This window comes from Strongylocentrotus purpuratus, unplaced genomic scaffold (assembly GCF_000002235.5).
Source record: "Strongylocentrotus purpuratus isolate Spur 01 unplaced genomic scaffold, Spur_5.0 spur5_scaffold_12, whole genome shotgun sequence".
NCBI classification, from domain to species: domain Eukaryota; kingdom Metazoa; phylum Echinodermata; class Echinoidea; order Camarodonta; family Strongylocentrotidae; genus Strongylocentrotus; species Strongylocentrotus purpuratus.
In genome coordinates this window covers 19686074-19806333 of record NW_022145597.1, presented here as the reverse complement: position 1 = coordinate 19806333, position 120260 = coordinate 19686074, and the positions used below count along the sequence as shown (strand labels likewise).

General features: G+C 36.8%; 2 protein-coding genes across 4 annotated transcripts; both read right to left on the bottom strand.

Moving 5' to 3' along the window:
* Positions 1-7056: 7056 nt before the first annotated feature.
* LOC757115 (phosphatidylinositol 3,4,5-trisphosphate 5-phosphatase 2B) lies at positions 7057-74428 on the bottom strand. Of its 3 annotated transcripts, none has more exons than XM_030982037.1 (26): positions 73994-74428; positions 62264-62330; positions 36810-36951; positions 33850-34093; positions 29626-29719; positions 29173-29253; positions 28530-28745; positions 27936-28074; positions 27362-27456; positions 26468-26570; positions 25289-25497; positions 24262-24379; positions 23180-23276; positions 22268-22406; positions 21649-21748; positions 19984-20072; positions 18827-18908; positions 17909-17998; positions 17251-17370; positions 16481-16575; positions 15320-15407; positions 14021-14117; positions 12817-12884; positions 12042-12131; positions 10038-11086; positions 7057-7515 (listed from the first exon to the last, which is right to left on the bottom strand). In XM_030982037.1, the coding sequence occupies exons 1-26, from the start codon at positions 74131-74133 to the stop codon at positions 7297-7299; spliced, it is 4071 nt and encodes a 1356-aa protein (XP_030837897.1). In that variant the 5' UTR covers positions 74134-74428; the 3' UTR covers positions 7057-7296. The 3 variants fall into 3 exon arrangements, with proteins under 3 accessions (XP_030837897.1, XP_030837898.1, XP_030837899.1); XM_030982039.1 differs by lacking the exon at positions 7057-7515 and adding an exon at positions 7621-7707; XM_030982038.1 differs by lacking the exons at positions 62264-62330; positions 73994-74428 and adding an exon at positions 42638-43375.
* Positions 74429-80773: 6345 nt separating this feature from the next.
* LOC584095 (DNA polymerase alpha catalytic subunit) lies at positions 80774-117995 on the bottom strand. The gene is made up of 38 exons (XM_030982036.1): positions 117711-117995; positions 116311-116432; positions 115740-115836; positions 114305-114388; positions 113252-113292; positions 112312-112452; positions 109946-110001; positions 108759-109003; positions 108178-108325; positions 106873-107057; positions 106103-106215; positions 105813-105926; positions 105206-105280; positions 104565-104703; positions 102827-102981; positions 102474-102558; positions 101489-101550; positions 100623-100712; positions 99345-99461; positions 98334-98521; positions 97037-97166; positions 96501-96620; positions 95184-95271; positions 92818-92927; positions 91704-91856; positions 90564-90686; positions 89840-89872; positions 89304-89396; positions 88666-88754; positions 88360-88476; positions 87545-87677; positions 86661-86795; positions 85970-86144; positions 84255-84433; positions 83587-83715; positions 83066-83182; positions 81627-81714; positions 80774-81182 (listed from the first exon to the last, which is right to left on the bottom strand). The coding sequence occupies exons 1-38, from the start codon at positions 117739-117741 to the stop codon at positions 81040-81042; spliced, it is 4443 nt and encodes a 1480-aa protein (XP_030837896.1). The 5' UTR covers positions 117742-117995; the 3' UTR covers positions 80774-81039.
* Positions 117996-120260: the final 2265 nt, after the last annotated feature.

The following is a 120260-nucleotide window of genomic DNA, read 5'->3' as shown; positions in this document are numbered from 1 at the left end:
AGTTAATTCTGATTTGTTTGAGCTTGAGCTTCCCCTTTCACTGTATTCCTCTATGGAACAATATGATTTTAGCAATGTCCCACGAAAAATATTTCTCTTTGTCCTCTATTTCCAAATCTAATTTAATAACTTAATAGTTCAATACTTAGAACCCAATTCGATGTCACTTGTGTGTATTCCCATACATGTACAGGTATGATGTAATATTTCATGTATCTTTGTGTACTGCTGCTTGTTATTCCAGATTTTCAGAAAGATTCATTCAATTTGTTTTGATAATTCCAAAACCTCACAATTTCTTGTTTTTTTCATGTGCTACATAGCCAACCTATCTGTAATCGTTTCTTTCTCTTTGCATAATTTCTCAATTACATGACCAAAACTTAAGCTTTATTTTTAATATGTGGACATTGGTCATAGTAGATTCATAATTTCATCTTCTTATGGTTCATGAATGATTATCGTTCATTCAAGATCATCAATAGTGAGCTGTCAGTTTATGACAGGTTCAGTGACCCATTCAAAATTCTATATCAAGTGTCTCTCCAAGTTTCTCTCCAAGTTCCTCGGTCTTGAGCCAACTGTTTCATCGTTTCATACCCTGTTGCCCCAGATATCTGCTCTTTATGTTGAAATTGAACATGAATAAAACCATATCTGTGGAGAGCAAAGCTCACATAATATTCTGTGTACTTTTTGTTTACATTATGTGAATATTAAAACAGTGACAACATGTTTATTGGATGTGGTGGTGGCATATCACTATGAAGGGAAATTTCAGGGAATTAGTGGATCAATTAAAATTGGTAATTATGTCATAGTACAACAATTATATGAATATGTTTTTAAAATTTGATTCAGAAGATTTGTTTCAAACAATCATCAACAATGTATTGTCAGTTTATAGAGAATGTTTTTGTGAAGCCTAAATATTACTGAGTGGGGAAGGGGAAATTATTTTTTTACAATTTCAATATTTGTTCTATGTGACAGCTTATATGATAGATTTCATAGATAAAAGTAATCATACAAGAAAAATGTATATTGTGAATTCACAAATTCTGGTTAAAGTTTATAGTCTAGGTCTAGGGTGATGGCCCCAAATCCCCTTTACGGTGGATACACTCAAATAGTCCACCCTGATAATAAGTTTGTTTTAATACAATAAGAAAAATGAGAACAGATCAGTGACGGTTTGAGAAAAATTGGAAAATAAATAAGAAAGTTACGTTTTTAAATCCATAACTTTTGATTTGATTTGATTTGATAAAATATTTTAGGTGTATATAATTTTATACAGATAATACACAAAATTAAACAAATATATTGAATGCATTATTAAAGGGATCGTTTAACAATGTTAAATCTGAGATACACGGCCCTACGTGTTATCAGTGTCTGTGATATGGTGTAATATTGAAGCCCTAAAAAAATTGCGCTTCAAAATGATCAAGAAGTGCCTCAAAAAAGTAAAAATCTTTGAGTGACCGGTTTTACCATACTCGTTATCCCCAATAGACTGTAGTGTTATGAAAACCGTCAGGCGAACGGTTTTCAAAATTTGTAATTCCAATCATAAATATCTTGATAATCAGACAGGCGATCGGCTTGTAAAAGTCATGGGGTTCCTGAGTGACCTAAAGGTTTATAATTATCATTGCATCATGAGCTAAATCCAGAATTTTATTTCAAAATCTGAGACAAAGTTACCGGATCCCTTTAACATACATTAGATGCAGTAGGGCTACAGAAATAAGCAAAGTAGCTTGACGTGCCCGCAGCCCTCAACTTAGATACAACAATAAAAATAAAAATAAAGAAGAGTGACTTGCAGAGAAGAAAAGGGAAGGGGAGAGAAGGAGCGTTGGTAATAAAACAATAAATCTCGTACATCTGCTGATTGAATGCAGGTTCAATGAAATACTTCAAATCTGTGAGTCAAATTGGCAACGTGGTCTCTAGATATGTCACCCCCTCACATTTTATCCTTTGTTGAATGCAAGAAGGGTCATTAAATTTCATTTTGATCACAATATGTTTTTTATTCATTCCTATCTCTATCATATATTCTTTCATGCACCCCCATATAAGACAGGTCTACTATTCCATTAACATTCAGAGAAATGGAGATTTTAGGTCATTCAAATCGGTGGTGAATTGTGAGGGAATGACATCACAATTTGCATTGCATTGCCAATTTGTCTCGAACAGTCCATGACTTTCATGATTTTAAAAGATTCATAACTTTCTTATTTGTTTGCCCGATTTTTCTCAAACTTTCACGGCATTGTTTCTCTAATTGTTGTGCTTCTACTTAAACCAATTTAATATCGGGGGTAGGGGAGGGGCTTTCTCTCTCTTTAAGAGATTGGATACAACAGCTAATTTTTAAAATATGTTGAGCACTGTCTTTCATAAAGATTTAGCTAGTATAATAATCTTATTTTCACACTTACACAAAACACAAAATAAACACAAATACATTAAATATTTCTTCTTTACATAGAAATTTATTATTTGCACCCCAGAGCTTCACCAAAGTAGCAAAAATAACAAGATTTTTCTTTTATAATTATAAATTCTTGACTCATTTTATACAAGCTTTTACAGTTTCACATTTCAACAAATAACATACAACAATCGGTGAAGATTTGAAGTTGAAAATGGAATATATCTGATTAATATTGCCCTTTATCCTTGTTAAGATAAACAGATTGCCTGAAGTGCAGCTGAAAGAAAATCAAAATTGAAAATGCAGTGATATAATGGGGCTAATAACTTGATGTAGAAATAGAAAAATAAAACAAATTCATTCCAAAGATTTAAAACTAGCCTTAAAAATGTGATTCTGCATATATAGCATTAAAGAGAGCACCTTCAATATTTATTTCAACATTAAATTGAGGGGAAAAGATTATCCATTTTTTTGTGGGTAAACAAAGATACTACACAATTCCCATATGTCATGTAATATAATCAAGTGAATTCACCAATTCATTTTTCTCCCTTGCTTTATTTTTTATTTTTTAAATCTTGCATATCATCCTTTCTTCACTATATCAACTGTGATTGTCATACATTGTCACAGAGCAGGAGTGCATCCAGTATTTGGTTTTAGTGTGGATGATGCGGGTGGGGGGCAACTAGAAGCATGTACGTACAGTATATCAGATAAGATTTTTTTTTTTTTTTTGGGGGGGGGGGGGGGAGAGGAAAGACGAGACATGAAGACAGTTTGGGGCATATTTATTTTTCTTTCATGCACTTTAATAACCCATTGCCCATGAAAGCCGGAGGGTGTTTGTATTAAGTCAATGGGAATTAGAATTGGACAATTCAGTAGTCATCGGGTTCAAGTATACGTCGGATTTGATTTTGTGGGGGGGGGGGGGGTAGGGGACATGCCCACCTTATCAGACCCCCCCCCCCCCCTGGGGATACACCACTGATGCTGAAATAAAACTATGATGAAGATCCCCCTGATCACTATCATTGACACTGACAAGTGTCTGTATACAGGCTTGAGGGGAAAAATAGACTAGCAACAACAAAATGTTACATAAATATCTTTTTCATGAGTTAGCTCTCAGATATACATTTATGAGAAATAGGAAGGTATTTCCAATTTGTTTTCTCCATTAAAAAGATAACTATATACAACAGAAAAACTGAGGTCCACAATTATACAGTAGCAAAATGATGAAACAGAATTCTTGAAAGATATATAATGTACCAATAGGAAGCGCAGCAAGTAGGTAAGCATAACAAGTAAAATGGAAGCTAACAAAAATACTCCTCAGTTGTAAATATTACAACAAATTTACCACCCAAGGCAAGTCCAGACTCTCTAGAACATTGAACTTTGAGTATTTTTAATTAACTGCAATAATGAAGGTTACTTTTTGTTGTATCATAATTCACTTGAAGAGATACAAGGTCATTTGGTCAAATGAGAAAAAACGTTTTCATTTATACTTGTTCTTTCTTGCAACATTTTTCGGTTGGTTAATCGTCCCAACAAATTAAATCAGAATGACACTGCATTCCTTGAAATTTGCTTCTTTTTTCTCCAAAATCTGTGATTTAGTTCAAGAGAGAGAGAGACAAGAGTTTATTATGCACTTTATAAAGTCATATTATATTTATAGCAAAAAAAAGTAATATATCATTGATGAAATATACACGGAACAGTTGTTTTCTATTTGTTAGCACTACACACTAAATTTTCAAAATACTTGTATTCTTATATACAAATTACAGATTTTCATCCATTATAAAATTCAGCCAAAATATGCAACATTTGATATTTACATCAATTTTCTTACGCTAATCGACAAATTTATACAAACTATTAGTCTAGAAGTACTTCATATTGTGACACGGCATTAATTCATTCTCGTTCAGAACAAATGTACCAAACAACAAAAGAAGAATCAGTTCAGAATAACGCTACAGGTATATATATCAATATATAAGTACAACCTAAAATACAATAATGTATATCAACTTTCTGTTTATACACTGTATATATCAGGTATTTCAAACATTTACACATAACTAGTAACTTTGGCATTAATTATCTATACTCGCCCGAATCAGGTCATGTACAATATACATTATATTTTCTACTGCCATTATCACAATTCTATATACATGTACAAACTTCTTTGAATAAATGTTATGCCCCCAAAAGCTACTGGGTAATTGAAAATATTTTTATTGGAGGAGGTAAAAATAAGAAACGCCAAATCAAAGTTAAAAACTCAAGAACAAAGAATTTGAAAAAACTAGATCCCAGACTTCCTACAAGTATTTCTAATTTGCCATAGAATGCCATTTCATTCACGCATAAGCTTTGAAGAAGGCCATCCTGCACATCTACCTCACAGACATTTGTATGAATTTGTTTTATATGTGGCCATTACAAAAGGGAAAAGACTGGATTACTAACGTATTCAAATCTATGGATGTTTCTTTCCTGGGCACCCAGTGATAAGTCATTCCATTAACCTGTTATTCATGAACTACAATACTTGGAATCCAGTCTGCATACATTACTTGTTGCTATGTCATGCAAGCCTCTAGCAAGCTTTCAGGTTGTGAAGAACAACCTTTGTTGAAAAACTATGCATAACATTTGAATATATCAGTAAACCAGTCTATTCATGTGCATAGGGCATTACATGTAGGTTTAGGTTTACTATATGGTTTATAGTATTGGGTCCAGCGTGGGATGATACTGGCTTCAAAGTAATTATCCAAGGAACATGTCTCTTGAACCTCATCACAGAAAATGATGAAACAGATGATTGCGCAATCACTATGTGTGTGTGTGTGTATGTGTCATATAACAGACACTTATTATAACAAGCTACATGTGCAATAATAGATATAATAGAGCTGGCACCTACCTGGCCCTCTTGCTTAAAATGAAAAGTTGCGTTTAAACGCAACTCAGCAAATTAAACGCAACTTGATTTTCAACCAATCAGGATCACGTATTTGCGATTAAACACAACTTTTTATGCAAGAGGGTCCTAAAAGAATAATATATTTGTTACTGTTAACAACAAGTGCATGTTTACATGTTATTACATCAATTAACTCTAGGTTAGCTCTATCTCCAAGTGATAATTACACAATATTGTACTAAACTTACTTATATACATCAATATAATCAGGTAGAAAAATAGATTTTGTTTTAGAGTAGGTCTTTCATGACTTTCTGTGACTTTCATAAAAAGAATGTACACACAACAGCTACACATACACAGTAACAATCAGATCATATGATTTAGAAAAAATCTATTTAAAAAAAACAGCACAAATTTATCAATTATCCCCCATATGCAATGAATAATTGTGGTCAACTGTTTCATAGTGATATTTTTCATTTTCAGGCTGGGACTTGAACATACATTTGTAGAGACTTAGTATACATACAAACATTCGAAATCGGACCTGAAATTCAAATGACAAACTGATTGCTGAGATATATAAAGACAAATTTAGGATTAAATCTATTAATTAATTCTACTCAAGTACTCTAAGCAAACTTACAAGGTACATGTACAATGTACATACAGGCCCCAATGTATATGTGTCTGCAGTTCGAACAATCACAAGAGCAATTGTAAAAAGGGAGAGTGTTTGTTTTGAATATCAAGTACCATGCACTTCTTGTATCGGTGTTGACTTAAGAGTAACAAGATTTATCAGAAGTGTGACTTAAACTAGGATATGCTGAATTACAATGTAAGTAAATATACATGTACATATTTCTTTTCAGAGACACTTTGCAAAATCAAATATCATATACATTTAAAATACAGTTTTAGAATTAAATCATAATGTTTTGTTGCTTCACCGTCCTGTGCATATGGACAAGTACAGGTATATAGGCCTATACACGCATGCATCAGTAAATTGAAATATTCAAGAGCTGTATGTATGTTCTTCTGAGAAAAATTATTCAAAGAAAATTTAGCTTCTCCATGGATGGCTGTACTGTACATTCCACATCACATATTGCAAAATAGAGGAAAGAAAACATGTATGATTGTGGTATGTATTGTACTTGAAAGACATATAAAAGTTGCACGGTTTAACAACTCCTGATCGACTGAAAATATATGAAGCAGTTTTCATGCTTTCATTCATTTAAACAGGTCCAGTCACTGAGACAAAGTGTTACGATAATGTGGCACAAGTTCATAATGTTGTTGTCTAGGTCTTTATTCTAGTGGTCTAGGTCCTGATTCATGTGATCTAAGTCCTTATTCTAGGTCCTTATTGAATCAGATAAATGGCGCCATACAAGTGTTGTGGATCATCATCATCATCATCAGTCTAGGTTCTTCTTCATGTTTTCCAGGGACCCGTTTCACAAAGCCTTTTTTCAATGACAGATGACAAATCTGCTGATAACCAATCAGAAGCAAGGATTTCACTAGCTTATAACAAAAAGTATCATTTGTCACTGATGTCAAGTTTTGTGAAACGCCAAATGACAAAAATCAGTGACAAATCTGCTGATAACCAATCAGAACCAAGGATTTCACTAGCTTATAACAAAAACTATCATTTGTCACTGATGTCAAGTTTTGTGAAACGCCCCCCAGGTCTCCAGCCTCGACTTACAATAATGTGGCAAAAGTTCATAATTTTGTTTTCTAGGTCTTTATTCTTGTGGTCTAGGTCCTTATTCAGGTAATCTAGGTCCTTATTGTAGCAGTCTAGGTTCTTCTTCATGTGGTCTAGGTCCCCAGCCTCGATGTCCCGTCATCATCATCCTCATCATCGTTGCATAGCCATGATACAGGTTATACTCTCCAGCATGTGTCGTCGATGCTTGATGCTCTCCACCCTGGCAGAAATGAGATCCTGATCCGTGATCGTATCCAGGAAAGCCACGTTGTCCCAACCGTTATCGTAGAGCTGCTGCTTGTACTGCATGAGCCCTAGATTGCTAAGCCACTCCGTGATGGTGATGGGCCGACGCAGGCAGTCATAGTCCTGTTTAAACCCCAGAGGGAGGGAGGGAGTGAGGGAGGAGGGGGCAAGAGGTGCAAATAAGGATTGTTTTCGTTTCTTTCTTTCTTTCTTTTCATTTTTTTTTAGAACGATATTGAACACGAGATGATCTGGTTTATTTCATCTGGAAATCAAACGAAAACCAAACGAAAACATCCAAATAAAACACTAAATCTAATCACAACACCCAGAAAGAAAATAAAAAGGAAGGAAAGGGAAGACAAACAAGAGAGGTAAGTCATGCAATGCATAATGAAAGGCTTTTCGGCAAAAATAAAATAAATGCTTTTGATTTACAAACAAAACCACCAAACAAATCATAAAATCATATACAGACACTGCAATAATTTTTTGGTAAGATGGGAAATGGCATAACAATAAACGCAAGGTTATTAATGGAAAGGGAATGAGGATGTATTTAGTTTGTGAATAGGAAAATGATGGCTTCTCATGAATCTAATCTGGAAATGAAAACGAAACAAGATCAGATGATGGTAGACAAGAGACATGAAGAAATGGACGAAATGAAATTGATATGATCACAACAAGCCAATGCCACAACCCACTCACATGGCGTGAACATGTAATAAAACATTGAGCTCTTAATGCTGTAGTATTTATCTGTCCAATCAATGAAACCGAGTTGTACTCTTTTGCTTTAAGAACAAAAAAGTGTTGTAAAGGGCAGTAGCACATGTGGGTGGGGTTGAGGTGGACACAACCAACCCATGCCCCCCTCCCCCAAAACTCTTAGAAAACCCACACCTAGCATACCTTACTGTTCATGTTCCTCCTTCATTTCAAATTTAAAGGCAGTTGATTTTTGTTTAATTGTGCCTCCATTACAAAATCCTGGTTCTACCCCGGTACATAGTAAAGAGTATTTAGACTTTTGTCTTTCCTAGGGTTACTTTACAAACTCCAGACTCATTTTAAAGGGATTGGGTAACTTTGTCTCAGATTCTGAAAGAAAATCCTGGATTTAGCTCATGCTGCAATGATAATTATAAACCTTTAGGTCAGTCAGGAACCCCATGACTTTTACAATCCGATTGCTTGTCTGATTATCAAGATATTTATGATTGGAAATCGAAACCAAATTTTGCATTTCCCCAACGTTTTTCATAACACTACAGTCTATTGGGGAAAACGAGTATGGTAAAACCGGTCACTCAAAGATTTTGAAGAGCAACTTTTGTTTAGGGCTTCAATATTACACCATATCACAGACACTGGTAGCACGCAGGGCCATGCATCTCAGATTTAACATTGTTAAATGAAGCCTTTAAAGCAGTTTTATTGGCAGCATTGAAAAGCAAACTCCGCAAAAGGAGACAGACTTCAGTTTCAGAGCTTGTGCATTATTTCATTTCAAATACCCTGAAAGTGAGCAGGTGGCCGACATACATGAGGTCCTTTAGTACGATACATCAAATAATAAATACATGAAAATCAAGATGAGCAGAAAATAAGGAGAAAATACATTTATTTGACATTAAAGTTTTACTTCTATTGATTTGAAAGAAATGGAAAATGTAAACAAAAAAGTGAAAGATTTCAATTCATTTTCAACAAGTGGTGTTTTTGTTTTTTTCAATCTTGACTTTGGACTCATGCAATTATATGTTTAAAGAGTTCTACACATGAAAACTATAAGCAAAGACAGCACAGATGATGAAGTTTGTGACAGAAATGACACAGCAAACAATAAACGTTTGAAAAACAGAAAGAGTCAATGCTTTGTAAATCATATTTTAGGAGAGAAGAAATCAGCAGTTTGGAAGTATAGAGCTCTCTCAACAGTATTTGCCACACCAACACAAAGATGCCTATTCTATTGTACCTCAATCAGGCAAAAAACAAAAACCCGACAACAAAACGAGCCGTGCGAGTCTAAAGGCGTAGTCCCACGTACCCAATAAAATACCCAACCCTATAATTCATATTCAAAGGATTTGGAATATGAAGGTAGCCAGTAAAAAAACAAACATCATCAAGATTGACATATTATATTTGTTGTTATTTTTCATATTTGTTCTGAAATATGTTGAAGAAATGCACCGAGAACAAAAAGAGATACAAAGAAAGTGGCAAACTTTCTCTCTCAACGACCATTCTCTTTTTGGCTGAACCTTGACAATATGTTTTTAAAGTAGACTGAGATGGATTCACTGAGCATGATTGAACCAATCTTAATTTTAGTCAGAAAAACTGAAGACTGTGAAACCTGCAGGCCATTATAAAGACAATTTAGGGGAGACCAGAAAAGCTGTCTTTATAGGCAGGAAGTCTTTATGTACTTCTAATTTGAAAATCTACTTCAGGTAAAAAAATGAATTAAGACAAATAGACAGGTGGTCTGTCGACACAGTAGGTCGGAAAAGCAGGTTTGAACAGCTTAGACGCTACCTTTATTCAGAGATAGTTAATAGGTTTTTTTTTCATCAGGTGAGTGGGACTAGACCTTAGGAGCAAGGCTGTGCTTTCAAAGACGGAATACTTACTTCCAGCTCAGTGTCTGTTGTTCTTCTAGGTGGTGTATTCTGTCTGGACTTGCTAGGGAGAGGCGGCGGAAGTCCTTCTAGAAGCAGCTGACCGTCGTCCGTAGAAGACGAAGAAGGACGTCCATCAGGCGCCATTCTTTCCGTGATCCTGAGCGGTAGGGCTGGTTTTGCGTCTCCTGTATCCACGCTTGACCGGTTACTATCTGGGGACGAATCGCGGCTGGACCGTCTCTCCCAGTGATCTCGTAGCCGACTCACTTGCTGCCCTGGAAGCGCCGGTGGTGTTCTCCTGGGTGGTGAGTGCTCTAGCACCTGCCCCTCATCGGATGTCTCTGAATCAGACCGCTCCGGGTGGAAGGGAGGTAGCGTGAGGGAAGGCCTTGCAGGGAGAGGAGGGGGAAGTGCAACGTCCCGGGAGAGTGAGCGTTGAGGGGGTGCAGGTAAGCGGGAAGGGAGCGGAGGTGGAATGTCCGACTCGGCAGGAACTGATCGACATCCTCTGAGACGCGGCTTGGTGACTTGGTTCATCCCTCTTCCTACGTCCGGTCCTCCCGATTGTTCTGCCGCTGAGGATCTGCTCAGAGGCATCGCGTCTAAACTCAGTCCCATATACTCTCCTCCATCCATCGGGTCAGCACTCATAGGCGTGGCACTCATAGGCGTGGCACTCATAGGCGTGGCACTCATGGGCATGGTGTTCATGAGTGCCGCATTCAAGGGGTTGGTACTCATAGGGCTTGAGCTCATTGGACTAGCTCCAAGGCGTGGAGGGGGCAACGGTGGGGGTTGTTCGCTCTCCTCACCAACTCCGTTCTGACTCATCGCTTTCCCAGTCGACACCTTGAGGCCATTTTTCCTCCGCGTTGGAGGCACAGGGGCGGGGTCACTCTGGGGAGGGGTGAGTGACCCACTGGAGACATTGAGATCCCTAGGGCGGGGTGCGGTAGGTATAGGTGGAGCAGCTTCTTGTGACTTCCTTGAAGAATGATCTTCACTGGGTGCCTTGTTGACCCACTGTCTCACCTTGTTCTTGGTGTTCTCAATGCAAACTGAACACAAAGAACAGTGAAAGAAACAACACAAACGTTAATCTACACCTATCGAGAATTAACTTAAAAGCCTAAGAAATAAAAAGATGGTCTTGTTGGCATTGCCGTTGTATGGAGAACCATTACAAGTCCTATCTTTACTATCTGTAGACCCACAACCAAAGTTACGTGCATGTTCCCAACCAGCACCAATGTTAAAGAATGATAAATGCATGGCCAGATAAGCACAATGATTGTGTTCCATAATCTGATTTTCCTGTATCTACTGTTGTTATACAACAATTCGTCTGTTTAAAGCTAGAAATGCATCAACTCATATTCTTTAACACTGAGTGAATGCCCTTGTGGCTGGACAGACGAAATGAAGCAGCCATGTTTGACACCTTCAGTAGATTTCTTAAATAAGTTATCAAGCACACCATTTTTCTTCTTCAAAATTTGTACCTTCTGAGATATTTTTAGAGGACACTCTTCTACCAAAACAATGCTACCAACTACATGTTCTCACATTTTGATCTTTTCTCAGTTTTATAATTCATGGTTTCAATTTACCTACTTGACATTTTATGCAAGAGTTTTTTAGCCAGAATTAACTCCTCATGTTTATGTTCAGTATCGTGTCATGACCTAGTGTCATCATATATATTAATATGATTTCCTCCTTGGGCTTTGTTTTTGTCAGCTGGTTTGTTTATGAAACGTTATACATTTTTATTACCTTCATGCTATATTTTGCAGGTCTTCTGGGTGCACCAGCTGGTCCGAAAGAGGGACCATTACGGTTACAGTGATTCAGTTTGCTTTCCTCTTCCCCGGCAGCCAACTGATGCACTCAGAGGACCTCCAGGAAGATTGTGCATTTATAATTGACATTATCTTAATGTTTGTTTACCCATATTTATATTGTTATATTTTGGGGAATTGCTGAATAAATAATAAATAAATAAATGCTCACCTTTAGCCTTGCTGATCTTGGCCGAGGCGGTCTCATCGCTTACATCCCCTGATGACATGCTGTCTGTCTTGTCTTCAAACTTCACCAGTTCTGAATATAAAAACAGTAAACACAACATAGTTATAAATGGTCTGAGCTGTGGTTCTCAATTTAGACCACTCACAGAAGATCAGAGTTGTCATTGTGTATGTTTAGTGGTGGTTCTTACCTGACTACTAAGAAAGCATAAATGCTTGTTAGTAAACAACCAGAGAACCAACGGTTTTAGGTCCTCTCCGAGGGACCTGGTAATAAGGATTAATGCCTTACCAAAGGGCACTAGCGCATCAACTTGGTTTTGAACCTGGGTCACTGGATTACAAGACCACTGCTCTACCAACTGAGCTATCACGCCTCATTGGATAACATTAACTCCAAAAATTTCACCAGTTCTGATTATCACAAAATGGTAACTAGATAAAGGTACAATGGTCTGAACTGTCTTTCTATATTTGGACCAATCACATAGTCATTTGGCTATGTATGGACAAAATCAACTCCAATACCTCTTTGATGCATTCTATGAGTTACAAGTTAAAGGAAGTGAATAGTATAAAAAATAACAGGAAAAAAACCCAGCGCATGGAACCTAATGCTGACTTTATTTCTGTGTGCGCTCTCTTTAAAAGCACTCTCAGAAAATAGCTCTTTGATCGCTTTCCTACAGCAAAGTCAAGAATTTTTCACAATTTAGCTTTTATTTTTTGTAGGATAAATTCTTTTCCGCTCAACTTACCATATGTCTTTGCCTTCCTGAAGCCACCATACAGACTCTCGTCCCTGGACTTCACGTGAACCATTCCTCTGTAAACAATGAACATAAGATCATCAGATAACCTTTCCATAATCAAGCATTTGACAGAAAAAATGATCAGAGTACAAATTCTTTTAATTCTTTTAATGTTTGAGGCATCCATCTGTGGGTTTCATTCTCTCCAGTCTGCAGCTTCACAGACATGCCATGCTGTACCAAGTTCTGGTAGATAGAAACATCAGCTAAGGAACAGGAATTTGAACAAAAATTGTTTATTCCTATTTTAAGATTTTACAGCTGGTGGACAGAGCCAGGACAGGGTTAGGGTTTCTTGCTAATACATTAATACACTTGGGGGGTGTTTCACAAAGATCTTAACTCGAACTTAACTCTAAGTTGGACTTAAAAATTATGGAGAACCATTTGTAGCCTTAGAATTAATATATTCAAAAGCGAAAATTGTACTATTTTAAACTTTTTATAAATTTTACATCAAGAACATGAAATCCCCTTAACGATAGAAAATATTTTCAATGATGCTAACGGCTTTCCATAATTGTTAAGTCCAACTTAGGATCTTTGTGAAACACCCCCTTGGACCTAATTCTACCAAACACATGGGAATTTCATTTATTGAAGCGTTTGTATATGGTTACAAAAGAATAGAATAAAATAAGGTATTGAGGGCAAATATCCTTGTTTCAAAGAGAGTTTGTGACAATGTTCTTTACACAGTAACAATGTTGCACTATATGTATCCAAAAGGCAACTCTTGAAATCAAAATTGCCAATTTGAAGAGGGAAGTTAGCAGGATGTACAATGATTTTTTTGTTGTCTTGTCCTGTCATGTCTTATCTTATTATGTCAGTTTCCTGTCCTTTGTGTCCCGTTTTTGTCATTCTTTTCTTTTTGTATATTTTGATTATTTAGATACTTTAAAAATGGTTTATGAAAATATGTTATTATATTATATCTATTTTACTGTGATTATTAAGACACTTTAAAATGATATTTATTCTTGGGAACCTACAAAAACGAGCTACGCTTTCCAGTAGGTTCCTGTTTCATTTCATAATTTTGATCTTACTTTGTCAACTATGTTCTTTATTGTGCAAACAATTGTTTTATGAAATGAAATAAAATCAATCAATCAATCAATCAATCAATCAAATTTCAAAGACTTACTCCACTTCTCCTGTCCTGTGTCCTTGGTGTGTGAGGATGCTCTTGAACAGGACAGGTGACGACTCAAAGCGGTTGCGTAATGACACCACAAACTCTCCTGTAATAATAATAATAATAATATTTAGTTTTTATATAGCGCTTATCACAAATGTCTCTAAGCGCTTTACAAATATACTATTACCTCAGTCATTGGATTCAGTGCTTGCCCACACACATTGTGTGCACAATCTCCACTCCCTGGGGAGCATTCCAGCCAGGCGTTACTTGACGCTCAAAAAGTGTTTGGCCAACAATGACGGTCGCATCCTACCGGGTACCCATTTAACACCTGGGTGGAGAGTAGCAAGTGCAGGTTAATATCTTGCCAAAGGATATTAGTGCCGTGTCGGGATTAGAACCCTCGACCTTCGCATCTCCAGTCAACACTTAAAACCACTCGACCACGACACTTAATGAGGATAAGATAAGCAGGAGTCAAAATAGAGCCACAGATGTCTTTGATTAAAGCTTGACTGCACTACTTGTAGCTTCTTGCCCCCTCTATATAGCCAACAATGCCTAAGCGGTACGTGTTGATCCCACATGGTCCCCTTTTTCTTATGTTAATTGAGAGCTGATTTGATGAGATAACCACTACTTGTAGCTTCTTGCCCCCTCTATATAGCCAACAATGCCTAAGCGGTACGCGTTGATCCCACATGGTCCCCTTTTCTTATATTATTTGAGAGCTGATTTGTGACCTCGCATGGAGGTCTATTGACTCCCTCCTGGCCCAACTAGTGCAAATAAGCTTTAAAACACAGATTTTGCTGTTTCTCTTTATAATAACAATACTAATAATAACTGTTTCTCATAAAGCGCTTTACTAGGTACAGCGTAACCGACTAAAGCACCCGCAGTATTATTACCAACGGTCACTGGATTCTGTTACAATCCTGCACTGAGCACACTCTCCACTCCCATGGGAACATTCCAACCAGTAACCCTTTTGACGGGCATGTACATGCTAATCTCATCGCATTGAAGTGTGAATCCTATCGGGTACCAAATTAATACCTGGGTGGAGAGGAGCAATGTAGATAAAATGCGACGAACCCTTGACCTTTACAATCCCAGTCAACTACGAAGCCTCTTCAATACTTCCAAAATTTATAGCTGTATGGACCCCTCGAGGGAGACACAAAAAACAATCCTTATTGGCAGGTTGTCTTTGTGTGCCGTAACTCAAATGTGTAACATATGTACATGTTTTATTGTTCTACTTTTGTTTGAAGGGCAAAGAGAGGTAGAATTTCTTACCGTACGACTCGTCACTGTCTTCCGATTTGATAGCTACCAAGATGAACTGCTCTTCCAAGTACTCCACGTCGGATACTATAGGATTCAACTGCAACAAAACAAAAGTTGGTTATTGTTGGTTATTTTACCTGACTGCTAAGAAAGCATAAATGCTTGTTAGTAAGCAACCAGACGGCCGACGGCTTTAGGTTCTTTCCGAGAGACCTGGTAATGTGGATTAATGCCTTACCAACGGACACTAGCGCATCGACTTGGTTTCGAACCCGGGTCACCGGATTACGAGACCACTGCTCTACCGACTGAGCTATCGTGCCTCTCGAAAAGTAGCATCTAACATCTCTTGAAAGCTTTATCAATTAGGCCTTTTGTCCTATTTTGACAAGGTAAGTTGCCTAAAAATATGATGATGAATTAAAAGGGCATGCACAGTGAGATCACAGTTATCTTCAAAGACAAGTATCATCTATTTTGAGAAGAGGGACACTTTCATTTTACATTTCTGCAAGCAAAATTGCAGTAAAGTGCACTTCACAATTTTGTATCTTACAACAGACAGAAAAGTGCATTGCTTTACATGTCTTAAAGGCTGAATGGTTGCATTTTGTTTAAATGTTTTTTTTCTGTTCGAGGGACAAATTAAGGATTAAGAGAAGACGCAACAGACCGTATGATAATTTCGCCATGACGACCTGGGCCCCGTTTCACAAAACTTGTCATCAGTGATAAACCACAGTTTTTGTTATAAGCTAGTAAAAATCCTTGCTTCTGATTGGTTATCAGCAGAATTGTCACTGATTTTTGTCATTTGTCATTGAAACAGGCTTTATGAAACGGGTCCCTGGTATTCAGTCCATAATGGTTTATGTTAGAAGGGAGAAAGACGAACAGACTAGGTGTTGTGGCATGCGCCTGTAATCCAGCTAACAGTGGAAGTTACAAACTGATTCAGGCGAGGACGCAGGTTCGAAACTGAGTCACGTCTTTCGGATGGTGACGTTTAAAGGTCGGTCCCCAGACGTAAATAATCATATCTGATTGATACATGTCTGTAAAAACCCAATACACACAGTGACATAGAGATAGAGAGAAGGAGAGAGATACAAAGATAGATAAACAGACAGACAAAGAGAAATATTTAGAGTGAAAAAAGTACTATCCTACCTTGACAAGTTGGTCTTTAGTCCACGATGGCTTGGTGAGTTTCAGAGTATTGTTCTGCTGACACATTGAGTTGTAACCACTCTTCTCTGACTTGGCTGAAGGTTAAATCAAAAGAAACATGTTTGAACAATCAAAAAGTGACATCTAGACCATCTCGAAAGAAAAATGTTGCATACTTCAGAAGAGGAACACTACATATTTCAAAAAAAAAATTGCAAAAATTTGCAAATATCTTCATGATTTGAAATACACACATACATTACAAACCAATCAATTAATCAATCAATCAACCGTTTATCTGCGTTATTTTCATTAAGTAACAATAAAAGCACATGAACATGTATTTATACTACAAAACAATGAATAAACAGAGTAATCAATATCATCGGCAATGTAAGAAAAATGTTTCATTTTACAATTTATATAACGTGAAAAAGGAGAAGAAAAAAAAACTATAATGGCTTTGTAAGACAAAGTTTTCACTTTGTCTTCCCACTTTTAAAGATTGCTGTATATGTACATTTATTTATTTTTATTTATTTATTTATATTTATTTATTTATTTTATTTCCGGGCAAGATGATAACATACAAAACATCACAAGGTTGACAAAATGATATAACATAAATATAATGATATCTGTAATTGCCATGTAATTGTAATGTCATTTTGATCACACAATTCAATATCTCATGTTTGAGCCTTTAATCTGTCCCTGGTCTATTATCTGTTGTCTATTATCCATTATCTATTGAAATGGATCTGTCCTACCTTCTAGACACGTGGAGAAGAACTCCAGATAGAAGCGACTGCTACACATACTGGTGACGATGGTGGCGTCTACCTGGGTGAAAATGATCTTCACATCTTGTGTACCGCCCTCGCTCTGTTCTGCTCAAAACAAATTAACAAGAGATAAGAGAACTGAAGCTAAACGACTTACAAAATTGAGCACTTTGTTTAACATAGATGTATTTTGTAATGCCATATACTTTGATGCATATATGACATGATGTTCACAAATGCATGGAAATGTTAGGTACTTCTTCATTGTATTCTACTCATAACAAATATACGAACAGAAATTTGAATATCATTCAAGGGGTTAGAAGGAATGGCAACTCTGAACTAACAACCTTTGGCAAGGCATTGATTCACATTTGCCACTCTCTACCCAGGTGTAAATAGGTAGCCGTTATGCCAGGGGCGCATTACCTTGACTGGATTAATGGAGCACCTGTGGTATCGCGATGTGATGGACAAGTGCACTATATATACAGTTTCCATTATTATCATAAGAATTAAAACAATTCATGAACCACAGTATTTTATGCTACAGTTCACAGGCCCTGGCAATATCTTTTCAGAGGTTAGTTCAGTAATGACTGTTTAAAATTAAGATCATCACAGAAAAAATAAAGCAAAATACCTTTCGGAATGACAGTGGAGGCCGAGAGACCGACATCAAATGTTGAAAAGACAGGGGAGTGATCGCTGCTAACAATGTCCGTTGTACAACCTGAGCACAGAATGATACAACTAGGATTATAAATAACATAACTACAGTGAAACCTGTTTATAAAGACCACCCAAGGGAGACAAGAAAAGTGGTCTTTAAAGGCAGGTGGTCTTTAAAGGCAGCTTAAAGGCAGCTTCCGTTAGTACATGAGTACAATTGCGGTGAGGGGTTTTCATGGACCAGTAGATCTGAGATTATATTATCCAAAAAAAAAAAGAGAAGAGTATGAATTTACAAATAGTACCCAAAAAAAAAGAAAAAAAGTGAAAGGCGTAAATATTCTAAAAAAGAATGAAACGCCGATAATACCAAACAACAACAACAACATGTTTCAACGAGAAACCACCTTCAAGGGAAACAAACAATGTGGTCTTTGTAGACAGGAAGTCACTAAAGCAGGCTTGATTTTATTAGTAATGAAATGAGCGGAGACAGGATTGAGCTGGAATAAACTGGATTTTTCTCTCCATATGTAGTATTGATATAATCCTCACAAACTACATGTCAGTTGGTCTAGCAGCACGTTCACTTAGTCAGCTCTCTGTCTTCGCCTACAAACTGACTCAGGCGAGCCAGGGTCGAAGGTGAGTCACGTCTTTTGGATGGTGATGCTAAAGGTTGGTCCACAGATGTAAATAATCATATCTGATTGATACACGTCTGTAAAAACCCAATTACACACACACATGTGCACTGTACAGCTGAAACTAAACTTAACTAATCATACATGGAATTGAGTATATGGGCACTACAGACAAATCAAAAATCTTACGATCCATATATGTATTTGATGATGAGTGTATTACAGACAATCCCAGTGTTACTTACCATACGTGGTATTGATTATGTGGGTGTCTGGGTAGGACTTCCATAGTACTCGATCACACCACGAAGGCTGATTAATGCGAATCTAAATCAGGTACGGAGAAGACAAGAGAACATCAGTTGAATGTACACTGGGTATACATGCTATACACATTCGTACACAGTGTTATCGTGATTCATTGTCGCAATCAATTTTCTGTATGATTTTGTGAGCCTCTAACCTACAATTGATAAATTCAAATTCACATAAAATGTGTTAAATAAACCCATTCGGGCAAAAAATAATAATATCAATGAAAATTATTCTTATTAGGTTGGAGTGAAAATGTAGCTCTGTATAACATAGGTCCATAATAAAAGTGCACCTACTTTCTGTGTTATAAGAGATACAAATTGGGGCTACATTCATTCTAAACTATTTTGCCAGTTGTTTTATTTTGTTTGTTGTTTTAAAAAAAATTGTTTTACCATATCATGATTGAACTAGCTTAAAACTTATCCCCTTTGACAGATCACAGATTCATTCATACACAAGCATCAAAAAAACAACTATCAAAACTATAGATCTTCATACACTTCTAAATAATACAAATAAAGATCAGCAACCACTTAATCTCACTCATAGCTTGTATAGAATATTTAATGGGCTGTATAATGGAAGTTCAATTAAGTCCACAGCATGTACTCGTAAATGTTGAGACCTAGTTTCATTTCCGTTGTAGTTAGAAGAGCAGGGAAGACACAGAATAACATAGACATATAGATAGACAAGGGACAGAGACAGAGGGATATAGTAATACAGAGAGTTAAAGAAAGAAAGAGAGATGAGACAAAGGGGAGAAAGGGAGACTAGAAGAGAGAGTGAGAGAGAGGGGGAGAGAGAAAGACGAAAATATAGAGAAAGAGCTAAAAAGATAGAGAGGAAAAGAGAGGGAGAGAGAGAGAGAAATAGAGAGAGAGAAAAAAGGAGAAGGAGAGAGAGAGAGAGAGAAACTCACAACAGAGATGAGAATATTGAGACAGAGATAGATAGAAAACAAAGAAATGAGGACAAAATAAATATGGGAATCCGACAATCAGATAAATATCACATGATTATCTAAAAATTGGAAAACATTTGAAAGATGATATGAAAGAACTTGACTGATGCAAGCACTTACCCCAGTCTTCTTGATCTTCTTGTAGGCGTATGTTGACCTATGACCTAGCTCATAGCGATAGGTCGGAGGGAATGTGATGTCATCCTCCTCTGAATGAATAAAATAAAGATTAAAGCATGGACATCATAACAATGTGTATTTCATTGTGACGACACACATTTTTTTTTTAATCACACAAGAAGAGTAAAACATTACTTCAATCATGCACTGAAAGATACAAATACACAAATACATGGTCTATGTCACACAAAGTGAAAACAAATCTACACATGTATTAATAAATTATGAAAGATCAATTAATCAATTTTCAACTTAAAGGGCATCAAGAGTTCAAACATTATGGTTTGTCAACATTCATTAAGTGCTCCATCAATAAAACTTTTTAATGTGATACCATTAATGTGAAACCTCAAAAGGTCGGGTACATTTATCTCTATGTAGATGAACAAAATCGAATTTATAGCTTATGACTGCCATCCTTGTAATGGTCAAATCTTAGTTTCATATTGCTTTCCCCGACTATTGATTTGTAATTAATCATAACACATGCATCTGTGTCTATTTATCAGAACTCTCAAGAAGCAATTTATAATGACTTCCTTTTCATATTTTTGAGATTTGTTGAAAACATGCCTTCAAGGTGCACGTTACATTTATAGTTCAATTCATATTTTGTCATGACAACCGTTGCAAAATTATCTGGTACATCCCATAAATACCGGCATATGAGTAAATGACCCAAAATTAATCCTGAGTTCTAGTAATGTATAAGACCACATGTTATGCACATATGTTGGGATGACTAGCTTCATTTTCTTATCTTTTGTTGCTTATTCCTGTTAGGAAAGTCATTTGCAGTTATCATGATTGATTTATATGGACATTCTATGAAAACTTGCAACACTATATGCTCGATTCTCTGAGAAGTAACTTTTTGTCATTACCAGGCCTCATCTTGAGTTGATATTAAAGGTACTAAATGTCCCTTTTGCAGGCAACCTCAAATTCTGTAGGAATTATGAATATGTCATGTATGTATGTATGAAATTTAAACATTAGCACTGTCCTTACATTCAAATTCTGCAAGGAAACCTGTTTACTTGCTAGACTTCACTGTCAGACACTATTGAATGACTGACTGGCTTTTTTTCTTCTCTGGTAATAACATACATAAAATGAGCTGTAAAGGGTATATGAGCATTTGTCTACATCAATAACCCACTTCTTGTGATGGCCAAAATTAAACTGATTGAATCTTTGCGCAGCATAAAACGTATGACCATTTGGTACAATGGTCTGAAAATCAAGACTATTACTTATTGGCTCCATAGCTCCTAAGTCGATTTGACAACTAATAGTCGTCATTTTCCCACTTGAAAACTTTTTCAAGCCCCACTTTCTTTAGGGAAGTTCTAAATTAGTATTATCTTTCAAATGCGGTTGAAATTTAACCTTTTCATTATTTGGGCCTGCAAATGGGACATAGTACCTTTAATCGCAACTTAGTAGCTATTGAAAGGAAATACAACTATGTATATAACAGATAGGAGACTGCAAACTTGCAATTGACTGGAGGACTTGTGATTGATTTGGATCAATCGCAGCTCTTTATAAGACGGGGCCCTGCAGAACGCAAGATTATCTCTGAATGAAAAGTCAACTAACCAAATGCTACAAAGACTTTTCCCTGGTCTTTCTCAATCTTGAGCTGATCATGGTTGAACAGCACTTCATAATGGCCACTCTTGATGTTGGTCAGGATCTCCTGCAATGCAAAAACATTCACGACAATGAACAAAACGTATAGAATTAAAGAAAAAAAAGGTCCATGTACCTATTCTTAGATAGTTTTGATCTACTTGTGTGTAATTGGAGGCTTATTCCTGAATTGTTGTCCGAGTATTGAAATGTTTATCATGATGCAGAAAACTGGTGGCTCTTGGTGTAAGGGCATGTCCTCTGGTAGAAAAATCATCAACATCGTCATCATCATCATCATCATCATCATCATCACCACCACCATCACCACCACCACTATCATCATGATGTGAAATTGTACTCACTCTCTGCATCTGTCTATTTTTCACTAAATTTAAGTTTGCGCTCTCTCTCTGTGTCTCTCTGTGTCTCTCGCTCTCTGTCTCTCTCTCTCTCTCTCTGTCTCTCTCTGTCTCTCTCTCTATGTCTCTCTCTCTCTCTCTCTCTGTCTCTCTCTCTGTCTCTCACTTATGCCAAGAAGAGCATGTACGAACATATCCAATCCTGCAATAGATTTATCACATACCTGTACATTCCAGTCGATACGATAGTTGAGGTCACCAAGCCAGAATATATGATGGAACTGATTGTTAAGATCAAAGAGACTTAGACCCTTAGCACCAAGGCTCAGACCTCGAAGGATGTCATGAAAGTTGTTGTTCCGCCTAGTGAGTGAGTGAGTGAGTGAGAGAGAGAGAGAGAGAGAGACAGATAAAGAGACCAAAAGGCAGACAGTGAGGAGAATGACAGAAAGACAAAAGACAGAGAGAAAGTAAAATAAAGAGCAAGAGAAACACAAGACAGGAATAAAAAGAGCATTTTGAGAGAATGCTATATTTAACATTCCTTACGAAGAGAAAACAAATTAATGGCGACTCAAAGAATGCATTGATGATGAATTTTGTACCTCACTTCTATGAAAGACAGTATATGCTGGCAGGTAAGTCACTGAGGGGCCCTAGGGCTTTATTAAGTCCTATCAGAATAAAATAAAACCAATGACATTCATGTCGATGATGACGTTCAAATTGCAGATTTCAGGTGTTGCCATCTCTTTGGGCCACTCTGTATTGTATTTTGCTACGTGACCAGGGGGGTGTTTTATAAAGCTGTTCGTAAAGTTACGCATGATTTTACGAATGACTTATATATGAAAAGCCAAATGGGATGGTCAATCATTTTTAACTGCATCAACAAAAGTTGAAGAGTGCAAATGTAGATTAACATTCTTATTATAACAAACATTTTTAACGCAAAGGTATCATTTTTGCCATAATTTAATTGAGGTTATTGGAAATATAGTCACATTTTGTTAAAACATCAGGAAAAACTTCTGGTATCCTATCTGACACTTCATATACAAGTCGTTCGTAAAGTCATGCGCAACTTTACAGACAGCTTTATGAAACACCAGCCTGATCTGATCTGATTTGCTTACCTCGTACATTTCTCTGTCCCTGATGTAAGATGGCAATTGACAAAACAGAAAGATGTTCCATTGAATGAGAAAGACACACCAACTGCGCCTTTATTACCTATATTGTACAAAAAGAAAAGTAAACGGCAAAGCTGTTTTTAAAATATAATCGGTACTATCAACTGTGGCAGATTAGTTGACTATCAACTGAGGAAAATACTGGATAAGTGATCAAGTATGTTATGTAAATCCTGTTTTCATGTACCGGGATACATATTCCAATGATACACAGGTGCAGATGGAAGTTCTTATATCAACAGGGAAAACAAAAATTATGAATCAAGCATCTTTTTCACTTTGAGAGTGATTTACCAGAGCTGCCAACCCCAACTGAACAAAAATCTAATTTTCAAAAGATAAAAATCCTTTTTTGATTGATGAGTACTTTCTTTTTTGTGTTCGTCGATATTTTGAAGAATTATGCATGAGTACATTTTACAAGCAATTTGTTGAATATGCAAGAGTTCGTCATGAATGATGGTTCAATGAACCAACGAGCGGCATGTAAATGTATTTGTAATGGACCATTGGTTGCATATGCATGATTTCCTCATGACTGGTGTGTACGATGAACCAATGAACGTCCCCAAATTGCCGATGTGAGATGCTTGTAGGATACTTTACAGGAGAGAATGGGCAATTCGCCATTGAAATGGCACACACACACACACACACACACACACAAAACAAGCACATTCAAATTTTCTGATTTGTTGTTGTTGTTGTTGTTGTTTTTTTTTGGTGAAAATTGTATTTTATTAAAGAAAAATTGTACGAAATACAATTAAATCATACTGGTTGACAGCTCTGGATTACTCTGAACAAAATGGGATCTCTTCATGTTTAAAAGCCCTATGCATATTCAGTATCTACTGTAGGAATACCAGGTTTATCTAGGCGTGATGGACACGAGCAATATACTAGAAGCCACCATCATTATTGATTATTCATGGGTGTTTTTGTTATCATGTGCTAACTACACCTGGTCATGCAATTCCATCGTTCTGTTGAATCACGCGTTCATCTGTGACCCCTGAACTTACCCAGTGCGTTGGCGATACCAGTCTTGACTGAGGATTCCCTCACGTGACTGATGCGATCCTGATGTTCAGGCTTGACAAGTACTGCTATTCTTATGCCCCATAGTGAACACACCGTCACCTGTAGAGAGAGAGAGAGAGACAGAGAGAGAGACAGAGACAGAGAGAGACAGAGAGACAGAGAGTGAGAGAGAGAGGCAGGCAGAGAGACAGAGAGAGACAGACAGACAGAGAGGGAGAGAGACAGAGACAGAGAGAGAGACAGAGAGAGAGAGAGAGAGACAGAGAGAGAGACAGAGACAGAGACAGAGAGAGACAGGCAGACAGAGAGAGAGACAGAGAGAGAGAGACAGAGACAGACAGAGAGGGAGAGAGACAGAGACAGACAGAGAGACAGAGACAGAGAGAGACAGAGAGAGACAGAGAGAGACAGGCAGACAGAGAGAGACATGCAGAGAGAGAGAGAGAGAGAGAGAGAAAACAAAACTAGAATAATTACATACTAAGAGCTACATGTATGTGTAGTAGGACATGTTGTGACTTGTCTGACATCCATCATTGTGATTTCAAAGTGATCAAGACTTCGTCGCCTGGCTGGCAGAAGGGCGTTAGCTCTAAATTGCCTCAAACTTTTATAAAACTGACTTATTTCCAAGAAAAAAATTGTGGCCGTGTTCTACTATAACATTTCTATTACTCTTTTAAGTTTTAAAGCAATTTTCGGGATGGAAAGCAGTTTAAATTCAAAACAAATCTTTAAATGCGAATAATTTGAAAAGGAGTTTTTGAATTGCTCGCTTACCCTTCTGCCAACCGGCCGACAAATTTTCTGGGATGACAGCCCATCTCAATCCCACATATATAATCTCAAATAAGTGAGTAAGTATACCTCACCACGATGTATGCTTTACCACTGGGGTACCCTACATAGGTTATGTGGTGATTCTACACATCCAGCCCAATCATACTACAACCCAGTCCCACATACAGCTTTTCATGTAAGTACATCAACCCTTTCTCATACACATACCACAGAATATTCCTTCTCTCCAGGCACCCTGCATATGTTTTGTATCTCTACTTTGAGTCTGTTGACCCAGTCCCTCTCACTGAGTGTGCTCTCCTGCGTACCAATGACATAGAGGTCGTGAGGCATGTAAACCAAACGACTGTCCCGCGTCTTCCCATCCCCCTGGCACGTCAGCCACGTCGTGATGCAGTTTGGAGGTGGGGCATCACCTGGTGGGAGGATACAAAAAAACGGGGAAAAAAATAGAATTTGGAGACTAAAAGGTAGCAAAAGGGCGAGGCTTAGATAAATACGATTAAAGTTCATGTATATCAAGAAAGTGTCTGGACAAGGAATGAAAGGTGCAACACAAATGGCAGGTGAAAGAGTTGCATGGGGTGCTCTCGTGAAGACCACAGCAGCGCTTTACAGCGCCACCTGAAGTTGATGATGATGATAGTTTTTTTGGGTAGGCCTCTGAAATTTTTCAACAAATTTCTTTGATTTTTAGTTGATACATATCAAGACACTGGCAATAGTAATTATGTTTTCCAGTTTTGTACTCCTTAAGAGGAAAACCAAACAATTGAGAGATGAAAGATAAATTCCCTGCCTGCGATTTCTACAACACTTTGAGAATGCTGCATGGAAAGCTGTGGACAAAAGATCTTTAATAGCAAGGAGACCAGAGCTGCCAACCTTGTGTGACCAAAAAAAGGAATCACGATGGCAAAAAAAAGGAATTTCAACCAAAAAAAAGAAATTCATAAAAAGGAAACTTACAACCACGCGTGACACACTTTCAATGCAGAAATGTTCATTCCTCATGCTGTTTTTTCCATACAAGCAGGTTTTTTTTGTTTTGGTTATTTTGGTATTATTAGCATTTCATTCTTTTTGAGAATATTTTTCTCTTCAAGTATGTTTTTAAAATTAGTTTTCTATTGAATTTGTGATGAAATCACCATTTTAGGGCAGTTGTGGTATGTAAAAAAAATATTAAAAATGAAGAAAAAAAATTACGATATATCGTAATTTGGAGGAAAAAAACGGAGTAATTCCAGCAAAAACGGAATGGTTGGCAGCTCTGGGAGACGTATATAGAAGTGAACTTTCAGATATTTACACTGAAATTCATATAGAGGACATCAAAAGATTTTGTATAACAAACCCATTCACAGGTAATTAAAAAATAATTACCCATATTCCATGTTCCAATGAAGACAGAGATCTGATCTACTTCCTTGCTCTTAGAATGGACCATCTTCATGTACTGTAGCATCTGACAAAATGTCTCTCGTTTCTGTGCAGAAGACAAAACCAAAGCAGACATTACCATATGTAGAATGAACAAATTCTATACGCTTGACATAAACAAGGTTATATTTGTCAGTTTTATCTTTGTTCATATTATTTGTATATTAGAGTAGGCCTACGGTACAACTTTTTTCTGTAACATCTGATAAAATATGTCTTGTTTCCAATCTAGCGGATATAACCACATCAAACAATAGCAAATAACTCTTCATTTGCCAGGAACTAAATCTCTGGACTGCAAATTCCATTTGTGTAAAATAGGCACTGTATGTGTGATAAAAGTCAACTAAGGCATTCTGTTGAATGTTTTGAAAGTCAAACAAGGTAGAAAAAAAAAGAATTAATCATAAGGTTATCCCTTTTTCCTCAAGGCGACTAGAGAGTAATACTATGACCCTGTCCTTAGCCAAGCTGCCCTCCAGCGCTTAAAGCATTAAAGAGGGTACTTCACACTCACTATCGCTTTACTACTCCTGGGTTGAGAGTGGCAACTGTAGATCAATGTCTTGACGAGTAATAATAATTCTTACGTAGCGTTTATATCCACCAAACTGTGGTACTCATGGCGCTTAAACATTGTTATCTTTATTATGGCCGAGCCGCAAAAGTAACTAACGCTCCAGCATTTCAGCCATCAATTTATATCCGGATGTTGAGTGGCAAATGCTGATTGATGTCTTGTTAAAAGATGCTAGTTCCGTGCTGGGATTTGAACCCTTAACCTTATGACTGAAAGTCAAGTGAATGACTCCCTACAACGTGGCACCTTCACCTTACCTTGGCATCCTCAAAGGCATACTCCTTCTTCTTTCCGTTGCTCAGTTTGATGGCTAGCTTGGTGTTACTCGTCTTTGATTTGATCAGCTGGGCAACTGAAAATGACAAATTAATCAAAAATGTAATTGGAGATGTAACACCAGATGGATTGACTGTCATGAAATTTGATGTTGATAAAATGCAAATTAATTAAAATAATTAATAAATATTAATGTCAGTTAATGAATAGCATGTTATACTGTTGCTTATCTTTGTTCTTTGTTTCATTTACATGTATCTCAAGACAATTGACAGCCAGGAGTTTTTGAGAAATCACTTGGGCTTGAGAAGGTTTACAGAAGTGGATGAAAGCTTGCCAGCTAATTTTGAGGCTGTTAGATGCTCAAACTGCGTGTTGTGATTATCTCAATCATTGAAATTTTATTAGTACCCCAAAAGTTAACAGAGTATATTTGCCAATATACATGTACCAGCAATTCATGAGCAAACTCCCACATGATATTATCCAACTGTTTTTCAAAATAAAAATTTATTTGAAACGACACAAAATTTTAAGTGAGGCTTCATTTTATACCTTTATCATGAGTCAATAACTGGACATCTTCATTCATCTCTTTGCCTGTTATCTTGGCCACCACCAGATGACCAGTCGCGAGGTCAACGGTCAACTTGACCTTTGGATGTGTCAAGGATGGAACGTTGAGTACTTTCACCTGAACGAGACGATGAGAAACATGTGAAAACATTTTTAAAAATTGCAGTAACAAATGAGCATAGACTCATACCCCTTTTCACATATCTATTGCGTGCATTAAATTAATGCGTACTTAAATAAAACTTCTACACATTAAACTATAGAAATTACCTTTATCATGAGTCTGAAAAGCTGCACAATACGAACACTAATACTTACGGGCGCCCATTCCAAGACTCAGATTAAAGAGAAGAGGATTTGTCATGGTAACCAAATTCATAACGTCAACCCTGGACCACAGTATACCAAACCTCAACCCTAACACTATACCTTACTGAAAACATTATTATCGACAACCTACATCTTTGACAAAATAAAACTGAATCATTGTTGCCACAGCAAAAATTGTTCTCTGCAATAATCCAGAACAATCAACATTATCAGGATTCTGTTCTGAAAATAATGTATCCGTACCTCGAACGGCGTTGGAAGAATATTGCGTGTGGGTAGATCCCGGACGTCCCTGTCGCTGAAAGAAGGAAGGTTGTCTGGGACAGGCATGTACGTAGCAGGCTCATCATCATCATCCGCATCATCTCCTGGTTGAGGGGTTGCCTTGGTAACCAATGTGGAGGATGGGCTATGGGAGTCCATGCTGGGCTTGTAAAGGTCACGTAGCGTCGCCTTGACCTGGATACAATTAGTTCGGGACAAGTAAAATAAAGTAAGGAAACTCAACCTGTCTTACAAAACAAATTAGTTGTCATACTAGTTGTTAAAAAAAATCAATACATTTAACTTCCTCATAATTTTAAATATAGCCAATGTTTCTTAGGATAACAATAAACCTGCCAACCTTTTGTACACTCAAATTTTCAATACATTGTGACTACATTGTGGACATAGCAACATAGCAATGTTATTTTGACCTTTGACGTTTGACCTTTCAATGTTCAAACTATACATGTATCAATTTCCTGACTTACACAACCAGCACATGAGCTTTAACATATTAAACTGATTTTGATTCAAATAAATCCATAATGATAAGCCTTAAGATAGTAATGAAAAAAATATACTAGAATTGAGAATTCATTTGACATTGATATTAGCTCACCTTTGACTCAAGACTTTTGACCTGCTTCTCACATTCTGCAAATCTCTTGTATAGGTTCTCAGGACTGCTCTCTACTGGGGACTGCAAAAAGAAAAGTTATAAAAAGCTTGAATTATTTGATCTACAATGTTTAATAGGTTATAGGGGGAGTCCACTCATGCATCAAGTTGGCTTCAACGAAAGCATAGAAGTAAAAGAGTTTTCAAATTGTGATCAATAAATCAAAAATTGGCAACTCTGTGATTTACCTTGTGAGCATCACTTTCATAATTGTTGTAAACTCAAAATGTCATTCATTCTTATTTTTTCCAATCATAACATTAAATTATATCTGTACCCTTAATTAAACACATATCTTAGACACTCCCACTATGACATGGATCTATTCCTTCATCAAGTATTTATTTACAAAATAAAACATGAACATTAATGGGGGGAAGTAAAAAGACTTACATGATCTGGGAGGGTGAATTTCTTATTGGATGGGAGTTGAACATCAAAGAGACACTGCATAGCATCCAGTTGGAGTTGGAAAAAGTTAAGTTGCCTGTACAAATGAGAGATAAAAAGAGAAAAGAGTTTTGATTTTAGTTTGTTTGCAAAGAACACTACAAAACACCTCATGAGAGCAACCAACAACAAAAATGACAGCAATGACAATACTGTCAAGCAGTGAAACTGGAGAAGCAACCCCACCCCTTCACTCCTAAACCACAATAATTTAAATTTAATGTCCTTTTCGTTTAAATTTATAAACCCTAACATTCACATCCTCTTATCCATCCCATTTTCATCTTATTCATAAATAACCTCATCTCTGTGCCATCATTTTTTTTCTTTAAAAATGTCATATATATGAACCTTTAAGAGCAAAATTGTGTTGTAATACCGGTACTTCATTTTATTGTTAAATTAGTCATAAATTATCTCTTATACACATAAAGTTCCTCAATCAAGTACCTGTTTCAAATTCCAGGAAAAATGCTGCCATTCATAGTAAAAACACAAATTTCAACACAAAATGTCATGGGTGAGATTTTCCATTCATGGGTAGTCTCCAAGCACAGACTCTTATTTGACACTTAACCACAATTCCTATAGCATTGAGCAGAGCCTTGTCAGTTTCTGGCTGTGTCTGGAGAAGCTCAAGTACAGAGCCTAATGTAGTTTCACTTTGCAGACACTGTTATGCACAATGACAGACAAGGATATATGCCTGCATACTACAGAATGGGTTGATTAAAATCTACCTTAATAATCATATTTTCATTTCTTTTCAACAGTCTTCTTGTTAATCGACCCCCTATGTAACCCAATACAATGCTTAATCTCTCAAAACCTCAAAACAACAATCAAAAGGGGCATTTACATTTAAACTTACAAGCGCAAACCATTGTTTTTTCTCACATTCCAGAGTTTGCTAGACAAAAACATGACAAAAAAAATAAAAATTGAAAAAAAAACTAGCTCTGGAGTTTGGTACACTGGCAAAAATTCCAACATTTTTTTGCAAAGTATAAATGTTCGCTCTCAAAACACTGGTGAATTTTTCCGGTTTTTGGTTGCATGACTCTCCTTACTTCTCACAAAAAAACTCAGAATTATCAAATACCTTTTTTCTGTAGTGTAAATGGTTTTCAAAAAAATTGATTTGCAGTATAAATGGGACTAGAGTTTCACCAGAGACTCATTGACACTATGAACATGACGGACAAAGAAAGCGGACATAATATACAGTTCCTCAGGTAGACAAAGGAACATCCCTTCACTGCTATTATGTGGCTGTGTGTTCTACACATTTTTACATAATAGCAGTGAAGGGATGTTCCTTTGTCTACCTGAGGAACTGTATATTTTGTCCGCTTTCTTTGTCCGTCATATTCATAGTGTGAATAGGTCTACAATCGTCATTGCCAGTAATTGTACATGTACAGTAAGCAGTATGAGAGAACAATAATATCACGACATCTGCTGTTCATGCATACAGTGACAAGAGGAAATTACAAAATAATTCCCCTTTGCTTCGCTATCCTTTCCCTATCCTCTTCAATACATATTGAAAATGCATCGAGTACTTTATTCTACTTGTATTGTAAGGAAGTGGTTTGATGATAATAAACAATGGTCTTAGTATTAAAGGGAGTAGTTAACTTTTCAAAATGACAATCAGACATTGTCATAGGAGTAATGTAAAATATAATCAATTTGATGATAATGTAACTATAAGCAGCCCTGGTATTTGAAACATATAACACATTATACATGTATGTTTTTATAGTTAGTAAAAAAAAAAAAATTATTATAATCACTTAGAACAATATGAATTGTAATATATTTATCAATATGAATTGTGTTTGTTCAGTAGTACTGGAATGATTTTCTATACTTCTTCTAAAAACCTTCATGCATTAATTGGGGCATATCAATGACAATGGTTTCGTCACTTTCGTGTAAGGGTATCCAAACCTTAGCTCAAGACGATGAAAATAGCCAGAAGGGCTTTAACACTGTGTTAAATGATATGAGTTAACAGCACTCTGGCTCTGAACACACTTATGTTCTTAATCCTTCATCCTATCAACCTCTCAGAGCCAGCAAGGCATTCAGTACAGTTGTATGCGTAAAATGATCCGAGTTAATGCCTTTCTGGCTCTGGACACAAGTTTTATGACTCAACATTTTGGCTCGATGTGACAACACTTGCTAGGGCTTTTAAAGGGAAATACCCTCAGCCAAGCTCACTGACACCCCCATACAGAGCTACTTAAGATTATGTTTTCTCAATATTTATAATATCTGGAGGGTATACATAAACCTGGAGGGTAAACGTAAAGCCATTCAAGGATGTGACTTGCGTCAATGGAGAGAAGGGTATGGAGGAGGGGGTATGAAAAAGGGAAAGAGAAGAAGACTTATTTATCTGTAACTCACCTTGCATGCTCTCTCTCTCTCTCTCTATCTATTGTTCTGTATTGCTGCCAATATCTAACTCTCGTACACTCTTGCTTTTTAGTATTTCCATTCTCTCTCTCTAGCTTTTGTAGTTTTTTTCTTTGTCATTATATATTTTCATCACCCCAAAGCTTTATAAATTTCTCCCCCTCCTCTCTTTCTCTTTTCTATCTTGCTTTCTATAAACATGAATCTACCTATCTCTTTCACATTTTGTCTATTTTCTCTCTTTCCTTTCCTTCTGCTAGTCTTTCTACAGTATATCAACTCTTCTCCTCTGAAAAGGAACCTCACTACCTACAATCTCTTTATTCTCATTGATACCCCACATAGAGCTACGTATGATTACGTTCTCAAGATTTATGTTGTATATCTGGAGAATATACACAAAGCCATTCAATGATGTGACTTGCGTCAATGGAGAGAAGGGTATTGAGGAGGGGGTAAGAAAAAGGGAAGAGAAGAAGATTTCTCTTTTTGTAGCTCGCCCTGCATGCCCTCTCACTCTCTCTCTCTCTCCCTCTCTATCTATTGTTCTGTATTGCTGCCAAAATTTAACTCTCTTTTTTCTTAGTTTTTCCATTCTTTCTCTCTAGCTTTTGTAATTTTTTCTTTGTCATTTCATATTTTTATCACTTATCATCCCAAGCTTTATAAATTTCTCTATCCCCTTCCCCACCTCTATCTCTCTCTCTCTCTCTCTCTCTCCTATCTTGCTTCCTATAAACATGAATCTACCTATCTCTCCCACATTTTATCTAATTTTCTCTCTTTTCTTTCCATCTGCTAATCTTTCTACAGTATATGAACTCTGAAAAGGAACCTCACTACCTACAATCTCTATATTCTCACTGATACCCCACATAGAGCTACGTTTGATTACGTTTTCAATATTCATATTGTAAATCTGGAGAATATACACAAAGCCATTCAAGGATGAGACTTGTGTCAATGGAGAGAAGGGTATGGAGGAGGGGGGTGAGAAAAGGGGAACCCCCCCCCAAAAAAAAAGACTTCTCTATCTGTCGTTTGCTTGCTCTCTCTCTCTCTCTCTCATACACATACACACACTCATTCATCACTTACTCACTCACTCATCCACACTCCCTCTCTCTCTTTCTCTCTCTCTTTCTTGCTTTAGCGGTTTTAACATTTTTTTCCAACTCTTACTTTCTGTCTTCATATTTCTCATTCTTCTTTTCCCTCTCCCAATTTTTTCTGTCAATGTCTATCTTCCCAGCTCTCCTTTATCTTTTTCTCTCTTTTCTCTCTTTCCCTCTTCCTATCTTCTATCCTTCCCTTATCGATTCTTTTTACACTTTCCATTCTTTTTATTTAACCCCAAACCAATCTAACCTTTAAACAAACTGCAACCATAACACTGACATTATATCCTTGAGCAAATGAAACTCATTACAAATTTTAGGTCATTGACAAAGTTTAAAAGCCCTCTGTACTACTTTGGCTAGGAGGGATTAAACCACCCAGGGAGGTCACTGACAGGTGGCTATCTCATCAACTCAGCTCTCAATTAACATAAGAAAAAGAGGATCATGGGGGACCAATGGTCAACGATTAGGCATTGTTTGCTATATAGAGGGCGCAAGTAGCTATAAGTAGTGCAGTGGGCCTTTAAACCAACTGCAACCATAACACTAAGAATTTTCCTTGAGCAAATTAAGCTCATTGACAAAAATTTAAGTTCACATCAAATATGATTCTTACCTCGTGAGATCTTTAGTGGAAGCCATCATCATGCTCCTAAAATGAGAGGCGTGGCCTCCCCCTAACCTGACCTCCTCGCTGTCCTCCCGCACCCCCTTGTTCACATACTCCTTGAGCCGCCCCACAAAGTCACCCCCTTCCAGAGGTGTGAGGTCCATGGCGTCCAGCCGGGCTTGGAGGAGATGCTGAGGACCATCTTGGGATGACCCGGAGGTATCGCTGGAAAATCTCTCATCTTCATCATCTAAGGGAAGAAGATGGTGAGAAAGGCAGGAGAAGATAAAGATGCTTGATTGGGAGTGTCTAGATATGCAATACGTCACAGTTCACACAAGAAGTATCAAACATTTATAGTATAGTATAAGAACTACAAAAATGTGAAGTGCAGTACACTTGTACATGTAAACATGCTTTTGAAAATCTGTGTCATCATGGCAGATATGTACACAAGCCTTAAAAGAAAACTTTACCTAAGAAATAACTTCAGTTATTCTGACAGATTATTGTGTTCTTGCCGATTAATGGACAAGATTCCTTTAATGAGAGTTTCCACAAAAAAAAATGAACAACCAGACTATGTCAGTACATGTACATGGGCAGGTCCAGGATATGTGTTGTTACTGAACACATCAAAGGTTTTACTAAACTGATTATTATTTGTCTACTAGCTCGGCATAAAAAAGATATAACAAGGAAAATTATACTTTCACTCATATTCCATATTGATTTGGTTTCTATACACTAGGCAAAAAATATCTCAATAACATAAATACTCTTTTCACACTGGTTTTGCTTAACCCCGTACTTTGCTTAGCCCCGTACTATCCTTAACCCCGGACTATTTTTTCGGCTTTTCACACACGCTGTTTTTAGTCCCGTACTAGCGCCTATTCCGGAATAAGAAAATTCCCGCTGTTCTCACTGCATTTCATTAACCCCGGATATCGTGAATGTTATGATTGGACATACTTCGCATCTGGCCAGCTGCGATACGCTCCATTGCGTAGTACCGGACTATTTTTCGTTTCTGTTCTCATTCATTTGCTTAGCACCGCAATTGCGGGGTTAGAAGGAGTTAGCACCACAATTGCGGAGTTAGCCCTGCTATTTTGCAGGGTTAGTTAACCCCGTACTATAGGTGGGGTAAGCCAACTTTAGCCTACTTTGGTAAAAACCAGTCTGAACAGAAAGTGGAATAGGCTTAACCCCGTACTATAGGTGGGGCTAAGACCCCCCCTTAACCCCACCTATAGTACGGGGTTAAGCAAAATATTGCCAGTGTGAAAACAGTAAAACTGTCCTACATTATGTAAACTGTGACATGAGCAATGTTTAGCAGGAAGAGAGTTAACTCTTGACAGTCGTTATTTATATTTCGATATCCTCCCAATCAGATAGAATTGCTGCCAACTTCCTGCACAGAAATTCCCGCAATTTCATCTTTTGCCTACTCGTTGACAGTCGGGCTCTCGCTTTGCCCAGGACCCTAAAATAGAAACTGTGGCGACGACGTGGGGTGGATGATTTCAATGAGTGGGGAGGAAACGTTCTGGAAACGTTGTGGAGGCCTCTTATGAACATGACGTGAACGTCAAAGCAAACATGCATCCACACTTGACTGCAGAACGTAAACTTCGCGGAATCAAATAACTGGTATTTCAACTTATAAGAGTAATTATACTTGGGGGGATTTTAAAGTAAATCAAACAATATAACTACCCTTAATATTTATGCCACAAATAATGAAAATCATGTAGCTTGACATTAAATCTCAATTTAAGTGTCATACTGAAAAATAAGAGAAATTATCATGTATATGTGACTCTGACATACAATAATTCTCATATCTTTGAAAGAAAAATCCATTTGCTCCGAATTAAAAAGGGTTTTAACTCATATCCACTTAAAGCAAGGTTAACGATACCCACCTGACTCTCAACAGATATTATTCTTCATTTTCTTAATTAGTTTTAACATAAATACATAAGTTTGATGAGAAACAGTTACAGTGCCTTTGAAAATTGAAGATCAAGAACTGAAGGTCTGAATGACTCTGTCATGACGCAAGCACTCCCCATGATCACTTTCACTAGTAATTCTACGCTCTTGTTGAATTCTACTTATGATATACTTTCTGTCTAACAGCATGTGCTAGTTTCTATACATGTACACAGGGGTGGATACTCTTGGGTGCAGACAATGAAGCAAAATAGAAATTAAATTGCTTTGGAAGATGAGCATTCAAAAGATAGCCTCTCAAAGCATTATGCTCTATCTTACCATGACCTAAAAACTTCAAGCTAATATTTGGATTCTGGAAATGAATCGTCTTCTACGAGGAACTGGCAGAAGATAATTCTAAATTGTTTGTTTATCATGCTATATGGGCATGTTGTCTGAACCAGCGAAAAGAATATAAATAGACCTACAACTTCATGGTCACTGAAAAGCACAACTCATCTTTCACGCACGAGATCACATGTTATCCTAGTGGTCGTGGCAGGGCAACAAACTCGATTCCCTGTAACTTACTTCGCTCCGCTCTCTACCACGATCATTTGGCAGACATCATCGATTTCTAATCTTGAACATTCAGTGTAATTTTATTTAATTCCACATGAATCATTTCCTGTCATTACTTAGCAGAACTACATGTACACCTGTACCTCAAGTTTAAAGACGATTGCAAGTTCTGGTTCAGATAAAAGATAACGTCCAAACATTTTCCTCTGTTTTATTCCTAATGTGGAAGAATATCATAGCCATATGAAAAGGATTGCTCTTAAAATGCTCCTCATGTTCCCATATTAGCTAGAAATTATTTGCTGTGCTTGCAGACTAGTTACATTCACAAGTGCCATTAAATGACCACTCCACAGCGTTCCTTTTTCATGAAATTTGATTATTAATCCCTTGGACTTGTTCCAGTTGCTAAGAATAGTCTACAACGTTAAACCTACCTGTGTCCTGGTCTTCCTCTTCTTTCTTGGCCTCGACGGGATGTTGTAGAGGGCAGCAGAGACCATTGTTGGTAATCTTGTAGCTGTTGACGAGCTCAGAGAGGTTGCTGAATGGGTGGAACTTGCTGTTCGGATCCGAAGACTGTAAAGAAAATCATATGAACAATATTAAATAAAACATGAAATCATTATTAAATATATGCTAATACTAACAACACAATCACATCAATAATAATTAAGGATCACAGCATGCAACTATCTGCTCGGAGTGAACAGACGTGTACTTGAATGAAAAGTTAATGCCCTTCTTGGCACAGACTATTTCTAGATGTCCAGGAAATCAGGATGTAACACAAAGTAACTCCTGCCAAGCTGTAGGCAGTTTGGACTGAGAAAGTCTACATTTTTCTTCAAGAAACAGAGGCACATACCTTTATCAAGCAGTTAGTATCTATGAAAGATATTTCTAGCACTATTTGTCAATCAACAAACAATCCTCTAAATCAAATTTTCACTTTTGGAAGTTTATTCATGACAATCGTCCAAATACTAAGTGGCCAAAAAGAGTTTTTAAAAGATGATATGAGATGTTCAGGTACTATCAGTATGAACAAATGATATCTAGGCATACAACTGTCAAAGATTAAATCACATATTGATTCGATTAAATGTATCAAAGCACAGTTCAACATGCATGTGTAATATCAATGAGTTAATCCCATAATTCACATTAAAGCTATAAATTGGCACCACATCCAGAAAAAATAAAGTTGACTCTAAATTTAGCTTCATATGCTGAAGAAAAACAATCCTGTCTAATCATTAAGGAGCTTTGAAAAGGAAAAAGAAAATCATTATCACAATGGCTTTCATAGTACAAAGATGATATGTCTCTACACGATGTTATGTCTCTACTAAGATGATATGTCTATACAAGATGATATGATCCGTTGAGCGTTAGAAGGGAAATAAATCATATAATTCTAAACAAATTATATCCTTAGGCAAGGCTTTTTTTTCTACAATGCTTCTCTCCATCCAGATTAATTCATTAATTGAATGGATACTCAGTTTGATGTAAAAATCCTTGTGGTTTGTTCAGCATTGTGGTCATCCGTTAAAAAGTAACTTGGCTCTCCAGAGAGAGGAGAATGTGCACACAATACATTATACAGTATGTGCTGTTAAGCTTGGATCTGATGACTAGGGTAATAATATTTTTGTGAAGCGCTTAAAGACATCGTAGTCAAGTTAAAGGTAAAGACCAGTTATGGTCATGCGATTGCATTGTGAAAGAAACGTTGTGGAATCGATCAAAAAAGGTTGATCATCAAGCATTTAGCATCTGCAAGGTTCTGGAATCATCAAAATGATAAGAAATTTGGCCCATTCTTCGTAAAGTTACAAGCACTATACACAGAAAGATGTATATGGGGCTACCCTATATCTCTCACAGACCATGAGAGAAACAAATTTACCAAATATATGAATTAGTAGGCGGTTTCCCGCCAAATTTTTTATCATCATGTATTAGTCAAAACATATTCTTTCACATGATTGGTAATGAGAGCTTCCATTTCATTTTTTAAAATTGGGGTGTTTCCAATACTGGTCTTTACCTTTAAGCGCACACAATCTGTCTTGATGGCTAGAGTAATAAACTTATATTTCTTAAGTGCTTATAGACATTGTGGTTTTATTAAGTGCTGAATAAACCATGGATATTCATTTGTATCATCATTATATCCTATTAAAAAAACCAAGGAGATGCTCGTCTCGGATCTCCTTGAAAAAACTTAAAGGTAAAGACCAGTTTTGGTTATGCCCCCCTCTCAAATAATGATGTGGAAGCTCTTATTACCAATCATGTGAAAGAATATGTTTTGACTATTAACTACGTGATGATACAAATTTTGCCTAGAAACTGCCTACTAATTGATATATTTGGTAAATTATTATATCTATTTGGACCTGATAGATATCGCGCACGGGTCGCGTAGTCCCATATACATCGTTCTGTATACAGTGCTTGTAACTTTACCAAGACTGGGCCAAATTTCTTATCATTTTGATGATTCCAGAATCCAGAACCTTGCAGTAAACACCAATACTTATATGCTAGATGATCAACCTTTTCTAATCGATTCCTCAACGTTTCTTTCACAATGCAATCGCATGACCATAACTGGTCTTTATCTTTAACAAAACTCAACCAAATACCCAATGTGCGTATGAATCAAGGGCCTGGGAGTGCAACCAACTTCTAAGTTCTTGGTGCAACTAAGATTCAGTCTGTCTTTCAGGAGGAGTGCTAAGATCCTCATTTCTTGTTATCACAGCGGTTAATCACCCACTGAATGAGTAGGGATTTACAACGCTCCAAGGCTCTAGATGAGTTCACACGACAGAGGGACCAAGAAGTACACCTGAAGTTATGCTCATGGTTTTAAATGTTGAAGTTATATTGTAGTTAAGGGCCATGCAGATGCACTCATGGTTTAACCCAAAGTTTTAATCATGAGCAATCTTATGGTTAGCAAAATACAACTGTGACTATGAGCCATAGGAGGGGGAGGAGGGGGAGGAGGGGGAGGAGGGGGAGGGGGACTTAACTTGGAGTTACATGAAGTGTGTACAAAAGCAACTTAGAGGTTTCACCAGCCTTTAGTTACAACTACTGCTTGCTTGACTTGTAGTTTAATGTTGTTTCAGTCACCTGTGCACCCACATCACTGTTAGTGGTTTAACACTTCTCACATGAATGCTGATACACCCCCACAATCAATCATGCCAAATCAAACTCAGTCAAACTAAACAGCTCTAGTGAGAGAAGTGTAACACTTTTCACATCCCACCGCTGCCACCATTGTAACACTTCTCAAATTAACGACAAGAAATAACACCGAAACACCCCACAATTAATCATGTAAAATCAAGCTCAGTTAAACTTAACAGCTAGTGAGAGAAATGTAACACTTTTCACATCCCACCGCTGCCACCAGTGTAACACTTCTCAAATTAACGACAAGAAATAACACCGAAACACCCCACAATTAATCATGTAAAATCAAGCTCAGTTAAACTAACATCTAGTGAGAGAAGTTTAATACACTTTTTACATCCCACCGCTGCCACCAGTGTAACACAAATAACAGATGAACACCAAAACAACCAACAATTAATCATGTAAAATCAAGCTCAGTTAAACTTAACAGCTAGTGAGAGAAATGTAACACTTTTCACATCCCACCGCTGCCATCAGTGTAACACTTCTCAAATTAACGACAAGAAATAACACCGAAACACCCCACAATTAATCATGTAAAATCAAGCTCAGTTAAACTTAACAGCTAGTGAGAGAAATGTAACACTTTTCACATCCCATCGCTGCCACCAGTGTAACACTTCTCAAATTAACGACGAGAATTAACACCAAAAAACCTTACAATCAATCATGCTAAATCAAGCTCAGTCAAACTAAACATCTAGTGAGAGAAGTTTAATACACTTTTTACATCCCACCGCTGCCACCAGTGTAACACAAATAACAGATGAACACCAAAACAACCAACAATCAATCATAGAAGAAGCAAACTCTGTCAAACTACATGTAAGAAGAAGAAACAGCTACAGCAAAATTCACCTCTCTCATTGGGTTGTTGTTTTTAAGCTTCAAGGTTTCACTAACTTTAAAGGTAAAGACCAGTAATGGTCATGCGATTGCATTGTGAAAGAAACGTTGTGGAATCGATCAGAAAAGGTCGATCATCTAGCATCTAGCATCTGCAAGGTTCTGGAATCATCAAAATGATAAGAAATTTGGCTCATTCTTCGTAAAGTTACAAGCACTATACACAGAAAGATGTATATGGGACTACCCTATCTCTCTCACCAGACCATGAGAGAAATAAATTTACCAAATATATGAATTAGTAGGCGGTTTCCCGGCAAATTTTTTATCATCATGTATTAGTCAAAACATATTCTTTCACATGATTGGTAATGAGAGCTTCCATTTCATTTTTTGAAATTGGGGCGTTGCCAATACTGGTCTTTACCTTTAAGTTTAAAACTACAATGGTACCATGAGAACATAGCTTCTTATAAACATGAAGGATAACATCGAGTGAGTGACATCATCAAAGTTTGCAAGTCTTGAATGTAACTTAAATTAGTGACACATTCCAGTAGTCTAACTCTCCTAAACACAACATAAATCATTCCTATAAACCATTGTACAGACACTTTGCACATGGTTAAATAATTGATAATCTTCAACTAAAATAAATAGTTAATGTAAAGAGGTCTAGAAGTTGAGCAACTTATCTATGGTACATGTAAATGTGACACCAACATCAATTAAACCACTGAACCCATAGACAAATAAAAGCAGGGGATGGGGTGGGGGAGAGCAGAAAGAATGTTTAACAAATTTCATATCCACTGTATGGTTCAGAACTCGAATGTATACAAGACTTTTATACAACTTCAAAACAATTGTTGATACACACTGTACAGAAAAAGAGAACAATAAAAATATAGATGTATATCTAATTGTTTTTTTATATGAGCACACTACCTGAAATGCATTGCACAAAATCCTAATTCCCATCATTTTTATACACACTGCAAAGCAAAGAGTCTGAAATGTGCATATAGTCAACAAAACAAGAGTTTAAAAGTAAGGTTTACAGAATTTGTGGTTACAGTATACTGTCAGCTTTTACATTGTACACCCTGTATGTTCCAATCAAGGTCTGCTGTTCCCCTGTTACAGTCGATCAAAAGACACCTTCTTGGCCCAATTAATGTAACAATTGTTTTCAGGGTCGTTGCAGAGGAGCTAGAAAAACATACTGAGAATACAATGAAGACATCAATTCCAAAACTTTTTTCCTCTGTTTTCTATGGATAATCTTTTCTTTACCTTGTAAGGCAAATTTAAGTCAGGAAAAAACAAGATATAAAATTCAATGTCAATTTTTTCCTTTCTTTTTTAATGTTTTGGAATGACCTACTTCGGATAAGTTTTCTTTAAAAGTCTCCCAATATCATAGAATTCGCTGGTTCCCGAGTTTGCTTTTCAAACGTTTTCACAATAAATTGCTTTAAATGTGCAGCAATCTTAATTGAATGCTTGATACAACATATTGTAAGTTTCAGGCAAAAAATGAAATAAATTCGATGTGCTGTAGATGTCTTTTGCATCTGTGCATTTCTTTATATTCAGCATTACTTTTGCAAAGGTTGGTAGGCAAACATTGATGAATAAATATACAAATTTCAATTTTTAGGAAAACGTAGCATGACCTTACTTTGGGAGTGTTCATTGAATTGCACCTTCATCTTTCAGTGCAAATGGAACTTGTGTACTCTCTGCCTACATGTACATGTATTAGTCAGAAGTTTATTGTGAACATTCTAATGCCTTCTATTATTATGCTAAAATTTTGGACTAAAATTGCATTTTTATTTCCTTCCCTTGAGAAACAGACACAGGTACTTCCGAAAATGTCTTAAAACTCTCCGCTTTGACCATGATCAACAATAGATTCTTTGATAACTTTTATGTAAAGCCCTGTAAAACAACAGTTAGTTTGTAAGAGCACTATAGAAATGATTTTATTGTATTGTATTGTATTGGTTTGAGGTACATATATAGTAAAGTAAAATTCCAAAAAGAATACTACTCAAAACTACTCAAAATTCATGATGAAACAAAGATAGAAAACCATGATTTTGACTCTTCAAAGATCTTTAACAACTTTTTCTTTTTCTCATGAACCTTTTGGTACGGCAGAGTAAATCCAGACATGCCATATATTTACCTTCTTGGTGAGTTTAGTCCTTGCGGGGTTGGTTTTCCTCCGCGGTGGCGGTATAGGAGTCTTATTCCGATTGTACTGGCTTTGGAAAGCAAACTGGGCAATGGCCGTTTTCATCATCTTTGCAATATACCACCAAACTTTCTCAGAGACACAAAATTAATGATATCTCCCCTTGCAGTGCAATAATCACAGCGTTCACAATCTTTACAAGTTTCTTCAAGTTTTGTAAGTTTTGGCTCAACTTAAAAAGCAGGTATTGTTCCCATGATTAATAATCCAGAGGTAACGATCCAAGAAATGAGACAATCAGCTAGTACGTGCAGGAGCGTCAAACCCCTTGAATGGCTGTTTACCGTACTCACAATCTATGCCTCAAGATCCTTAATGACTCACTTCATTGTTACATACATGTCAAACTTAAACTTCGAAAGCTGGGAGAGAAAACAATCTTGACAGTCAGACAATGGCAACGAACGCTGCTATGCCCACTATGTCACTCTGCGACAGCGAGTCGTAAAGCGACATGCAGCTGCAGGATAATCGTTCACGGAGGGACGAGCAAACCTCCTCCTCCTGTAATGACGGATGATTCAACAAAGAAGTCACTCAGACTCAATCGCGCTGAATTCAATTAGGAAACACCCCGCCACGCAGGATCTATTCTCGTATCAACTCAACCACTGGTTAAGGGGTGCTTCTGTGACATTATACAATTTGAACATGCAGATAAAAGTATTCTGTTTAACTTCTGTTCAAATAAACACTGTTTGATTATCTAACACACACACACACTTTCCAAACTAATTTTTTTTTAAATCATTTGTTCAAAACATGTTCTCTGGAAGCATCACTCAAAGATTTGTCAGATTCAAAGAATTTTTCAATTTCAACACAATGAACCGCGATTCACATTTATAAGACATTCTATAAATTCCAGACCAGTTGAAGCAAACATCACGACCTGGGCCTATTTCGGAGAGTACAGTGCACCGGTAGATCGACACGCAGGAGACGGATATGAATGAGTATTGCCAAAGAATTGATGTGGAAAAATATTGATCCTCGGCTTCCTTCCACGAATACACCACATGTTACTTCATAATAAACAAGACTTCCCTTCATGAGAACTTCTCTGCCCTGGTGAGACCCCTGGCTAAATGTCTTCATATGCCCACCTTAATCCATTACAAATTAGATCAAACATCACAGCCTGTCAATGACAGAGGAAGCCCGGTATCTGGTGGGTATGGACTTAATGAAAACATTTCTCCCCGGGTTTCCTAAGGCTACTTCAACAAAGCCCTCATTTCCCTGTTATTCCTCTGAGTCTGATATAAACATAAACTGGAATCGTCGGCAAATGAGCGTGTCGATTTCCGTGGCCTGCACTTTGCTTCTTGTTTGACCTTGGCTGGATAATGAAAGGAATTAATCATCAATTACTCCTGCTCTACATGTACACTATCAAGCTTTGCTTTTTATTTGACAGATAGACTGTTTAGACTACAGAGTTTTTTTTACAAAACTCATCATAAGAAACGTCTACATGCAGGGAATCATAGTGTAGCGTTAAGGGAATAAAAACTACATAACATCATCGTCTATCGAAACGTCATATAAAGAATCATGTTTGAAGGGAGTTCGGTGAACTTTACGCGCTCGAAACGAGCCCCACTCAACTATCTAATTTTCGGACAATACAACATTTAGAGTTTTAGATGATTCTTTATCGAGTTTTCATTCAAAACGATGATCAAGCATCCAATTCACTATACAATGTTTCATTATAAGACAATGAGACTCGAAAAATGCAATGACTTTAATCATATAGCATACAACCAATTCAGGAAACTTGTCTAAACAGGGGAGAGATTCATCATACTTCTACACATGGCCTCTTTCTTGGATTTGTGGATTAATGTAGATCACTCTGTAGAGCAGACCATGATGAAACACAACAGGGTCAATGCCACTGGATAAGATAGAAGAGTTAGAAGAGGTGATGTCAAATTAGAGCACTAGCTGTACTGCAGGTCATAACGGTTAACACACTTGCTCCTACGAGAATTGGTCTTTTAAGGTGATCTTCTATGCTAAAGGTGATCTTCTTTGCTAAACTAGGGGTGCATTTATCGGGGCTTGCCACTAGATATGTACATATCGTACCCCACTATTGAACCCCACTATCATACCCCACTATACGATCGTGATTTGCGGGATGTCGCGTTTATCGTCCTTTCACGATTCAAAATAAAGGCCTTGTGTCTGCCCAGCTGTTTTGACCCGGGAAGCAGACAGTTTCTCGGAGGTCAACTTCACACACATGCGTGTACGTAACACCTGGGTGGTCCTATTTGTATGTGAGGTTTAAAACAGCTTTGCGTTTATCGATCTCTCAGAAACGTGATTCTGGCTGTATGTCACATACAAAACACACCTTTTTGCGTATTTAGATATGCCCATATCTAAAGCCCTTTAAAAAAGGCTTTGCGTTTATCACCTTCTAAATTTGCCTGAAAGACGTTTGAAAAACCTGATTCTAGCCAAAAATCTGGTCGATAAATGCAACCTAGGATCCATGCAACACAAGGATCCACATCATCATCATCATCATTAACTTCAGGTGGCGCTGTAAAGTGCTGCTGTGGTCTTCACGAGAGTACGCCATGCAACTCTTTCACCTGCCATTTGTGTTGCACCTTTCATTCCTTGTCCAGACACTTTCTTGATATCATCAGTCCAAGATATTGGTGGACGACCTCTAGTTACCCCGTTCTCCTTTGACTGCTCCTTGCAGTATTTGCTTCTCAACACCTTCAGCTCTCCTAACAATGTGCCCTAAATAGTTTAGTTTTCTTTCCATGATTCCCCTTCTGATGGTCAAGTCTGTTTCAATCTTTTCCATGACCCACACATTTGTCTTTTTATCTTTCCATGACGCAAGGATCCACAAGAACAGTAAAACAATCAAATCTAGAGGTGATCACGATAGCTCCTGGACCTTGACAGGATCAGTGATGCTAGATTTACAAGACAGAGATAATCTACATGTACATGTACATTGTACATGAATAACATGTTGAAGTGTAGGGGTACTTCTGGCTCAAGTATGACCAATGTTCATATTTAGGTAGAGGTGAAAAATAAAAATTTTCCAAACCAGGATCTATACGAGAACAAGCAACCTCTGAGATTTGATCAAGAATGCTCGCAAGAACATCTTAAGAACTTCAAAAGGCCAAAATCACAGATTTTTAACTACAAACAGCTTTAAAATGCAGAAATATCCTTCTAAATAGTGTGGTAAAATAGGCTGAAGTCATCTGTAGTGATAAAGTGTCACCTCTAGAGCTACAGTGTTCATGTAAAATGACCTACTTCCAAGGCAGTTACATCATGTAAGCTAGTCATGCCAAAATGCATGTGATCTACTTAAGATGTCAAACTTTTGGAGGCACAATGCTTACAACTGTCCACCAAATTCAACAAAAATAACCTTGCTTCACATATCTCTGCCTTTTTTATCATAAAGTTATAAAAATCAACACAGGGGGCATGTAGAAAATATTTTTGGTCAAATATGTTACTGCTTGTTGCTGAAGAGTGCTGAACTGTCCATTTTAAGGTACTCTTTAAGGAATTGTTTTAAAAACAGGTCACCAACCTTAAACCAAATAACCCGTTTTTTTTGCACATAAATATTCAAAACCGTAACTTGTCTCATTAAAGTGTAAAACATGACGATTTAGACAGTGTTTTAAATCAACATGATTGCCTTATAGACTTATCTTAAATTTTACAGCAGTGTCAAATCAAACTCAAGTTTAGTAAAGAGCCCAACTACCTGCATGTGTTGAAGTCAATTTCTGTGATATGTTTTGATCCCCATAAATACTAATATTCCGCAATCTCCAATTGGTTTTTATTTCAAATCTCTTCAGGGACTACAGGTACATATGGTCCTGATCTTTGTGGTCCGGCTCTGCTTTATTTAATAATAATAATAATAATAATAATGGGTTCTTGTATCGCGCTCTTGTCAGTCAGAATTGACCCTCCTGGCGCTCCCGATTTGATTGCATCCTATTCACAACTTGGCTAGCGTTTGGGATACTGCATGAATGCCAAGATTAATACTTCCAAAACAATCTAAGTTAACCCTTTCTGTCCTAGGTGAAATGTCTTTTCCATCAGTTGCAACAAAGTATAAGAACCAGCTTTCTACTACAGTGAAGTCAGATTCAGCTGTTTAACCAGTTCAGGAAACTACTGAAGTCTCATTTATTTTGCTAGAAAACAATGGATTGTATCGGCTCAACTGGTCTTTTATAAAGTTAAATTTCATCATTCAAGTGGCCCAAACATGTGGAATGATGTGTTGGGCACCTTGTCGCTGCAAGGAAAAGGCACTATATCGAATACCTATTGAATTGAATTGGATTTAAATGTTATCAATGAGGTTTTATACTTCTTGTTGTGCATGGCATCACTTTTCTTAACAGTTAGTGGGTTACCACTTGCGATCAATTGCGTTGACAGGTCAGAAGACAAATTATAAACTATTCTGAAATCAAAGACATAAAAGTAGCACATACAGGGGCCTCTTTAATTCATCTAATCTTTTGAATGTCATCAACAAGTTCTGATATTCCTTATTTCGTAATTTTCTTTCAGGGCTTATGGGTTAACCGTTGCAGTAATTGCGTTGACAGGTCAGAAGAGTGACTTCCAGGTCCTAGAAGCGTCCATCCTATACGTCAAGACCCGAAACCCTAACACTAGATTGGTCTTCTTGATTAGCCTGAAGTCTCCCACCCCTTACAGTGTGCAAGGAATGTCATATCTTTGATCTACAGATTACAGATATACTGGTGGAAATGTATGTTTGTAGATAAAATACCCGCAGAATCAAACAAATTGTAGTTTATTTGGCAGAAGGACGAAATTGCCATTTAGAGGCAAATTTTTCAATTTTGTTGTCTACAGGGATAAGAAATAGCCAACTAGAGAAGTTGAATTTTCTGAGGCAAAAAAATTCACATCAATATCATCTGTTTGGAGCCAGAAGGATATACTTGTTTACTTTCACACAGAGTTACGGTAACTCTGTCTGGCTCTGAACAGACTGAATATAGATTGAAATGGGTTGTGAAGAGGTTTTCAGAATAAGGTCAAAGCTTTCATTTCTATTTCTGGGAATGTACATATGATAGCCTTGCATTTGTTCCTGACTTTCTGATAGGCACAGAATAAAATGATTTCTGGTGATTTCTCAACTTGTTGCACTGTATGGAAAATAACTGATTCCTAGGTTATAGTGTGTAAAACATGACTTTCTGAACCACAAAACAGCATGACTAGGAAAATACTTTCCTTTTCAAAAGTTGCCCTGCGGATAATGGTTTCTAATTCCAAGAATTAACCTCATGAACTTCCTTCACTAAACATTGCACATACATTATCGATGTCTCTTCAACTCTCTTTGCACTTTGCAGATATATTATCATATTACAGTACAGGTGTAGATCTGCCATCAGATAGAGGACCTGTTGTGGTATAGTGGTTTATTTACTTGGACCCTCAATCCAAGGGTTGAGGGTTCCAATCCCAGCCCGGCACTAAAGTCCTTTGGCAGACATTAATCTACATTTGCCACTCTCCACCCAGGTGAGGTAGAGGCAAAATGTGGATCACATGTGGTGATCCTCCTTTAAATATGAACAATACTCTTTCTATACATCAGTTAACCCTGCTTTGTTACCAAAGGATCATATTCACGAGAAGACAGCAACTTCAGCAAGTGAGATCACAATTCCCTCTGATCCATCAGTATCAAATCTCTATTCCAAGTCCAAACAATAATCCTGCAAGAAATTAAAGTTTCCAAATTCTCACCTAGCAATCACCACTATCATCTTTCAAATAACATAAGCCAAGAGAAGAGTTATCAAATGCTATCCACTGAAACACTTTCCAAACAATATTTATTGATATAAGCCTGTAATTCCTTTGCGATATTCCCCGCCACAGCACATAAAAGTGTAACATTCAACTTCAATAGACAAGCATTGCTTCAAACATTTGCAAAATGTTTCAAAAAAATCGTTTCAAATTGAGCGTAAATTCCCACCAAGTGCATCGGGTAAGACTTCAAATAATAACAACATGTTGGAAACAACAATTCCTGTCATACTCTGCATGAAATTCCCAACGAGCGCATATCAGACGAACAACAAATGATCATCTGTCATCCAAGAGTGAGGGAGGTAAGTAGCTACAGAGAATGTTCGGTGATGATTTTTATTGCTCCGTCACCCCTACAATGGTAAGGGGGAAGCTGGTCAGGAAGGGGGGTAAAGATTGGGGGCAGCTAGAAGGCTAGGAGACCTAAAGGGACAGAGCGGTGATCTAGTGTGGTTAATGTCTCTGCATAGGAGTGGGGGTTGAGGGGACTGTAGCCTCCCTCTTCTAAAATTTTGAAGCATGCATTACTTTAATAAGCATGACCATATTAGGCAGTCTGGTTCAAGAAGCTGAAAAATGTCCACTTTAGATTAGAATTTGTGTGTGTGTTGCAATGCTTTGATCTAGTGGTCCAACAACCCCCCCCCCCCCCCTCCCCCTCCCCTCTCTTCAAAATGAGCTAGCCATGCCCCTGCAGGAAGGGGTTATAGAAATGGGGGCATCCAGAAAGTTGAAAAGCCTCATGGGACACTGCAGTGATCTCGTGGTTGTCACCAGTAGTGGGGACAGGGTCAATCTATATTTATGTCGTCATCAGCTCGAGATTGCCACATAACCCGCTATTTTAACTATCCCGATCGCAAATTATCCAGCTAATTTGCGTCTTCATCAGCCCGCAGTTGCAATTAGCGGGATATTTGGTCGAGATATAAATCATCCCAAATTCCCAAGATACCTTGGGCTAGTTTACAAAATATCCCGCTATTTGTCCGGTGTGTTTTCACCAGCCCAAAGTCTGCACTATGCGGGAACGCTTAGCAAAATATCTCGAGCAGTCGAGCTAATTTCAAGTTTCGAGGTCGAGTCTCGAGCTGATGAAGATTATTTCCCAAATCAGAAATAGCGGGCTATTTGGCAATCTCAAGCTGATGAAAACAGGCCTTATGACTGCAGGTAATTAAATCACAGAGTTGCTGGACGACGTAAATTAACATTGGTTCAAATCCTAGACTTCCTGAATTTTCTCCATTTTGGACACAGGGTAAAATGCAAGACCCAATTTAATAAATACTTTCATGCATTTTTGTGCATTGCACTATTAAATTCTCACTATCATGACTGTTTTACTCTCGCCCTTGGTTCCATTTTGTACATCTTTGTATTTTTAAAAAATGTATCGCCAATTGAGCAATAAGCTTTTGTTGTGATTCAATTCCATCTGAACCAAAAATGGCGGTTAGTACTTTCAACCTCATGAATCATTCTCCTACAAACTATTTTCTATTCTACTGTGACTTCCAAGTTTTTGTAGACACTTAATAAAAGTTTATTACTGAAAGTTAATCCTTAAGGATTTGCAAGGTTATCGTTGTGCTTGATTGCAATGTGATTTATTGGTTCATTACGGAGGGACAAAATACTGTTTAATAGTAGCACCGGGACTCTGCCTTTTAGAAAGCTGCAATTGATCCACATTGATCGCAATACCGAACACGAGAATACGTGATTGTAACTCTACCACCTAATGCCTAATTTAGGATCAATTAAAATCAATCATAAATCTTATTAATGCCATGTGATTTTTTTGGTTCATTGCAGAGGAAAAAATACTTGGTAGCACCAGAACTCTCTCTGCCTTGTAGTAGAGCTGCAATTGATCCACATTGATCGCAACAACGAACACGAGAATACGTGATTGTAACTCTACCACCTAATGCCTAATTTAGGATCAATTTAAATCAATCAAAAATCGTTATAAGACAAGACCTTAGAGTACATCTCACAGGATTTGTAATATAGCTTCAACAGATGCATATTTTATAGGCCTATATAGGCTCAGATTTGTCTAAGGATTGTGAAAATTAGCCAAAGAGTCAAGGTTAGAGTATTCCCCAGATAAATGAATTAGAAACATATCTCCTTAATAATCCTGTATATAAACAGGTAGTATATAAGGCCATGATGCAGGATCAATGAAGGGCACTTACACATAAATACTGTTTTCACACCGATACTGTTTTCACACTGGAAATATTTTGCTTAACCCTGTACTATAGGTGGGGTTAAGGGGAGGTCTTAGCCCAACCTATAGTCCGGGGTTAAGCTTATTCCACTTTCTGTTCAGACTCGTATTTACCAAAGTGGGCTAGCCCCACCTATAGTAAGGGGTTAGCTGGCCCTGCAAAATAGCAGCTAGGGCTAACCCCGCAATTGTGGTGCTAACTCCTGCTAACGCTGCAATTGCAGGGCTAAGCAAATGAATGACAACAGAAATGAATAGTAGTCCGGTACTACGCAATGGAGCGTATCGCAGCTGGCCAGATGCGAAGTAAGGAGCCTACTGTAGTCCGGGGGTTAAGGAAATGCAGTGAGAACAGCGTGAATTTTCTTATTCCGGAATAGGCACTAGTACGGGACTAAAAACAGCGTGTGTGAAAAGCCAAACAAGTAAGTCCGGGGTTAAGGATAGTATGGGGCTAAGCACAGTACAGGGTTAAGCAAAACCAGTGTGAAAAGAGTATTACACATAAAGAGGAATAACTTACAGGTATTTAATTACCAGTGGCATATCCAGGGCTCTAGCTCCAAGGAGGGTGGGGGAGGAGGGAGAAGTTGAGACACAAGTCTGACAGCTTGTTGACAAGTACAACAATGAAAAGCTACTAGATACATTTTAGGTGCTTTTTAAATGCCACATTCTCTAACAAACAAGTTTATCACATTTCCAGGTGCTCTGAGGTCTGACATTTGCAACCTGGAGGGAGAGGGGGTGTCAAAGGGGGGCACTCTTTGTAGTTTGTAGTGTATGCTAGAGATTGGGTTTCCCTGAGGGGAAGGAGCACAATTTAAACAGATTTTCAGGTTAGCTGTTCACAAATCCACTGTATGATACTGCAGATTAACAGAGATGAGCCCTGTTCCTGTTGGCCTGCAGGTGTACATAGAAAGCAGGTCACCTAGAGTAACGTCTATACATGTATATATCATCATCCTAGAAGTCACAGCCTAGATTAAAGAGTGGATTAGGATTTTTTGCACCTAACTGTATGGATGACTTGCACTAGTAGGGGTGTGTAGAGCTGCAGTTGAGAACCTGGGTCCCCAAATTTGAACTCAAGAAAAGATCAACAAATTTCAAAATTAAATAAGGGCCAATGTATGTACAGAAACTAAATATCAATCTGGACAGACTGTGTCAAAAAAGTTAGTGTAGAGGCCTAATTTCTCGCTCTAGAGATTCCAGTAGATGGAGAGCTCATGAGACTGACAGCTAACGAGGCCGACAGCCCTCAAGACTGATGACCCACAAGACCAGCAGCCTTTTCACACACAGCTAAAATTCATCGTATCTAGAGATGATTAGAATCACTCAACAGTTTTAAACATGTTTATAGACAAAATTTCCCAGTGTGAACATCGTTTATACGATGTTGGGATAGATACGAAGTCGCGATCCATACGCCCCTAAAAGCAGGCTGCAGATACGAAGTTCGTATCTACAGCCTTTTCACACACAGCTAAAATTCTATACACATGATTAGTATAAACGTGTTTCGAACGTGTTTAAACTAATCACGAGCCTTTCACACACAGAAATTTCGTTGCGATCGTTAATAGTTTCGCGATTAACTACTGCTCGTAAAATGCGCAGTCGTGCCATTGCGCATTGAAGGTCATGTCATGTCAATCAAAGCGCACGCTCCATCCAGTTTAAACACGTTTAAACACGAATTTCCTTTCACACACAAAATGTCAAGCTCTCTAGATACGAACTTCGTATCTGCAGCCTGCTTTTAGGGGCGTATGGATCGCGACTTCGTATCTATCCCAACATCGTATAAACGATGTTCACACTGGGAAATTTTGTCTATAAACATGTTTAAAACTGTTGAGTGATTCTAATCATCTCTAGATACGATGAATTTTAGCTGTGTGTGAAAAGGCTGCTAGAGAGCTTGACATTTTGTGTGTGAAAGGAAATTCTTGTTTACACGTGTTTAAACTGGATGGAGCGTGCGCTTTGATCGACATTTTTACGAGCAGTAGTTAATCACGAAACAATTAACGATCGCACCGAAATTTCTGTGTGTGAAAGGCTCGTGATTAGTTTAAACACGTTCGAAACACGTTTATTCTAGTCATGTTTATAGAATTTTAGCTATGTGTGAAAAGGCTGCAGGACTGTTGGTCTTGTGAGTGGTCAGTCTGTAGCTGGACGGTCAGTCGAGACTAACATTGTCAGTCTCACAAGCCTTCTGACATCTTATCTGAAGGTTCAGCTGTCAGTCTCGATCAAGGGAAGAAGCCTTCAGGCCAAGCTACAATGTATATTCAAAACCTCTCTATAAGGGCCAAGGATAACATTGTCTCACTGCGAAGGTGACCTTTACAGGCTATACAACACATATTTCTTCCTAAAGGCAGACGAAATAGATGACCATTATAGAAAGGTGGCCTTCACAGAAAGGTGGCCTTTACAGAGAGTTGGCCTTTACAGAGAGTTGGCCACTAAGACAGGTTGAACTGTACATGTATACAGCTGCATGAAAGAGAACACTTTAAAAGTAGAGACCAGTTCTGGTCATGCGATTGCATTGTGAAAGAAACGCTGAGGAATCGATCAGAAAAGGTTGATCATCTAGCATATACATTTGTAAGTATTGGTGTGTCTGTAAGGTTCTGGAATCATCAAGATGATAAGAAATTTGGCCCAGTCTTGGTAAAGTTACAAGCACTATACACAGAAAGATATATATGGGATTACACAAAATGTGTCGGAACTGCCAACATTGGTTTCCTTATCTTTCTATGCTCATTACTCAGCCAGTATGCATCTTCTACCTAAATTGTTTGGCAAATGAATTTATTTGTAATCTTGAACATTCAGTGTAAGTTTCGTTTGATTCTATGAGAATTCATTTTCTTTTTTTTACCAGAACTCAAGTTTATCTTTAACATAATACAGGAACCGTAGAAGTCACATGACAAACCACCTGACATTCACACCATGTATGACATCCAAGGGCCATACAGACAGACGAAACTGGGGCAAAAACAAAATGTGATACCTGTAACATGTTTGTACAGTTGCCTTCATCTTCAAAACATATCCCTGGAGCAGGAAATAGTCTGCTATGCTCAGGGTAGAAAACAAAAACTGAAGGGGTACAGTGTACATGCGAGTTGTAATGAACACTCCCGCCCCCACCCCCCCCCCCCCCCCCCCCATTTACAGAAGCAAGCTGCCTGATAACTGTTTTTTTTTTTTTTTTTTCTTTTCTTTTTATTTCTTGTCTGAATGACATATATTGAATGGTTTACAGCAAAATGGACCAAAAAGGAAAGAAAAATCTAGAACGAATCGGGGTCCCCAACAACCCTATTTTCTGAAACATCACCAACATTGTTAAGTCTATAAATTGAATGAAATGTACTAAAAGGACTGACTTGGCAACCAGAATAAAATGCCAGTTAAAATCTCTTATTTGAAACAGAAGGCAAAGATATGATTTAAACCTATTATCATTATTTATATGTATTAATTTGCTTTATAATCAGCTTGTAATGAAGCCGTTCGTGAAGGTGAGATCACATGGAATCAGTCAATAATGTAGTTTGCTTGTAGTTGTAGTCCATGAACATGCAAGTTATATAGGCTTTGGGTCCTGCTTCATAAAACTTGTTATCAATATTAAACAAGTTTTACAATAACTGTCATAAGCTACTAAAATCATGGCATTTGATTGGCTGAAGCAGAAGGCAAAGTGTGTTTGTTGATAACAAGTTTTATGAAACTGGGCCCTAAAAGATAAAGACCAGTTATGGTCATGCAATTGCATTGCGAAAGAAACGTTATGAAATCGATCAGAAAAGGTTGATCATCTAGCAGTATTGATGTGTACTGCAACGTTCGTGAATCATCAAAATGATTAGAAATTTGGCCCAGTCTTCGTAAAGTTACAAGCACTGTACACAGGAAGATGTATATGGGACTACGCACACGTGCACGACACGTGCATTTATCTCTCACACACCAAACTAAACTAATTTACCAAATTTATCAATTAGTAGAGTAAGTAGACGGTTTCCCAGCAAAATTTTTATCATCATGAATTAGTCAAAACATATTCTTTCACATGATTGGTAATAAGAGCTTCCATTTTATTTTTTGAAATTGGGGCGTTTCCAATACTGGTCTTTACCTTTAACGACAAATAATGAGTTACATGTACCCTATATATAAATATTGGTTTAAAAGTGCACATCCACAGTGCACTTGTACTTGTAAACGATGACAAATACATCAACACATTATGTGAAATCCTGCAAAAGGTCACAGGGTCGTAAGGATTAATGTCATTACAAAGACGACATGAGACATCGCTCGGCATGTTTCAAATCTAATCCTGAATGTGACAATCGCATCACATTTCTCCCTCGCAACATGAATGTAAGGGGATGTCGAAGAGATTAACGATGATTCTATAGCTTGTGCAGAGAGAGAGGGGCTCAAGTTTGTTAGGAGACGCGGCTTAGCGCTTGACGACGTCTTAATTCCACCGACTGCCGTATACAGCGAGTCATCCTGCCTTCTGACGTAATGGATCACTGGAAGAAATTAGCAGTTCAGGTCGAAGGGAACCATAGACCTTAAGAAACCTTTCAAAGTAATTACAAAAGGTGTGCTTTTAACCAAGGCCTCATAATGGCATCTAAGTGACATGTGACTTGATATTGTGAGGGAGGGGAACCCCCCGTTTTCTCCTGAACTTGACAGTGACCTGGCAATGTTTAGGATTGCAACTTTGCATCGCATCACAAAGAGATCGAAAGCTTCATGAGGAATCGTTCAAATTAAGTCTGGTGAGTATTCAACAAAGAGCTAAAAACTTCTAGAACTGCTAGAATACACACAGAGGGGGTACTTTAAACTTAACAATATTGATATTAATAAAGGTTTTTGTATAGTGCTCATATCTGTCAGACTTGACACTCCTAGCGCTCCACATTTATTACCCGGCTCAGCATGGCTGCCATTATGGCGCTCTAGCATTTCAAAGAATTATTCCTGCCAGGTACCCATTTACATCACCTGGGTCGAGTGTGGCAAAGTTAGATTAATGTCTTGCCAAGGGACATTAGTGCCGCGGCAGGACTCAGATCGCAGACCTTGTAATCTACAGTTAGGTGACGTATCCACTCGACCAGGACACCTCTACATGCAGGGAATATAGTGTCTGCCAAGCGCCATAAACTTGAATCATTCTTTAGTTTAAATCCCTCCTAACTCTCACCAAATTATGTTAAAACCTGCACAGAACACCAGTCTGGACATGATTATGAAGAAAGAAAAAGAATTTTACAACTTGCTATTCCATATTCCAGATTAGGATGCCCATGACAGTGTCTAAATTCCGCGACCACTTTAATCTGCGGTGTCATGGAGCACAGCTGCGTCTGATTTACATGACCTAGGTTAAATATAATGTACTTCAGAAATAGTATAGATTTAGTAAAATTATCTTTTGATGAGATGAAACCTGATCAATTAAAGTTCTATCAAATCATTCCAGACTACATATGTTACATTACAAATATTAAACATGAATCTGAATTTAAAATTTGCAATTCATAAACTGTGGTATGACTGATTAAATTGATTTGATGCCTTATGCAGAAGATTACCTTGACATCTGAAATTCATTCAGAAGGAAAATGTTTTCATGAGTTTTAAATCATCTGATGAGGATTATTCTACATGATCAAGAGGCCTGTTTCCATCAGCTTGAGATTGCCAAATATCCCGCTATTTGAACTATCCCGATCGCAAATTATCCAGTTAATTTGCGCCTTCATCAGCCCGAAGTTGCAATTGGCGGGATATTTGGTCGAGATAATCATCCCAAGATATCTTGGGCTAGTTTGCAAAATATCCCGCTATTTGTCTGGTGCGTCTTCACTAGACCAAAGGCTCACATTGTGCGCGAACGCTGAGCAAAATATCCAAAGCTAATTTCTCGAGCTCGAGTTTCAAGTTTCGAGGTCAAGGCTTGAGCTGATGAAGACCTATTTGTAACTTCTGGATTATTTCCCAAATCAGAAATAGCGTGCTATTTGGCAATCTCGAGCTGATGAAAACAGACCCAAGGAGATGGAGCAACTCTTCATATTGAAGCAGTTGACATGGAACCCGGGGATATGTGTCCGAGGTATAGTGCCAGGGACCACGCAGGAGGAAAGTCTCCTAGTTTAGCGGTGGATAGTGGTGGTTATTTTACCCGACTGCTAAGAAAGCATAAATGCTTGTTAGTATTCAACCAGAGGACAGACGCTTTAGGTCTGCTCCGAGGGACCTGGTAATGAAGATTAATGCCTAATACCAAAGGGCACTAACGTATCGACTTGGTTTCGAACCCGGGTCACCCGATTACGAGGAGCTATCCCATACCATCAGACCATTATCCCTATGCACCCACCCCCCCCCCCCTTCCAAGCCATGGCTGTATATATCTTAATTATCACATTTTGACAAATCATGCTGATAATGGTTTAAAACTAATTACAATTCTTTTAAATTGCAAACTGAAAGCCATTAGCCAAAAGGCTACCATCACATTTGGAATATTGAGGGAACCGTTTGAATTTAATTTATTTTATGAACCATCCAGGTCTCACCATCAACTTAACGAGCCAGGAAGTCTTCAAACGCTGGCAGGATACGAGCCGTTAATCTAATCTAGTTTTCATGAGCGAATTTGAGAAGTGTCATTCATATTGGCACTAGCTGTCTGGGCTTTACAAGAAACTAATGACAAGAAGATTTTAGAATTAATTAAGGACCATGCAAACCGATGCTATTTTTACAATTTTTAACACTTTTTGAAATTTTTACTATTTCTGGCAACAACTGCTCCAGTCTTTATAACACCGTCCCAAGGTACATGTAAGGTCTAAGATTAGAGCTATAACTGGGTTTAAAGTTATGTTTCTACAGGTTTAGGGATAGGGTTAGGTGTAATGTTGGGTCAAGGGTTGAATTTAGGAGTTCAGTTCAGTTAAGGAAAGTGCAGGAAATCAACTGTGCAGCAATAGTTGCAGGAGCGTGTGTTATATAACTGTGACTGGTGAACGACTAGGCTCTGGAAAACTTCAAAAGAGCTCTGGTAGTTTAAAAAATGCTGTTGAAATGTTTACTAAAAAATGTAAATACGGTAGCATAAAAATCCCTTTGACAAAATTGCACTTTTTACCACACCAAATCCAAAGAAAACTTCAAAAAGCCTTGAGACTACTTTATCAGTCTCTGACTGTGTCAAGGGCAGCTACATTTAGGGCCTCTGAAAGTAGTCTTTAGCTTTACAATTCAGACATTCTGTTGTGCTCAGTGACAGATAGGGATTTGACTCTTGCAAACTACGTATGTTCATGCTTTAATGAAATACAGTTAGTATCCCAACGAGAGTAATGTTTACTCATTAGACTGGTCAAACTGTAGACTATAGACTGACCAGTCAGACCACATACTGCATGGTCATCACTCATCATGCTTCACCAGGTGACTGTCCAAGCTAGGTGACCATTTCCTGAATCACATGATGTCTCTCTCCTTCTGTATGGATTGGTCACACTATTATGACTCATTTAATTATATATAGCTCCATTTTCATTTAAAGACATACAGTCGCTAGTTTCTGTGTGAGTTACTTTACAGTTGGCTTATAATATTACCAGGGAATTAATAGTTGTAACATTTATACAGATTTTACACACTGCAGCAGCAAACTTTGGTGTCCACCGAGATCCTTCTGAGAGATACTCCAACTACAAACCTTTCTGGAATCTGTTAATTATGGAGTGAGATGATGATGGCTTTTTCTTAAGGCAAGTGCGTAGCCAGGATTTTATTTTAGGGGGGCGGTAGTGAGCACGCAAAGCATGCAAATCACTTAAAGAGCGAAACGCGCTCCCTAGCAGGGAGGGGGGAGTTTCCCCTTTGAAAGCTTTGAAAGAAGACGATTCGTTGTATCTTTCTCGACTCATAATCCTTGTCTGAATTCAGTCCTCCCCTCCTGCGCATAGCGCGGAAGCTTTGAAAGAAGACGATTCATTGTACCTTTCTTGACTCTTAATCCTTATCTGTATTCAGTCCCCCTCCTGCAAGCTTTGACCTTTCATTATTTTATTAGAGAAAGAAGACGATTCGATGTACCGTTCTCGACTCTTAATCCTTATCTGAATTCTGTTTACTCCCCTCCCGCACAAAGCACAGAGGCTTTGAAGTTTCATTATATTATTAGAGAAAGAAGACGACTCGAAATACCATTCTTGAGTCTTAATCCTTGTCTGAATTAATTCAGTCCCCCTCCCCCTCCCCCCCTCCCTTCTCCCCCCTCCTGTTCGAAGCGCGGAAGCTTTGACGTATTATTAGACAAAGAAGACGATTCGTTGAACCTTTCCCGACCCTTAATACTTATTTGTATTCAGTCCCCCTCTTTCGAAGCATGAAAGCTTTGACGTTTCATTAAATTATTAGAGAAAGAAGACGATTCGTTGTAACGTTCTCGACTCCTTTTCCCTTTTTCTTCCTACGTTCTCTTACTTTTTTTCTTCTCTTTCTCTATCTTTTTTTTTATTTGGCCGGCGTTTTTTTTTTTTGGGGGGGGGGGGGCGACTGCCCCCACCGCCACCCCCTGGCTACGCGCCTGCTTAAAGGGATCCGGTAACTTTGTCTCAGATTCTGAAACAAAATCCCAGATTTAGCTCATGCTGCAATGATAATTATATTACCTTTACATGTAGGTCAGTCAGGAACCCCATGACTTTTACAAGCAAATCGCCTTTCTGATTATCAAGATATTTAAGATTGAAAATCAAACCAAATTTTGTGTTTTCCTTTATGATTTTAATAACACTACAGTCTATTGTGGAAAACGAGTATTGTAAAACCGGTCAATCAAAGATTTTTACTTTTTTTGAGGCACTTCTTGACCATTTTGAAGTGCATTTTTTTTAGGGCTTCAATATTACACCATATCACAGACATGGATAACACGTAGGGCTGTTCATCTCAGATCTAACATTGTTAAATGATGCCTTTAAGGGCAGTCCTTTTGAATGAAGTGAAAGTGTAAGCATTACACAAGGCCTCTGAGGCCTGTCAGTAATAAAAAGTGAAGTCTGCTCTTGGCGATTGAATCCCCACCCTCACCTACATGTAGTAGTCAATAGCTGCACTATTACTCTGCAAGCAAAAATCATCAAGTTTTCTCACGTTCCTGTGTTTTTTTTAGCATTTTTTTTAGTTGTGTTTGCTCGTATATGTTGTGTATGCAACTACCAGCAAACACACCAAAAAACAGATCGAAAAATCCACCTCAGCAGAAATTTCACAGACTTTTGCAGAGTAAATTCCTGCTCTCGAAGCATTGGGGAATGATTCAGGTTTTTGGTCATGTGACTCTCCAAAAATCACTATCTGCAAACACTGATGGTTTTACCAAATTTATGCTTTTTTCTTAATGCACAATTCAAATAATCCACTGTGCAACAGAAATGAATTCCACAAAATCTCACACAAGCTGCAGCGCTCACATTGCTTTGCTCAATGTGTGATAAATATGGAATAGCCCCCTCTGGTGTTTAAAGTTTTACAATAAGTAGTGCAAATTTCCCAGTAGCTCAATTTTTCAGATTGGAAATTAAAAACAAATTATTTTACATCTTTAAAGATGAAGTTGAGTTCTGGTCATGCGATTGCATTCTGAAAGAAACGGTGTGGAACCAACCAGAAAAGGTTGATCATCTAGCATATAAGAATTTGTGTGTATTGCAAGGTTCTGGAATCATCAAAATGATAAGAAATTTGGCCAAGTCTTGGTAAAGTTACAAACACTTGCACAGAAAGATGTATATGGGACTACACGAACACGTGGCGTAAAAAGCCGCCCCCCCCCCCCCCCCCCCGATTTTTACGATGTTACATGCATATTTAGAATATGAAGGCATTTGAAGAGCAATGCTTTTCAGGGAATATGTCTTAACTGATGTTCTTCCACACTTGCATAATAAGAATGAGTAATGCTCACAAATTATTTTTCACCTCTTCCCAGAACTCAACCTTCTCTTTAAGATGTAAACCCCTCTTTTCGATGCCAATTTCTACAAACTCAAACAGAAAAGGTAGCATGACATTTCTTTCTACAAATTTAGTTTGGACTCTGGGAGTTGAAATACATGTGTAATTGTGTATATAATACTATCTACATACTGGCTATGTGTCTGTCCATAACACTTCGCTCTCCTTTTGTACAACATAAATAGTACTTTACCTGTGTCCTCATATTACTTTTACTTAAATCCATAATGAATTTGAATTACTCTGAATTTCAACATAAATGCAACATTTGTTTTTTTCCCTAGGTATGTTTTATGTTCTCCCTCCTTTCGAAGAATATGAATAACAGCCAACAGCAGTGAAACTGAGGAAAATACTAATATACAACATATACTACTTCATTGCAGTCATAGGTTGCGTATCTCAGATTATATTCTTATATTTCACAGTAAAATCAATGAGTTAACACTAGGCAAGCTTACCAAGTAACTCCTTGGTAAAACTAGTATCAGTAAAACTGTAATGCTATTGAGTTGAAATAAAAAAAAATCAACTCCAGGAATAATATCATACCCATTAAAAAAAAAAAAAAATGAGAGTTGGCAGCTTCGACATTTCAGAATATTCTTACGTTACAATATACTAGGAAGTAATATATATTTGTTGTACCTGTATGTGCTAGCAGCCAATATATACAGTAATATCAAGAGCAACAATAACAAGGAAATAAGTGTGACATAGTGTGATTCTAAGACCCTAAGGATGTACGTACATTGCTTTCAATCACTTGCTTCCTTGGAAATAGGAAAGAAATGGCACAAGTTTATACAAACATGAGATTTTTAAGAAAATCACGGCAAGAAGGGCATTTTTATTCATTTTATTACATCAAGGGTAGAATTGTTAGTTACATGTTGTAACTATGAGATCCATAACGTATGTACACTGTATATGCACGCATACAACATATTAAATTTTTTAAATCTATAGATACAAAAATCAATAGACACTATATTTCAATGCCTTGTATGCCCCAAAACCTTTCTCCACTAATTGTTTTGGGATGATTAATGTGCTGGAAACAATTGTCAAAATGTCACTCTTTAACAAGAGAGAATTTCCCTTTTGAGAGTGTTGTTTTTAATGTCTCTGTTGATGTTAATTGTTGTTGTTGATAGTGATGGTGGTGCTGATAGTGTTACTTTTGTTATTGCTAATATTTTTGTTCTTGTTTTTGTTATTGTTGTTGCTTATATCATCATGAATACAAAACAAAAAAATGAGTTAATTAATGCATGAAGTATTGAGCATGTGGTCAAAATATTTACCTTCATGAGAAATCCTGGTCCTCCTGAATCAGGTACTATCCTGTATTGATAAATCCTACTGTCACACCTGTAAGTGACAAAGAAATAAAGAGGAAAATACTGTAAATAAAATGAATAAACAGATCATAAAATCCTCTGTTATACCCACATCTTAGTGTCTTGGTATCACATTATTTTCAAGACAAAAACATAAGTCAATAACAATGCATAATTAATGATTGATACCCCTATAGACTCTTTGCAACAAACAGAATATCTCAGAATCATAACCTGTACATGCAAAATGTACATGTATGTCTCTACAACATTGTTCTCCTTTGTTGTGCAAGTTTGAACAATAAAGTGATGTTTAAAAAAACATGTAGTGAATATCCTAACCATCATCAGAATAATACAATTTTCATATTACATCATTATTCATATTATTAACATTTCTATCTAATTATCATTATCCTCCTTATCCTCATCATCATCATCAGGAGCATCATCATCATCATCATCATCATCACCTTCATCATCATCATCATCATCATCATCATCATCATCATCATCATCATCATCCCAATCAACATCATCATCATCCCATTTACCATGATCATCACCATCATCACCATCACCATCAACATCATCACCACAATCATCATCATCATCATCATCATCATCATCCTAAAACAGAATCATAACAAACATCATAAATTTGCTATTTATTCTCCTTCAATTCAGGCAAATGAGAACTAAGAACTAGGGCAAGTTGTTGCCCCTAGAGGTGCCTGATCAGGAAACTGTAAAATAATATTTTGGACCAACGTTATTGTTTTGAGTAGATGTTTAGGCATGTTACATCCTAATGGCTTCTTTCAGCATGGAAACATCAGAGGTGAAAGGTAGCACTTCCTATAGATTAGATGGTAATGAAAGACACTGATGCATATCCTTCCTAAAACACCCTGCACTATTTTTGGATGGGATCTTGTGGGTATATATATGTTAAAGGTAATAATCAATATTTGAAATGAATTTAAGCAAGCTGCATAAATAAATACCAAGCCCTACAGTGTACATGTAGTACCAAGGTAAAAATGTAATTGTCAACCACGAATGTGCCATTAAATCCTCTTGATAAATTAATAGATTAATCAATAATGATAGCTGATCAGAGAATCTAGAGAAACCCATATATTGTACACACTGTATCACTAGAAAATAAAGACGCCAAAATGTTCTCATCAATGCAGCAACCATGCAGTCAATCAATAAACATTAAGACCAGATATCATCGGTAAATCAATCAATCAATCAGTCAAACAATCAATTAATCATTCAATTGCTCAGTCAATTAATCAACTAATCAATTACTCATTGAATCAATCAATTAATCCATCCATCGATTGATCAACCAAATAATCAATCAATCATTCAAAGAAATTAATTTGACAAATCAAATAATCCAGCTATCACTTGATGAATTAATTCAATCATTCCAGAAATCCATCTATTGATCCTGTCATCATTTGATCATGTAATCAATCAGTTGATCAAAATGTGTCAACAATCAAGCAATCATCTGGCATTCAATAGATTGATCAGGCAATCATTTCATTATCATTATCATTATTCGGGGCAGCGCCAGGAGCGTCACAACGTGACGGACATGTGCGCTATATAAGAAGCCACCATTATTATTATTATTATTAAGAATCAACCATTCCATCAGTCGACCTCAAATTCATTCAATCAAACAATATAGAATGTAATCAATCAATCAAAAATTCAATCAATCAATCAATTTATCAATCCAGCAAAATTAGAAACCAATTACTCAATCCAGTAATCAAACTTGTAATCAAACTTGTAATCAAACTTGTAATCAAACTTGCAATCAATTTGCAATCAATTAGTTGATAAAGTAAGTCCCAATGAAAGCAAACTACAGTACTTGATCTGATGATCAAGGGCAGGTCCAAGCTATTTGGATTGTGACGTACTGGACATTCAGAGACTTTAAACAAGAAATAACAACAGATGAAATTATTTATATGGCTATCTTTTGGTATGAGTCTGTGGCTATTATGGGCTAGTTCATTTGTGGAAAGTTTTAGTTCTGACAAATTCTTTAATTCATTTTTAATGTAATGTGCTGCGTGATGTACGGGACGCTGCATAGCCATATAAATAATTTCATCTGTTGTTATTTCTTGTTTAAAGGTACTATGTCCCATTTGCAGGCCAAAAAATGAAAAAGTTAAATTCCAACTGCATTTGAAAGATAATACTAATTTAGAACTTCCCTAAAAAAGGTGGGGCTTGAAAATGTCTTCAAGTGGGAAAATAACGATTATCAGTTATCAAATCGACTTTAGGGCTATAGAGCCCAAAAGTAATAGTCTTGATTTTCAGACAATTGTACCGAATGGTCATACGTTTTATACTGCGCAAAGATTCAATCAGTTTAATCTTGGCCATTACAAGAAGTGGGTTATTGATGTAGACAAATACTTTACAGCTCATTTTATGTGTGTTATTACCAAAGAAGAAAAAAAGGAAGTCAGTCACTCAATAGCGTCTGACAGTGAAGTCTAGCAAGTACATGTAAACGGGTTTCCTTGCATAATTTGAATATTAGGGCACTGCTAATGTTTAAATTTCACAGATAGGACATACATGACATATTCATAATTCCTGCAAAGTTCTACAGAATTTGAGGTTGGCTGCAAAAGGGACATTGTACCTTTAAAGTCTCTGAATGTCCTGTACGTCACAATCCAAATAGTTTGGACCCGCCCTCAATCAATCAGTCAATCGATCAACTCATTTATCAGGGTAATGGGTTCCTAGTATGCCATGTGCAGTACACGTGATCATTAACATAGTGACATGAGTAAAGTGCGAATCATGTGCAAAGTTGCCAATTTAATGAGGCTAATGTTCATCACTCCCCCATGATTGCTACGAAAGATAAGGATGATGCACAGTAATATAATGAACTGGCAAGGTCATGGTATGGTTATGGAGTGCAGCAAAGGAGTATGAACTCATGGCTATGGGATGTATATACTGTACAAAACTGTACATGTACGTCTGTATACAAATATATGTGTTCAATGGACATACTTACAGTGTATATGCTTAAATATTATTTCAGTGTAAAGCATGCTGCTGAAATAATTTGGACTGATATTTCTTCATTACCATCAGGAATATTTTACATCACTTTCCAATCTGGATTTGATGTGTACCGTATGTACAAGAAATTAGAAATTAGAAATTCAGTATTTATTGTCCATTCAGAATTTTTTTGTTGTTGACTGGTATAAATGCCAAAAAAAATTTACAAAGAGAAATGATCTTAAAGCCCCACTGCACTACTTATAGCTGCTTGCGCCCGCTATATAACAAACAATGCATAATTGGTGACCATTAATCATGATCCTCTTTTTCTAACGTTAATTGAGAGCTGATTTGATGAGATAATCACTTGTCCAGTGACCTTGCAGGGTGGTCTAATCCCTCCTGTACACTAGTACAGATGGGCTTTAATCATAGACAATTGGCTCTCAAGGGCTGATGGTCAATGAAGTTGCCTGATCAAGGTATGGTTAGTGGGCAAGGGAGTGTAGGCGGGCGGCCGTTCTATGACACACGATCTGGTGACAATTTATCCACTGTTAACTTCTAATTCCTAACAGCTCCCATACTAGATCAAACACTATAAATGTACCGGTACATTAAATAAAACTAACCAAACCTAAACACCCAACTGCCACTGTATTAAAACACTAGCCAGATATACCTGTTAGGTATGAGCAGGGAGGAGCAAATGTCACCAAAGCAAATGTGGGGCCACTTGTTTCCCACCTCCCTGGTTAGGCCAGGTGCCAGGTGGGGTTACAGACCACAGATAACAAGTATAACAATGGATCTGGGACTGTACATGTATGTGGCACTGGCAGGCAGTTTTCAGAGGGAAAGGGCGAAAAGAGAGAGGGAACGCTAGAAAAGGCAGTATTATTAAAGGCACTTTCCATTAGCGGCTTAGCCTGAACAATCTTTAGCTTGAGATAGTTATTACATGCAGGATTTTTTCTTACACTAGCCTCATTTAAACTAACCCTAACCCTAAACCCAACCTAAAATCCAGTTGCAATTACCCAAACCGTTATCTATATCTTTGGATGAAATAAAGCCCAGAGCAAACATCACAGGAGCAAATTTATCAAATCAGTGCTACTCGCGAAATCAGTCCAAGTTTAAATTTCCCAAACTCTACAAGCCTGAGTTGAGTAACCCTCACTTATGAGGGATAAGTTTGCGCTACAGAGAATACCATAATCCAAATGCAATGCATTTTTTTCTCTTGAAAAATAATTCACTACTTGACTACAGTATGTAGAAGGCTTTTTTATGAAGAGCCCCAATTCACACAAAATGATAGCTCAAGCTATTAAACATCACAAGCACGAATGAAGCCCTGGTGCCATGATCTAGTGCCTGGATATGTCACCAAACTGTGGATTACATGGTTTGCGGTTCGAGTCCCACTGCAGCACTAATGTCCTTTGGCAAGACATTAATCTGCATCTGCCAATCTAAACCCAGGTGATGTAAACGGGTACCTGGTATAAAGAAATTCCTTGAATACCAGAGCGCCTTATGAGGGCCGCTCGACTAAAGCCGGGGTTATACTAGTACGGTCCTTATTAACATTAGTGTACGTGACATGCTTTGAAAATATTACTTTCATTATCATTATCACCATCATTATTATTAAATACTCTACCAGTACTTGCATATTCACAGCAGATAAGCTTGGGCTAGGTGGAATCGCACCAATTTCCCTTGATCCCATAAAACAAAGCGTAGCAATCGATTGGAACATTGATTGATTGATAAAATGATCAATTGATTGAACAAGGTGATCCATAAGTAACTGGTAATCAATCATAAATCTATGTTTGCACTACACAGCCCCAAGATCAAAATGACTGACCCGTTTCACATACTCTAGCAATTGGCTAATGAGAACAGGCCTAGAGAGAATATAAATGCGGCAAGACCTTGCAGTTAGTTTCCTGGCTCAGGAAGACTCAATTTGAGTGACAGGAATAAAAACAGACATGCACCGGCTCACACACTACGTTGCTACGGCGACTCGTCACAACTCTTACAATATAAGGCATTCTCATTACTGTGGATGTATATTTAAATGCATTGCGCACAGTGCGTTACAAACAAAAACAAAAACAAAAACAAAACAGAAATTAAATTTAACATAGTAGTACAGTACATTTTTTCATTCAACTCTATGATGTACATGTAGGGCTTCCTCCTTTTTGCCCTACAAAAGGGGTTATTGATTTACAAATTTGTGAAAAGTTTGATCATATACAGTACTTTAACAAATACATGTACCTGTAGGGCCTTCTCGTTACTACACAATTGCATGTCAATTTACCAGCTCTATGCACATTTTTGTTCATTCGTATTTCAAACCAACAAAAAAACAGAGAATAAAGACTGCTATGCATTCCTTAATTCATCATATTTTTTTGAGGTTCGCTTAATATCTTAATGTTAGAGTAATTTCTACATGAATATAAAAATAGAAGTATTCATATGATAATCAACTTATTCATATTCACATCATTATCAAATGTTACATTGTATGTTTTCACTGATTTAAATGTTGATCATTTCGCTTCAAGACTTTCAGAACATCTGAACGAAAATCAATGGATATAGATATTCTAGTTATTGAAAGATGACTTTCATGTGAAAGCAGTGAAATTACTACTTCTATTAAACTGACATTTGAAACAACTTTCACATCTTGAAATATATGATATTACATGTATTCCTCAGCACAGATTATGTGAGCCTGAAGACTACAAAATGTCTACCATTCAACTGAAGATATCGTTGTAAAAGAACAAAAAAAGAGCTACAAGTTTATGGTCTGCAGTATGTCTGAGCATGGTCTGAGAACCAGAATATTCAACACAAGTGTTAACACCATTCTGCTTTTGAAAAGACAAAATATCATAATAGAATAATCAAATATCAAATGTAAAGACCTGTCATTGCCAGTGTGGAAATAAGTCATGGCATTGACCTAAAAGATTTTCCTAACAGTTAATGCCTAACGTAGGCCTATAATATGTCCAAACAAACCTACATGTGTACATCTGTAGTCACACAACAAATTTCTGTGCTCTTGGTCAAGGTATTATGTAGCAGGAAGTCACTGTACGTAAAGTTCACTTGTAACACAATGACACGCTGCAATCTGCAACACCCTCTTCATAATACAATGCCATTTCTCCTCCAGAGCACTAGACACAAGGAATAAGAAATAAATGTCATACAGACTCACTTGCTTCCTTAAAGGTAATACAAAGTTTTGGGAAAGTTTGAAAATTGGGTGGATAGTGATTCTTTACAATTTTGATATACTGTATGTGGATGGCTGGATGCTCCTGTGGATGTTTAATAAGCTCTAGAAAATTAAGCCCCTAAAACACTTCTGCTTTCGAGAAAAATTGAATGTAAAAATTTCCGGTGCTCCCGGTAAATTTTGATAAATTTCAAATAGCGCCATGGCCGTACAATGGTAGCTGCGACCATGAAAATCTCAGAATATGTAGTTGTGATATATAATTTCAAAACGGAAATCTGATCGGTCGATTTTAGTCAAGGAACATTGTTTATAGCTTAAATAATATCTTGGCCTCGAGAGGGAGCTATACAACATGAAGAGTTTATTATTTACAATTTCATAATTTTAGACTCAATTTCGACCCGACAACGATCACTGAATATTGTAGGATCGCATATGCTTCCAATATGTTCATTTGAACCAAATTCATAACCCCATACCAAAACTTTGTATTACCTTTAAACAGCCAACATCTCTAGAACTTTGCATGAATTATGAAAATGTCACATACATGTACATGTATGTCCTATCTGTAAAATTAAACGCTGGCAGTGTCCTTGTATTCAAATTATGCAAGGAAACCTGTTTACTTTCTAGACTTCACTGACTTTCAGACCATGTACCGACTTCTTTTAGAGGAAACCCTTTTTTTCAATCAGGAAACTCAGTTTTGAAATCTTGTCTAGAAGCTTTGGTATCCTCATAGCCTCACACTTTTACAGTGGTTCAGGTTGCAGGTTCAAATCCCTCCTGGTTCCACAATCTGTCTGAACTTGGTTTCATTCTTATGCTGATCATCAGGCAGATCTTGAACACTAGAAGTCCCAAAACAATAGTTCTCTCTCACAAATCTTTCCCACAAAGGTTCTAATCTTAAGTTCTTAACCCTAACATTGACAAACTAGACTACTTGGGAACTTTCGTTGGGTCACTTTTATTCATTTTGCACCAGCTCAAAAGAATAATCTATCACTTATCAGAATCCTACTTGAAAATCTTACTTCCTGATAGCATGTGTCATGACTTTAGAGAACAAAGTCCTTGGAATCATAATGGTTTTGTGACACAAGTGTGTGGGTGTACATGTAGGACTACATGTAAGGATAGAAATATAGTTCCTCAATTAAAATGTTAGGGAAACATTCCCCAGGTAAAGTTGCAATTGAAAAATGGGAAAACAAAAATTACAAGTGGTCAGTGGTTTAGGTAAAATGAATATACCAAAAAAAGGTAGCTGCAAAGCTCCAAAAGAGCTCTGAAAAGGGCAAAGAAGCTCTTGTTAAAGGTAATACAAAGTTTTAGGAAATTTTGAAAATTGGGTGGATAGTGAATCTTTACAATTTTGTTATATTTGGATGCCCCTGTGGATGTATTATATGCACTAAAAAGATTAGCCCCTAAAACACTTCTGTTTTCGAGAAAAATTGAATATAAAAATTTACCGGTGCTCCCGGTAAATTTTGATAATTTTCAAATAGCGCCTATGGCCGTACAATGGTAGCTGCGACCATGAAAATCTCAGAATATGTAGTTGTGATATATAATTTCCAAACGGGAATAGCTAACTGGTTGATTTTAGTCAAGAAACATTGTTTCATAGCTAAATTAATATCTTGACCTTGAGAGGGAGCTATACAACATAAAGAGTTTATTATTTATAATTTCATAACTTTAGACTCGATTTCAATCGCGACAACGATCACTGAATATTGTAGGATCGCATATGCTTCCAATATGTTAATTTGAACCAAATTCATGACCCTGGATACCAAAACTTTGTAATACCTTTAAGAAACAATAAAGTACATCAAACTCTAAATCTTTGTGAGGAATGTCATTCTTTGTGGAAGCAAATTGAAAAGGAAGTCTTTTATAGCAAAACAGTATTTTTCACACTGGTAGTTCCTCCATGATACTCCAAATATACAGTGCACAATGGAGGCTATAACCTCAGTAAATTGGATGATGGCCTGCTCTAAACTGGAGATGATAAAACCAAAAATATTTTTGTCATACATTGTAATTGCAAGCAGTAAATTTGATTTCAAATCTGTATGATTATTGTAATCATAAAGCACACGTCTATCAGGGAAATGAAGCAGAAGAAATAACAGTTTTATCACCTTGCAATTTACTGGAGAAAATCATTAATATGATGATATTCATTGTTATGTGGATGAAATGATAAAAGTCCCATTTTAAAATACTTTCCATTGAAGAAAATATATCACTATGATGAGAAGCTATCTGAGCCCTGACATTAAGTTGATTTGAATGAACACAAACAAATCAGATATATTGGTCAGACAGAAATAAAGAACTAGGCAACTAAAAGTTCAGAGTTTTTGGAGTTTTGAAAATCCCAGCACAAATATAATATCAATGATTAGATCTTTTCACAAAATGTTTTGTATAGCAATTTTCAGGGGAAAGAACAATTAAAAGAAGAAAAAAATACCACGAAAGGCTTACTTGCCTTTTCAGAGAGGGGTTTCTCCTTCAGGGCTCGACATACATGTAAACAGGTGCCTGGGAGACACTCAAGGGCACTCAAAAACTATGTCTGGATTTCTGATTTTCTGAACCTCCAGAATTTCACAATTTTACATGGGGCTTTATGCATACAGACATTGAAAATCTAAATCTGGATCCCCTCCCCCAAAATGTTATTATGGAGCCCTGCCCACAACATACATGTACATGTATATAAACAAAATTGATGTCTAAAGGTTTCTGAACTCCTTTCTCAATGTTCTGCCCCCACCTGGAAAACTGAGACCTTAGAAGACGGAAGACGGGGAAAGCAGGAAGGAAAAATTCATTATGGCTACGGCTCCCTACCCCAGGAAAGGTAACTTCCCTTTTATCCTAGCCTTCAGATAAGTTATAGGGAATATCAGGCCTATACAAATAGTGCATACTGGACTGTGCACACATTGGGGAATCCCGTCTACAGAAAAGGATTGATTTGCATAAAAAATAGTTTAATGTCATATTTCATTTTCAATTTTCCCTTGGTTGTATACTATATGTATACAAAACCAAGCACGAACTCTCTCTCTCTCTCTCTCTCTCTCCCACTCACTGTACACAATTCCCTGTTCAATGTACAGTATGTGACATATAAAGCAATACAGCTGAAATCCTACTCCCTAGGGGTGTTAGCTTCCTGAAAATATGAAAATGAAAGACATATTTCCTGGTTCAAGTAGCATTATTCCCTGCCATATATAATGTACATGCAGAATATTGTAGTAGTGCATTATACCAGCACTGATTGGTACAAGAGTGTAGTGTATACAAACACACCTTATATAGAAACAATAATACCTGAAGAGGTGTTGTGAACTTTCAACTTAGTGTCTTAATGTTTAGAACTTTGAGCTACATTTCACATTGTCTGCCCCAGATCAGATCGGCATACTCCTTATCATAGATGTGAACATGCAACTTACATGTACAAACTGTCAAACAGGACTACCAAAATAACTCTAGCATTCTAATTAATCTAATTACAATCAATCAGTTCTTGAATCAATAATTATCGCCATGCAATGTGCATCACTATGTGGTCTTTCATGTGGTTTATTTGTGACTTGTGCCAACAATGCTAGACATCACAATACTTCCTCCTAGGTAAGTTGATGAATCAAGTTCTTATGAACACAATATTAGGATTAACAACTAATCCATTATCCTGTAAGCTGTTTCCATCCAGGCCTTTCAGGATATACTTATTAAACTAATTAAGTGCCCTATGGTTTACCTAATAGAATAGGATTATAGGAGAGCATACATGGGGTTGGTAAACTTGTCAGGATTTACAGAGTGTGTAGCTTTAAAAGAAAAGGTGACAGTGCTCAAAGCAGAGTTAGGAGCACACATGTACATGTACATAATGGAATAGGAAAGGTCCAGCGAGAACTTCAGTTTGAGTTCTTATGAACACAATGATTTGATTAACAGCCAGTTCAAAATAATTCTAGCTGTCTACCACTGAGTAGATCAGGATGCAGTTCACAAGACAATTACTCAGATTAATCTAACAGGATTATCCAAAACTGATCAACGGCTTCCATGTACTGTGCATGGAAGAGAAAAAGTACAAGCACTGAGAGGGTCTTTACTATTCTGTGTAAAATTAATTTTTTGTATGAACACTTTCTTAATAATAATAATAATAATAATAATAATAGTGGGTTCTTATATAGCGCTCATCCTCATGTCTGTCAGACTTGTTTAAGACATTAGAAAGTCCAATTTTTCATAGCAATCCTAATGTATTTTCTGCATTTTTTCAGGGCTCTTATTGAGATTTTCGATTGTTTTTTCTCTTTGCCTTTTTTTTTGGGGGGGGGGGGGAGGGGGCACTTTAAAGAACTAAATCATTATCCACTACTGTTTATTAAGCTGGCACTCTTCCTATGAAGTGGACACAGACACAGGTAAGAATGTTATTTAATGAATGCATACAAAGCTTCACATAACTTCATAAGGAAATACTCTCATACTAACCTCTCATGTGCAACAAGTGAAAAATAAGGTAGGTACTACACATTAATATCCTTAATAACCTCTCAAATAAATCATTTCCAGATGGGGCAAAACAGATATTCCACCCCAACTAAAGAGATTGGGAGACACCCACAAGGCCTGAGATTGGAAATGCACCTCAGCAAAAAAAATAAGTGTCACGATGATGACAATTTACAGCAACAACAATAGTGGTAGTACTAGTAGTGGTACTTGGTAGTAGTAATAATGATGATGATGATGATGATGATGATAATGATGGTGATGATGATGATGATGATGATGATGATGGTGATGATGATGATGATAGTGATGATGACGATGATGTTAAATAATAATAATGAAATTACTAGGCTAGGTCTAATAAAAATAGACCTAGAAAAAAAAGTCTAGATCTAGAACATAGAAGGGTCTACTGACTTACTGTCTAATAATATTATTTAATTATTCAATAAAGATAATTAAATTGGCAAGTAAGCAAGTAAGTACATAAGTAAGTAACAGAAATACTTTTTAAACCTCGTTGATCACATGCCATTTTTTTCGAGCCAAGAGTAAAGACTAAAGAGTACTACAATGTGAAGTATTGGAAGAGCTCGGACTCGGAGCCACAAGAAAGACGAGACGTGGCCGTGCCGCGCTTCTAGCCCGGAGGTCCGGCTAGGATGAAGGCCCAAACGCGCTCGCACAGCTGGATGAGCTTAATCTACACAATATCGAACATTGACGATTTACAGATAAAACAATACATATATAGCACTTACAAGACTGACAGCACATATGCCCCTTTGATGTTCTCGCTGTCTCGAACGACAAAAGCGCCATCTTTTCCCGATTGGTGCAATAATTCTTCCGTTTCAAGTCGTGAAATACGGCCGTGGTACCACGGATATTGTGTGGCCATTATTGTTCATGCTATGTACAATTCCTATGGTGATTTCACACTCGAGCCAAGTACCGTAGTTGTCCAAAACTGAAAACCATAACACAACACACGTGTAAAGTATTATCGCCGTTAATCTCCAAATGGTGACAAATTTCTGAGTGGCAGCTCCAATTCTTAGATGTTAGTCCCTGTCCTAAGTACAAGCATTACTGTATTCCTGCACTTTATAATGCAATATCATCCATAATCCTATGAACATTTCCAGACTATTCATGAGCCTCTTTTCGCTGGGTTTGATTACTGTACAAAATGCATAAGGGTGATTTTTACAATCGGAACTTCCGGGTTCGCGAGATCTATATTATTTTGTGTTCGTGAATAAGAAACTTTAAGAAAAAAAAGCATGTCATCAAAATCTGTTCATTCCCCTCAACCCCCCCCCCCCCCCCCCATTCCGCAGGCCATTTAATTGAGTATAATATTTTTAAGTGCATTTTAGCAGAATTTTGGCGGAAAATAATTTAAATATTCAGCGATCTTGAAGGCTCTAAGCCTCACTTGACAAGTTGTTTTGATATTCATTGAGGAAATGAGGGAGACATTTTGTATGAAATTAAGAAGATAGTTTTATGGGTGGTGAGTTAATTGGTAGTCATGTCTTCTATGCATTTCCATCATCAACAGATTAGAAATAGAAACCTACTTTTTAATAGTTTTATAATTTACAGCGAATACACAAACAGACGTTATAACGGCAAATGCATTGTTTTAAATGGATAACCTTTGCCCACAATATTTGTTTCCTTCCGTCGGAGAGATAAACAGTTTTTTGAGGAAATAACCTGGCCATAACATAGCTTTTAAAAACTGTTCAGTGGAATATTTCGAAACAAAGAAATATGTTATATTATTCTACTTTATATGTAGGCCTATTGCCAATATTCCCCACTTAAAATTATAAACAATATTTATGCAGGGTAAAGGTATTGCAAGGAGAACTAAAACGCACTGTAATATATCATTATGGTCACTTTCAATTTCCCCTCTTAATTTCCTATACGTACCTCTTCCATTTTCCTCATCATTTCCTCTCTATGTCTGTCTACCTCTCTCTCTCTCTCTCTCTCTCTCTCTCTCTCTCTCTCTCTCTCTCTCTCTCTCTCTCTCTCTCTCTCAGAAGTGGCGCTCCGAGGGGGGGGGGGGCGTGTCTGGCTCCCACCCTTATTCAAGTGTCCCAAAGTACCCCTTTTTACTTCAAATATGTGACCCTTTATCAAGTGCCCCTTCTATCTTCTCATGAGTGCCCATTTTTATCTCTGATAGGTGCCCTTATCTGGTAGGTGCCCCTTTATTTTGTCAAGTGCCTTTTTTTCTTTCTAATTAGTGGCCTCTTCCCTTCTGATTACTGCATTGTTTCAGGAGAGAGAAGTGTTAATCCTTTTCTTCCCTGATAAGAATTAGTGTTCATTTTACTTTGATACGTGCCCCTTTTCCTTTTGTAATAAATGATTCTTCCCCTTTCCTATCGATGCACCTTTTCACCTCTGATAAGACAGTGTCCCTATCCAAATCTGAGAGGTGCCCCTTTTCCTTTGACAAGTGCCCCTTTCCTTTGTAATAGATGTATCTTTCACATTCGTAAAGGTAACCCTTTCATCTTTCCAATAAGTGTCCCCTATTCCTTTTTTAATAAGTGCCCCTTCCCCTTTCTTAGGTATGATAAGTGCCACTTGTCCTTTTGTAATATGTGCCCCTTCCCCTATTTCTATTTCTAAAAAAAACCTTTTCACCTTTAATAAATATCCTATTTAAGTATGAAAAGGCCCCCTTTCACCTCTGACAAGTGTCCTTTCCCGTTCTGATTTAATGATGGCCCCGATAGCTAAGCTGGAGAATAGTGTTACCCGATTACATTTTCGTACAGATCGTAAACTTTAAGTTAACTATATACATAATCCTATTGGTTTGAAAATTGATATCATTTTAACTTCTATTTACCGACATTATGGAAAGGTCTTGAACGTGTTTTCCTCTCTTGAAGTGACATTACAGACCTATAGCCTACTATTTTCCTATTCGTATATTAAAAGTGCCTGTCCTCCTATATAGGAGAAAGGGCTTCTACCACATCCCAGAAATTTTGCCCGTTGTTATCGTTACCCCCTTTTGCACTCCTGCAGAGTATATAACGAAAATGTTCGCTATTGAAATAGAGTGCTGAATCAACTTCGCTTTTTAAACTGATTTTACGTTTAAGTCCCTGGTGATATGTCGGGAAACACAGTGCATTCTGATTCATTTCATAACAGCAAGACACAACTATTCACAGATCTATCCCCCGATTGCGTTTTTTTATAGTGCTAACTTCTACTTTCTGTTTGATTTTCTGCATATTAGCCCTATATTTATGCCTTTTTCACAATTTTATTTTTAATTTAATGCATTAAAACTGTCGCATATGATTATTTATGTCTCTCATAGTCACTTTGGAGCTTGGCCGATCTGTGTGTATCGAACGTGTTTTTAAAAGAAGAAGATAATGCAGGCCTCTACGAAGAAGGAAGGTCGTTTACTTTTCAATTAATTAAATTTGGTATTCGAATATCCCTGATGCAAGCTTATGATAACAGAAATGAATAGCAAAGCTTTTCTATAAATTTCTGTTCCATCTCTTCCGCTTTCCTTTTTTCCTATATACCCCCTTTTGGAGGGGGGTCGGGGAAAATCAGAGTCACAGAGAGAGAGAGAGAGAGAGAGAGGCGGAAGGATAACAAGTAAAGAGGATCCTATAATACACCCCATAACGCAAATAAAGTCAGGAATGGTGAGAAACTTGATCCACACATTAAAGTTAATTCAAATAGTTAGGTGGGAAAAGCCCGATGAAATAAAAAAAAAATTAAAAAAACGGTCAGCTATGTCATATTTATTGCTGTTATTAATGTAACGAAAGGGATCTAAAGCAAAGGATTCCTCAACAAAGAAAGACAAAAGGGGGCCTAGGTGGAGGAGGAGGGGTAATGTTGCAAAAGGTTTACCCTAGTTTGTAAGTGCCCCTTTTCCCCGATAGTGTCCTTTTTAGGTGGACCCCATCTTTTTAAAAGGTTCCGCCGCCAGTGCTCTCTCTCTCTCTCTCTCTCTATTTCAATTCCCAGGGTTTGTTAATATGGCATTATTATTTGATCATTAAGAGACAGGACAGTGGCTGGGTATCATTTTCCACCCCTCCCTCCCCCGGTGAAGGCTTTTGGATCCAGGCAGACCATCCGGGCCGCTCACTCAATGCAATGGGATTGGGCAACGGGGACAGGCCTATATCATCATTTTATCTCCACGTATAGGCTAATTACTACGGATACAGACTCGTTATTATCCTCATTTTGTAATATGAATGTAAATTCTTGTTGTATTCAATTGATTATAAAAGGAAATAAATACATTCTGAATCTGTATTAGACCTATCGTTTCTCGTCAATAACTTTATCTTCTCAAATACCAGCTCTGTCATGAGGCCTACCACTTTACCAGGAAAGGGACAAACAACCAACCGCATAAAGTGTTTGTTTTGCAACGATATGTATCCCCCAAATATACGCATCTTTTTTTTTACATATTCCGAATAAAACCCACTCGTGTGGAAAAGCTAGGGAAACAAGTAACGCGCAATTTTACAATGCGCTTCGGACTGTAGATCTAAGAGGGAAATACGAGCGGAGAATTCGGGAAATACCCGTCATACGACACTCGCGCCTGGCTCATGTACGTACGAAGTGCGTTAGGTTGTCACCCATATTATCTGTGTTTCAGAGATATATAATTTATAGTATAAAACAGACGATTTCTCTCTCTCTCTCTCTTTATTTCTGTTATCTTTTTTTATCAAGATTATCCGAGTCAAGTACATTTGAAAATTTGCTAACAACCTTTGGAATTTCAGTTAGGTTATCTTTATTCCCCCCGGTTTACGTTTCTTTATTTCTCTTTCTCTCCCCTATCCCATTTCCTCTTTCACTTCTTCCTCATTCTAGCTATCCCAAGTTCTACCCTAATTCTCAATCTATCTCTATATATCTCTTTCTTTTTCCCTCTCTCCCTTTCTCTCATAATGCTTTCGATCTTGGACAATGCAATTAAAAATTTGATTGTCTAACCAGTCATCAATAGGTGGTGTCACACAGAAAAATCCCGACCCCTCTTGAATAAACCAGATTTTAGAAATCTAGTTTTTTCATTTGAGTCGGTGACAGACAGGCTACGAATAATCTGGATAACTAAAAATCCGGATTTTTGATGGGTCATTGCGCACGCGCCGTTTAGGTAGATAAGCATTGTGACATCACACGTTTAAATGCGCGCATGTAAACGTGTGATGTCACGATGCTTATTAAAAGGGATTATTTCAACATTGGTGTCGGACAGAAAAATCCCTTCAAAAAACCCTTGAAAAATCCTTTCAAGAGAGAATTATCTTGCTTCATATGAGGTTTTTTGAAGGGATTTTTGAAGGGATAATTGATGTCAGACAGCCAAAAAGAGGATAATTAAAAACCGGATAACTAAAATCCGGATTTTTGGCCTCTGTGTGACACCGCCTATATATCTTTTTTTTTACACCCCACCCCCTCCAAATATTTTTGCAAATTGCATAACTCTAATCTTCTGATTTACTATCTTTTGGAATGATACTTTTGCACTTCTGGACCACATCTAGAAATCAAAAAGCATTATAATTTCGCAGTAAATAGCTTTGGAAGTCTGGCTGTATCTGAAAGATAAACATGATCCTATAGTACTTGAAATAAAATGAAGACATAAATAACAGAGTAAACCTTTTGATACACAACCTTTAATTTATTTGAGAATATATGAATATCATTCCAGAAAAATTAGTACAATATACAAATTCTATCTCTTTTAAAATAGTTGGTTTCAGAGCAAGTGAAGGATTTTCTCTCATACCACATTGGAGTTAATATCTTCTTGTTCTCACAAGGCAAAGCCATGATATCATCACTCAGTAATAGTTACATATATTACAATAGTAATAGCGAAAGTAGGATAAATATAGCTTTGTCGTACTCTGTTTCATCTAGATATAAGAGCTGGGGGCGTTTCACAAAACTTGTCATCAGTGACAAATGACAGTTTTTGTTATAAGTTACTGAAATCCTTGCTTCTGATTGGTTATCAGCAGATTTGTCACTGATCTTTGTCATTTGTCATTGAAAAAAGGCTTTGTGAAACAGGTCCCAGGACACTAAAATGTATCAAACCTTACTTAGCACTGTTGCGATTGAGTACATAACCAGTAAATCCAGTGTTTGATTTGGAAAAGGAATACTTCATGTGGGTATTTATATAGTAATCTCTAATGCAAACTACACTTTGGGTGCAACTGTGTAAAAATCACTGATCTCCTTTAACCAATAACGATAACAATGACAATAACTTGAAGTATAATTAATTTCCTCCTTAAGTTTATTAATATATTGGGAAAGGTATTAGTTATGTCAACGATCTGTGAAAATAAGTGCTGATGGTTCATAAGCATAAAACGGTGAGATGGGACACACAACACTGATCTCCAATACTCCAGGAACAATCGATACAGTAGTTAAAACTATTGTATCAGTAAAACAGGAAAAGTCCTAAGACTTGTTGATGATTCTCTGATTGTTAGGGTTTGTTAAATGGGTAAATTATTAACCTGCTTCATAATTCAAACACTTTTATATTCCTATTAATGTATAACAGTAAATTCCACCTTTTCAAATATTACAAGACTAGTATGATAAATCACAATAATTGACTGATGGATTCATACTACTATACTTTTTACAAACTATTAATATCACAAGTATTATTCATATTAGCTTTTATGACTTATAAAGTGAAAATGCTGTTGGCTATCATGGAATAATGTTTAAAGTAATATAATATTCCACATATACTGATTGCAACCATTTCTTGTATGAATGTTTAATCTGAAAATCATTCAGACAATAGATAAGTCATCAGAGATTCCAATTTTGTCACAAGTTTTGTAGCGAACATCACATATGATCAGGGTAAATCTTGGTCAAGAAGTTTATAAACCTTTCATCGCTAATCCAGTTGCCATTTCATCCAAGAGTTGGCTCACAATGTATAATCAGCAAAGAATAGAGAAGTGTTGATAACCCATGATATATAAAATTTGCTTTAGGTACATTTCTCCATAGACCCAAACCTGAATTAGATAGCTTAGCACGAGGGAGTGCATCTTAAAGACCGTCAACACTACTGGGCCACAAGGGATTAGACCACACAGCGAGGTCACTGACAGGTGGCTCAGCTCTCAACTAACATAAGAAAAAGAGGATCATGGGGGACCAACAGGCAGCAATTGGGGAAGTTTTCTATATAGAGGGAGCAAGTACTACAAGTAGGACAGTGGGCTTTAAAGACACATCTAGAACACAAAATGCATAAATGTTTAAAATCGTAATTATATAGCATACATGTTGAACCATATCACAAGGACATGGGTCTGATAAATACCTTTACCACCGTGGTTAGGCTTAATCTGGTCGAAACTATTATTCATGTAATTCAAATTAGAATTTTAATTCACCAATATTTATGACGCCGTAAAATTTACATCTGTAAATTCTGATTATTTAAAATCCAATATCATATGGCATCCCTCAGGGCTCTATTTTGGGAACTCTGTTATTTTTATTTACATTAATGATACTGTGGCTAAGCATGCTTGCATCTTTACATGCCACTCCTTGCTGCCAGGGTACTTTATCTCTGTCTCAGCAGTCAATAGTCGGTCATATCAGTAAATGGGTATATTTGAGAAATACATAGTAAAGTACACCATAGGTCAGCTGGATGGGAAACCAACGTGAAGTTACTTGATGAGAAACCAACGTGAAGTTACTTCATGAGAAAGAGGCCATGGAAGAGTTTCGATAGGTCCACTTCAGAGTAGGCATTCGCTGCGAGACGTACATCAATGATCTGCTTTAAAGTCTGGTATGCTGCCCTCACAGACGCCGGTTCTTGGCTACGTGATTTAGCTGAAATTTGTCAGGAACAAGATAAACAGGGTGAAGAGAATTAGCAAGGCAACATACCTTTGAGGCCTAAAAGATATCTTTCATAAATAAATAATTTTAAAGAAATAAAATAAAATATTTTGCACTGATTAAAGGGTCACTGATTGTCAAGTAGCATAAATGAAATTAATATTTCATCTGTCTACTTTTTAGTATTAGCAAATTAGAGAAAAGCTGAACACTATTTTTTTTTAAATGTCATGTCTGTTGTATTTAAAATTTAAAAGCTAAGCATGACATTTTGTTGTTTCTATTTTTTCCTTCATTTTATCATTAGATTGTCTCCTCTCTATCTCCCTCTCTTGATCAATAACCATATGGTTTCTCAAGACCCATGTATATTACTGCATCATCATAGCAACTTACAGAAATAATTGTGATAAAAATGAATTTAAAAAAAAGTACCTTTGTCATTGTTTTCGGTGAGTGCCTTCTCATAGTCGAAGATAGTTTGAAAGAAACACAGCTGCGTATACAGCTCCTTGTCCGAGTACTGCATACAAATAAATCATAAAATCACTATAATATTTGAATGTGGCAAATGGTTGGTCATTGAGTGTTAACTGATGGTTGCGTCCCAGGACCCAAAATATACAGGTTAAGTGTAATTAGAAGATCAATATAAATGAATCAGAAAATAGTAAACAATGGTCTGTTCCTTAATCAAAAATGGATTGATTCTGCACAAATCTTAGACAAATTTAACAGGGATATTTGTTTACTTCTTTGAAACAACATCAACAATAGTTGGATTTATCCTAACGTGTTGTGGTCCAGAGGATGATTTTCTGGACTTTGAACCACAAGGTATGGGGTTCAAATCCCTGTTGCAGCACTAATATCCTTTGACAAGACATTAATCTACAATTGCCACACTCAACCCAGGTGAGGTAAATGGGTATCTGGCAGATATTAATTCCATGAAATGCTAGAGCGCCATAATGGCAGCCATGCTAAAGCCGAGGAATTAATTGTAGAACACCAGGGACCCATTTCACAAAGCCTTTTTTCAATGAAAAATGACAAAAATCTGTTGATAACCAATCAGAAGCAAGGCTTTCAGTAGCTTATAACAAAAACTGTCATTTGTCACTGATGACAAGTTTTGTGAGACCCCCCCCCCCCCCAGGAGTGACAGACATGAGCGCTTTACAAGATCCTATTATTACTATTAACCCAGCCGAGGCCAAGCACTGCCATGAAGGTGCTCAAAAAATTCATGAAATTCCTGCTACTGGGTACCCATTTACTTCACCTGGGTAGAGAGTAGATCAATGTCTTGCCAAAGGAAATTATCAATTTGAATCCCTACCTCATGGTCCATAGCTTGGCAACTCATCCACTAGACCACAACTTTACAGACACATCACTATTTTTCTTGGAGCCCTAACCACAATCATTCAAATATCTTTAAAGATAAAGACCAGTATTGGAAACGCCCCAATTTCAAAAAATGAAATGGAAGCTCCATTACCAATCATGTGAAAGAATATGTTTTGACTAATACATGATAAAAATTTTGCCGGGAAACTGCCTACTAATTGATATATTTGAGAAATTAGTTTATCTATTGGTATGTGAGAGATAAACGCACGTGTGCGTATAGTCCCATATATATCTTTCTGTGTACAGTGCTTGTAACTTTACCAAGACTGGGTCAAATTTCTTATCATTTTGATGATTCCAGAACCTTGCAGTACACACGAATACTTATATGCTAGATGATCAACCTTTTCTGATAGATTCCACAACGTTTCTTTCACAATGCAATCACATGACCATAACTGGTCTTTATCTTTAATACAAAGCAAATATAATTTTTTTGTATAAGTCGATAAGCCTACCTCTGGTCTTAAAACAGCTCTCTGACAAACTGGGCAGACAAACCCCTGTCGATGAGGGTTCAGAGGCAACCTGCGGGTCCGATGTGCACATGAGGTATCCTCACATATCAACCACCCCTGTAATATAAATGATGGATGAAAATGAGTTTTAAACAAAGTCTTGTACTTAAACTCTTGTCTACACACAGTTTAAATATTTCACGAACAATCAAAACCCTTCTGTGGCATGATACGTAAGCCTTTAATCCTGTCCCAAGAAATTCATTGTTGAACAATAAGTTTGGACTTGCGAGGTACACATCTTATGTATATATATCTCCTTCTCAAAACATAAGCATGAGGTTTATATCAAAGCCAAATTCATCAATAAAACAAAGGGCTTTAAGTCATGATTTCAGTCTTACAAGTTTATTTTTAACTTGATAGCATAAACAGAATTAAATACTTGACTGGAGGGTTCAAACTACACGTACTTCATGGAACTTGAGCTAACCCTAAAATTGGCACATGCCATCACTTACAGCATAGTATTTCTGAATGTAGCTGCGGGTGAGGAGGCGGAGCTTGTTGCCAAGCATGGTCACATGATCAGCTGGCACAGTGCCGCAGCGACTGTCACAGTAACTCAGGCGGGCTTCTGCCAACGATCCCTGTCAGAGAAAAAAAAGTAAAGTCATAAAATGCTATGAAACATAATTATCACAATGACCATAAATAATCTTTTCTTTAACATATTTTATTATCTATTATCAAACTGCTTAGTAACATCAGTAATAAAACGTGAAAAACAGATTTTTCTGGTTTATTGCTGCTAGCATTGACATAATATGGTTCATAAGTGAATACTGTTTGCTCTATACATACTTTCTTTTGTTTTGATATAAATTACCAATATTTTTTGTCTAAATATGGAATCAATAACTTTGTCTTTAAAATGTTGTCATGTTTATGCATAAAACAGTAATCGAAAGTTCAATATAAATATGACAATTTGAAATCATGCTGTGGAAAACAATTTTTCCTCTTTTTTTGTGTGAAAAAAAAAATTCCATTCATAATGGCTACATGTTGTAAAGTTGAATGAAATACATGTAGCAGCATATTTCACCTTATGAAATAGTTTAACTATCTGACTTAAAACCCCTAGGTATTTGTATACTGACAAATAATGACTTTTTGCAATTATTACCGTGCCAGTGAACACGCTGTCAACGATGTTCTCTCTCTTGCAAGCGCTGTTTGGGCAGATGAACTTGAATCGGTCTGCATCTTTGAATCTCTCTTCATCATCTTCTTGGGCTCCTAGAAGTGCATCATTCTCGTCCTCGAAATGACGGACGGACTGACGATAACCCGATGCATCAAGGCCTGTAAACAATGCATCAAATTATGTCACGATTATATGATGTCTAAAATAAGCATACCATATTGCTAATGCCCATATCAGGGCTCATTCAATTAAATTCAATTCAATTATTTTTCCATCTTTAAAAAAAGAAGAAATACTAACAGTATTGACACATTGTATTAAAATAATAATATAAACATAAAAATGGAGGGATACCCTTAATAAGCAGGTTGCTTGTAAGCAGGGCCCGTTATACAAAATTAACAACTTTGTTAGAGAAATATCTAAACATTTGAGAGAATTATAAAATATTCATAATTACATCTTAGAAGCTCAGTTATCTCCTGATCAAATAAGGACCTAAAGGGAAACCTGCTTTAGTGGCAACCTGTATAGAAAGACCATCTGTCTATACAGACCACAATTACATTTTACTTTAAAGGGATTGGGTAACTTTGTCTTGGATTCTGAAACAAAATCCTGGATTTAACTCATGCTGCAATGATAATTATAAACCTTTAGGTCAGTCAGGAACCCCAAGACTTTTACAAGCCGATCGCCTGTCTGATTATCAAGATATTTATGATTGGAAATCGAAATCATATTTTCATAACAATACAAATCTATTTTGGAAAAACAAGTATGGAAAAACTGGTCACTCAAAGATTTGTACTTTTTGAGGCACTTCATGATCATTTTTGAAGGGCAATTTTGTTAGGGCTTCAGTATTACACCATATCACAGACACTGATAACATGTAGGGCTGTGCATCTCAGATTTAAAATTGTTAAACGATGCCTTTAAAGGAGTCCTTTTGAATGAAGAGAAAGTGTCAGTGATATATGGCCTGTGAGGCCTGTCAGTAATAAAAAGTGAAGAATCATAAATCCGGACAAATCAATTTTGCACATGCTTTAGGTAATACAAAGTTTTGGGAAATTTGAAAATTGGGTCGATAGTGATTCTTTACAATTTTGATATATTTGGATGCCCCTGTGGATGTATTATAAGCACTAGAAAATTAAGCTCCTAAAACACTTCTGCTTTCGAGAAAAATTGAAAATAAAAATTTACCGGTGCTTCCAGTAAATGTTGATGAATTTCAAATAGCGCCTACGGCCGTACAATGGTAGATGCGACCATGAAAATCTCAGAATATGTAGTTGTGATATATAATTTTCAAATGGGAATAGCTAATTGGTTTGATTTTAGTCAAGAAACATCGTTTTATAGCATAATTAATATCTTGACCTTGAGAGGGAGCTATACAACATAAAGAGCTTATTATTTACAATTTCATAACTCTAGACTCGATTTCAACCGCGACAACGATCACTGAATATTGTAGGATCGCATATGCTTCCAAAATGTTCATTTGAACCAAATTCATAACCCCCATACCAAAATTTTGTATTACCTTTAATCAATTACAAAACTTGTTACAAGTAGGTATGAATTGTTTACTGTTCATGCTGCAATATGAGCTGCATTTATCCCCTCTAACATTATTATACGGACCAGAAACAAAAGTAGAGGTATACTCAATGCAAACTTACCTAGACACTCTGCGATATGAGCAGCATCGGTGCCCTCGATGGGATTACAGAGACGAGAGACGACAGGATGGACCTGCTGAGCCAGATAGTACTTGGTATCAACCTTGAGGTGCTCCTGCTTCCTTAGCTCATCAGGATGATACGCCCTTTGGCCCGCCGGTAGATTAGATCCATCCTAAAAGACCAGAAAATAATAAGTTGTCTTAGTTTAGTGACAAAAACAACAGCAATGGCAAAAATGATTTGTTTACACTAGTACTGTTCTTCCAGAGTGCCCTGCAAACATATTACTATCCTGGCTTTAGCCGAGCTACCATGACAAGGTGTTCGATCATTCAAGGAATTTCTTCCTACTGGGTATCAGTTAACTACACCTGGGTCGAGAGTGTTATATGTAGATTAATATCCTGCCAAAGTACAGTAGTGCCTTGTCAGGGCTCAAGCCAAGACCTTTACAGTTCAGGTCAGGGGTTTCACAAAACTTGTCATCAGTGACAAATGACAGTTTGTGTTATAAGCTAGTGAAATCCTTGCTTCTCATTGGTTATCAGCAGACTTGTCACTGATTTTTTGTCATTTGTCATTGAAAAAAGGCTTTGTGAAATGGGCCTCAGGTCAGGTGTTTAAACCACTGGACTACAACACCTCCACAACTCGTCTACACCATTTTACCTTGCTCTGAAACACTTACCACACAGATAATGTAGGAGACTGTATCCCCAGCCCCGATTGGCTTGCCCCCTCCCTGACTGTTAAGACGCAGCGCTACGTTGACGTGAGGTAGACTCTTCTTATCTGGGTAGTCCTGAGGTGCTTTGGTCAGACCCTGTCAGAGTGAGAACAAAATATTGGTACAGTCAAACCTGCTTTAGTGACCACCTGTCTACAAAGACCACCTGTCTACAACAAGCACATTTTTGTTTCCCTTGAAAATGGTTTCTCATTGAAACATGTACTAAAAGAACCTGTCTACAAAGACCACCTGTCTACAACAAGCACATTTTTTGTTTCCCTTGGGCGGTCGCTGTAGACAGGTTTGACTGTATTATCATTATTACTTCCTGAACTGTCAGGGTACGTCAACTCTTCAAGAGAGATCCAAGATACTTGCCCCAAAATCTGTCAAACCAGAACCTTTTGTGATTGGTCCAGAATCATGCAAGTATGGAATGTCATTTTTGACACACATGGCGCATTATAAATGTTCACTATTATTATTATTATTATGTATGTAGCAAAATTCATGGACCTATAAATTGATATTGTCCAATTAAAACAAAAATGTTACAAAAAAGGATTGTTTGGTAATCAGTTCATTGAACATTATTGCTATGGTCACCGGCTGTTCACATGCTCCAGTGATATCTGCTCCTGGCTTTGTTTCGTCACAGATTTGGGTAAGCATTATTGTTGCAACTTGTTTTTATGTAAGATATAGGGTTAGGAGTAAATAAAGCATTTGGTCAAGGGTTTAAGTAAAGGAATTTAGTTCATGCTAAAGATTGACAAAGGAGCGTTCTTTGACAGAGCACGTGTTGCTGAACCACTCTAGCAGGTTGAAACAGAACTACCAACCTTATTAATCTCATACTGGTCTAGAGGAATGGTGCCTGCTGCCACCTTCTCTCCTAGCTCAACCAGATGAGAGTGGATGTTGTCGACGATCACTTCCCTTGAGTCCGCAGACAAGATCTGATCAATGGCATAACTGAAAAGACAAAAGACATTGTTCATAACATACCATGCATATACATCCAATAAACATGTTTTGCAGTCTTTTGCAACAGCCAATGGCAAAATGAAATTAGAAAAAAAAAATTTAAAGGCAGTTTGCCATGTCATATGTCAACAAGGCTTCATGAAGATACCTTGTACAGACCTGCCAACCTCTGGAGTTCAAAAACTGTATTCTTTCATCACAAAAGAAGTATTTTACTTACAAAATTGTATTCTAAAAAAACACATGGATCAATGCCTCTTACAGTTTCTACATACAGGAATAATTTTTTTTTAATGGATCATTGGTTGAACATTCATGATTTCGTAATTACTGGTGTGTTCGATGAACCATTGAACATCCCCAAATTGCTGATGTGAGATGCTTGTAGGATACTTTAAAGGGCAGAATGGGCATTTTGCTTTTGAAAATGGCACACACACACACACACACAAAATACCCCCCCCCCCATATTTACTTCTAAAAATCGTACAAAATACGATTAAATCATATTTGATGTAGTGTCACTTTTTGTTTGCTCTTGTGTTGATCTTGTTCATGGGAGGTATAAATCATTAGAATTTTACATTTTGAATATTCATATCAAATGTTACGGCATATCCTCCCAAGATTTGATCATACTAAGATTGTATAGGAGCTTTAATAGAGTTACCTTCCAACTTTCTTAGCCAGGTCGCACCAGTCTCTCCTAACGATGTCAAGACCCTTCATCTCCTTGGACGTCTTCAGGGTGCCATCTGGCAAACGTTCAACAGTGATGGCAGCATACCTGACAAGAAAATAGAGGACATGTAATCCATTGAACTATTCACAGTATTACAAGTTTGACTTCAAATAATGCAGAGTAAACTGTGTTTAAATAGCATATCCTACATAATTCCACCCAAACCTTGTGTTTATGTTTATGTATCACCAATTCTACTAAGAAGACATGTCTGTACAATTGATGGAATCTTACTTTTTCTTCTTGAGTAGGAGCATGGACTGGAAGACGCCATCGATGTCGATCTCCAGTAGACGGTAAAGTTTGTTGACCTCCGTCTTGACCTGAAATCAAACAAGAAGTCAAGCAAAAATGAAATCAATAATTCATTAAAAACAAAATATAGTCCTGTATTGAGATAGGGGAGGGGGATAGCCTTGAAGGTCAGAAGTTCTACAAATGAACTGTCAGTAACAGTTTTCTTTGAGCGATGGCCTATCCCATACCTTCACACTCCAGGGGACGGATTTATGGTCATAGTTATTATTATCATTGTTGTTTAAATAGGATCAATCCTTACAAGAGAACTTTGATGACTTTATCTTCCAAAGTTATTTATCAAGTACTACTAAATCATAAATATTAACATTTACATTAGACTTAACTCATTTACCATCCCCTCATTTTATGCCCCATGTATACCCCTGCTGATGAATGTATTTACCCTGTTACAAAGCTAGAATATTTCAATAGTCCACCTTCCCCCCCCCTTCCCCCTCCCCCCTTCCCTTCCCCCCCCCCCCTCCTCCCCTTTAGCCCCAAGAAGACTCCTGTGAATAAGGAGGTGACCCGACAGTTACTTCATGCTATATACTTTCATCACATCTATTTACCCTATTGCCGAGCTTGAAGACTGTATCATGGTCTGTAGAGTTGGTGTTGATCATGATAGAATCAGTGTCTCCATAGATCACATCAAGATTCATCTGAAAACAGAGAGAACATCATTAAAGATTGCAATAATCAGGGGTGATAGAGAGTTTCAGGAAAAACAAAAATGGCATCTAACAACATTCCCCTCTTTTGAGTAAGAAAATTGGGAAAATAGGGGTAAAATCGGGAAGAAAAAATCTCAAGAAAAAAGTAATAATCAGGAAACCGAGTTTAAATCGGGTAATTATCAGGCCTGAATAATTCCATCATGAGATAGAGAGTGAGTTGAGATAGAGAGTGAATTGATATGTATGAACATTGAAATAAATATGTAAACTTTAAACAGAGCAACACGTATAAAATATATAATTTTGCATATACATCAACAAAAGTAAAGAAATTATAAAACAACAAAAATTAAACAGAATAATACATTCAAACACAATGTCTTTCTGCAAATTATTCCATCATAAAATCAATGAACACTAGTCCTTACCTTTTGAACCAGTTCTTTGGTGTGCATCAAGATCTAGACAAATAAAGTATAATAGATTACATGAACTCAGGTTATTATTCATGTAAGTAATGAAAACATTTACAAGGCACTACTTATCTACCTGGATAGCAAAAGTAAAACGGGTCAAGAAATTTCAGTTCAAATTCAAGTTTTAGAGCTCCATTCAATTAAAAAAAAAAAAAAAAAAAAATATCATAAACAGTCATACTAATGCAGGTATTTTAAAAAGTGTCATAAAATACAGGAATTTTCATTAAAAAAGGTGAAATGAAAGTGTGGAATTATTGAAGGGCCATTACCCTTTCGAGGCAGAACCCCAATGACGAATCACATGACTTTGCATAATCTTGTAAAAATATTTTGATTTTCTCGGTGCAAAACAAGAAACTGATACTATTTGTACCAAATCATTTTCTTCTTACAGGCTTTATGCACATTTACATCCCTCCTCCCCTACCTGTAGATGCACGATTGCACTCTATAATGTCATAATGGCAATATTACAGCTGAAGATAACTGAATAAACAAAAATATGATGTCACAAATCCTGAGTAGATTATGATGAGTTTGAGGGTCTTAGTAAGGTAGATAACTCAGGATAATATAGAGTCAGCAGTCTGGTTTGTTATGGTAGACATGTTGTTTATTCAACTACGACGGATACCGTATATTCGGTTATCGTATATCGTAACAGGTTACATACCTCCCTTCCTTTGCTAGTAACCAGTGCAGCCAGGGGTTTAGCATAGAACCTTGAATGAGAGAATCCAAGGCACCCGTACATACTATTGGCCGTGAGCTTCAGAGCCTTCTGGCGGATGTCATACTGAAACGAGAAGTCATTGGAAGCATTTAGCAGACTCATAATTATTGTCAAACATACAATGGCAGCCCATTCCTATCCCCGGCTACTGCGTCATCTGTAGACTATTCAGGGGTGATAGTGAGCACTCCCCCACCCCCTCCCCTCAACCACACCCCCCTTGAGTTAAAAGAAAAGGATTCGGGGGAAAAATGGCATCTTACAACAGTCCCCCCCCCCCCTTTTGAGTAAGAAAAATTGGGAAATAATAGGGAAAAATAGGGAAGAACAGAGAAAATAAGCGGAAAATCTGGAAAATTGGGATAAAGTCGGGAAGGAGAAGAAGAAAAAAAAATCAGGAAACCGATTTAAATTGGGTTTTTATCAGGCCTGACTATTACACTAATGCCACAAAGACTAATGGAAAATAATCTTATTTTAAAACACTGACCAAGAACGTCGAATTTGTGAGACGTTGCAAAGCAAGCACCATGAGCGCCCATCAGTTGCGGACACTGGTGCCATACAAGAAGCCATCATTATCATCATCATTTACTCAAAATCTCTGAATAATCTGATGTTAACTTTGTTACTGTACATATTCCTAAAGGCCTTGATTGGTCATTAATTGTTATTCGAGTCTGTATGAAAGTTGAAACACACTCTAAAATGCAGCAAAATAAGACTTACATTCTTTATCAATCCATCAACTTAAATTTCTCAAGACTTTAATTAGTTAAAATTAGTTAATTAGTTAGATATCTCAGACTTAACATTCAACAGGTTAATAATCTTTAATTATCTGTACTTTTTTTTTTTAAACAAAAAATTCTAGAGCAAATTTAGATTTCTTGGAAATTAGTTCAAACTTTATCATCTACTGAATACAATGTGCAGGTATGGACTGATATATTTATAAAGGACATTAGCTCCAGCTCCATGCTTGGGCTTGAACCTAGGACCTCTGCATGTACAGTTATGTATTCGAACCATTTGACTATGACACCTCTACAATGATGTTAACATCCCTTTGCAACTAACCTGTAATCTAATGTCAGGATGAAGATCAGGCTGTTTCATGAGACCTTTGACCTGACGACGTCGTTCGACCAGCTTACGGATCTCCGTTGGTAAGATCCCATCGGTCAGATCACTGTCTGGTACTTCAGGCATCCAGTCATCATTTGATCCATCCTAGGAGAAAAAAAGACAACAGCAGTTTGAGTTGGGGGTCTATTTACCTAGGATGCTACAGAGGCAAGTGGGTGGATCAACGGGCTGCACAATACTTTGAAATATCACAATATTAACAGAACATTGATATTTGGTAGTGCTTTCTTCCATTATTACATATTTTGATATTGATAATGCCTGTTTGGAGCCAGAAAGGTATTTCAAAATTTGTATGTTTGTATACAGAGTTAACGTCCTTCTTGCTCCCAACAGATATGTTGGCAAGATTTTTAGGACAGTAATAAATAGTCATAAAGAAATATTGATGAAATTAAAGTATTCTGACAAAGTGAATACTGCATGACATTGGACACTTTACCCCCAGCTTCAAATGAGTTAATAGGGTGAGTAGGCAAGTGGTACTAGCAATGTATCGACTACATAATTTAAAATAATAGTCTGGATATATATCGTGCTTTAATACGAGATACAGTCTCTAAGCGGTGTACAGATATTATTACCACGGTTATCGGATTCAATCACGCACAGTGTGCACTATCTCCACTCCCTAGAGAGTATTCCTACCACATATGGCCACTATGAGGGCCTATGGCAAAACTAACACGAAGGCTTTTGACGTCCTATCAGGTCCCCACTTCTCTCCTTTAGTGACGTGTCGGGTATTATACCCAAGACCTTTGCATTTCAAGTCAAGAGCTTAAACCACTCGACTACGACACCTCTAGCAACACAGAAAGTTAGTCACAGTGAAACCTGTCTATAAAGACCAAACAAGGGAGACAAGTAAAGTGCTCTTTGTAGGCAGGTGGTCTTTATGGACAGGTTTCTATAGTACATGTTTCAATGAGAAACCATTTTCAAGGAAAACAAAAGATGTGGTCTTTCTAGACAGGTGGTCTTTCTCTAAAGTTGGTCACTAAAGCAGGTTTGACTGTACTATCAATTTAGAAGTGGGACATACCTTGTCTGAGGGTGTCTGAACCACGGTCGTGAAGCAGATGTTATATTCCTGAATGATAGACGGGTACAGACTGTTGAAATCTAGCAGGAGGATGAACTTATCATAGAAACCTGGCAAATTAAGAGAAGAATAACAATAAAAAGGGGATTTATAATTTTTTTTTTACTTGGGTCAAAGTTTGCTGTCAACAACAAAAAAGAAGCAAAGGAGAAAAGGGGCTACAGACAATGAAACAAAATATCACTTTTAAAAGAAGGAAAGAAGAGTTTTGCTTATGACATTGTATATCAGTATTCATATTGAATCTCATGTCAAGCCGGCATTTAATACAATGCATCATGAGATTTAAAGAAGAAACTAGATGGAATTTTGACTGCGCGCAGTCGAAAATGATGCCTCCGCCATAGAGCAATTTAAACAAGTTTGGAGTTTAAATCTCCAGTGGTTCTTGAGATATTATGATAACAATCTCAATGTATGGAATTTCATAAGTTGACCTCTGTGACCCTTGACCTTTGACCTACGTGCTCCAAAATCTAATCAGATTGTCTTCCTATGGTGATACACACTATCATTAAGTTTGAAGTTTAAATCTCCAGTGGTTCTTGAGATATCGCGATAACGATCTCAATGTATGGAATTTCATAAGTTGACCTCTGTGACCCTTGACCTTTGACCTACGTGCTCCAAAATCTAATCAGATTGTCTTCCTGTGGTGATACACACTATCATTAAGTTTGAAGTTTAAATCTCCAGTGGTTCTTGAGATATTATGATAACAATCTCAATGTATGGAATTTCATAAGTTGACCTCTGTGACCCTTGACCTTTGACCTACGTGCTCCAAAATCTAATCAGATCGTCTTCCTATGGTGATACATACTATCCTTAAGTTTGAAGTTTTTACATCTCCAGTGGTTCTTGAGATATCATGATAACAATCTCAATGTATGGAATTTCATAAGTTGACCTCTATGACCCTTGACCTTTGACCTACATGCTCCAAAATGTAATCAGATTGTTTTCCTATAGTGATACACGCTATCACTAAGTTTGAAGTTTAAATCTCCAGTGGTTCTTGAGATATCATGATAACAATCTCAATGTATGGAATTTCATAAGTTGACCTCTGTGACCCTTGACCTTTGACATACGTGCTCCAAAATCTAATCAGATCGTCTTCCTATGGTGATACATACTATCCTTAAGTTTGAAGTTTAAATCTCAAATGGTTCTTGAGATATCGCGCTAACAAACTCAATACAAGGAATTTCATAAGTTGACCTCTGTGACCTGTGACCTTTGACCTACGTACTCCAAAATCTAATCAGATCGTCTTCCTATGGTGATAAATACTATTCCCGAGTCTTAAGTTTAAATCTTAAATGGTTCTTGAGATATTGTGATAACGGTCAAACGGGACGTACGGACGGACAACCCGAAAACATGATGCCTCCAGCACCACCTTCGGTGGCGGAGGCATAAAAAAGAACTACTGTCATTTTAATTATTGAAGGGTTGTGAATGTAACAAGTAATGAATTGGCAACGCATGTGTTATAAGAAACCTGTATTAATTATCACAGAAACAAAAACTCTTAAAAATGTATGTGTAATACGCGAGAACATCTGAAAGCAAAAATATTTGCTTATATTGTAATCTGCAACGATCATAAGCACCCTTCTTTTAATATAAGGGGAATTCACTGTGATGCAACACTTAGAACTGGTTGATTGAACTGGTTTCTTGATTTTAAAAACATGCTGAAACAAATTGACTTTACATTACAAAAGATTTTTTTAAATACATTAAAATACAATACATTGGAAGTTGGTTTGGCAAAATACAGTAATATGCACAGTGATAAATAAAATAGGAATAATATTACACAAAAAAAATCAACAAGGAAATGAAAAAAGAAAGGGAAATGAAAAGGACAGACGAGATAAAGCTTGAAATAGTGAAAGAGGAATAAATTTAAGAAAAGTAATCAAAATATTTTAACACAGCACAATTGCTCATTTTAATCACACAATTGGGGGGGGGGGGGTGTTTCACAAAGATCCTAAGTCGAACTTAACTCCAAGTTGGACTTAAAAATTATGGAGAGCCATTTGTAGCCTTTAAAAATATATATTCAAAGGCGAATTCAAGTAATTAAGACTTTTTATTAATTCCACATCAAGAACATGAAATCTCCTTGATACTAGACAATATGAATGATTTGAACCAACATTTTATGCCTATTAAAAAAACTTGTACAAAATATTTTCATAGATGCTAACGGCTTTCCATAATTGTAAAATCCAACTTAGAGATAAGTTCAACTTAGGATCTTTGTGAAATGGGGTCCTGGTTTAGCTTACCAACTTTAGGATCCAGGACTAGCCCTCCAGCATAGGATGGTTTGTTCTTGGACCTTGTTGGTTTCTCCTGCTCATCATCTCCATCCATCTAGGATAGGAAGAAAGGTTTCATTGGAGTGAAGATTATCTTTAATAGTCCATTTAGTTTTTGACTGATACTTTGTAATTATTTATTCTGTTCATTTCTAATATTATGTATATTTTGTACATTGTATAAACTGGTCCCATGGAAGACCAGCAGCAACAATATAGTTGCAGCTGAAAATGGGCTACCAGCCATATTTTTTCCTTTTTTTCCCTGTATGACTAGTTTACATGTATTTTTATCTGAATTTCATTATACAGAAATAAAAACACCAACAAATTGAAGATGGTTGGTTTTACCCAATTGCTAAGAAAGCATGTGTATGCTTGTTAGGAAGCAACCGGAGGACCGATGGCTGTAAGTCCTCTCTGAGGGACTTGGTAATGAGGGTTAATGCCTCACCAAAGGTACTAATGCATCGACTTGTTTCGAACCCAGGACCTTCCAGTTACAAGTCCACTGCTCTACCACTGAGCCATCGCTTTTGTCCCAAAGATGTGCTTAATGATCTATAATTTAGGCTTGAATACCTAGCTTAAAATATATGTCAACATTGCACTCAAAAGAAAAATATTATTCAAATTATCAAACTAGTTTCTTTCATACCATCCAATAAATATTTGTCTAACCTGTGTTTCACTCTGGAAGGGAAATAGAGCCACACCTGGTTAAAAACAGCAGTATATAATTTCCTGTCCTTCGCAATTCTTTATGGTTCTTACTTTGGAAAGTGGACAGAAAATTTGTATTGTGGTTGAACATAAATATGTGTAGGTAGAGAAGGTACTTGAATGCATGCTGCTAATCTAAAAAAAATTAAGGAAATATGACGATGATGGTGATGTTGATGATGATGATGATGATCGATGACGATGATAATGATCTATGACAATGAAGATGATGATGATGATAACGATAAAGATGATGATGACTATGACGACGATGATAACGATAAAGATGATGTTGATGATGATAATGATGATGATGATGATACTGATGGTAATGATGATGATGATGATGATGAAACTGATGATGGTGATGATGATGATAATGACGATGATGATGATAATGATGATGATAATGATGATGAAGATGATGATGAAGATAATGATTATGACGATAAAGATAACGATTATGACGATGATAATGACGCTGATGATAATGATGCATATGGTAATGACAACGATGACAATGATGTTGATAATTATGTATTCTGGGACTAAATAACTTACATTGACGGCCTGGGTTTTCTTCTTGTACTCTTTATCTGGGCAGAGGAAGTTCTTCTCATTGAAGGCATGAAGGAGCAGATGTTCATTACGTTCAGAGCGCCCTCCCATCAAAGTACGAGACTAAAAAAAGAGGAAGAAAAAATACTTTTTTTTAAATGGTTAGGATTTTTTTTATTTTTATAGAAGTTTTATATTCCTCATCAAAATTATTCACAAGAGACAGCAAATGCAACACATGCTTTATGGAGGAAGGTTTTGGATATCATCTCTGTGGTCATCGTGTCTGTGGTAGCATTATGACAGATAAGAATCTGATGAAACATTAAAACCATAAAAACTTTTGTTATTTTCATAATAATTGTTCACTTCTATTGTTCTTTTATAGTGCTGTATGATTTTTGTATCACTTCAAAAACAAATCAAGCATGAAAACGCTTTAAAATAATGTATTTTACTTTGCAAATGGTCAATAGTGCTATATAAGAAAATCACAAGTATTACGTTCTTCACATCAATTTTTATCACTATCTTCTTACCATAACATTTCCACAGATGGTAGTGAGCTGTAGTGATAGAGGTATTACGTTGAGTTCACACATGAGACGTAAGATAAAGAAAGCGTCCTTCCAGGTCATCTCAACAAGGTACGTCAGCTCACGAGATGTCCTAAAAAAAAAAGCAGACCAAACCATTTTCATCCTTGTTTTGGGGGATTGTTTGTTTGTTAGCTTGTTTTACCTGACTGCTAAGAAAGCATGTGTATGCTTGTGTAAGCCACCAGGGGACCAACAGCTTTTAGGTCCTCTTGGTAATGAGGATTAATGCCTTACCAAAGGGCAAATCTCCCGGTTACGAGGCCTCTGCTCTGCCACTGAACCATCGCACCTGATTTTCATCTTTTCAACACATGTCTAAACCAAAATGGACAGTCTTTTTAGAGGTTTCTTCATATAAATCAAACATTTCAATTTAACATTTCCAACAAAAACAAAACACAACAATTACTGTAAGATAATTCTTTAAAGTCATACTTAACCAAGGACATCAACTTCAAAATTATGTCCAAGCTACAATAGACCAATTTTCTATTTTCTCAAATTTCAAAGAGATTAACTTAACTTCCCTCCAAGGTATTAAGTTTTGTGCAATTGAGCTAAAAAAATTCTGATTCCCCCTTGCCTTACAGCAGGCCTCAATAATGACACATGGGCACCAAAAATGTCTACACCCCCAACCCCAATTATAAAATATTACAAGAGGCTCTTGTAAACGGTGCTCCAACATTTGCTATAGGACTTTATTTTACAAAGATACAGGGTTAGGATTTTGGTTCGGTATAGCGTTTGGTCCAGGGTTGAATTTAGGAATTAGGTAGCGTCAGATATTTCTTTTGCCTTGCAATTGTCACCATAGCAAGTGTCATGCAACCATGTAAACAGAGCCTAGAAATCTCAGTAATTGCTACAAATAAATCTTAGTGCAAAGCCCTGCCTTAAGTTCAATGCAGGGGGTGTTTCACAAAGATCTTAAGTTGAACTTATCTCTCAGTTGGACTTAACAATTATGGAAAGCCATTAGCATCTATGAAAATATTTTGTAAAAGTTATTTCAAAAGGCAAAAGATGTTGATTGAAATCATCCATATTTTCTTTTATCAAGGAGATTTCATGTTCTTGATGTGGAATTTATAAAAAGTCTAAAATACACTTGAATTTTAGCTTGTGAATATATTTTATTTCAAGGCTACAAATGGCTCTCCATAATTTTCAAGTCCACCTTAGATTTAAGTATGAATTTGAATCTTTGTGAAACACCCCCTGGTCCTATACTTACGTGTACATATCCTTGATGCGATCATAAGGAATCTCAACCCTCTTCTCATGAATGATCTGGCTGGAGAGCTCTGTAAGATCGTAGCTCTTAAATCGCATCAGCTCTTTAGCTGAGATCTTGACGTCACACACCATGCGGCCGCACGTTGCGTTCTTCTCCGTGAACGTGCTGCCTCTCCCTGTACCACCCTAGAAAAAAAAGGAAGAAATTTGCCAAATTTATTATTATTATTATTATTATTATTTATTCGGCATTTCAAACATACAATAGAATGGTACATAGGATACAAAGTATGAAAGAATAAAATTGGCTTCCCCTGCTGCACCTCTCAAAGTTGCCTGGAAAAAAAAAGGGATGTGAAATTCCTATAACCCGTAAGTCTTTTCGTCCGACTCTTATCACTCAATGAACAATTATCTTGTTTTCTCATTTAATGTAAGTTCTTTCCTACTCTATGTTTCCTTAGATGCACAGAAATATACTCATATGATTTTCTTACAGTAACTTGTCTTTATAATGTTCTTGACATTCCCCAAAACAAGCTCCACTTTTTTGATAAATACCTTCTATTTTGGAAATATTTACTGTTCTAATTACTATGCTAACGATATTGTATTGCTAATGAAAAGAAGTACTGTTAATTTCATTATAATTTAATTTCAAAACATGATTGTAACAAAAAATCCCAAGATGCTGATGTTCTCGTTTTGGGGGTTCTGCATTAAACTTATTATAAATTTCATAGATTTAAAACCGTATTAAACTGTATTTTCTACAAATCAAACTGGTGATTACAAGGATCTCTGTATTAAAGCACTTAGGAACTTTGATGCGATAATACTAAATATCTGAGAGTGATAGAAAACAATTGCTTCCTAGTGCTTACTTGGTAAAAAGTTAGACCAATTAACCATTCATCTATTCATAACTCTATCTAGGCTGATTAAATATGAATGAAAACATCCTGCTAAATATGTCTCATAAAAACTTTTCTGTCCGTCTTCAACTTACACTAAGTTTAGGCATGGTTCCACGTTTCAGTCTTCCTAGTTTGGACCAGTGAGGCGTCTTGGTAGCACTGATTCGATGAAGGAGCACATCAAGGTCAAACCCATAGATGTCATGACCCTAGGGGACAAGAGAAGGAGAGAGGTATTTAGAGAGATGCCAACCTCTTGACACACAAAAAACAGACTGAGTATCAAAAAAAAAAAAAAAAAAAAAAAAAAAAAATTCGGAGAGAAAAATCAGATTTTCACGAAAACTCAACACTACCACTAGCGTATTGGCCCTGGGCCAGTAAAAGTTCAGCAAAATGTTATACTGGTAAGAGCGGTCAAGTAAAATGTTTGCTCTTTCATTAAAAGTTAATGAGAAAATTTTAAAGCAACAGTTTTATTGGGGTTGCGGGGGTTTACTTGTACATGTTTCTCTTCGATTCCGCAGTATTTATGGGCCTTTCTTTTCTTTTTTTTTTTGAAAGATGGACAAAATCGTATTTGAAGAGATGATATCGTATTTCACTCTTATTATCGTACTAAATACAATTTAATCGTACTGGTTGGCATCTCTGTATTTAATTTTAATGGTATTTCATTTCAAAGAGATACAATCAAAGCAAATGCAAGGAGAGAGAACTTTATCAATAAAGAGCAAGATTGAGAGCAGCAAGGTAGTCTTCATAGTGATTATTTGATGAAGGAGAACAATAAGGTCAAACCCATAGATGTCATGACCCTAGCATACAAGAGAAAGAGAGAGAATTTCAACAATCAGGATAGAGATAAAAGCTAATAGACGTGTTGACCTTTCCTTACACCTTGTTGTTGTTGTGTGTACTTCTTGTTTTTTATACCCCCTTTTCCTTATTGTATTCTTAGGTAGTCACAAATATCTACTCATCATGTTTATCTGGCTCAGAGGGGACCCTAATAATTACAAGCTCTGCTTTTACCAGGGTCTCCTCGTCTTTCTTTTAGTTAAATTTGTTTTTATCATTGCCATAATTTGTTATTTTGCATTGTAAATGTGTAATGATCTAATGTTATGCTCTATGTGTCGTTTGAAAGAAAGACAAATAAATATCTTATCTTATCTTATCTTATCTTGTAATACAATACTTGAACAAGCACCTGACAAATGAAATGAAATCAAATAACTTACAAGCACATTGCTTTTTTTTCTTCTTCCTTTATTTTGTCACTATTATTGTTTTGTATTTCATTGAATGCAGTGTGTTTACGTGAATAATAAATAAATAAATTGAATTGATTCAAATTATTTTCTTACCACTATGACATCTGGATCGACTGTGTGGATCTTAGCTAAGAACAGTCCCAGGAGAGCTCTTTCTGATGGCAAGATCTCCACCTTCATGTTCTGGGGAATCAGAAAGTACAAAGAATATTGACCAAGTAAATATCATGTAGTAAATAGTTAAATACAAGATACAATACAAGACACAAGATATTTTATTTGGTCTTTGCAAACAAGTTACATAGAAATTTGGTTTCCACTGGCGTTACAGTAATATTCAAGAAAATACATAATTACAAGAAATAAATACATCACGTTTATGGAAATAGATGAAATAAGGAACAAATACATGCAAAAGATAATGAAGTGACAAAAAATAAAAAAATAATAGTTTCAATATCAATTAATTTCCGACGCAGAAGTGTAGCGCTTAACCTGAATTTATGAACAGAGTCGGGTACAAATGAATATCTGAATCGGGAAAGGCGGGCTGGGGTGGGGCGAAGTCGGATACCAGAACGATTAAATGAATAAAATAAATGTAGTGGATGGGTCTTGTCTTTCATGATCACACAGACCTTATCAACAATTTGCTCAGTACAATGAGACTCGACAGAAATTTAGTACTTATCAAACACTAAATATCGTTATTATTATTTTGTATACCATCCTAAAGTATTGAATATGCCCCACTTGCTCTTGTTAAAAGCCTCCATGAATTTTCTTTACTCTATCCGATTATCTGTTTTAATTATTTAATGAAAAGAAAAAGAAAACTACCAAAGAAATCCATTTCCTTTATCATAATCATTATACACAAAAAATAAAAACACAAGAATCCCATACATGTACATCAAATTCTTCTTTTAATATTTAGTATAATCATCATTAAAATTTACCTTTTTCCTTATAGCGTCTTTGAAGTCATATGGAAAGATGCAGTCAATTGGCTTGCTCAAAGCTGCAAATTAAAAGAAAACAAAGGAACGGAAGCACGACAATCATTATCGATCAATGACACCTGATGTCAATCAAGCAAATATTCTACAAATGTGGCTTTAATTTTAAGAGCATAAATAAACAAAGATGTAATAATTATCAATGTTTTTGACGTTATAAAGACCTTGCTTTTATTATTGTTACACAAAGAGACCAGTGAACAGCATTCCCCAAGGCGCTAGTTCTCAGACATGACCTCAAACTTGGAATCTCTGATATCTTTCTCTTGATTTGACTTTATTTTATTCATAATGTACAAAGACGTTTACAAAATGGAATGCCTAACAGACAAAGATATATGAAACTGGACAGGATAAACCCATGGAAGCTGTTGGGAAGCTTATTCAATAAAATAACAGTATAGTGGGTTCTTGTGCAGCACTTATGTCTGCCAGACTTGACTCTCCTGGTGCTCCACAACTCCTATGGGGTCACTGTTTTCAAAAATTGAATTTAACAATACTATAATTAGATTTCATGGGCGCAAAAATGTGAAATTTTTGCACTTATCCTCACATATTGACTACATTTGAGAGGTGTTGTAGTCCAGAAGATTAGTATCTGGACTGTAAACCACGAGGCGCAGGGTTCGAATCTCACAACACTGTCATCCTATGGCAAGACCTTAATCTACATTTACCACACTCCACCCAGGTGAGGTAAATGGGTACCTGGTAGGATTATCCCTTGAAATGCACTGTGTGCTGGAAATGGCTGCCAGAGCTAAAGATAGGGTATTAAATTGTAAAGCTCATTGGAAGCGCATAGGGACATTATATCATGATGTATTATTGTGCGCTACACAAGAATGGACTATTATTTTTATTTCAGTCCCACAAGATCAAAATACTGTTTGGAGTTGGGCTAAGCATTAATGTTTCTTACCACAGAAATGTTGCTGGAAAGGGGGTTTGGGTGGTGCCTTGTCTAACGGGAACTTGTGATGCACAAGAGCTGCAACAGCTACAATCTAAAAGTAAACAATTGAAAAACATTATTATTATTTTTCGAAAAGCAAAGTGAGTCTCTTTAACCCCTGGGTTTAACTCCAGAAATATTTGATTGGGATGTGCAGGTGTACTGAGACATTGGGGTTTCCCCCTAATCTTAACAGAAAGGGCCATGGGTTCTTATACTGGCCATAGGTGATATCTATACACGTATGAAAGCTTAATAAATATGTGAATGGTTGAAATTTGTGTTATTTTCATGCTGTGAAATATTGAAACCATATATACCTCATTGCGATGCGTCTTCTGATTCAGTACTGTGCGGAGGTTGATTGTCATGACAACCAGAGGGGGCGGAGTCAGGTCCTTGATGACTGTGATGAAGTCGGGTTTGGTGATGTACGTCTCGACCTTACACCAGCTGATGGCTTGTGTAGGCAACTCTGTTAATTATAATCCAAAATGGAATTAGAGAAAAAGGAAAATGCTAGTTCTCCTATGTGTTTGTCCCTCTCTCTTTCTAAAGTGTGCTAGTGCTTTTGATACTGAAGCTGATTATTATCCTTATGATTGAAGGTATAACGCAACCTATGCATGTTTGGCTTAAAGTCAATTAATGTCAGGAACAATGCCTTATCAATGGGTATTAGCATATCGTCAGCCTAGTGCCAAAAGGGCCTTAACCCGAATTTGGGGGTTATTGAGTTATTAACATCACCTTGTAGATTTCATCATTCTCTTTAAAATGATGTGCTTCACTTGTTGAAATTCGATTTATTTATGAAGATAATTATGAATTTCAAAAGGGCCTTAACGCGTATCTCATCTTTTTCCTTACGCCAAAAGGGCCTTAACCTACACGGCAAATCTTTTATCAATGACAGATTATTTCGTAATTTCCATTTAATTCAAAGTAGAAACACCATTAAAAACATGATTAGTCTAGAATAGACACAATGTACTTAAAATAATCACTGAAAGTATATGTCATGAATTTAGATCATGAAATCTGAGTGAGATTTAAATTAGGTATGGATGCATGAAATGCAACCGACTCGTTGAAATACGCAGATGTCAATGTATGGGACTATGATGAAAAATAAACAACGAAAAAGGTGTTCTAAATGTACGATATCTAAAAAATAACTTTACCGAAAGCTGCATCATATTAATAAAAATATTCAGATATCAAAAATACTTTTTCAAACATTTTAATTAACCAGTTTTATCAGTTTTCGTGATCCAATAGCCCTTTTGGCATAACGACGCGTGGGTTACGCCCCTTTTTGGCACAATGCCGAGTAGGTTACGGCCCTTCTGGCATAAATACGCTGCATTCAAGCCTTATGCCAAAAAGGCCCTAACATGTTTTTTGCACATAGCATATGTACAATTCTGAATATTTTTTAACACATTTAACACATTTCATGTAAAACTTAATAACTTAACATATTTATCGAAATTGGCTTCAAAAACAAAAAAACGACCACAAACTTTTGATTATTAGAGAGGCCAAAACCTTTAAACGCGATTATCTCGGAATGGCCAAAAGCAGTTAAGGCCCTTTTGGCATAAGGCCGACGATATCAGCTTGTTTTCAAGCCCCGAATCTCCCATTCATAAGACCATTGCTTTACCCAAATGCCATTATACCTTATAACACCTCAGTTATCAATTACCTTTATTTGAACCATATAAGCTAACAAGCCACACTAACCCTTGTGTTTATCTTCAAGTAATCATTTGCTTTCTTAGACCTTAGGTGCAATAAGAAATGTCTATAAATAAATAAAAATGTACCTTTTTATTATTTCAGGCCTTAAATTTCAATATTTTTAGGGCAAGGCCACTTTTCTGTAGGGCACATTCCTATATTACAGCACAAATAGGAAGAATTGGAAAGGGTACAAAAAATCTCCAAGGCCAATGAGAGGGGCATTGACGCCAATCGAAAGGGCATCCACGGCCATGGCCTTGGAATAATTTAAGACCTGTTATTTACTTAAAATTTTCCATGACAACTTACGGGGGAACTTGATGTCAAGCCAGCTGGGTCCCTTTAGTTTACGATCCAAGAGAAGTAGTTCCATACACGATGTGTTCGCTCCAAAAATGTGACTGAAAGTTTCTCCCTGCAAATCACTGGGCAGTTGAGGGACATCAGCCTGAAAATAACCAATCAGATCAGAACATGCAATAGAAGTATGCTTAGGTTATTGGAAAAAGAGCGTAGTAGTTTCAGACATGTGTTTGCCCCCAAACTGTGACTGCAGGTTTCCCCTTGCAAACCATTGGGAAGCTGAGGAATATCAGCCTACATACAGCCAATCAGAATAGAGTATTCAATTAAAGCATACTTTGGTTATTGGAAAAAGAGAAGTAAGCTCCAAAGATGTGGATTAACGTTTTACAATGCAAATCTTTGGTCAGCTGAGGGATATCAGCCTGTAAAGGACCAATCAGAACAGAAATTTCAATAGAAGCATGCTTAGGCTAATAGAAAGACACATAAATCTAAAGACAATTTACAAACAATATATGTATGATGGCCTTGCAACACCATGGCAGCTGAGGAATAATGACTCCCTTTCTCATAACCCGAAATCAGCTATATCTTCAAGGAAATTACCATCTTTACTCAGAAAGATAAAAATAGATAATAATTACCCCATATCTGATCTCCAAGTACTCTGATTCAGCTGGGATGTCAGACCTCTCAAAGCAATACTGCTTGGTGACTTTCTGTATGTCGAGAGAAATAAATATATGATATATCACAGTTTAGCTTTGAAAATTGCTTTGAGGATTATAAAAGAAATAAATGACAGTCTGCTAACGATGAAAGCTTTTCGGGAATTTTCTCTTGGAAGAAAAAGAAAGAATTCTTTGAGAATAAATTTGTTATTTCTCTACAATCTTTTCAAGAGGTTTTAAATAGATTTTTAGAGGTTTAGTCAAGCTGTCATTACTTAAGCTTTCAAGCGCTATAATTGCTTGGTTTATTCGTTCGTGTCTCCTTAGATCAAGATTAATGTTCCTAAATTAAATTGAATTAAATTAAATTCTTCCATCGCCCGATGGCTGCGATGCTCGGTGCTTTCGTGTGTATTATTTCACAGCTTGACAACTTACAATCAACAATCAGCAAGCTTGACTAAGATAAGTAAAAACATGCAAAACTAACACTGCTGAGCTGGCCTTGCACCAAGTGACCCAATTGTACATCAAACTATTTTTGACCTGACATTGACCTTTATTAATGCCAGGCACTCACCTTTGACCTGAACTTCATGATCTTGTATTTGGTTGTCATGGCATCAAACTCCTGATAGACATCCATCATGGTCACATCCTTGTCGGTGTCTACACCCTTCTTCAGATTCCTCTTCTAAAGGACAATAAAGATAGAACAAGATTTATAAACACATTAATATAGTATCTAGCCGGTACACATAATTGTAGAGCTAGCGCATTTGAACATGTATACCAAAAATGCGCTTTATAAATACACCATTATCCCTATTATTATTATAACATTTATTAAAAAAAAGAGTGTATGCAAACCTTTTCCCTTGGTAGTAGATACACCTTCCTTTCAATGTTCTTGACGGCTACACAGCAACTGACATGGGTCTTAGCTTCCTCGATATATACCTTGCCGAAAAGAAATATCGTTCCTAGGAGAGAAGAGAAAATATTGTAAAAACAAAATACAATTATCATTAAAATAGATCCAAAAATATATCCCACTTTGCCTAGTTTTCTGCATTTCTGAACCATAGCATAAGTAATAAGAAAGGGACAGATAACACAAATCAAGTTGGTGGTATATAGATCTATATTTAGGTATTTGAGTTTTATGATGTTGAAGTCAAACATAGAAAATCTACACAATCTACAAGGAGGGCCCTGTCTTATAAAGAGGTGTGGTTGATCAGGATTTATTGCAATCGAAAGTCCTTCAATTAATCACATACTTTCAAACTTGTATCGGTAGAACAGAGCCGCGATTGAATTGAATTAATCATAAATCTTTATAAGATAGCATCCAAATAATATGTAAGTCAATCAATTTAACAGAATTGCATTATATTATACATATGACGATATAGTTTCAATACCTGCCAAACATTGTAATACATGAAACCCTGGCTAGATAACTATAAAAGAATAAGTGAGAAATAAGCCTTTTTGATGCAAGAAAGTATCAAGGTTGTCCCAAGTATACACAAAATTTGAATTTACATGAAATGTAAAAAAAAATCCAAAAAAAAAATCAAGAAAAAAAAATATACAGTCGAGTCGAATTCCAGTATACTATCTTTAACTAATACCTGGTTGTTTGTAGGGGTCCTCATAGGCATCAAGCCAGTACATCCTCAATACTTTCTCTCCCTCCTCATTGGTTGTCAGGGGCAACGAGGAAGAGTCCACCTTGACATCCATCTTGACATAGTCCTCCTCCAGCTCTCCTTTAATGGTCTCCCAGCCAGTGGTAGAACACACCTCAGGGTTGATGCTAGATTGGAAATGAAATGAGGGTTATTTTGTGCAATGTGTCCCATAATAATAATAATAATAATGATAATAATAGCAGGCATTTCTATAGCGCTGTCTATCTAGAAATTCTATTCTGAGGCGCATTTATTATGACCCTGGCTTTAGCCTAGCTGCCATTACAGCGCTCCAGCATTTCAAGGAATTATTTCCTGCCAGGTACCCATTTACATCACCTGGGTTGATGATCAATGTCTTGCCAAAGGACATTAGTGCCGCGGTGGGACTCGAAACGCGGACCTTGTGATCAACAGTCTGGCAACGTATTCACTCGACCATTTATAAATTTATTTGCTTGTTTTGTTTGGTCGGTCTGTTTGTTTTACGCGACTGGTAAGAAAGCATGTGTATGCTTGTAAGTAAGCAACCAGGGGACCGACCAACGTATTTAAGTCCTCTCTGAGGGACTTGATAGTGAGGATGAATGCCTTACCAAAGGGCACTAGCCCATCAAATTAGTTTTGAACATGGGGCCTCCCGGTTATGAGACCACTGCTGTACCACTGAGCCATCGTGCTCAAATTTAAATTTTTCTCATCCAAAAATGAAAATCTCTTGATATAACCTGACTAATGGTCCTTTCTGGAATCATTAACATTACCAAATAGTCAAATCAAGAGATTTTTCGTTTTTAAAAGAAATGCTGTATTGGACACAGTACCTGGGCAAATTCAAGCTATTTTGTTTTATGCAATATTGACTTCATTTTAGTGAGGGAGAAAATTGAATCAAGCTCATAGCCTTTTGGATATAGGGTTAGATCAAATAACAAGAAAAATCATAATTTTGAATAAAATTTGTTATTTCCCGTTCAACTTAGTAACAAATGGGACATCAAATGATAAATCACCATTGTCCCTAACTTTGATTAAAATAACTATCTTTTGTGTGAATTTCTTGACAAGATTTGCTTGTTTTTGAATGGAAAAGGCCCTTTTCAGCAATGCACATTGATTGAATGATATCAAAGCTTGTTCAATTTTTTTGTAATGGTGAAGATGGTGACTCAGATTACAGCAGGTTTGGCATAGCTAAGAGCATATTTACAAGTAGCTAAAGAAAAACATAACTGAAAGACATACTCTGACTTGACAGACATCTGTGGTTTTTCTTCTTCTTCCTCCTCCTCTTCCATCTCCTCCTCTTTCACGTTCACCTTGCCATTCTCCTTCTTAACGTTCATGTCATCATCGTCGATATCAAAGTCTGTTTGATCCACATCAACCATGCCTGATACGAAAGGTGGAAAAAGTAAAAACAATAGGCATTAATGTTGTTGTTATTCGTTCCATTTTTACAGAAGTGGAACACATATCTTACATAATATAAGGTTCTTCCATCCCTCTAAAAAAAAAAAATCTATAAATTTCTTTAAATTGCGCAAGTACAAGGTATGTCCTATATATTACCAAGAGTTAGTGGCTTGCAATATGGAATTGCGAAAACAAATCAAAGTAAAGTGCATTTATCACAGGTGTTTTGATACAAATAATGGAATCAAGGGTTCGGAACATTAGCTTTAAGGTTAAAATTAGGAATCATTCCTCCAAAATAGGAATTGTTGGCAGCTATGGAATATGATGGGCTAATACTAGATCGGGAGTAGCCTCTATCACTGGCCTCAATGGATTCAAAAGTTTACAAAGTCAGCTGTATCACCTACCATCAACATCATCAAACTCCTCTACCGGCTCCGTCTTCACGACCACGCCCCTCGCCCTCTTGCTCTGCTGCGAGTCGCCTGCTTCGTGTACCATTTCCCTCTTTACTTGCTTGGAGGTGATGCGTTGCCGTGGTATCAAGACGGGTGCCGACTTCTCGGAGGTGATGGTGCGAGGGGTCATGGTCTTTGGCATGGGTCGCGTTGGCGTCTTGCTGCTGAAGGGATTCCGATTGGCAGGAGAGGACCTTTGAAGAATGATAGGATAGAAGATTATTACATTATTAGAAGATAAAGACCACAAGTTTTGTTTCATATGAATAGTAATTGACACTGCAATAAGTATTAAAGCTTATCTGTACTAGTTTATAGGAGGGATTAGACCGCCCTGTAAGGTCACTGGACAGGTGGTTATCTCATCAACTCAGCTCTCAATTAACATAACAAAGATAGGATCATGGGGGACCAATGGTCACCAATTAGGCATTTTTTTCATATAGAGGGAGCAAGTAGTACAGTGTGGCTTTAAAGGAACCTGTACATAAAAATTGCATGATTGTCTCCCTTGAACAGTATTTATATACAGGTTTCTTGAAATGGATACTGTGATATTCTTTAATAATTTTCACAGGACTGAATGTTGTCAATTTAAGGAGCGGGACACTGAAGCCAGTTAAAGGGGTAATAACTAAAAAACTTGCTTTGGCAATAATCAATCTGTGGATAATTTCAAACACTCTACTTCCTAACTGGCACATGAACAGTTCTGGCAGGGTAAAACTTTGAACGATTGTTTAATCTTCAAAATACAGAGATTGCTCTCATACTAAATTAACAAGGACTTCATGACACTACTTTGCCCTGGTGCTAGGGAATGACCCCTCTATAGGAACATGTGTGTGTTTTCAAATTATTCAATAATAATAATAATAATAATAATAATAGGCATTTCTATTGCGCCATCTATCTAGAAACACTATTCCGAGGGGCATTTATTATTATCCCGGCTTTAGCCTAGCTGCCATTACAGCGCTCCAGCATTTCAAGGAACCAATTCCTGCCAGGTACCCACTTACCTCACCTGGGTCGAGTGTGGCAAATGAAGATTAATGCCTTGCCAAAGGACATTAGTGCCATGTCAGGGATCGAACCACGACCTATATTGAAAATGATAAATGACATAGTCTTACCCAGGGACCTTTATCTTCTTCTTGACAGCCAGTGGCTTCAGGATAGGAACACAGGACTGTGAAAATATGATGGAAAATCAACAAATAGGTTAAAAAATAATGGAGGAACAGAAGTAACACAAACAATTCAGCTTTTGTTCAGTTTTCACGAACTTAAAGGATGAACTACATGTATACAAAGATGGTGGCTTCATCTAAAAGAACTGCTATGTGATGGAGCGTCAAAAAAAAAGCGTGAACAAAAATATTTATATACCTCACTTAAGAAATCCAGACATCTGATTGGTCGAAATTGGAGGCGTGATTTTAGCCATTCCCGTAAAGAAACGAAAAATGCCAAAACCGATTAATAGTCCAAGAGTGAGATCCCTCAAAATTCTGGTTACCGGGAAAATAACAAAATTTTGCTGCGATACCTATTGGTTTACGTGTTAAAAAGTTCTTTGAGCGAGCGCGGACACCATACAGTGCTTTTTGTCTGCGATTCCCAACTGATCGAAAAATTTCAGTCCTTTTTCCGACAAAGATAAACAGACAGTGTCTCAGATTTTCTGTGATGTTTTAACCAATCTTTACTCAATAAAAGGATCAGGTAAGAATTCTTGGTAGATTTTTGTTTCAATTTGGCATATAAAAGACATATCGACTGCTTTAATATTCAAGGTCTGGCAGAAGTAACACAAACAATTCAGCTTTTGTTCAGTTTTCACGAACTTAAAGGATGAACTACATGTATACAAAGATGGTGGCTTCATCTAAAAGAACTGCTATGTGATGGAGCGTCAAAAAAAAAGCGTGAACAAAAATATTTATATACCTCACTTAAGAAATCCAGACATCTGATTGGTCGAAATTGGAGGCGTGATTTTAGCCATTCCCGTAAAGAAACGAAAAATGCCAAAACCGATTAATAGTCCAAGAGTGAGATCCCTCAAAATTCTGGTTACCGGGAAAATAACAAAATTTTGCTGCGATACCTATTGGTTTACGTGTTAAAAAGTTCTTTGAGCGAGCGCGGACACCATACAGTGCTTTTTGTCTGCGATTCCCAACTGATCGAAAAATTTCAGTCCTTTTTCCGACAAAGATAAACAGACAGTGTCTCAGATTTTCTGTGATGTTTTAACCAATCTTTACTCAATAAAAGGATCAGGTAAGAATTCTTGGTAGATTTTTGTTTCAATTTGGCATATAAAAGACATATCGACTGCTTTAATATTCAAGGTCTGGCAGAAGTAACACAAACAATTCAGCTTTTGTTCAGTTTTCACGAACTTAAAGGATGAACTACATGTATACAAAGATGGTGGCTTCATCTAAAAGAACTGCTATGTGATGGAGCGTCAAAAAAAAAGCGTGAACAAAAATATTTATATACCTCACTTAAGAAATCCAGACATCTGATTGGTCGAAATTGGAGGCGTGATTTTAGCCATTCCCGTAAAGAAACGAAAAATGCCAAAACCGATTAATAGTCCAAGAGTGAGATCCCTCAAAATTCTGGTTACCGGGAAAATAACAAAATTTTGCTGCGATACCTATTGGTTTACGTGTTAAAAAGTTCTTTGAGCGAGCGCGGACACCATACAGTGCTTTTTGTCTGCGATTCCCAACTGATCGAAAAATTTCAGTCCTTTTTCCGACAAAGATAAACAGACAGTGTCTCAGATTTTCTGTGATGTTTTAACCAATCTTTACTCAATAAAAGGATCAGGTAAGAATTCTTGGTAGATTTTTGTTTCAATTTGGCATATAAAAGACATATCGACTGCTTTAATATTCAAGGTCTGGCTGGTTTGATATGCTCAAGGGAACTCGCACAGATTCTGCCATTACCCTGAGGGGTCATGGCAGAATCTGCGCGAGTTCCCTTGAGCATATCAAACCAGCCAGACCTCTCAAAGCAGTCGATATCTCTATACTATTTCATTCCTGTTCAAAAGCATTTTTTAGTACTTAGTAACATTATTTGAAATTAACTCTAGGTGTGCAATCATGTCAGGCAATGCCAAAACTTAACTGCAGCTTGATGAATACAAGCTTATCTATCATACAGAAATTCACCAACGGCATGCCTGTGTTGATGACAAACTCAGCAGAATCAGTTTTAAAAACAAAGGAATCAGGGGTGATAGTGAGCAGTAAAAAGATTTTTTTTTTTTTTAGCGGATTCCCCCCTTTTGAGTAAGAAACTTGGGAAAAAATAGGGAAAAATCGAGAAAATAAGGGAAACATCAGGAAGAAAGAAAAAAATCAGGGAGAAAAAAAAAAAAAAAAATCAGGAAGATTTTTTTTTTAAAATCAGGAAACAGATTTAAATCAGGTAATTATCAGGCCTGAGGAATAGAAGGTCCAAGGTTATTTACCTCACTGTGCATCTCATTCAGGATATCGCCCAGGAGTTCATCCCCAGCGACGCTAGCATCCTTCTCGGATTTCTTCTTCTGCTTGGCGGCATTCATGAAAAGACTTCTGATGTCTCCTTTAGGTTTGCTTGGCTTCTTGGACTGAGAAAAAACAACAATAAAAATGATTAGGTAATAGACCCTTTCTTGTGCCAGCAACTCTGAAATGATAACTGCCCCCCACCCATACCTGCCAACATTTCAAAATAAGAATTAGGAATTTATAGCACGGTATACCTTAGAAAATAATAAATCTGTACCCTTAACAGGCGTTCGCATATGCAGCAGCAGTGTAACTGGCAATACGCGGTAAATCTGTTTTGAAAAAAAAGCGAATAATTCGCTGCTCAATCATGCAACCATTCAAAGCATGCATATGTGAACTCTCAAATTGCGGCACATAATAAAACAAGCAAATTTTGAAAAATCAGAATATTTTGAATTTTCAGGTCATAAAAATCCAGAAAATTTGAATATTCCGGATTATTCGGAAGCGTTGGCAGGTATCCCCACCCCTCAGAGAAATCCGAGACTCCCACATTTCATACACATAATGTGTAGAAGAAGTCAGCAATAACGGTCCACTGCTTATATTCCCATAGATATCGACTACAGCAGATAAAGAAGGTTATATTTTCAAGGTTCTTGAAATGTTCCACTAAAGCCTTGGTCACAAATGCGATTACGAACTGCTACAAACGCCGTACAACCAATTTTCAGACCATGGAAATTCATAAAGAACAAGGAAAAACAGGGAGATTCGTACAAACGCATCGTTCGTACAAATATTTGTGACCGTAGATTAACATGATAATAGGAATGATCATCACAAAACAAAACATGTCTCACAGGGAGACATAAAAATGAAGAGCAAAATCACATAATGCTTCCAGAAACACACCTGCTTATCTTTCTTCGGACCAGATTTGCTGTTTCTTTTTCCTAAACAAGACAAAAAAACAGGCAATTGTGGTTAATTTTCAGGTAAAATTAGCTAAAGATTACTCCAGGAAAAAAAATACCCAGATCACCCCCCCCCCCCCTCTTATAATGGGGATCACACATTTGTGTGTCTAATACTCAGAATTGTGTACATTCTTTTCTTTCTAATCATGCATTTGGTATACTTTTCATGCTATGAATCAAATGAAAATGCTGAACCTTATTACTAATCCAACCCGTCTCAGCAAACAGTAAGACAAAATCAAGGAAAAAAATTGAAATATTGTATTATTGACATCCTCTTTCATACACAGAAGATTTCAGAAAAAGTTGGAATCCAGGGTTTACAAAATTTGTTATTTAGAACAATCTGACATTTTCATTACATATTAGGATATCATCAAGAAAAAAAATATGAATATTGTCTTTTGGAGCATCCATTTACACACAAGTTTCCAGAAAAGTAGGGAAATAGGGTACATAACAACTTGTGTTTAGAGGTTGTTGTTGTTTATAAACCAAGTCAATGCACTATAGTGCCCTATGGTAAGGTATTAATCCTCATTACCAGGTCCCTCTGAAAGGACTTTGAGCTATTGGTCCCCTGGTTGTTTACTTACAAGCATGCAAATGCATTCCAGGCAATCACGTAAAAACAAACTATCAATCAATTAAACCCAATTCCAGGGGGGGGGGGGTGTTTCACAAAGATCCTGAGTTGGACTTAACAATTATGGAAAGCCGTTAGCATCCTTGAAAATATTTTGTAAAAGCTATTTTAAAAGGCATAAAATGTTGATTTAAAACATTATTTTTTCTATTATCAAGGAGATTTTATGTTCCGTCTTGATGTGGAATTCATAAAAAGTCTGAAATACTTAAATTTTCACTTTCAAATATATTTTACTTTAAGGCTACAAATGGCTCTCCATAATTTTTAAGTCCAACTTAGATATAAGTTCAACTTAGGAACTTTGTGAAACACCCCCAGGCCATATAAGATCATGAATACCTGCACTCTCTCCCTCATCCTCTGGATCTGCTCGAAGATCTTCATCAAATATTTCTCTTCCATCCTCAACATATCCTCCTCCGTCTGAAAATAGAATAAAAATAGAATCAATTTATATTTGGATTTATAAAAAAATTAATGAGGATACAAAGCACTATATTATTTTTTACCAAGCATCGCACAGAATCAAAGTTATTGGATGACAACATCACAACACATCTTGTTGTTAATCAGGATAATAGTCTTACCTTTGTGTTACTATTAAATGAATTTAGTTTGCTTAATGTTACATACATGTATTAGGTATCACAGAAAATGTGTAGAACAGGTGAATATGCATGTGACACCTGTTCTACACATTTTTACACAATAGCAGTGAAGGGATGTTCCTTTGTCTATCTGGACTTTTTGAACAGTTTAGAGCCATTTTCAAATGCCATTTAAAATTATTTAAATGGAGTTGATGGTCCAAACTTACAGAAATAATTAATCTATATATATATACCCCATATATGCCGAAATTCATCCCCTTTTGATAGACACCCTTAAATCTCGCCATGTTTCAAAACCCATGAAAACTTGTTCCGGCGACGCAAAAATAGCCATTTGTCACACGCATCAAAATGGGCTTCATATAATTATTTGAAAAATTCCACACACAAAAATATTTGTCAAAAGAACCTGAAAAAAATAGGCATGTAGAAATCTATACAGAGAACAGATTTCTTGAAAATAAAGGTGATTCATCAATAAATTACAAAATTATATCACCTTGAAAATGGCTAATTGTCAGTGAATATAGCCTAATTACGAAAAATTTGAACATTTCGTCTCTTATGTAAGTGGCCATATTTTCAAAAGCACTCATTCAAATTTGACAAATAAGGTATCAAAATTCTGCTTTTCATGTGCTCAAAAAGGAAATGGGCAGGGGAAGTGAAATTTAGAATTTTTTAAAATTTCACTGTGATACCTACATGTATAGGTAAAAATGGCATGTTTTTGGCAATATAACAAATAAAACAAAACTTAACATTTTGAGGGTATGTGGTATCATAAAAAATAAGCTAACAAACAAACTTATAAAATTGATTTGTATCGACATGGTTTTACTAGGATTGTTTTATTTGGTTTATTACTTCATGTCTAGAAAGAGAGGAGAGTGTATATGGTTCACAACATTAGGTTGAAGGAAAGAAATGAGAACCATTAGTAAGAATAATAATAATAATAATAATGGTGGCTTCTTATATAGCGCACATGTCCGTCACGTTGTGACGCTCCTGGCGCTGCCCCGATTATTACCCTGGCTTTAGCAAGGCAACCACTGCGGCGCTCTAGCATTTCAAGGAATTAATTAATAGCTGTCAGCCATGGATTTCTATGCTTTTCTTCTTTATTATAATAGTATTTTGTCTTTAATCTGCATTCTTACCGTCATCCACGATCCAATCATCATCTTGCCTATCTCGTACAATCTTGGAGTACTCATCTTCATCCACGACATCATAAATATTGCTCATATCCTCATCCTGAAAAATAAATATGTAAGAGACACTTTTGAAGTTCTATGAAATATATGCTTCAGCAATAATTGCTTAGGTTAGGATAAACAAATTCCTAACCATAATCCTCAAACCAACATAACACCAAGTTGCAACCTTTAGTTTTGACAGACTAGAATTCAAAGCAAACGCTGCCACTGAAAGCATTTATCGAATCATCGATTTCAAGCTTATCGAAATTTGATTTGAGGAAGAGTAAATTTTCGTTGATTTAATGACTTTAAAGAGTGGAATACAAAATGATGAACAAAATACTCCATATCTCAGATTATCTTATCTGCAACATTCCGATTCTCAACCTGCCAGTGGAATTAAATCAAAACGAATCAAATCTAGCCAGAACGGGACAAATTCCACTATGAGATGTTTTTCATCGGAGTAGCAAATTTACCATAATAAAATTGAAAAGATCAATTTTTTTTCACAGCAATTATTTTTTACCTCGTCATAAAATCTTTTGCCACCTTTCTTTGCATTTTTCAGTTTCTCCAGAGCAGACAAGCGCCCCGCCTTCTTTTTGCCAACATCACGCATGGAACGTCGAGACAAACCAGCATCTTGATCTGCAGAGTTTGGTTGGAAAAAGAAAAGAGAAGAAAAGAAAAAATTAAGATTATTCAAACTTAGTCTCCTGAATTAAGGCAGTGGGGGGGGGGGGGGGGGGGGCTTTGATGTGAATATTTAATTATTTATATGGTTTCTTCTGAATGCAGGCTTAAGCCTCTGGACCAAAATACGTGTATTTACAACACACGCACGCATACACGATCAAAATCAAAGTCAAAGGTCAATACATGTAGTCCCTCCCAGATGGCCAGAGATAGTATGTGGGAGATCCATGAATTGACATTTTTTATCACGTACATGTGCGCTTGTCACAACTATATCTCCCAATATATATGGGCCACTCATAGCAGTACTATACTTTGTGTGAAGGAAAAGCATTAATTAAGCCCTTGACGGCTTGAGGCTGCCTTCAGCAGTAGGGGCGCTGGTCCGAGAATGAGGATTACCCGCATTAACGGAATATCCTCCTAAACGCGGACAAATTGCGTCCTTAAAATAAGGATTGTCCATATTTTCAAGGACTTTTTTTTATAGGCGCTCTAATGATTTCTGGTTCCCGAACACCACGCTCAAGATGCAAAAAACGGATTCCGCGTAAGAAAATAACCCAAGTTCACAATTACCTTTACCTTTAGTTTTACCCGAGATTCTTTTGGGTTGTCTGTCTTCCCAAGGATTTATTGCCCACAATAACGTGAAAGTCTCTGTACAAAGCCAACGTAAAATGCATGAAGAAAATCATCGCTGAATCCGTTTTTCGCATTGCCAACGCACAGATTGGAAATTATGAAACGTCTGCGAAAATGCGGATCCTAATTTTCGGACCAGCGCTCCTACTGTTCAGATGAATTTGTAATTTACAACAAATAGACCCTATCCAAATTTTTTTTTAAATCTAACTGAAGAAAGTAGGCCTATTAAACTATTAGATCTATTATGATTAAAAAGTAAGCCACCCTCTGTTGATCAGTGATTCTAAAAACTCTCAGACAACGCTGGACAAAACTCACCAAGTCTTCCAAGATTCACTAAAAATAAAATCTGCACTTTGGTGGCAAATAATTATTGCAATAAGTTATTCAGTTATAGAGTCTACTTAGTATAGACCTGGAATCTATGTCTATACTAGACCCTATATAGTAGACTAGACCTAGAACCTGTTTATATTTTTATAACCAACTTCCGAATCCAAGTTCCAAATTTAATATTTTCTTTAAAAAACAAAAACACACCATTAAATTAGCTGACTAGATCTAGATCTAGTCATTTCTTACCATTCTCTCTGTCATCCATTACTGGTGCCATCTCTTGTAAACAAAGGCGATAAAATCTATCTAAGTATCTAGAACTAGAAATCTATATTGTTTTGGCTTGGTCCTTGCTGAGAAGCTAAACATGTATCTAGTCTTTCTGGGCCAGCGCGCCGTTGATATTCCCAGCCCGCTAGACTCCCGGGATAGGCAAGTACCTCTTCGTTTCGTTAATTCCACTCGGTGCGGCCGGTTGCCCAAATTACTAGTACTTGCACAATGGCGCGCCACAAACAAACTCCGCGCGAAATTTGATTTGGACAGGCCCATTTTTCTAGGAGGGTATATTATTTAACAAAGTCATTGAAATCTAATTTCTATTCATATAATTTGTTCACATACAAAGTATAATTAAACATTTGCACATTTATTGCAATACATAGACAATTTGGCATTATTGAATCATATCTCTGATATCCACATATAATTACAAAATGCATATTTTACATGATGTTTTAATCATCTATCTATATTTAGTCAAGTAGTCCATTCTTAAGTCACTGTAAATCTAATGTTTATAAATATATTATTATCAAACTTATTACATTGTTTTGAATCTCTGTATATATAACATATATATATTTTATATATATATTAAGTTTTTAAAGAATATTTGTAAGAATATAGGACAAATAAATTTCATAAAATGATTGGTAACTTGGCAACATTTTAGTACACGTACCTAGTATATCTCTGCCTTGGATGGTTTATTCCTGAATCCTGTGTTTCCTATTTACGGCTTTAATTAGTTCATGTGAGTATTTACCTGTGTTATCAATTTAAATTATTTATTTGAAAACTTTTCTATTATATTGTGCATATTTATTACTCACATTGTCAGGAAATAGTCAGGAATTACGTCTGAACACGGTCAAACATGACGAGCGCGAGCTGCAAATGCAATCGAAATCTAGCCAGGGCCAGAGGCAGTAGCCCAGCGCTAGCCAGAGCGCTCAGGCCCGCTGCAGACTGGGCACTGGGAATACCGGTAGAAGCTAGCTGTGTGTTGCGGCGTACTTTGAATTTGTAGTTGGAGCTAGCGCCGCGCCGGGAGGCGTTATTTTTTTCTGCGGCACAGATTGGGGTTAGGTGCCTGTTGAGCCTATGGGAAAGTTTAGGGTTAGGGTTAAATCAAGACCTCTTTTTAAAAAAAAGCCCCAATCTGTGCCGCAGAAAAAAATGACACCGCCGGGAGCTAGTCGTATTGACGGACACGCACTAGATCTAGACCCCCCTGTTTGTTTTGGCAGTGGAAATACAGCATTGAAGAAGTCGAAATTAAATCAAATGTTACTGACTACTGACTGTGTTTGCAGGTCTTTGTTGAACGACAAGAAAGAAGTCGAGATCTATGTTTCACTTTGTCTTTGATCATGTTGATGATTATCTGTGAAGTGTGATGTGATCGTGATGATTATTATCTGTGTATTATGTATGGAAATTATTTCTTTAATTATTTGTGTATGATATATGGATATAGATATAGACCTATGATGGAATTTGTTTTGAAAATAAAGAACCCTGTGGAAGGGGGGAAAAAAAGTTGATTAAAATAGATTATCATGAACATACTACTGAAGAGTGAAGTCTGAATTGAATCCAAAACAACAAACTTTATCGACATCGTCGTCGATGGTGCACAAATTATTTCAAATGCATCATGAACATGTTTATACTATAGTTTACATGCGGTGACAGTGAACTGTGTGTGTGTATGGTAGATATGTTGATGAGTGTAGTGTATGAGCTTCAATATGATGATTTAAAGGGCATTGTGAGTTTATTGAAAGTGAGCGCAAATATTTTTCTGTAGATAACACATAGCAAAATTGGGACACTTGTGATGACTTAACAAGTTAACTCAGGAGGGATTTGACTTCTGCAACGTTGAGGTAGATTTGAGGTTGATTGTAATTCTGAAATAGAGAATAAAATATCTACATTGAACATTTTTTTAAGAGGCTGAAAACACCCAACTTTACCACTCCTGCTATTCAAAACCTTTCCTCATTGGTGACCAGGGAAACAAATATCTAGGAATTTTGTCATTTAAATCGTTAAAATTTGCCCTTTGGTGGTTAATTTTTCTGGTAATTTTTCTGGTATTAAAAAAAAAGACATTTTATTTCCTTCCTCATAAATTCACATTACAAGAAATTATCACAATAATAATATGATAATGAAACAAGGTTTTTGATACAAGACGACACTTTGTGAATTACATCAATCAATGAACAATGAACATATTAGAACAGTCTCAAATTATACATGATGTAATGTTGGATGTACTGTATGTGGCTATGTACTGCCCTCTTGTTACTGAGAGATGAAAATTGCATTTGTTTTGCCATAGAAGAGTAAGAGAGGGCAGCAATTTCTAAGTTTTCACCATGACTATAAGTTTTGGAGTATGAGGTTATATTATGAATTAATCACTGGAGTGAATGAGTGCTCCTTTGTAGATGTACACTATTCACTGGAAAAGTTAAGCTTCGTTTCTTCTGACTCACAATG

Bases quoted from the DNA above. Each gene is read 5' to 3' on its own strand.
- LOC757115 (XM_030982037.1), bottom strand. From the start codon at position 74,133: ATGGCCACACAATATCCGTGGTACCACGGCCGTATTTCACGACTTGAA. The intron at 18,909-19,983 runs GTAAGTGCTTGC...TACCTGATTTAG, and splicing joins AGAAGATCAAGAAGACTGGG to ATTCGCATTAATCAGCCTTC. The intron at 12,132-12,816 runs GTAAGTTGAGCG...TTTTATATTCAG, and splicing joins CAGGAAGGCAAAGACATATG to AACTGGTGAAGTTTGAAGAC.
- LOC584095 (XM_030982036.1), bottom strand. From the start codon at position 117,741: ATGGCACCAGTAATGGATGACAGAGAGAATG. The intron at 116,433-117,710 runs GTAAGAAATGAC...CAAACTCTGCAG, and splicing joins AATGGATGACAGAGAGAATG to ATCAAGATGCTGGTTTGTCT. The intron at 97,167-98,333 runs GTAAGTATAGGA...TTTTTTTTTTAG, and splicing joins CGCATCAAGGATATGTACAC to GACATCTCGTGAGCTGACGT.